General features: G+C 37.5%; 3 protein-coding genes across 6 annotated transcripts; 2 read left to right on the top strand and 1 right to left on the bottom strand.

Moving 5' to 3' along the window:
- The first annotated feature begins 3,766 nt into the window (after positions 1–3,766).
- On the top strand, positions 3,767–17,155 carry LOC753175 (proteasomal ubiquitin receptor ADRM1). The gene is made up of 10 exons (XM_030974270.1): positions 3,767–4,076; positions 5,753–5,869; positions 9,594–9,741; positions 10,251–10,337; positions 11,685–11,745; positions 12,614–12,867; positions 13,669–13,698; positions 14,996–15,156; positions 15,837–15,939; positions 16,971–17,155. The coding sequence occupies exons 1-10, from the start codon at positions 3,873–3,875 to the stop codon at positions 17,072–17,074; spliced, it is 1,269 nt and encodes a 422-aa protein (XP_030830130.1). The 5' UTR covers positions 3,767–3,872; the 3' UTR covers positions 17,075–17,155.
- Positions 17,156–48,122: 30,967 nt separating this feature from the next.
- LOC575720 (exocyst complex component 3) lies at positions 48,123–89,725 on the top strand. The gene is made up of 21 exons (XM_030974920.1): positions 48,123–49,350; positions 60,351–60,473; positions 70,298–70,382; positions 70,875–70,919; positions 71,727–71,836; positions 75,089–75,202; positions 75,815–75,920; positions 78,112–78,195; positions 78,932–79,005; positions 79,794–79,898; positions 82,014–82,080; positions 82,972–83,067; positions 83,496–83,589; positions 84,902–85,089; positions 85,618–85,775; positions 86,402–86,473; positions 86,878–87,027; positions 87,482–87,596; positions 88,096–88,182; positions 88,683–88,775; positions 89,408–89,725. The coding sequence occupies exons 1-21, from the start codon at positions 48,974–48,976 to the stop codon at positions 89,510–89,512; spliced, it is 2,448 nt and encodes an 815-aa protein (XP_030830780.1). The 5' UTR covers positions 48,123–48,973; the 3' UTR covers positions 89,513–89,725.
- Positions 89,726–94,134: 4,409 nt separating this feature from the next.
- On the bottom strand, positions 94,135–109,926 carry LOC582398 (F-box only protein 9). 4 transcript variants are annotated; one of them, XM_030974916.1, is made up of 14 exons: positions 109,697–109,926; positions 108,595–108,999; positions 107,933–107,990; positions 107,422–107,505; positions 106,479–106,506; positions 104,432–104,461; positions 103,564–103,593; positions 99,478–99,577; positions 98,870–99,033; positions 98,139–98,338; positions 97,194–97,309; positions 96,445–96,561; positions 95,908–95,987; positions 94,135–95,203 (listed from the first exon to the last, which is right to left on the bottom strand). In XM_030974916.1, exons 1-14 carry the CDS (start codon positions 109,697–109,699, stop codon positions 95,095–95,097), a joined length of 1,524 nt encoding a protein of 507 aa, XP_030830776.1. In that variant the 5' UTR covers positions 109,700–109,926; the 3' UTR covers positions 94,135–95,094. The 4 variants fall into 4 exon arrangements, with proteins under 4 accessions (XP_030830776.1, XP_030830777.1, XP_030830778.1 ...); XM_030974917.1 differs by lacking the exon at positions 103,564–103,593 and having other exon boundaries at positions 109,697–109,925; XM_030974918.1 differs by lacking the exon at positions 104,432–104,461 and having other exon boundaries at positions 109,697–109,925.
- Between the last annotated feature and the right edge of the window lie 10,456 nt (positions 109,927–120,382).

Raw genomic sequence — 120,382 nt, 5'->3', positions numbered from 1 at the left:
CACTGTTGCTAAGCAGAAACCATACACCGGTCTTGATCGGACGAATCCCGAACGCCATTCCTATCAAGGCATATACCTGAGCCCAAACGGAGAAGGAGATCAATGCCCTAATTCCTTCCAAACTCATTCCTACCAAGAGATCGTAACTCCTTGCTCCTCCTACCGAAATGACGCAGTGGGGCAAGTGCGCGGACGACAGGCGGCGCAGGAAGCAAGAAGAAGTGCCCCCGACGATCCTGGTGACATGCACTACGTCATACCTGAACTCTAAACAAGTTATTATTTTGTCATAGGTACAGGGTTTTGAATATGATCGCAGTTTGATTGCAGGGTAGGTGTAGGTTAATGATTTGATTACAGTTTGGTATAGTGTTTGATACAAGGTTAAAGTTATGAATAAAGCTAGTGTATAGGCACACGACTGTGGAGTAATCGTCGCCGGAGTATTTGTCGTAGCACCAGGGTTTTAACTGTGTTTCATATGTAAAATGATTACAAATTCGTTTATTCATCAAATTAATTTTTATTTTTAGCTTATCACTAATAGCATACCAATATAGTGTGTTTATGCCCTATATTTTATGTTTTTCTCCAAAATGATTCCACATTTTCCTGAATAATAACAAATGTGTACGAGAACAATATCGATTTTTGCTATAAAAGGAAGATCGTCACGCATTTACCCCCGTCTGTCTTTATTGAAACATACATTTTATTCACATGTTCGGCAGTAGCTTCAATAAAGTGTATAATTCGTCGCTGTTTTCACGAAGTGACGGTAGTGAAAAAAATTGCATTCACTTTGCGTTACGATTTTCCTCACTACCGTCACTTCGTGAAAACAAGGACGAATTGTCATTGTCATCACTGACAAGGAGATATTTTAGGAGAGAAGAATAGAAGAATGGATCATTATGTCAACATGCAGATTTCTCTTATTTCGTGCCATTATCGTAGTTGTATATTACCATATTTCATATTTTCGGAGATGCATAAGTTTCCCAGTTTTTCAGTTTTGACTTAACTAAATCATGATTTGATATGAGCTGACGAATGTTTACCCAATTTAATTGGAAAATGTAATCACTCTGTATTATGTCTTCGAGTTTTTGTCGAATTCGATTATGTACGTAACAAAGCCAAAGATTGACCGTGACTAGTTTCTATGCTGTACTAAATTATGCAATATTATTCAACCATATAGCTGCGAAAATTATGTTATTATTTAATGAATCATTGGTTGAATAATAACCAGTACCCGACTTCCAGTAATTTTGTCGGCACTCACCCGATTTATGATATGGAGCTGGGTTAGTATTTCGTAATGTGGATGGCCAAGATGAAGATGGCACTGGTCACATGTATACGCTGGGGATTATTGCTGTTTTGTTTATAAAATATTATGATCATAAACATTTATGAAATTGTCTTTCATGTTAGACTGAGATTCAGATGAATCTATTTACTTTATTATAATAGTGCATGATATAAATAACGTAACAACAATATGCCATTGAATTGATTTAAGTTACTATTTAACTTTTCTAAAATACATGTCGATATAATTTTTCCAAAGATTAAAAAAAAAATGTATTTCTGTCATTCCTTTTCCCAGTCCTACTGTCATGACGTCAGCTACTAAAGTAGACCTCATGCCATTTTAAAGCTCATTCAAACAAGTCAGAGGTCAAATTGAACACAAAAATAAATCCAGACTGACATCTAAACTATTTCTTTCTGTCGACCATAATTGAAGAAAATTTTTTTAAAAACCTTGAGTAAGCAAATCCGACAAATTCTATAGATTTTAATCTGGATCACGTGCCCCAAATTACAAACAATAAGACACATGCACACACAAAGGCGAGCCAAAAGGAAACCAATCAACCAGGGACGGCGATTTCTTTCCATGACCGGGGGAGGGGGGGGGGGGGCGAAATGCGAGGGGGAATCTGTTTTCCTGGAATACAGATTTTCTACAATATTTACTTCTACGTTTTAAAGGATATTATGCGAGGAAGCGTAGCGACCGAGCGAGAAGATTTTTGCATTTGTATTAGTCTAAACGCTGCACTCTTGGACCCTCCAGAGCCTAAAAGTGTGTTGAAGTCTTTAGTCAGAATGCTATCCATTTGTTTGTGTGCATTTTTTCAAATTTTACGGGGGGAGGGGAAGATCCCCCCTAAATAAATTGAGGGGGACGTACTGTCCCCTCCCCCCCCCCGGGATCGCCGCCCCTGCAACCAACTATCAGGCAGGCACAATTAGCGATTATGAAGATTTTCTCACAGTTCCTATAAACACGCGCAAACTGGCTCAACCAGATACGAAGAAACCGTCAATGCCAACGTACCCGTTAATTTTGTGCCTAGTAGGCTAGTGTCCTACTCGTCCCATTCTAGTTATACAAATACAAAAAAAAAAAAAACTAATTCTAGCTTCCCGCAAGTGTTTTGATACTAATCAGAATTAATTTTCTATATATTACTGAATATTTTAATTCATATGAATAATTTGTAAGTTAACGTACTACTTATGCAAACGTTATTGTTCACATGTGTATTTTTAATCATTACGAAAATGAATGCATGGGGTATAAAATAATCACGTACGCAATATTACAAGTGTCTCGAACTCTCAGATTCAGTGATTTATTTGCATGTAAATAAATATCGTAGTTACATTGGTAGTAGGAAAGGTGTAAACAGTTTGTGAAGAGTGAAATTGGGTCATCTGAAGCCAGATAAACGAGAAGGCGAGAAAATGATTAAAAATTAAGTGAGGTTGCACAAATTGCATTTCAAATTTGAGAAAAGGAAGAGGGAAGGAGGAGGAGGAAGAAGAAGAGAGAAAGAGAGAGAGAGAGAGAGAGAGAGAGAGAGAGAGAGAGAGAGAGAGAGAGGGGGGGGGGGAAGGGGGGGGGGGAGCGGGGACGGGCTTTGGGGCGGGGGCAATAAAGGGCAGGATGGTGTTTTGTAGTGTTCCGGGCGGATAATTACTAACGACTCGGGCTGAATCACTACAGGTTCTTGAATTGAGAAAAATAAAAAAAGAGCAGAAAACGGTTTAGGAAATATCCATACTTCTCATTTTGTGAGCACACTTTGTTTACTTTCCCGCCGGGGTGGAGAAAAAAGTGCTACTAAGAAGGGAAAAAAAATCGACCACTTTTCTCCCCAAGTTGTCATGAATAATCTATTCGTTCGGGCGTATAAAAAAGTCCCATTTGCCCTATATTGAAAGGAAAAAAGAGCAATGAAATTATAGTTTTATACCTGCAGGCCTGTAAAAGGGCATTTGCAAGGCCTCAGTTATGAAAGTAAACGAAACGTAAATTATATTTAGTGGGCATATTTTTCAATGAAGGGGAAACTATATGGGCACATCACAAGAACAACTGCACCTCAAAAGGGTATTAAATTCATCGACAAGGTACAGTTTTTTTTTTGCCGGAGGGCACTTGTCTTGAATTCTATGGGGTCGTGAGGATGAGCAGGGCCACATGGGAACTCTACTGCGGTTTCGCTGCCGCTGTCACTTGCAGTAAAGTCAGACTATTGTACGGAAGCCATCTATAAGTGCAACCATGTGAATTACAAATTAAGAGGAATCAATTGGCGGCCACCAGATATAATTCCTCTTAAATTTTAATTCACATACGGGCTTGCGTATTAGAGTCTATTATTTCACCGCTCCCCCACCCCCTTCATTTCATTACATTTCTTAAAATATATTTTCCTTTTTTGTTCGCGCATCAAAGCTACCTCACATATCAAATTTCAGCATTGTCACGTACGTTTACAAAGTCTGGCAAATTTCCCCGTTATTTTCTATAATTTTGCTTATCATAGACGTCTTATAATTAATTAATCATGTCGGGTGCATTATTTGGAAGTTCAGCTACCGGAGGTCGTCCATCCAGCAAAAATTTGGTGGAATTTCGAGCTGGAAAAATGGAACTGAAAGGAACGACTGTGACTTCCGACAAGAGAAAAGGCCTTGTCTACCTTCACCAGCCCGATGATACGCTCATGCATTTCTGCTGGAAAGACCGCACATCTGGCACAGTAGTTGATGTAAGTTTTCCAGCGCTAGTGTACTTTCGTATCCATTTTTTTACCAGTAACTTCGGTGTGGAAATACCCTACTAAAACACACCCAAAATCAAGTAAATCTTCATCAATTGATGGTCATGAATGATTTAAAAGTTGTTATGTTTCTTACCTGTTTCGTGTCAATTTTCTTATCTAGATTCTAGATCTAGACCTTTTCTAGGTCTAGACTAGAATATTTTGGGCGCTTGTTCAGAAGCCTATCCAAAATTTGACCCGCAACTCCGGCGTGGAGATACCCTACTAAAACATACCCCAAAATGAAGTAAATATTCATTAAATGTCCAAATAAAGATCATGAGTTAAAAGTCGTTATGTTTATTACCTGTTTCGTGTCAATTTTCTTGTTATTTTTGGAGTATTTTTCGGTAACATTGATATTAGTTATTACTGTATGAAGGGGTGACCAAAGTTCGCAGACATTTTAGAACACATTACAAAATGTGATATTCGATCTATGATTTCTCATATTCTACACAAATTTATTTATTTCAATTATTACCAAATGGACGGCAAAGTTTTTTTGCTACAGATTGGTTCAACTAAAAATAATTATCGTGGAAGGATTTCGGAGATATCGCGATCTAAAAATTTGATGTCCAATAGTGCGTTTGCGCTGAACCTAAAAAAGTCATAAAAACAACGAGACCTAACTTAATGCACGGGGGCGTACAGTTGATTTATCAAAAAATGTGATGCATCAAAAATAAGGTAATATCATAATTTGCAAGGCAAGACATCATACAATCAGTTAATTGGTACCACTTTTTACTTACAATTTTGAGGAAATCTGCTCTCAAATTGGAAGATTTTCAGACCCCTTATCAGTAAATTGATAATTTTTTGGGACGGACACAAAATGTTGCAAAATTTGCCAATCTTTTGTCAATATTTTCACAATTTCGTCGTACACAATTCCAAAGAGAATTTCAAATCTGGGTAATTTTATGTTCCTCTTTCCATTGGTGATATCAGATTTTCGAAATCTTACTGATTTTTTGAGATAGCGAACTTAGGTCATGCGCGAACTTTGGTCACACCACCATATCAGTTCGGGAAATGTATGATTTCTTCAACGTTGCAGAAATCGTACATTTCCCATACTGATATACACCCCTCTACACCTTTTCACAGGTTTCACGGCAAGCCACTGCACAATACAAGTGCATACCGATGGTGGGTTGTGGGCGGGCGCGCGCGCCTGTGTGCAATTATCTACAGTAATGAGGAACTGAGACATTACGGATTAGTGGAGTCAGTGGACTCTTCTTTCTTCTCGTACTATGTACAAAGCACTACATTTTACATGACAAAAACACTGGCTTCTGACAAGAGTTTGCATTATTGGTTTTGCTGGAAAGGCATACAATTTACATTAGATAGGTCTAACATGATTGTCAAAAAAAAAAAATTAAAAATCAGTATGATACATAGTACATGTATAGCTCACCCTTTAAAATCATGATTCGACAATAAAGTCTAGAATTTCTCTACACGTGGCATGTTTTGCGTGAATTGGGGGTTCTTTGTTGAAAAGGGGTTCATTTTAGTTCTTGAAGAGATGATTATTCCTGCAAGTGATAGAGCCATTCATTTATTCATTCAGAGTCTCACAGTGATTGCTATATTTATTTTTGCAGGATCTGATCATATTCCCAGATGACTGCGAATTCAAGCGTGTCCCACAATGCACGACAGGAAGGGTGTACATACTGAAGTTCAAGTCTTCTGCTCGCAAGTTCTTCTTTTGGATGCAGGTAAGCATACCAATAAACTAATACAGGACATAAGAGAGGTGTCGTGGTCGAGTGGATACGTCGCCGGACTGTCGATCGCAAGGTCCGCAGTTAGAGTCCCGCCGCGGCACTAATGTCCTTTGGCAAAACATTGATCTACATTTGCCACACTCAACCCAGGTGATGTAAATGGGTACCTGGCCGGAATTAATTCCTTGAAATGCTGGAGCGCTGTATAAACGGCTGCTAGGCTAAAGCCGGGGTAATAATAAATGTCCCTCGGAATCAAATTATCTAGATAGATGGCGCTATAGAAATGCCTATTATTGTTATTCACCTTGGCAATGTCATTGTAAACTAGCTAATTTGTCATGTAGACAAGGGCCATATTATATCCAAAGTTTTGTACTATGATAATATAAATTGTATATCTTGCACTGTTTTTTAGTTTACTTCTTTTTTAAATAATTTGTTGTACATGTACATGTTTTATTGAAACAGAATAAAATAAAATCCAATATATTTACAAGTAATTATATACCTGTAAGATTACAAGAAAGTATTACAACGTAGATCAAAACCTCACGAAAAGTAGATTACACTTTTAAAGATGCAGGCAATTACATGCACATGTACCTGTACAACATTATAAAACAAACTTCCAGTTTTTAAGTTTACTTCTTTACTCTATGACTCCATTCATAATTACTGGAGGGCAAAGTTGACTTTATTGAAATGAAACCAACATCTTCAATTGTGTTATATTTGATGACTGGGCATTATTACTTGTTTCCAAGTTATTATTATGAGAGAGAGAGAGTGAAGTTGGCATTCTAAGATAAATTTCAATTGTGTCAAGTTTGATGACTGTGGACTACATGTATTTTATAAAAAAGTTACAAGAATTCCTATGAAAGTTACTGTATTAAAGGTACTATGTCCCTTTTGCAGCCAACCTCAAATTCTGTAGAACTTTGCAGGAGTTATGAATATTATAGTTATGAAAAAAGCAATATCTCAGTTTGAACAGGTGTCTGAAAGTACTGTTCGAAAGGTAATACGGGAGAGTCCTTCAAAATCATGTCAACTAGACCCCGTGCCTACCTGGTTGATGAAAGAGTGTTTAGATGAGCTCCTGCCATTCATAACTGAACTTATCAATCTATCCTTGTCGTCCGGAATAGTACCCGCAGCATACAAGAAATCTCACGTGATTCCACTTCTGAAGAAGAAGCAATTGGATCCAGATGAATTCAGGCATTACAGGCCAATCTCCAACTTGATGTTCATTTCAAAGGTCCTTGAGAGGATTGTCACAGCTCAACTTTGTGCATACCTAGAGACGAACGACCTGTTCCCGTGTATGCAGTCTGCGTACAGACAGTTCCATTCAACAGAGACTGCCCTCATCAAAGTCTACAATGATCTGCTACTGGCTGTCGATAGAGGGCTAGAGGCTGTTCTGGTTTTGCTTGATTTCTCGGCTGCTTTTGAAACCATAGATCATGCCAAATTGATGTGTCGTCTGCGTCATGATTATGGATTTGATGGAAAGGTACTGCAGTGGCTTGCTTCTTACCTGGAGGACCGTCATCAAGTTATTGTTGTCAACAGAGTTCCTTCTAAAGCATTCCCACTCCCCTGGGGTGTCCCCCAAGGATCCGTTCTAGGACCTCTGCTCTTTTCACTGTACACGGGTCCGCTCAGTGAGGTCATCCATGCTCATGATGGCGTCATGCATATGATGTATGCCGACGATACGCAACTGTACATAGTGCTCAAGCAAAGTGATGCTTCCAGTTGCATTTCCAAGCTCAGCAGATGCGTCAGTGACGTGAAAAGCTGGTCCTGCGGCAATAATCTTGTGTTCAACGGCACAAAAACAGAAGTTATGCATATAACTTCCATGTTTCGCAATTCCAGTGTGCTACCTGATCTTGACATGGATGGCACAACAATCACTCTTTCCCAATCTGCCAAGGATCTGGGAGTCACGGTGGACAACGTGCTAAATGTGAACCAGCATATACGCAACGTGTGTCGTATCGCAGCTTTCGGGATCCACAAAGTTGGAAAACTGCGAAAATTTCTGGATCAAAGTTCTACTCATCGTCTTGTTAATGCCCTTGTAACTTCCCACCTTGATTACTGTAATGGACTATTAATCAATCTCCCTAGCTCTCATTTAGCCCCTCTTCAACATATTCAGAACACAGCAGCACGCCTCATCACACGTACAAGAAAACATGAACACATCACACCGATCATTCGTTCACTACACTGGCTCCCCCTCCAACAACGTATCAAATTCAAGATTCTCATGCTGACATACAAGGCCTTTCACAAACTTGCTCCCTCATATCTCTCGGCACTCATCACTCCTAAAACTCGTACTTCATCTATGCGTCTCAGATCGTCATCCACAGCACATCTTCATCTTGCCCCAGGCCCTCGCACCCACACCCGCTATGGAAATCGTGCCTTTTCTGTCTGTGCCCCCCAACTTTGGAACAATATTCCCCATGAAATACGCGAGTCCCCAACCTTAGAGACATTCAAAAGTAAACTTAAGACTTATCTGTTTAATATGTAATGTAATGTAATCATATTTTGTTTGTTTAACTATAAAGCTTTATGTAAATATTAACTATTATTATTGTATTATTGTTATTAAGAATTTGTTATTATAATTATGTATCATGTATTATATTCTTGTAATTTGTAAGTTAACATTACTTTAATTTTATTTTTTGTTAAGCGCTTAGAAACTTTGTATTAAGCGCTATATAAATGTAATTTATTATTATTATATGTCATGTTTGTCCTATCTGTGAAATTTAAACGTTAGCAGTGTCCTCATATTCAAATTATGCAAGGAAACCCGTTTACTTGCTAGACCCTACTGTCAGACACTATTGAGTGACTGACTGGCTTTTTTGTTCTTTGGTAATGACATACATGAAAAGAGTTGTAAAGGGTACATGAGCATTTGTCTACATCAATAACCCACTTCTTGTGATGGCCAAGATTAAACTGATTGAATCTTTGCGCAGCATAAAACGTATGACCATTCGGTACAATTGTCTGAAAATCAAGACTATTACTTTTGGGCTCTATAGCCCTAAAGTCGATTTGACAAATAATAGTTGTTATTTTCCCACTTGAAGACATTTTCAAGCCCCACCTTTTTTAGGGAAGTTCTAAATTAGTATTATCTTTCAAATGCAGTTGGAATTTAACTTTTTCATTTTTTGGGCCTGCAAATGGGACATACACTGTAGTACCTTTTAAACCATTTGTTCTAGACTTGTGGCAGATGTATATTGATAATCACATTTATGAAACAAGGCCCAGGGGGGGGGGGGTGTTTCACAAAGATCCTAAGTTGAACTTAACAATTATGGAAAGCTGTTAGTATCTATGAACAAGTTTTGTACAAGTTATTTTAAAAGGCATAAAATGTTGATTCAAATCATTCATATTTTCTATTATCAAGGAGAATCCATGTTCTTGATGTGGAATTAATAAAAAGTCTAAGTACTTGAATTTTCGCTTCTTAATATATTTTTTTTAAAGGCTTCAAATGGCCCCCATAATTTTTAAGTCCAACTTAGAGTTTAGTTTGACTTAGGGTATTTGTCAAACACCCCTGGTCATGCACATCTACACACTGTAATCAAGGATTTGTGTCACTTATTCTCACCTCTCATGTCTAACAAGCTGTTGCCAACTTTGATCTTTCTAGGAGCCAAAGACGGATAAGGATGACGAGCTGTGTAAGAAGGTGAATGATGTGCTCAACAACCCACCTGCCCCTGGCTCCAGTGGCCTTGGAGGAGGGCGGGGCACTGGCGGTCTGCCGGCAGACTTGGGTGGACTGGGGTCTGCTCTGGGTACGTAATTTACTCCCTCACTTAAGTTTGCCATTGAATTCATTTTAGCACTATTTAGGACAGCAAAATATTCTTTAAAAATCTGAATTGAAAGGAAAATTTTAATCTGTTTCTGTTTTAGAATTATGTTTTAAAAGAAAACCAAAGAAGTACAGTTTATTTGCTGATAGACTCAAAACAATAATTTCATTTGCCAATAATAATGTGTGTGAAATCATGCAGTGTAAAATTTAATCTGGGGGGGGGGGGATATTTCAAACCAAATTCAACAATTTAATAGAGCACCTTAAGGGCCCCCCCCCCCCCCCCCCCCCCCCCCCCCCCCCCCCCCCCCCCCAAAAAAAAAAAAAAAAAAAAAAAAAAAAAAAGTCTTTTAATTTTTTTTTTTTTTGTCAGTTGAAATAATTTATGGCACTGAAGAGGTTATGAAAGAATCATTCATATCCCTTAGTAGAAACTGTTCTCTTTTTAAGATTCCTAATAACCTGTATTTCTTTTTCTTCTTGAAGGTGAAGGAGGTTTGCAGTCTATGCTAGGTAACATGGATCAACAGCAGATGATGCAGCTCCTCAGTGGGGGAGGACTAGGGGGACTCAGTAAGTCTTTGGTTGGGCCATGGTTTCAGGTGTGGTGTTCATGTGGATTGTCACCAGTATTCATTAAAGGGATCGTTTAACAATATTAAATCTGAGATGCATGGCCCGTGTTACCAGTGTCTGTGATTTGGTGTAATATTGAAGCCCTAAAAAAGAATCACGCTTCAAAACGATCATTAAAGGTAAAGACCAGTATTGGAAACGCCCCAATTTCATAAAATGAAATGGAAGCTCTCAATCATGTGAAAGAATATGTTTTGACTAATACATGATGATAAAAAAATTGCCGGGAAACCGCCTACTGATTCATATATTTTGTAAATTTGTTTCTCTCATGGTGTGTGAGAGATATAGGGTAGTCCCATATACATCTTTCTGTGTATAGTGCTTGTAACTTTACGAAGAATGGGCCAAATTTTTTATCATTTTGATGATTCCAGAACCTTGCAGATGCTAGATGCTAGATGATCAACCTTTTCTGATCGATTCCACGTTTCTTTCACAATGCAATCGCATGACCATAACTGGTCTTTACCTTTAAGTGCCTCAAAAGAGTAAAAATCTTTGAGTGACCGGTTTCACCATACTCGTTTTCCCCAATACACTGTAATGTTATGAAAACTGTTTGTCAAACGCAAAATTCGGTTTCGATTTCCAATCATAAATATCTTGATAATCAGACAGGCGATCAGCTTGTAAAAGTCAGAGGGTTCCTGATTGGCCTAAAGGTTTATAATTATCATTGCAGCATGAGCTACATGTAAATCCAGGATTTTGTTTCAGAATCTGAGACAAAGATACCTAATCCCTTTAAAGGCTTGTTCAGATATGGCACGGTAAACTGCCGCAAAAAAAAAACTACCACAAACAACTTGCATGTATTTACTGAGCTCTGTCTATTAAAGAAGATACTGAAATGTGAAGCATACTACACTTTACGTCATGATTAAATAAATGCTGCGGTTTTGCCAGGTCATATCTGAACGGGCCTTAAGAAGACAGGATGGAATTTGTAAATCTAACACTTAGGGATCCTTGTGCAATAGTGGTGTTGATTTTAACCAATATCACCAGCAATTTGATATCAGAATTACTATGATTGTAAGGGGAATCCCTGTGTTTTATTACAAGCCACTGGCTTTTTAATGCTCTTTCCCCATGCACTATTTTATTATATCTTATATCCTTGTATTTTATTAAATTAATTAATAAATTGAAAGAATCATGAGAAATTTTAAGTAAAAAAAAATTAAATTTATAAAGTATGTATTTAAATGACAATTTTTTCTTCTCTTCTTCTTCTCCACCTCTTTCTTATTTTTTATTTTATTTGTTTTGTATTAATAGGCCCCCTTGGCTTGCAGAGTATGTTGGGAGGGGCTAGAACTGGAGGTGCGTCAGAGTCAACGTAAGCTTCCATTTCTTATATAAATCTTAATTATTAGTTGAACTCTAATTGAAAGTAGAACCTGATTAAAACTGAGTTATGTTTGTGTTTAAACTTTAGGGAAACCACTTGAGTCCAGCATATTTTAATGTCTTGAAAGTTAACAAGTATAAAGATGTTGTCTACTATCCCATCTACTGGAGGGGGGGGGGGGGGGGGGGGGGCGTTTCACAAAACTTGTCATCAGTGACAAATGACAGTTGTTGTTATAAGCTACTGAAATCCTTGCTTCTGATTGGTTATCAGCAGATTTGTTACTGATTTTTGTCATTTGTCATTGAAAAAAGGCTTTTTGAAACTGACCCCTAGACTTCAGGATTGTCCTAATGGAAATGGAATCAAGTAAATGCAACAAACTCCACAGTAATTCTTGACTTGAATTGTTCTTTTTACTTTCGTTCCGTTGATCACTTTTTTTATGTAAGCGTGATGGTAAACTTGCTGCCACAGCAACCATCACGTCTCACAATGGATAAAACCAAGTTATTGATGTCATCGGTATGTCATGTCACTAGGATAAAACCCCTTTGAGGTGCCATAGTGTAAACTTGATATTGAGGGGTCAGAAACGCAAAGACATAACTCCATTTTGGCCATTTTGAGAAAAAGTGGTTTATGTGTCACTGAGCACTTGAGTCTTAAGGAGTTAAGTCTGTTTTATAAGCTATTGACTTCAATCGGGTTTTGGATGGAGTTAGTCTTTGTGTTTCCTAGAAAGCCCATATGCTGAACATTTTAATATCAAAATATTAATTTTGGCAAAATATGGAGTTACGTCTTTGTGTCACTGAACCCCTCGATATTATCCTTTGATCCTTGTTCACTGCAGACCATCTAGAACCCAGTCCTCTGCTCGCCCTGCTACGTCTTCCAGCAGTAGTGTGACCCCTGCCACCACCCAAAGCTCTACTCCAGCAGCTAGGCCATCTACCACCCCTGCTGCTGTTACTCCTGCTGCTGCTGCTGCTACCCCCACATCTACTGCATCTTCGGCTGCCGCTGCTGCTCCAGGTGCATCTCCGGCCGCAGGGCAGCCGGCCATTCAGCTGAGGGACTTGCAGAGCATCCTCAGCTCCATGAATTGTAAGTGAGATGGTTATTTATCCTCATGTTATTATCATTATCATCATCATCATCATCATCATCGTCCTCCTCATCATCATTATCACAATGATCACTGTCACTTTTATTATCATCATCAGCATCGTCATCAATATCATCGTCATCACCATCACCATGATCACCACCGTCATCACTATCATCATCAGCAGCAGCAGCACCGCCATCACCACCACCATCATAATCATCATCACCATCATCATCTTCATTATCATCACCATAACCTTGACCATCATCATTATCATAATGATCATTGTCACCATCATCGCGTTGTCATTGTGATAATAATCATGATAATCATGATCACAATCATGATCATCATTACCTACCTGATCATCATCATCACCATCCTTATCACAATATCACAATGATCACTGTCACTATCATCATCATCATCATCATCATCATCATCGTCATCACCATCATCACGTTGTCATGATCATCATCATATTCATCATCATATTTATCATCATGTATTCAGCTAGAATGACATAACTTAACCTCCTCATCACCCTTTTGTCTTTTTTGAAGATTTTGTAGGATGTTGCTTTCCATATAACTGGACCATTATGTGATTGTCTACCCATTTACCTATGCAAAATAATACATGTAATGTTCATTTTGATCTCTAAAGGTGATTTTAAGGCTATTGTGAGGGGGTTTAGGGTGTAAATTATATGTAATTCAGTTAGATATCTGTGCAGTGTTAACTCTAACCCATATGAATTCAAATATACTCTTACCATTCTGTCATTTCATTTACAGTGCCAGGAGAAGCAGGAGCTGGACAACCAGGTAAACAAAATATCAATTTCTTTATATATATTTTCTGAATACACATTCATGTTGAGACTTTTGCCTACAAACAGCGGAAGGCTTCAGCAAGACTATACTGCATGAGATGAGCGAGCGGTCATTTGACATTCTCTGTTGCTGTATACATACAGACGGAATCAGAACAGTTGTGAATAGTAAAATAAGGAAATATTTTTTATTATTTTATCCTCCATGTACGTTCTCATTCCTTCAGACTTTTATTCCCCACTTGTAGGCATTTGCCATTGCTTCGCGTTTGACTGAACTTGCCGTAGTTTGTAGGTTAAAGTTTCATCAATCAAATTTAGTTGTTGATTCATAAAGTTAGTTCCAGTTACCTGTTCAAAGTCATATGAAGCTCTTCAAATGTCTCAAATATTTATACTTATAATTATACTTCTGCGATATGTTAGATATTTATTGAGGACCCTTTCTTAACTTGATACATTTTGATAATTTCATGTGTCATGCACAAAATAAATTTAGGATTAAAGTAGCACATGTGATGATAAAAATTCAGTTAGAACTTCATTGAATCTTTGTTTTGACAAGGAAAGACTTCTATGTCCAGTTAACAACTAAATTATGCATACTCTTACCTTTTAATGATTTTTAGTATGTGAACAATTAATTTATCCTGATTTATGTTTCTTGAAACTGTGACTTGTGGAAGCTTACATCTAAAAGCTTACATCTAAAAGCTTACATCTATTCAACAAAGACCCTGATTTAACCAGTCAACCCTTCATTCTTGAGTTTCAAAAAACACATATGACATCAAATTTACAAAGGGTATGAATAATTAGATGTAAACCTGTATATACTATACTAAATGGATTACAGCGTACTTTGTCCAATTCATTAATAATAATACATTACAGTAGAGGTGTCGTGGTCGAGTGGATATGTCAGCGGACTGTGGATCACAAGGTCCGCGGTTCAAGTCCCACCGCGGCACTAATGTCCTTTGGCAAGACATTGATCTACATTTGCCACTCTCCACCCAGGTGTTAAATGGGTACCCGGTAGGATGCGAAAGCTAATGTGGTTTGATTAGCAATGGCGCTTATAAAATGGCGACTGGCTGGAATGCTCCCCAGGGAGTGGAGAATGTGCATACCTTGTGTGTGGTTAAGCATGAATCCGATGACCGGGCTAATAATATATATCTGTAAAGCGCATTGAGAGGGCCTGCGGTCCTGAAATGCGCTATATAAGGACAAACTATTATTATTATTATTTATTAAGTTGCAATTATCATCTTGTTTTGTTGCAGCTGTTGACCTGAGCCAGCTGATGACCTCAGATGCCATGACCCCGATTCTAGCCAATCAGGAGATTCAAAAGAAGTTGATTCCATTCTTACCAGAGGGGGAGTCGCTACCCAAGGATCCTGAGCAGCTACGAGCAACTCTCCAGTCCCCTCAGTTCCAACAGGTTAGAAAATCGGTTCAACTCTTTCTTTTTTCCTTTTTAAAGAACTTTTTCAAACACTTTGTGTCATATCAAACATTGCTCAATGAAACAAGGGCAAATGCTAAAGTAAATACTGCTTGGAGCCAAGATGTACGAATTATCGCGTTGCTAAAAGAACAAAATGGGAGTAAGTACTGCTACAAAATCTACCAAACTCATATCTCTCCGTCTCCCCCTTAAATGTTATGTCTCTCCTTCCTCTCTCTCTCTCTCTCTTCCTCTCTCTGTTTCTCTTTTTTCTTCTCTCTCTTGTAGATGCATATATAAATAAATACAATTTTTTTCTTCCTAGCCCACATGCAGTACATTAGATGAATAGAAATAAGGAAATGATATTCATTTTATACTTGTTTATGATCTTATTAGCATAGTACATAGATAGAAAATATCACAATGAAGTTTAACAAATAGGGCAGTATTTCACAAAAACACCATAAATTCAAGTGCATCGACATCCCATTGAAACCTATTATTGTATCTACCACATATTTCAATGGGATGTTGATGAACGTGTTATAATGACTGTGTCGAGCTTGTCATGTATTAATCAAAGTGAAAAACAGATAACTGTCTTGTTCACACTTCTTAGTACATTGTCTGAACATTATGAAAAAACGTTTTCTCTGTTCTATTCCATGCAGGCGTTGGGTATGTTTACAGCAGCGTTCCAGTCTGGTCAGTTGGGTCCTCTCATGGCACAGTTTGGTCTCAGCTCAGAAGCAACAGATGCTGCTAACAGTGGAGGTAAACACTGACTTATTATTGTGAAATTCAGACAGTTGAAGAAAAAAAGTAAAGCAACGACAACTTTCAGATGCTTGTACATTAGCAACAATAGTAATTTTTTTAATTTTTTGTTGTTGATTTTTGTTGTTCTTTACTGTAGTGCTCTTCCAGTCAAAAGCAACTGATCAAAACATTTCCAATTAGTGTATAGGGTCATTAAGATTTCTGTGCCTGCAATGCACACCCTTACAGACACGCTGTCAATTTCTTTTAGGTCTGTAGATACAATGTAAGCATTCTGTCTGTGTATGCACATATAGAAGATAGGTCCCTGGTAGGGGAAAAGAGTTACGCTACAGCTAAAAATTGTGTGTTTGGAGCCAGAAGGGCGTTTCCTCATGTACTTTTATACAGAATCATCACACTTATGGCTCCAAACAGGCGATATGGTCTGATGTAACTGTAACATTTACTGTAACATTTAGGTTACGTTACCCTATAACATTTTCAAAATAATGACTTGATGATACAATTGATGGCGATTATGAGGCTACCATCTTGCAATGCACATTAAAGTTTATTGAACTGTATATTTCAAAATGACTTTTTCCTTCTAGTGGGTGATATGTATATCTGAATGGCTAAAATAAAACAGATGCTCACCATTAGGCCTTAAAAAAAAAAAGGATGTTGTATTGCCCTTTAGGTGCCAAAACATGGGTCGGTTGGTCACAAATCTTTTTTTTAAACTTTTTTTTCTTCTGTATTTTCTCCCTCTTTAGGCTTATATTTCTCAGTTTTGAATGCTTAAATATTTTTCTTCTTTAAAAAAAGGTTATTTTTTATATTTTTTATCAAAGCCGATCGTAGATTTCAAGATTTTGGGGTCGGTTGCAAAGGGCAATACAACATCTTTTTTTTTAGGCCTTATCATGCTAGCATTTTGCTTTTAATGATTTATTTCAAGAAATATCAATGACTTCACCACCCCTTACAATCACTTGTTAATCCAAATTTATTTCTATATCGTTCTGTTTGTTTCCTGGCAGACATTGAGTCTTTCAGCAGGGCCCTACAAGGTGGTTCAAGCTCCAAGGACGACAAGAAAGACGACAAGAAAGACGGAGACGATGAAGCCATGAATGTCGACTAGATTCCACGTCTCATTGTCTTATCAAATTAAGTCGTAGTGAATTGTACTGAAACAGTCAGTAGTAAGAGCTTATATAGAAAAGAACACCCATATAGCATTGCATACATTTTCCTTTGATGTGCATGATTGTACTTCTTCCTGGTTAGTGACCCCAATCTAACATCCAGAATATTTTCTATCACTTTGTAGGCATATTAACCTCGGACATAGAATTGATTTATTCCAACACAATTATGTTGTGGAAAAATAGAACAAAATACATGTAATGAATAGGTATGTCATGACTTCTCCTGTCTTATGTCCCTCCTATGAGTCTGTTTCACTTCTTGATGGGGCATGATTGCACCCTCTCGTTTGTAACTTTTGTCAAATGTGATCCAACAGATCCCGCGAGTTTTCAGGAATTTTCAGAACAATATCAAATGACTTCAAGGGGAAAATATATAAATTTGCTAAATACTTACTGTGAAAGAATGTTTTTCAAAGATACAGGAAGCTCATCTGGTTGAAAGTCTGTTTGAAGACAGAAGGATGTTCACTCCTATACTTACCATGGAGTTAATGCCCTTCTGGCTCCGAAAAGGCAATATAATATTGTCATTTTGGAATCAGAATGGTGTCAACTCCTATACTTAAAGATAAAGTTGAAATATGGTCATGCGATTGCATTGTGAAAGAAACGGTGTGGAATCGATCAGAAAATGTTGATCATCTAGCATAGAAGTATTGTGTGTACTGCAAGGTTCTGGAGTCATCAGAAGGATAAGAAATTTGGCCCAGTCTTGGTAAAATAACAAGCACTGTACACATAAAGATGTATATGGGACTACACAAACATGTGGCATAAAAAAAAAATCGGGCCTCATTTTTAAGCTGTTGTTATATTTAGAATACAAAGGCATTTGAAGGGCCATGCTTTTCAGGGAACCTTTTTTCTATGATGCTCTTCCACACTTGCATAATAACAACGTTAATGCTCACAAATTATTCCTTACCTCTCCCCAGAACTCAACCTTCTCTTTAAACACAGCATTAATGCTTTCTGGCTCCAAACAGACAATATATATTTCAAGCCTGCTCATGACCCATTGTTACACAAAAGGAATTAGAATATACCCTTTTAAAACCACCCGATATTGCAGGAATATGGGCCAGTTTCGATTTCAATTCTTTGTAAAATTCATTGTTCATTGTCCGCCGATTTAATGATGTGCATACAAGGTTTCATGTTTTGTTTAAATTAAACTTCCTTGATGCTGATACACGTATTTCTTTATGTTGCATGCAAAGCACCTATCCTGAAGGAAGCATCTTGAAGCTTATGGCATTTTCACAATAGAAAAACATCCACGGATTTGGTTAAAATTGAGTTTAATCGCTGATACTTCCAAGATATCAATCCTTGTTATTTTCTCTATCATGAGGGAATTAACGATTGTTTTACTACTATTGTCAAAAATCAATTGGTAAATCTCTCACTTACAAAATATTGATAAATATTGGTAGCATTCAATGTAAAATTAGAACGTTATGTTGTATGCGTCACATTAAATGTTGATTATTGTGTATAAGGCAGAATTCAACTAGAATGGTTGGGATTGTTTTGTTCGTTCTGTTGAAGAGAGAGAGAGAGAAAGAGAGAAAAGAAAGAGAGAATGAGAAGAAGAAGAAGTAAGAGAAAATTAGTAGTAGAAGAGAGAGAGAGAGAAAGAGAGAAGGAGAGGAAGAAATACAAATGGAGGTGTAAAAGAGAGAGAGAGAGAGAGAGAGAGAAAGAAAGAACGTGAATTTAATCTTATACAAATCCTATATCCAAAATCTTTTATACAAAAGCTCATGTCAATATTGTTTACAAATCGTGCTCGCACAAGGTACGTTTCTTGCTATAGGTACCATACTCTTATGGAATAGGAGCACATCCCGGATAGAGAATGGAATTGATATCTTCCCTCTGGGTATGTTGGAGAATAGTAGTGGAGTGATAAGGGGCCTAGGAGGAAACTATCTGGGTCTATTGGGGTGATGCAGGGGTATGGAAACCCCAAACGTCGGAGAATCGCGGAGTTCAAATATTTTAAATGATTTTACGTGGCTACCGTTGGTTCAGTAGTGACTGTGTGCTGGATGTAGTGGCTAAACTGATGATTATATTGAATCATGGTTTACATGTAGGCCTACTCATGGTCAATGCGGAATTCAACAATGAACTCATTGACAGAATACATAATATACATAATACATGTACCTATATTGTCACGTCTGTCGCTTTTTTCAGGTAGTTTTAATGGACGAACTTTGACAAACACAAACGATATTAGAAACTATATTAATTGAAATTTTTACGAGTGATCAAAATTCAGGTCTCCATACCTAGTATAAATTCCATTTTATCAATCAACATTCATCATAAGTCAATTTCGAAATTCATTTGATGTGGTATTATGAATGTCATTATTTTTGTTATCAATATTACTATCATTCTTGAATTGGTTTGATTTATTGTAAAAACATATCAAACAATTAAGCAGTCGCAGGCTGAAATTGTTTAATTTTCAAACAAATTTAGAATATAGAGAAATATACACATAAAAACTGAAATACAAATTGTGAGTAAACTTTTGCAGAAATTATATAACATTGGTATAAAGATGAAATCAAAGTTGCAAAACAAGGTTATTTGTTTAATGTAGTAATAGGGGAATACATTATCATCATCACCCTCCTGCTCCTCCTCCTCCTCCTCCTCATTATCATAATCATTGTTATTGTTTTGTTATTGGTGATATATCATCACCATCATACATAAACACTAGATAGTAAATCAAACGCAATATAAATATCAAAACAAAACCTTTGAGATGAAAAGAAGTTCATAAACTGCATTTGCACATGTAATCGTCGATGCGTGCTCTTAATCGGTTCTAGGACAATTACCCCCCGTAAAATTAACCCCCGGAGAATTACCCCCCGAGGACAATTACCCCCCCCCCCCCCAAGGACAATTACCCCCCGGAAAATTACCCCCCGAGGACAATTACCCCCCAAGGATAATTACCCCCCCCCCGGAAAACTACCCCCTGGAAAATTACCCCCCGAGGACAATTACCCCCCGAGGACAACTACCCCCGAGGACAATTACCCCCCGGAAAACTACCCCTTGAGGAATTACCCCACGAGGCCTACCCGCCCCCGAGGACAATTGCCCCCCTCCCCCGGGGACAATCAGGATTCAATAGCAAAAGACGATCTGACACGTTGAGAGATGCTGTGAAGGCTACGAGCCCATAAAATCCCGTGCATGAACCCACATTCGTCCAAATACTTGCGCGTGATCTTCCTCATTACTACACATTTTTCTTTAACTATAATCTATGCAACAACACTATGGTTGCTGTTTTCTACGAAGGATTTCTCTTGTGCAGCGTTATTTCAACTTTTTGTTCGACACGATGCCCTCTTAAGAAATGAAAAGTTTCGCCCAATCTTAAATTCTTCACAAACTATTTATTTTGCATCACTCTGGCACTCGTCAAGTGCTATGTACACACGTATGGGCACATTTGTTTCTTGATTTAGTGAACGAGCAAGAAAAACAAGGACAAGACATTTTCAAAATGGTAAAACATAATGTTGTAATCAACACACTAGCACAGATTTAAGGTTATGCGGGCGCCTCACCGCCGAATGTACACGAATATAAAGTGAAATATTCGGTCATGACCTTGATACACGAATATGAGGATATTCGGGCCTCTCGTTGCCTTGATTCATCATGTTTATAATTGTGATGAGTGTGGTAACAATGTAATGTCGAAATAAAAGATATATATTCGCAAAATATTGTCAGCGAGCGAGGAAGAAAGACATTTTATTATTTGTTTACATTTTATTTTCTCATGAAAATAAATACTCTACCCGTTTCTGATATTTGTTTTTCACAAAATCAACGTTTGCCAAAAAAAAATTGTCATGTAACTAACATTCTCTTGCGGCACCCCAGTTGAAAAAACGCTGCTCTGGAATTACAAAATCATTGAGATGAATGTACCCAAGTGCGGATACTTATTTTCTTTTAATATGGCACCGTACATACCATATAAAATTATTTAACTTGAAGGCAATTTTTATTTCAAAATAAATTACAGTACAAGAAAACATATTTTAGTTCACCATGACAACAGAAATATATATATATTATTTTACATTACATTTATAAACATGAAGAGAACCTTAATTTTGGAATAGATCATGGATGAGGGCCCATTATACATACAAAGACAAATATACGATCAGCTGATTAGAAAAGTTACAGAGGATGCATAAATAATGATATCTTACATCCTAATTTCTTTGTTGGGCCATTTTTGGGGAGACTAGCTGTATTAACGCGTACTCATCTGCGCGCAATGTATTGTTAAATTTCTAAGAAATGTATTATATTTAAACGTCTTTGGTAAATTCCGTACTTTGATTTGATACATGCGTCTTCTGGCAATTGAATTTGATTCAATACACGTGGCATATTAAGTCAAACTTCACAAAGGTGGAATACAGAGCGAGCGGGGTGGGTGAAATCTCTTCCTAGGAGGATACATGTACGTCAAGCAAAAAGATTTGGCAGATGGGTACGAGGGCTTTGAATGTGAGCTACGAATATAAATATAATTTATACACAACCCCTGTACGAAACAAATCTATTCCGTCATAAATAACTAAGAAAATGAAAGTTCATGACATTTTCTCTAAATAGCAATTTGAAGAGGAGCTCACATTATACGTCACAGTGTTACAAATTCCCTGGGTGTGATTGTCTTCGGGCCGCGGTAATGGTGTTTCGAGGGGGGGGGGGGGGGGGGGGGTAATTGTCCTCGGGGGTAGTTGTCCTCGGGGGTAATTGTCCTCGGGGGGTAATTGTCCTCGGGGGGTAATTGTCCTCGGGGGTAGTTGTCCTCGGGGGGTAATTCTCCGGGGGGTAATTTTCCGGGGGGTTATTGTCCTTGGGGGGTAATTGTCCTCGGGGGGTAATTCTCCGGGGGGGGGGGGGTAATTTTCCGGGGGGTAATTGTCCTTGGGGGGGGGGGTAATTGTCCTCGGGGGTAATTCTCCGGGGGGTAAATTTCCAGGGGGTAATTGTCCTTGGGGGGTAGTTTTCCGGGGGTAATTTTCCGGGGGGTGATTGCCCAGGGGGTAATTGTCCTGATACGCTCTTAATCATCGTGACTGATTTTTTCTCGATTTCTCGAACCGTTTTTGATATTCTAACCATTCACCATACGTGCCAGGTCAGTGTGTGGCCATACAGCTATCTTGTAACCACGCCATGACACACACAAATGAAAGAAAAGAATAGATTAGTGAGAAGGAAAAACGGTTTCTTCTTTCCTATCATTTTATTGCGCATTGTCAAGAGTAACATCAACAGCAGATTGGACACAGTTCAACCGGGACCGAAAGTAGACGATGACGTAAAGAACGGGAAAGTGAGGGGAATACAAAGTATATTCATAGTAAAGATTGGAGTTCTATCGCCATGCATGGGTGTCCATGATTACCAAGGCCCCGAAAACATAGAGTAGAGGTTTTAGAATAATGGACGACGACATCAACACGTACAGTCAAAAGGTCGAATATGTTTATAGTCATAAAGAAAATGGGGTAAATATTAAGTATGACTAGCCATTACTATTTTAACCTAGGAATGATGGATTCATTGCAGGGGGCACTGGGAGAGATCGAGGGAGCGTGAAAATAATGTTGTGTAGCCCCTCCCAAACCCCTCCCTGCATCAATGGCCGTGTTACTTGTCATCGTCTTAGTGATATATAGCTGTGTCCCCCCCCCCAACAATATACATATAGGATCCTGGTATGACATAGCAATATAAAAGAGGCCTCGACATGAAAGTTATGTACTAATATTTACATATGATGATGTCAATCTCTCTCTCCCTCTCTCTCTCTCTCTCTCTCTCTCTCTGTCTCTCTGTCTGTCTCTCTCTCTCTCTCTCTCTCTCTCTCCCTCTCTCTCTCTCTCGCTCTGTCTCTGTCTCTTTTTATCCCTCTGTCTCTCTCTCCCTGTCACACACTGTTTGTTTTCGCACACACTATAGCCCCCTCTCTCCCTCCCGACTCCAATCCATCACCATTCCCCCCCCCCCCTCCCCCTCCCCCTCTCTCTCTTTCTCTCTCTCTCTGTCACGTTCCTGTCTCCTGTTATCATATTGCCCTCTGTCGTTTCATCCTTCTCTCTTTCTCTATAATACTTGGAGCCAAAATTAAATTCATATAGCTTCGTCATGTCAAGGATCTTTTATCATAATGCTTATAAATACGCCTAGCATCCGTATTACACCCCCAAAAATAGAAATAAACTGCAATGTTTGTAACTTAATAACGGAATATCAACAACAACAAACGGCATACTCCTCGATTCCAAAGTTTTGCCTTTTATGTAGTCCGCGTACGTCCGAACAAGGAAACAATATAAATTTATAATGATATTCCTTTTCTCCTCAAAGAAATTTTATTTGCCCAAATTATTAACCGCACGCTGCACAATTTTTTTTCAATGCGATGTTTGTGTTATTTGCACGTTTTCCTGTCATAATCTATGTCAAAAATATATTGAGTACAGGGTTTCAACGAAAGCGATTAGAAATATTGATACAGAATCTTGATTTTGTTTTTTCTTCTTCTTCAATTCTATAACTTCACCTTTAACAGTGCGGGGGTGATGGCATTAACCCACATTGATATTTAGAATTTTCTGTAATGAAATATACACATTTTAAATATCTGGCGCTCTTTTTCCCCCATTTTAGGGCAGATACAACTGTTACAATAGATTCAAACACATACTTTACTAATTCTATAGCTTTATACAATATATTGAAGGTGCACGGTTCAAGAGACGCAAGATTGAGTGTGATTTTATTAATCATTTGACTGTTCAGATCCTCGATCTTAAGATTCTAACAATTTGAATGTTCATATTAAATACTATTGTAAATTTTTCCAAAATCGGATCGTAGTAAGATTGAATAGTGTGCGGTGGGCTTTAAACCAAAAATATATTAAAACAATTTCCGTCTCCCAGACTCCAAATAGAAACCAGATTTAACCATCCAGGAAGAAAAGAAGGAAAGTCTTCAAAATTCTTCATTTAGGAGCAATTTTCTTCCCGGATATTGTAATTGGATATCTATTTCTGGATACAAGGGTCAGGACCTCAGTTTTTTTGTTCGATTCCGGGAGGGTTTTTGTGTGTGAGCTCTCGTCCCTTTTCTCGGACGAAGGAGGGTATAGGATTACATAGTCTCTACGCGCAGACCATTTTAGGTTGCCCATCTCGGTGAATCAAAATTCAAAAAATATTTCCGATAGAGAAAATAACGATTGCAGGACCCCCGGTAGCGACGCCCCCTACTATTTCAGTGTGATTTTTTTTCTCGCTGATGAGAAGAGTCTCCAGGTGGGAGGGGGGGTGTCGGTGGTAGTTATCTTCGAGGGCGTATCAATTGTCATAGAATCGGAATAACATCTGCTTATAGACTGAGAATATAACTATTTTTTAAATGCTCTATCAAATATTTCATAGCAGTTTCAGAGCACCCGCCTAAAAGATACAAGACAGATATAAGCGGGGTATTTAACGATGCTTGGTTCTTCATTTTTTCTTCAAACAGTACATTCATTCGCAGCCACATGACTGAATTGCAATTTTTGTACAGCATATCAAAATATTATGATCAATCATTGCTACATAAATAAATTTGGCATTAAATCGAAGAGAATGGTGAGAATTACTTCGTTGTCTATTGAAAGGGTAAGCGCTTCCCTGACTTTTAAGTGGTTTGACAGCCTTCAAAATTAATGAAAGATGACCGGTGCATTTTTGGTTAAATACATGAAAATGAAATCAAACGAAATTGGTAGAAATTCATCTGCTGCTCTAAAAGTAGAAACGATATTTGTACATTTATGAAACAGATTAAGAGAGAGGGAGAGATTGTGCGAGAGAGAGAGAGAGAGAGAGAGTGTGTGTGTGTGATATTGAGAGAGAGAGAGAGAGAGAGAGAGAAAGTGAGAGAGAGAGAGAGAGAGAGAGAGAGTGAGTGTGTGTGTGATATTGAGAGAGAGAGAGTGTGAGAGAGAGAGAGAGAGAGAGACTGTGAATAAGTCCAACCGAAAATATTACTTAGAAATATACTCAGGGGAATACCCACCGGTTCATTAGCATTTGCGGTTTAAATCACGTGTGGTTCACCGTTGGAAAAAAGTTTGAACGTTGGCAGGGCAACAACTTCCTGTCAATGTGAAAGTGACAATTTATGTTGTTTCCCAGATCAACCACACTGTAACTTAAAATATAAATATTCCTCGTTATCACAGAGAAAGCGATAACACGTGTTTGCTGTTATAATGGTGTTTGCTTAACAATGGTTCTGTATAGTCTAAGGATATTTCATTATTGTTGGGTAATTAAATGATGAAAATCTACGAGGTTGCTTGGGCAAGCAAAATGTTTATAAGTTGGCTAAATTTTCTAAAATACACAAACATAACAAATACCAATCGCATGAATCGAAAGCGTCAGTCGCGCGTCAAGTCCAGCAACAAAACAGCGAAGCTAATTGAAGCAAACGGGAAAAATATATTAGATACTTGGCAATTCGTGTTCTACTAATTCAGTGAAACCAGGCCATGGGTGTAAAGGGACAAAAAATTAGACCTCAGACTAGTTTCCTTTGTTAAAACCTACTTTTGTTCCAAGGCTCGACCCATCGTCGAGTTTGAATTACAAAATATTTTACAATCTGATTGAAATTTGTAGAACGCACTTTTCCTTCGGGGTTACATGTTTGTATTTTGTTTTGGTTCCATCTTGAGATGGAAAAATATATTTTTGTTGACTTCGGTTTAAAGAAAAAAAAGAGCAGTTCATGCCATCACATATACATGATGGGATCGCTACTAGGAGTGGAAAGGGGGAGGGGGAATATATTTTTGTAAATATTTCTTGTAATTTCGCCTTTCAAATAGACAATCATTTTGAGGGGGAACAATATTTTGGTCAGACATTGTAAGACAATCTTAAAGAATTTATATATTATATAAATTTATTAAATCAATCCAAAGGCAAATTCAATACCATATTGTATGTCCGTCTCGTTCAGATTACGTAATTCGTCATTGCGATGTGCGAACATCTTCGATAGGTAATGGACAAGGCATGTGAACGAGTCTTTGTGAATGAAAGCACTTTCTCTCTTTCTGCGGAGGCAAACATTCTATGAAGGTCAATTTCCCTTCAATGACACCTTTTGCGTCACTTCGTTGATATTCTTGACATTATATCATGAACCTGTAAACAATTATTAGGTCCAGTATTACACAATTTGTAATAGCCTCAATTTTGGTCAATTTTAGTGGAAATATGCTTTTTATGGTTTCGGTTATAATATTATGTGGCAGGCCTATTTGGGCACATCATGGATTAAAAATAGGAAAGTTGCAGGGGGAAATATTCAAAGTTAGCGATGGAAGAAAAAGTTGTCAGAGCATACTTTTGTTTTCAAAATAGGTTATTCGGTAAAATCCTTTGAACAAGTAATCCAGGTTCACTTTGAAAATGAAAACAACGGATATAACAAATCTGAATCGGGTCTTCCCAACTAGACTAGCAAGTTCACCTGTTGTGGCGCATGCGCAGTACCGGAGAAAAACTTTCGCCTATTCCATATATAGAGTACACAGAACACGAATATAAATTTAATCAGAAACTGCTGAAACTTTCATTGGAAGAAGCTCAACGCGGGAAATTGATCTGGAAACGATTGTGTAGCCGGAATTTAGTGAAAGATAAAGAATCTTCATACATACACGGGGAGGACATAGACTGTAACAGATTTTATAACTTGTCGTGTCGTGGTGGAAGTCCAAGAACTGCTATTTACACTAAAGAGGTAAGCGATATATTTCATCATTTTTATTAACCAACGGATCGAAAATAGACTTGCGAGATGGCTTTGTTTTCCCAGATGCTGTATTTGATTTTGTGGTTCGTCATGTCTTTATTTTGTGTTGGGTGTATGCATAAGTTGTTTACGACTTACAAAACCAGTGTATAGTAATCTTCATATAGGCCTGCATGACATTGGAAATCCACTACTTGAAGTATAGTCATTTTTATAAGAGATCACTATATATGTTTTGAAGCTGAATCATCGCCAAGTTAAAGTGGAATCCGCTCCAAAGTGATGGTTTGAATTACTCTTTTGAGAGTGGATTTCACTACTTTAGTGCTTGAATTTCCACTTTAAAGGGAGTGATCCCAATATGACTCGTATAATTGTGGATACCGCTCTTTCTAATGGTATACAGTTCTGGAGACTCGAGAGCAAGTTATTTTTTCTTGCTTTTACCTTTTAAAGCAGATTGAATTAATCCATGAACCAATCAATCATTTCGTCTTTTAAAGAAAATGATATGTTCCAGGTATTCCACAAAGTAATATGTATATCGTTAGGAATGACTTTGGGCTGCAATTGGAAGTGATTTGATCATACCGTCTATAATTCAATCAGGTATTTAACTGAGAAACTCGTTACGTCTAAATAGCCTGGAAAGTATACTCCGAGGGTAAAGGAAAAAACATTAAGCACCCCCCCCCCCCCATAAGAAAGAACAGAAATTGATTTTTTTTTTAAATAGTCGATAAACCTTAATTAAGTATTTAAAAAAATAGGAGTAATAAACTGTTGTTACATAATCTTATAAATAAGGCTTTGAAAGGGAGCACATGATTTATTGGTATACACAGGTTGGATGTTACAAGAGTTCACAATTAAAAATATGATCGTGTTATGCAAAATCTTGGAATAATCCACCTAAATACACATATGAAGTGCTTTTAGAAAATAGATAGAGTAGTATGACTCCGTGATTATATTTTGCCTCGGAACTGTTCAGATCTCACAATGCCCTTGTATGACAGTGCGGTTGTTCTATAGATCTACATATGGCCTGGTTATTAAAATAGATATTTGTTGTTGTTGTTGTTGTTGTGGGGGAGGGGGGTTAAAGGATACCATAAAAGCCAACTGGCTATTTACAAGACAGGAATGTGAAATGACACAAATATAATGGTTTAATCGAGTTATTGATACGGTTTTTTTGCGTAGCCCAAATCTCAATGGCACATCACAACTCAAGGAATCTCTTTCATTTTTCTGTAAATGGAACAATTTCACCGATGATTCAGTGGGCAAATACTCAGACCTATAAAAGAAAGAGGAATACTGACGAGACTGAAAGGTTCTTATTTTTAGCAGGCCCCGATTTTATTTTGGTTCAGCGCTATATAGACCCGAACCGGACACCGTTTATAATGCCAAGCTCCACACTCCATAGGACGTCAATATTTACTACCAATTTCCCAGACTCATCATGTTATAAATATAGATTTGATCTGACGCAGGGATCTTTTCACCTCAGCTGACCACATTTACAGATCCCTGGCGGGTAAATAATTCGAGTTGCGAACCGTAACCGTTCTCTTCTTATTGTATTGTACACTGTAGGGATATTGTTTGTTTATTATTTTGTGTATATGTGTGTTTGAATGTGCGTGCAATATAGTTCAAAGGCACAAACCATTTCCAGTCGTTTTGTATAAAAAGTATCTGCCAAAATGACACTAGTAAAACAAACTCTAATCTTGAGCTCTGATGTACGTCTGCATCGTTCTATGTCGAGAGAACATGGCTATATTTCATTCTGGATTGTTCATCCTGTTGTAGATTGGTTGTTTGAACCAGTACAATTAAAACAACCTGATCCTGACTTGCTGGAAATCATCTTCAATAAAAACCACAACTTTCGTTTGAGACATTTGCCATGCATGGTGTACGTGCGCGTGCCGGGCATACATACCTGGCTTGATTTCCTTATATATATCTATGCTCATTACTCAGCTCCTATACATGTTTTACCAAAATCGTTCGGCACATATGTCATTCATTTGTTATCTTGAACATTCAATGTCAGTTTTGTTGGATCATGTGAGAATTTTTCTTCCATCATTACCAGAACGCAAGCTTTTATCTTTAAAACTGCTCTAAATGGCAGACCTAGGCTCTGCTCAAGGCTTAACTAGGAATTGTGGTAAAGTGTCAAATTCGAGTCTGTGCTTGCAGACTAGATGCCGTTGTCTAGGTTACCAGTGAGTGCAGGATCCATGCAGAGGCGGTGGCGCAGCTAAGGAGCATGAAGACAGGGGGCACATACCCTATAAGATGGCGGAAAGAGGGAAGAAAAGGTGTGATACATATAGAGAAAATGTAATAGTGGAAAGGGAACGTGAACAGAAAACCCTTCGACCACGCCCGGTGCCCTCTGCGTAATACATTACCTTGTTGTTAATTTGCATTTCGTCCATCTAAAGTAAGACAGGTGCCCCCTCCTCCCGCCCCGCCCCTTATCGAATATGGTGCCCTCTCATTTTTTTTCATTTTTTTTTTTACTGTACTAGCGCTACGCTGCTGTTCAGGGACGTCGGTAGCACACGTCTTAATGTTATTTTTTTTCTTTCGGTGGGTAGAGCGTAGAGGCAACTTTCATTCTCATCACACAATTATATTGAACATGCATTTATAATTGAAGAATGAAAATGCTGCAGAAGTTCCAGTGCCCCTTTACGCCCCTCCAATAAAAATGAACACATAGGCATGAATATGACCGAACTTGTGCGGAGTATTTGTGAGCTGTGTCAGCTTCCAGAACCGATGGATAACACTATCCCAACATTATCTACAAGGATAAATAATCATCTTTACTTCTTTTCTTTATGTAATGTAGAATAATAATTGACAAAAATACCCAATATGACTGTTCTATGAATAAACATTTCCTTCCTTTGTTTTTAAAACCTTGTCTTATATTAATACATTGGCTTTGAGTTGAATGATCGTTTGGAAGTGGCCTTTTTCCAAAAAGTGAACAGAGGAGCACTTTATTTCCTGCATTCTGTTTTCTTAACAGGATCCATGCAATAAAACATAGGCAACTATGACTTTTAATAGGGCCGAGGCATGATCGTGTCACAAAGTAATGTAAAGTTCATACTCCTTTTTCGGACAGTGATGATACCCATTATAATATATACACAGTTTACTTGTGAATACATGCAGAATGGTTTTCACGAAGTTGTCTTAGGGAGTTGGAATGAATCCATTCCCGAAAACTTCGCAAAGTTTATTTGTTAATCTGCTATTATTTTCGATGACATGTCAAAATGATGTTGGAAATTTATGTCGTTGAAAAAGGAGTGAGACAACAAAGCATCGGAGAAATAGCAAGGGTCACATTACTGGAGACTTTCCGGGTTCCTCCTTCATTGCTAAATCATCATAGTAGGCGAGCTAAGATAAACACTGCTTAAAGGTACTATGTCCCTTTTGCAGCCAACCTCAAATTCTGTAGAACTTTGCAGGAATTATGAATATGTCATGTATGTCCTATGATTCCTATCTGTGAAATTTAAACGTTAGCAGTGTCCTCATATTTAAATTATGCAAGGAAACCCGTTTACTTGCTAGACTTCACTGTCAGACACTATTGAGTGAATGACTGGCTTTTTTTTTCTTTGGTAATAACATACATGAAAAGAGTTGTAAAGGGTATCTGAGCGTTCGTCTACATCAATAACCCACCTCTTGTGATGGCCAAGATTAAACTGATTGAATCTTTGCGCAGCATAAAACGTATGACCATTCGGTACAATTGTCTGAAAAACAAGACTATTACTTTTGGGCTCTATAGCCCTTAAGTCGATTTGACAACTAATAGTCATTATTCTCCCACTTGAAGACATTTTCAAGCCCCACCTTTTTTAGGGAAGTTCTAAATACGTATTATCTTTCAAATGCAGTTGGAATTTAACTTTTTCATTTTTTTGGCCTGCAAATGGGACATTGTACCTTTAAAGGGATCGTTTAACAATGTTAAATATGAGATACACGGCCCTACGTGTTATCAGTGTCTGTGATATGGTGTAATATTGAAGCCCTTTACTCTTAATTTTCCAGGATGCAGACTGTGGGGGTGACATGCTTTCGAGTAATAGCAATTTAAATTGCTTTTGTCACCCCTGACCAGCAGATTGTATCCTTCTCTCTATCTCCTCTCCACTTTCCTAAAGCTGTTTGAATGTATTATGAAATGTCTATGTATTATCTGATTGTTATACTCATGTATGTTTTCCGATTGTTCAAATAAATAATAATAATAATAATCAGAAAAAGAAGTGCCTCAAAAAAGTAAAAATCATCGAGTGACCGGTTTTACCACACTCGTTTTCCCCAATAGACTGTAGTGTTATGAAAACCGTCAGGCGAACGGTTTTCAAAATTTGTAATTCCAATCATAAATATCTTGATAATCAGACAGGCGATCGGCTTGTAAAAGTCATGGGGTTCCTGACTGACCCAAAGGTTTATAATTATCATTGCATCATGAGCTAAATCCAGAATTTTGTTTCAGAATCTGAGATAAAGTTACCGGATCCCTTTAATACTTCGAGTCCCCTTTTTCACAGACATTTCTTCTTCTTTCTTCGAAATGACACAAAGCCGTTTTTTTTTTAATATGGTATGGGGTGCCTACAACAATACAAGGAAATGCAGATATAAACAAACATGGTTTTTAAATCCTTTTCATTATTGCTACCCATATCAATTGCTTCAATCAATAAATTAAGTGGAAATATATACATATAGCTGAAGATGAAATACACACGTCTACACTTTTGTTACTTTGGAGTCGAGAAAGTGCACCAGAAAACGGAAACAGTGACATTAGACACTTATTTTATATTAGCTCACTTTATAACAATTCTTTATAACAATAACTATAATTGCCTGTAATTGTGATAAATTAATTAATTCGTCTTTTCGATTTAAAGAAAGAAATAGGACGTGGTTCCGATTAAAGGTAATACAAAGTTTTGGTATGGGGTCATGAATTTGGTTCAAATGAATATATTGGAAGCATATACGATCCTTCTATATTCAGTGATCGTTGTCGCGGTCGAAATCGACTCTAAAGTTATGAAATTGTAAATAATAAACATTTTATGTTAAATAGCTCCCTCTCAAGGTCAATATATTAATTAAGCTATAAAACAATGGTTATTGACTAAAATCAACCGATTAGCTGTTGTCGTTCGAAAATTATATACCACAACTACATACTCTGAGATTTTCATGGTCTCAGCTACCATTGTACGGCCGTAGGAGCTATTTGAAATTTATCGAAATTTACCGGGAGCACCGGTAAATCTTTATAATTTTTTATTCAATTTTTCTCGAAAGCAGAAGTGTTTTAGGGGCTAACATTTCTGGTGTTTTTAATACAAAATGCACAGGGGCATCCAAATATATCAAAATTGTAAAGAATCACTATCCACCCATTTTTCAAAATTTTCCCCAAACTTTGTAATACCTACAGCAAGTAGATATATTAAAGATATAATTACAAAAGTGAGAGTATTCTTATTTTACGAATTCGAGATACTAATAGCAACGCTTTCAATTTCGGGTGGAGTCTGCTTTTGCATTAAATAATAGGAAAGCGCGTGTCACAATGACAAGGAAATACAGTGTACACGATAACCCTGTTCATTTGTTATTACACACAACCAGTGAGTTGGAATTGATCCATATGTACTTCATCTTAAGCCATATATATTTTTACTTAATGTATTGATTGAAGCAATTGATATGGGAAGCAACAATGAAAAGGATTTAGGAACCATGATTGTTTATTTTGCCGACCCACATCTGCATTTTTTTATATAGGCACCCCATGTACCATACTAAGAAAAAAAACTCCCAACGGCCTTGTGTGATTTCGAAGAAAGAAGAAGAAATGTTCAAAACTGTGAAAAAAGGTGACTCGAAGTAAATATTGTTTATCTTAGCTCGCCTACTATTATTATGATTTAGCAATGAAGGAGGAACCCGGAAAAGTTCCAATTAAGTAACCCTGGCTATTTCTTTGATGTTTTGTTGTCTCACCCTTATTCCTACAACATACATTTCCAAAATTTGTTGTCATTTCATCGAAAAAAAATGACGGTTTAACAAAGAAACTTTGCGAAGTTTTCCGCGAGAACCAGAATGTGTAGGTCTGGATATTGACCAGGGTCACATAATGCACTGTGTCATATTCACAGAAATTCATATCCGCTTACAACTTTAAAGAAATCAAAGTTCAGTTATTAATATCCATGAATCATTAGCGACCTTCGAACATAATAATAGCCTGACCTAGATACAATTCCGCTCTCTTGTTACTGGCATATTTCAAATATTTAATTTTCGAAAAGATCAACGAGAATAAAGTTACGTACGTACCGATATATTTGCTCCTCCTTTAGCAAACATCGAGATGACTTTTTTGCCATTCGTTTATTTTCCATAAATATTGTGCTTCGGTTACACGTATGAATATGGAAAAGAAATTGGTTCTTGTCAGTATATACTTGTACGCAGTAACCACCTTCCCCATAATGCTTTTATCCTAGATTATTTTCATAGTTTTCACCCTTAGATTCTGTCTTATAGACTTAAAATATAACGGGGAGCTCTTGAAGGGGCAATATATTTTTTAAGAAGCACCTATCATATTGTAATTTAAATGTATTCGTATATGGATAAAACTTTCTGCGTATTCATAACTCGTCTCCCCGACTTTCCCTTATCCTCACCACCCTTCTACCGATTTCTAAATTTACCCGTTCTAAATTCTCTATTCTCTGTCTCCCCTCTCATTCCTTCTCCGCTCTCACTCCATCTCTCTCTCTCTCCCTCTCTCTCTCTCTCTCTCTCTTGCTCTCTCTCTCTCTCTCTCTCTCTCTCTCTCTTCTCCCCCTCTCTCTTCCCCTTCTTCCCGTCTTTTGTCTATCTTCTCCAACTCTTCTTTGCCCCTTGTACCCCTATCTCTCCATCTCTCATACATCCCTCTCTCTCTCTCTCTCTCTCTCTCCCCCCCTTTCTCTCCTAGTTTCGTAAAATTATTGTTTATCCTGGTTATCTATCCTTCATGAACCTGAGAGGGGAGTGAATATTTCCGCCAAAGATTAATTTCCATCAAAAACGAATTGATCATCGAATAAGATCATTTCGGGCTTATATTGTCATATAAATCGTCACTTTTACACTGTATTGTATTATGTACACTTTTTGCAAATACATTTATTAGAGAGAGAGAGAGAGAGAGAGAGAGAGAGAGAGAGGATGAAAGGGGGTGGGCACTCAGCGAACTCATCCCACTCGCTTCTCAACTACAGAAAATACAGAACATATTTTTCAGCTTTAGTTCTGGCTGAATAATGTTTCCCATAAATATGTTTCCAAGACCAAGGTTCAGTAAATCAGCAAGGAGGATAATAGGACCAACGCAGCTCAACTAAGAATGCAATCATGAACCCAAAATGTTTTGAAATTATAAACTTTTTGTCGGATTCCTTGAAAATCCCCAAGGGTGAAGGAAGAAGAAGTTGACTGCTAGATAGTGAAAAGAGGAGATTGCAGGTACATGATTTATTTTTAAAAAACAGGAGAGAAGGAGGGGATTTGAACTGTAGATGACATGGGAAAACGGGGAAGTCATTCACGGGGCAACTTTCAAAATAAACATGGTTTTGTATTCTAAATCTATTCGGCGTATTATGACAGGTTTTGTCCTCCCCCTCCATGAAGAGAAATTGAAGCCCGCCGTGAATAAAGGCGGTAAGGGGGGTAAATTCCCGAGGAAGTTCGAAATACATACGACATTCATGACATTCATGACATTCAAGACTGTAATATGAATCTTGTAGGAGATGAATTCCATATAATTATGAAATGTGACAAGTATAAAGATTTACGAGTAGATTTTATAGAAACAATTAGTAATCTGGAAGAAAATGTTTGTAATTTGGATAGTCAAGAAAAATTCATATTTATAATGAGATTAGATAATGAAGTTGTAATAGATAGTTTTTCTTTGTTCACCAAAAACATAATTGCAATGAGGGGTAATTTTTAGATACTATATGTTATAACAAAGTAGTCGTGTACAATCTTATGCTTTTGTTTTAGTTCTCATTTACATATTTCGTATTGCATGACTTATTGTTTATTTAGAAAGGTGTTGTAAATGTTTTATATTATGTTTTATATATCGATTGTTGCATTACATTGTAAAGTGATTATAACTATGTCTATAAACAAAATATTGATGTACATCAATGATGTTTAATAAATACAATACAATACAATACATGAAATCCATGCCATATTAGGCATGGATTTAATATTTCTATAAAAAAAAAGGTCAAAACAGTTACAGAACGTGTTGGAATTCCAGCATGTTTTCGATTTTTAAAATAAATCCCTTGGTATAGCTTCAATTTCACCGGATCCTTGGAGAAGTACATTGAATAGCATGCAACATCAATCTTCTGGCGGGATAGGTAGAATATGTCGGATGTTGCTAATACTTGGAAGTGGTCAAATAACAAAATGGAGAGTAAAAGACAAGAACCGGATGTAAAAGAAGATTGGTTAGGATGAAGAGGGATCAGAACAATAACAAGAAGGAGGAGGAGGAGGGAGAAGAAGAAGAAGGAAAAAGAAGAAGAAGAAGAAGAAGAAGAAGAAGAAGATGATGATTATGATGATGATGATGATGATGACGATGATGATGATGATGATGATGATGATGATGATGATTATGATGATGATGACGATGATGATGATGATGATGATGATGATGATGGTGATGATGATGATGATGGTGATGATGATGATGATGGTGATGATGATGATGGTGATGATGATGATGATGGTGGTGATGATGATGATGATGATGAGATGATGAGGAAGATAAAAATGGAGAACAAGAAGTACAAGAAGAAGAAAAACTAAAACAACAAAAACACCAAAAAACAAGGACAAGAACAAATACAAATTCAAGAACAAAAAGATGAGAAGAAAAAAATGGAGGAAAAAATGGAGGGAAAAAAAATGAATGACTTTTAATGTTGAGATCTAAAAAAAGGAGATTAATTATTTTTTTTAAATGCAGAAGAAAGTAGTATATAGGCCTATATCGAATCTTTAATTTGTCATGGAAAAAGGCATGGGTAACATCAAGTTATTAAACAGCTAGTGGTTAAAATATCAAACGAAACATTTGGGGAAATGATGGAAAGAAGTAGGCTACTATTGGAAAGGAAGGTTAGGGTAGTTTGTGAAAATCTATGTCGTCAGACTTTAATGTCTAGTCAAACTCGTTAAATGTAGCCATTTAGTCATAAATATTGTGACTTCTAAATGCCAAGCGTTGTCTTGTCCGTCTCAATTCTTACTTGTTATCGTTTATCAACTTTTATTGAGTTGTACTCAACATCATGCACATGAACTTTGACACTTATTGATGGAATATGATTCACAATAAAGAAATCTTTATGCTATTATAATATTAAAGACGGCTTTGGTAATTTCTCCTTATATTACCCTGTCTAATTCAAGCTGATCATCCCGATGTTTTTTCTTCAATCCCCCTCCCTCCTCCTCCTCCTCCTCCTTCTCCTCCTCCCCCTCCACCTTCTTTCTTCTTTTTCTATTTCATTATTCTTTCTTTATCTTTACTTCTACTTCTTCTTCTTCTTCTTCCTCTTCCTCTCCTCCTTTTTCTCTTCATCTTCCTTCTTCCTTCTTCTTCTCCTCCTCCTTATTCTCCTTATTCTCCTCCTTCCTCACTTTTCTCCATCTTTTGGTGATTCATTACTTCAGTGCGATTACGTTCATTTCTTTGGATACATCAGTTTGTTGGTTAAAGCCATGTTTGTTCGTTTATTGCAAACCAAATGATTTGCATACTTCAACCTTCAGGAATACTTTCCCCTTGTTTGTGAGTTCAATGAAGAAATAAACAAACTTTTCGCATTCTCCGAAACCCACATTCGAGGAAAACCATTGTAATTTGTATTGCGTCATCGATTTTGACATTGTTGTTATTGTTTTAGGACGTTGCTTCACGTATACATCTGTTTTTAAAAAGTGAATATGATTTTTCCCCCTTACGTGGACGGTTGATTGTGGGTTTCCACCAATACATAAGATTAAAAGATATTAATCAAACCGCCAACCATCACCGCTAACAATCTCGAATTTGGTTGCTGTCCAAACCACAACAGGCCACGTATGAACAGCGCGTATTCTGATATAACTGCATCCGGCATAACAGTATAGGTGAAATAATGCTAATGGTATCAGTACTTTCATGTACAGTTTCTTGTGCATATTTGATTATCGAAATATAACTATTCCAAAGAGCATGTACAATATTTATATGCACATGTGTTTATATCATTAAGGAAAACTAAAATACAATATAACGAACATGTTCCCTACGCGTCTGTATATTTTTTTTAATTCTAAGGGAGGGGGTCACAACTCACAAGTACACGGTGTTTTGTTCCATACCTTTCCGTCCTTATCAAAGATTTTAGCAGATTTTGATGCATTTGATTAGACTTAATGATTGTAGAAAAGTAGAAAAGTAGATAACTTTACTATAGCTGAGATCAGACAAGAGAACAGGGAATATAACAGCTTCAATGTTCGTCGTCAAACTCCGTGATGTTTGGTTAGGTTTGAGTCAAACTATAACATATTTTGGACTTGCCCATTTATGTGACTTTTCCGGAGTGGTAAGAGATTATTTTACGACCCAGATGTTTATATTGTGTCAGAAAAACACGTGTATCTGTTTCACTTTTTAAGTTTGTGTATACCATCACATGCTAGTCATGGCGGGGGAACGTACGTGGGAAGATTTTCGAAGTGGGGTTGCTCAAACATGTCAAATAAGCCCACTAAGTGCCCAAATAAATGGGGGCCCAGGCAAGTTTTATATTGGCCCAATCCTTGTGACTTGACATAATTAGGGGTCACAATCACCCCGCGCCCCTTCGTCCACAAACCCTATGAATTTTCAACAGCAACAATTAACTTCACAAAAATAGATCGAAGTGTGTGATGTTACTGTAACTTCACCGGGAAGGGAAGTCTGTATACCCGATAAAGACCCGGTCTAGTTTCCGTCAACATGTTTCCTTATACCTCATTGCTGTAATTCATTAACGTTATCAGCACCTTGAGTGCAACGTAGGTATACCGTAAGGTGAAATGTTAGAGTCATGTTATCATAGGTGCGGGGTGTCATACATTTTAAATGACTCAAACCTCATCACGAAAAAAACACTGAAACACAAAAACAAACAACCCCAAACAGTAAAACATAATGTGGCATATCCGACGAGTTGTACCAAATTTGGTTTGTATTTAATATTATCAGCCTCACAACACTTAAAACAATGCCCGTATATCTATATTCAAAACGGTGCTCATTAGAATATTTATAACTTATCCCCCCATCCCCTCCTCATGAATGAAGACGTTAGCATGGTGAACCATGTCACAAAAACTTACAACAATGCCAATGTCTTAACGGAATACATTGTTATTCAAATCATGACATACAATGTAGGTATATTAGCATATTTATTCGTAGCAAGTATAGTACCTCTCTACTTTTAGCATGGTAGTATGATTGATGTTTTTCCTCATCATCCTCCCATACCCAAATCCTAACATTAACTATTTACAGTTGTATGGTCATGCTCTTGGAACAAAAGTACAGAAACGATTATTATTGTCATTATTATTATTGATTACCATAATTAACGTTGTATTAACCGCACTTTTTTGCCGCCGAAAAAATTCAAAGTCGGGGGTGCGTCTTGTACACGGTACACACACACACACACACAACAAAAAAATAAAATTTCGATTCATGCCCCTCCACCTGGCGCTATGCCTGGCAATGTCTCCTAGCTCAGTAATCGGCTTTACTACTTTCATCAGTCTCTCATGTGGTGAGCGACATAAGTTTTGTCGAACTTTTGATGCCATTCCATGCTTGATTCCAAAGCTTCAGAATAATCCGTGCTGTCATTTTATTTGTCGTTACTGATAACACCATATGACAGAGAGTTTGAATGGCCTTTGCTAGTGAGAACTACCTGATGATAATGGACCGTTTCCGCATCCATGTGTCATGACAAGGCTCTCGGCCATAAGGTTCTTGCAATGGGGTAGCTACCAGAGGGGCACGGGGGCCAAGTGCCCCACTAATCGAATGGCAAAAAGGAAGGTTACATAGATAAGGTAGAACATGTAAAGGGGACAGACGAGGAAAGAAGATTATATGACCCACTCCCAGACCCCCTCCCCCTGATCGGTGTGCCTTTAATTCATTTTTGACAACGAAGTAAGACCTGTCGGCCCCCATGATGTCAGGGGGCCAGGGGCTCAACCCCCAACAATAAATGTGTCATAATAAAGCTCTCGACATAAAGGGTTCATGGACCTGCTTGGCCTGCGATGAGGATCAGGGGCGTCTTTTTAATATTGCCATCTAGGGGCAAAATGGGGAGGATGGAGATTATGCAATTTTAAATAAGAAATACGATTTTCTAAAGAAAAAGACGAGTCATATTCAATACAAATCTTACACACTTTGTTGGTCCTTTTATAGAATTTTAGGAAGGGATAACACAATATCCAGATGAAATGAGTTTGGTTGGCAAAAGCTAGCAATTTTTTTCAATGCTCTCAGAGCGGAATATTTCTGTACATCTTTTACATGTTTTTCTCCAGCCTGTTCATATTTTGGGATCAAGGTATTACGGGTTCAGCAGGATTTGGCAGGTCTTCAGTTTTTGAGAAGGCAGTTTTATATGGACCATGCAGAAACATGGTTCTCTAAAACCAACATTTGTTCTTAATCTTAGAAACTAGACCGTCTACAATACGGCGATTTTGTATATGGGGGGGGGGGAGCGATTTTTCCATTGTTTTTCTCTCGAACGAACCATCTTATACGAAAACATTCGGAATAATGAACTTTCGGGAAAACAGCCATGACCGATTCCTTACATTATAATTTATCGTCACGCACCATATATTGTTTAAGCATTATCCTTATCATCCAGTCAGCGACCAATTTCACTATTGTGGCAATCCATGTCCGGTACGTCTATTTATCTTCTCTGAAGTTTTTTCTTTCTTTCTTACTTGATGAGGGGGCGGGTTTAAGGTGAGAAGCAAAATTGAGTGATCATCAGGAACTATACTTGTATGATGACAGGATGAGTTACATAGAAACCGTTAAATATAAACGATAAGTTTAGAAACAGTTCACAATAAAAGATAAGTTTAGTAACATTTTAACAATGGATTCGTTGAATCACTTCCACGTCTCAATAGAAACCAGACAGCCAGTCGAGAGATTAAGACGAAGATAATCAGACACCGTCTGATTTCGAAGAGAAAACAAAAACAAGCTCCTATAATAATTCTCCTTAAATGATGACAAGGGGGTATGTGATATCCTAGAGAAGGCGAATAAAGTCATGTCATTGCAAATGATTTCTTGGGGTTTATTATAAAGTGGCAACCTTGCTCGGTTCCGCCCAGTCCAGAACGAAATATAAGACTCGAAGCACGTTTTCTTAACCAGCATGGGAGAAGAAGGATGCTTTTTATTACAGATGTTTGCCATAACCCATGTTATTAGTTTCTGCTCATGTTGTTGTATGATGATGATCTGTTATGTCTGGTTCACGGGGTCGAGAAGAGAATCTTATTAGCTGAGGTACGCTTCCTTGTTCGTTACCAAGAAATTTTGAAGAAGCCTCCAGTTTTACAGAAGAGAATCATATTAGCTGAGGTACGCTTCCTTGTTCGTTACCAAGAAATTTTGAAGAAGCCTCCAGTTTTACAGGACGTAACAAAGCGTTATTATCACCTCCCTGGAGTAGTTGAAGGTAAGTGTACTACCTCGTGTTTACTATTTTGAATTTTGTGGTTCGTATATATTATAAACATTATCTTCTTTGTTGTGATTTTGCAAGGATGCAATTTTGTTGACTGAGTGCCAATGCGACACATGACTTGGACACTGATGTATAGATAACGTCAGAGATACACGTCAACAACCAATATAATGATAATGATAATTGAATATGACTTTGTTTTTAATATTCTCAATTTTCATATGAATTGAGGACTAGAAAGGAAGGAGATGGGGAAAGAGAAAGGGGAAAACCCATTTACACAGAGAGTCCAAAAGAAGAGAGAGAGAGAGAGATGGGGGTGTCTAGAAACAGACGGAGAGCACGTAGTAGATGTAGATGTAGATGTGCTAATAAATTATTAATGCCATTTCGTAAGGTATTAATTCTAATTACCATGTCCTTCGGAGAGGGCTTATTTTCAAGCAAGCACATGCTTTCTCAGCAGTCAGTTAAAACAAACCAATAAACCAAACAGTCTCATAAGCGCTTTACAAGTAACATTTTTAATATTAATATTATTATTATTATGATGAATACATCGTACCTGATATTAAGAAACAAGGTTCCAGTGCAACCCTTAACCCATGAACCCCGAACAGAATACTCCCTTGTTTGTTATACAACTAACATGACTGTATTCATTACCCCTGTGAGCAGGCGCGGATCCAGGATTTCTTAGGGGAGGGGGCCCAACTTTTTTTTTTTTTGCTCCCGAAAATTTGAAAATCGTGCCGGCCGAAAAGTCGCTCAGTGGGGGGGGGGGGGGGGGGGGGGGGGGAGGGGGGGGGGGAGGGGGGGGGGGTAGTGAGCACATTTTTTTTTTTTGATCCTCAAAAAAATTTCAATTTGCACCCCCCCCCCCCCTTGAGCGCCAGGGGGGGGGGGGGCCCAACCCCCAAAAATCGTAAAAATCACGTGATTTTACATGATTTTTTTCTCAAGGGGGGGGGGGGGGCCCGGGCCCCCCGGGCCCCCCCCCCTGGATCCGCCACTGCCTGTGAGACCCCAAACCTCGTAATCGTTCCATGAAAAATAGGTTATCATCCTCGTTACCGACCACGCTGAGTGACGAGCCTGTTTACGTCTGATCACGGCGCTGTTGTCGACATGGATTTACAGCGCGATGCGTGACCCTTGACACGGCGGGTCACAGCGGAGGTCTACAAATTCATCCTTAAGATCACGTACACGAGGCACAGGTGGCTAATACCAGGGAGACCAAGTTGTAGGGAGGTGGCTAGAGAGATAGGGATGCTGGAGGAAAATATTGGTATTCCGAGAAAGAAGGATGCCGACCGAAATCTTTTCCTTTCTCTTCCGAGAGTTGCATGACATTTTGATGACCCATGTTGTTAGATTCGAGGGTATAATAATGGATTAATAAAATAATTGGGAAATATTGTCAAGAAAATTGTCAAGACTATGAAAAATAATTTTATCGTAAAACAAGGTGTAGCACGCCCTTTATCGTTATGAGGTAAGATAAATGTTTTTAGTGAGACAAATGCGTTTATTCCCCAATGGACGAATCCTTTCGTGATGGGCAAACAGAATTGGTCGAATGAGGCTACTGTATATGATCTTAGCTAAGCTTAGTTTTCAGACTCAGATGTAGGACGGCTTTCCACGAAAGCCAGGCCTCTAGCCTCTAGGATGTTCATCTAGTGAACGAAGAGAGCCAGGAATTAATGGAGGAGAAACTCAATACGTTACGCATTAAAAATGCTCTTTTGTATTTTAGTGGTACTGGTTTATTACGTGTCCATTGTCAAATTATCTACACTTTCGATACACTTTTTTTGTACTTAATTGCATGTGCGTTGAATCTCGTATTGTCCACTGAAACCAAATCTATATAGTTTTCCCCCATTGATATTTGTCTTTACTCATGTGTAAAAGTTACTGAGTTGTTTATATCGATAAATTCTAAAAATGAAGCAAGATACATTCTCCTCATTTAATAAGAAAATAAACAATTTCAAAGGGTGCAAGCAAGGGACATGGCAGCATACATTAGTTTCTACTTTATATTATTTCTTGTTATCCAGCCTCTTGTTTCTTTGTTTTCATCTATTGCTTCAAAGGGGAAATTGAAGGAGAAAGTATTAAAAAAAAAACCTTCTTTGTTGGTTTGTCCGAGTTGTGATGAGTAACAATGGTGGTATTACCGAAACTGTCAATATCGACACATCCCACGACTTGGCCAATGTCTACATCGGCTGTTCCAAAGCACGATAACCCCAAAATGGGGCCAACTAATATTTAGTATTTAGTCCAGACCTCGAAAGGTCTTCTCAAATCAGAGATACATATTTTTTTAGCTGATTCTGCTCTGAAAACTAATTTTTGACCACCCTTTGTATGACACTATTGATAAAGTTAGATTCTTTTGTCTGATCCTATTGAGGAAATGGCTAAAGTTGCATGGTTAACAAATACTGACAATGACAATAAAAGATAAAATAAATCATGTGTATGAGGTATTCCAATCATAAAAGTTTAAATTGATGTCATTGCAAAATTTTGATCTAAGATTTAATCATCATTATGGGATTAGGATTGTGTTATGCAATCAGAAAGGGAAAAGCCAAGGCCATAGCGAAACAGGTTTCACTGGTGAACTTTCAAATTACAATAAGCTATTGTTGTCATAACGGTGACCTATCTTTTCAAAGGAAATGGTATAACTTTCACGTTTTTAAAGGTAAAGACCAGTATTGGAAACGCCCCAATTTCAAAAAATGAAATGGAAGCTCTCATTACCAATCATGTGAAATAATATGTTTTGACTAATACATGATGATACATAATTTGCCGGGAAACCGCCTACTAATTCATATATTTGGTAAATTTGTTTCTCTCATGGTCTGTGAGAGATATAGGGTAGTCCCATATACATCTTTCTGTGTATAGTGCTTGTAACTTTACGAAGAATGGGCCAAATTTCTTATCATTTTGATGATTCCAGAACCTTGCAGATGCTAGATGGTAGATGATCAACCTTTTCTGATTGATTCAACAACGTTTCTTTCACAATGCAATCGCATGACCATAACTGGTCTTTACCTTTAATATGTAGGTTTGAGCAGGATACTGTTGTTTTGTGTGTAAACATGATACTGAAATAGGGAAAATTCCAAGCGGGAGAAGATTGATGATCTTTGAATTGTAGCCTTCCTTATTGGACCTGCAAGCTCGAGCTGATGAAGACAGGCCTATATTGGACCCTCATTTTTCATTAGAATGATTCTTCAAGATTCTGTAGAAGTCGCCTACAAAAAATTATCCAGGTTTGCTTCTTTTAGTTTTAGGCTCAATATCTTGTAATATCGCTTCTGTAATTCTCTCTTGACGTGGAATGAGAAACAGAACCAAACTGTCCAAAAAAATTACAAGAATTTCCAACGGAAAGACATTAATGGAGGGTATATAATGATTGTCTTGTGTCGTTGTTTGGTTAAAAAATAGGATATAGGTCATATGACTTTTATTATATATACATAATTTTCTTCGTTATAGATCTGGCTGCATACCTCTCACGACCTGGCTCAGAGTCAAGGCGACCCTGGTTTAGTCGGTAAACATTTGAGATTCCAGCTCTAAAATGAACTTGTCATACGTATTTTCTACTTCCTTGTCTTGTCTACCCGGCCCTGTCTTGCCTGTTTTGTATATATGTGTCGTTTTGTCCTCCTCTACAGGTCTGTGTGTCTGTTTGTCTGTCTGCCTCAGTGTATATGCTCTGATTTGCGTACCTATCCTGTATGCCTTATGACTTTCCCTCCTACCCCCTCTCAGCGCCCCCAATATCTCTCTCTCTCTCTCTTCTCTCTCTCTCTCTCTCTCTCTCTCTCCCTATCTCTCTCCCTCTATATATATATCTCTCTCTCTCTCTCTCCTCCCCCTCTCTCTGTCTCTCTGTCTCTGTCTCTCTCTCTCTGTCTCTCTCTCTCTCTCTCTCTCTTCCCTTCCTTGCTCCATGTATCCCCCTGTGTTTTAGATTCTCTCTATAGCATGTCTAGACTGTTCCACTCTCTTACCATCTTTTCCAAGTGAGCTAGAGTGAAACAGTTAGATGAGACTAAGGAATGCAAGGAAACTGTTTTTTTTTTGTAAGTTGTTGTAAATAAGAAACTGAAACAAATTTATAATTCAAGTCATAAAACATAATGTACACAATGTAGTTCCCTTGAGATATGCCATCCTCTTCCAGTAACCAAGCCCTCAGGTAGATAAGGAATTCGAATTGGACAAATAGTAAATCTGAAGTCAGCAAAAGGTATAATTGATGTCGGGATGACGTTGAACTGACATCAACTGAAAGTGAATATCTACATATCTATTAGCTCAGGTCCGTGAGTCTACCTAGCATATAGATTTAACTTCATTTCAGTTTTGGGGCTGAAATAGAGCATGACTTTTAAAAACGATCGCAAAAACTTTCTTTGAAGAAAAAAAAATCAACGCAAGTCATTGAGGACAATGACATTAGCTTTTTTGGTCGCCTTTTGACAAACTTTGTATTCCGAAGATGATTTCTTCGGGCAATACAATAGTATATTGAAATGACCCTTTAAGCTTTATTTCTTTAAAGTCCTTTTCGATCAGATTTGTGATATATTATTATTATTGTGCATTTGAAAACGACTGGCAGTCAATACAGTAAAGTATCATCAAATTATATCAATACGATAAAAATAGAGTACCAAGAATGTTCAGTGTATAAACCAGTTTCATTATTACACTGTATAAAAGGGCGGGGGGGGGGGGGGTATTGATTTGAATTTGAGAATTCCCAAAATGATCCTTGTCGCAACCCAGGCAACAATGATCTGGGGCGTCATTGCCGCCCTGTAGTCGTTTCAAACACGTGAGGGCGTGCATACATCCAGAGGCTTGTACATGGTCAATTCAATTCAATATCTGAAGCTTTTATTAATCTTTTTTCGAATAGATTAAAGATCGATAAATGTAGGAAATCATTGGTGATATTCTCTTACATTCAGAGAGTGAGGCTATTAACTGAAGTCGAAAAGTTCAAATTCAATGTTATAGACCTGAAAGACCAGGGTTTTTCCCCAGCACCCCGGTCTACATGGGATTGAATCCTCACAACATTCGAATGACAGAGAGAGAGAGAGAGAGAGAGAGAGAGAGAGAGAGAAATATATATATATATACATTAACAAAAAGAATATATCATTTCGTTTTTGTTTGCGTTGACTTGTCGGCACCCTGCGGCGCTGAACCGTTACAACTTCCAGACATACATTTCGAAAACAATGTTGCACCGCATGATAACGGGGGAAAACCCCGAAAGACTAATCTGAAATATACACTATTTTTCACAAGGACGACGGGCAGTGTCTAAAAAGGGAAAGTTTTTCAAAAAGTTACTTTTAAAGACTGAAATACAATCATGGCCCAAGGCAGGATGTGTTCTTTTTTTGTTTATCTCGAAGGCTAGGGTATCATGCAGAGTTGCTTTCAGCAATATTTTCGTTTCTTAATATATCTGGTAGATAAAATTCCCTGAACGGACCCTACGTCGAGACGGCTTGGAAAGCTTCAAGTTATCTGGGACTCACAAACTGTCTAGGTGGCATTTGGGTTATCACTTCAAAGGCGGATTCAAGGGAGTTGTATTATGCCCCTTTATGTAACATTTCACAGATTTTCGGGCTAGTGCCACCCCCCCCCCCCAAGCAGAGGGCCTTGGATTATTTATCGTTACTTGAGTTATTTCAACATTTTGGTGGGGAAAACCCCTGATAGGAGCAAAAGCAGAGAGGATTTCACTTCAAGGACAGAGATTCAACACTATTTTTTTTTGGAAGAAAATTATATTTTCCCAGAAATTTGGGAGTATTAAAATAAGCTTGTTGCTGGGGATTTCACCAATGTCATTTCGAATCTTGTTAATTTATTGGAAGTTATTTAGATACACCCTAACCTCAAACTCATGAAACCAATAATTCTTTTTTTAAAAAGGGGTTTTTCCTTCTGGCTTAAGTTTTTATCTCGAATGTAAAGAAACATTTTAGGCGAAGGCTGTCTTGGCAAACATTTCGCATAGTTCATCGTTTAGAATGATTCGTGGTGTAAATACTTTGAATAAGATTCAGTCATACTCGAAATAATAATTCATAAGTCGAGGTCGGTGTATACGATTCTATGAATTGAACAGCGCCACCTCTGACTCAACGTTGACAGGCTCATTAGTTGTTGCTATAGGGACCACTCTTGGCCAATCAGCGGCCTCGTCAGCTTTACTTAGCGCGCAAATCCCCATGTAATCCTTCTCGCTTCCCCATGGGACTATAATCAAGGATATTATGTTAATACAAACCTACTACTACACGATCTGTAACGCTTGTATCTATGCAAACCCCTCATCACTACTGTTAGATCCAAGTAGCAAGAATCTGCCGAAAAAGGAATTACTTTGGGGGTTGTGATTTTCTTTTCCTATTTTTTTCCAGCGAAAGATAATGCTACGTGCTTGGCAAGCCTGAATACAACAATGTCAGTTCTTCATGCGGTTGAAGATATTAACATTTTATAGTTAGAGCAATAGGAATACATGGAATTTTCTTCACATCAAGGGATTTTAAAACTGTCTAAGATTTTTAGCACACTTGCTACATTTTTGAAATTCGACTTGGAAAGTTTGTTGCAAATAAATTTGTGGAAGTTCCCGGACCAGGGCGAGCCGTATTTGTGTCACGACTTTGTCTTCTAACCCGTCCTGCCCGATGAGTTTGTGGTTTGCTAATCGGCTATCAGCTGACTTCCCATCCGGGTATTGTGTACAGGATTAAATATCTTATTTTCATTTTCACAGCAGGACAACACTGTGAACTCGCAATGCCCTTGATAAAACTCAATATTAAATAACATTAAGAAATGGTAAAAGTAGTAATCGCAGCGAAATACGTAAAATAGGTGACATTATGTTATTGAAAGTGATCTCGTAAACTTGTAAGCGCAGCATTGTCTTGTTACACCAGTCGCTAGCAGTATAATAAAGTCAATTTGGATTCGCCCAATTTTTGGCTTCAATCTCTCTCTACTTTTCAGACACAATAGCCTTCAAAGCATCAAACTTTTCCCCGTATAAACCGCTGGCCTTGTCTATTATGTGTCATTCCATTGCCTCTTTTCCAAACTGAAGACAAATTGTTTTACTTGGGTGGCTCTAGTTTGTAATGGCGAAAATGGTAGGCCTACGTTTCGAACTGAATTGGTGAATTTTCACCGAGAAGTTGTGTGATTTAAAAGTTAATACTTTTGGCAAAGAGTTCAATTATTGGGTTCTAGTCTGCTACGTCATACATTGGCAGGAAACATTATCTAAACAGCCGGGCCTTCCGCTCCAAGTTGAATTCATTGGCACCCATTTTGTCCGTAAACTTTATCTTTCTACTTCTACAGAAACACAGGTGTTGCCAGCGCCCTTGCCCGAAAGTATTAAGATAATGTCTTGAGTAGAGTCAGAACACATACTTATGTACTTTCTTGGTGTTGTTTTGGATGACGTGGCTACATTAACCCCTGTTATCTGTGTTCGTTCATGCGCCGTATTAGTAAAAACAGAACCGTGTTACCTCTCTATTAGAAGCTGCGCAATTGTTGTCTGTCGCTCATTGCACACAAGTCACCAACAGTGCATAGAATCAGTACTAAATTTGCCAGTGGCACAAGCGGAATAATCACTCAAAAGCTGTAACTGTGAAAAACTTTCGACGAACCAGGAAGTCTACTCTTTGGATTAGCCTGCCCCATACGTCCGAATCAGCAATGCTTTTGCCAGAAGTTTTCAGAAGATTAAAGTGTTTGTGATCACGAATATTCCAACGACAAGTAAAACGGATTTGTTACAGGAGTTGTATATTTATCTTTTTGCCGTTGTTGAAGTCGTGATCGACCATGCCAAACTGGTGGTGTGGGCCAAAACTCCGCGTTCCAAAATGGATGGCCCCGACAATCGAAGGTGCGAGGACGTCGTTTCGTCGTCGTATGGGCACGGTAAACAGCCAGGACAGTTCGTTTCGTCGTCGGCTTCGTACACTGAGCGACAACGACTACGGGTCTCGATTTCGAGACTCGATTCGACGCGGTCGTCGAACGATGTCGCTCCGGAGTTTGAACAGGAGTAGGAGTGACTGGACGCTGAGACGGACGCAGTCGTTTAGAGATTCGATGCACTTCCGAAGACGGGATGGGAATTCAACCCGACGACGAGACACGACGCTGAGAAGAAAGCGAACCACGGCCGATATTAGGATTATTCGGCGATCATTCTGGTAGGTAACAAACCACACGGTCTGTAATATGGCTACCACAACATTATCATTAACCATCATATTGTTTACATGTCTCCAACCTAAGATTTGTTGGCTAATATGTTGTTATGTGTTCAACCTCTTTAACATGAAATATAATCTGCCACAGCGTTACTATTAATGATCATATTGCTGAAACATCTTCAACATAAAACATGTCCACAACAACGTTGCCAGTGATTTCAACGCGAGCATTATAAGATATGACTACGACAGTGTTATCATCAACATGGCCGCCACGAACATAAATACTAACATCATAAAAACACTGAGAACACACAACGGTAAAGTTATTATTAAACATTCATCTAATCTTATGATATAGGGACATCGAAATTGATATAAATATGTGTTCTCCTGTATTTGACATTTTAAATGTAAAAGTGAGTAAACAGAACGACAAGAAGAAAGACCATTTCTAGGAAGAAAAAATACCAAACAACCATTGTGATGTCAAGATTTAGTGACAAATTACGAAGAATAATGTACATCTGTATTGTCATTCAGCCCTGTAACTTCGACAGCTCATGAATATTCACAGCCCTTTAAAGGTTACCGATTGTGCGTTAGCGGCACGCGGTCACGCACGACCTCTTTTCAAATCCTTGTCATGTCTCCTCTTTTTAATATGTAGTCAACCAAAGCCCGCAGTATTGTACAAGGTTCCCTTGAAAAGACCTTTAATCTATTTTCTTTATTAGTTTTTGCTTTAATCTAATCCATATGAAATAGTACTCTATGCCCAGTGGTATAGAGCAGTAATCTCGCAACCGAGAGTTCACCGTTTCGAAATCAAGTCGATGTACTAGTGCCCATTGGTAAGGCATAATCTTCATTACCAAAATCCTTTGGGGAGGAATGAAAGCCGTCGGTCCCCTGGTTGCTTACTTACAAACAATAACATATAAATTACAATCATGATGATGATGGAATAATAACGTTGTTGTTGTTGTTTTAGTTTAAAGATAAACTCCAGTTCTGAAGAAAGAAAAAAAAAAAAATTCTCACAGAATCAAACGAAACTTACACTGAATGTTCAAGATTACAAATAAATGACATGTGCCAAACAATTTTGGAAGAAATATACTGGCTGAGTAATGAGCATAGAAAGACAAGGAAATCAAGGTAGTACTAGCCCCTACACCATGTGTGTTGTCCCATATATAGCATTTTGTGTACAGTGCTTGTTACGTTACCAAGACTCGGTCAAATTTATTCTGATTTTGATGACTCCAGAACCTTGCAGTGCACACCAATACTTACATGCTACATGATCAACTGTTTCTGATCCTTTCCACCCCTTTTCTTTCACAATGCAATCGCATTACCAGTACTAAAGTTTAGCTTTAAGTTTTATTGGCTTGTACCATTCAATCATGAATATTTACGCCTATTTGCCTTGTGTTAGTCTCTATACACTTTTGACAAATTCTAGACAATGATAACAATATCATGATTGTGGGAAAACATTAATTTTGCCTGGAGAACAGGATATCCATGAATTATCAATCATCGTAATGTAAACATGAAAATATCATGATAAAGATATTCCATCATTATCGGTGTATTATGTTCTATGTGGTTAGAGCACTCACATGACTTAGTTGTCACATACAGAGGCGAATTCAGGATTTTCCTCAAAAGAGGATATAATAATCCGAGAAAGAAAAGAAAATCAAGTAAAAGGGGCGAAGTTTTGCGTGAAGGAATTTGATTTTAAGGAAGCACGGGTACATTTTTATCCATTCCCAAATCGGCAATGATCACATAAAACTTGTCATGCTTTTTGTCATCACGTCAAATCGCATGGTAAACAACCGAGGACATTCTGTAACTCTGCCTCTAAAAAGAAGAAAGAAAAAAAAAACATTGTCGGTAAGACAAACATGTAAAGCATAAGAGACGTTTAAAAATATTGTATATCTTTGTATCTTCTGCAAGTCATGTTTGTTCTGTCTGAAGAGCCTTTTTTATTTATATGTTTATGTCTATATGAACAGCTATTTGCAGTTTGTCTGGAGATTTTTGCTTTCATTTTAAGAAAAATGAATGAATGAAGAAAATAAGTTTTTTAGTAGTTATATGACTTGAATTATGACAATGAGATTTGATGGACAGGGTTTATAAAAATCCAATAACGCTTAGAATAACCAGCGTTTGTTTTTTCTATTTTCAACGATTGTATTTACATGCATCCAGCAATACTCGCATCATTTCTAAACAATAAAGCTGAAAAACATAGAAACGCTTAGCCTATGATTAGGCTTGATATTATTCACTTTGATGTATGACGTGTAATCCCGAATTCGAACTGAAAACCTCTAAAAATATCACTAATCTATCTATCTTTGTACCCAGAAAGCCGTGTGAGAAACGAAAATAGCCGAGCCAACGTTTAACCGTAATAATCCGATACTTGATCTGAGTCTTCTATTTCCGGTTTAAATCCCCCATTGCAGCGCATTTGACTATGACTGTGTCATTGCGGTAGTCAATGTGAATGTGTTTGATTATGAGTTGCACATGAGTATATATATATATATGAAGGGAAAAGTGTATTGTATGCTGTGATGGAGTAAATATGCCCCCAAAACAGAGATATTCATGAAGTAACGTATTGATGAATCTTTTCGTGATACTTCTATATACTACTACTAATGCTACTACTACTACTACTACTACTACTACTACTACTACTACATCAACACTACTACTACTAATACTACTGCTGATGATGGTAATGATAAATTTAAAATAATGATACATGCAATAATAATATATTTTTTTAAATAAATAATAATAATAATATGAACATAATAATAATAATAACAACAATAATAATGATAATAATGATGATAACATTAAAAATGAATAATAAAAACGACATCGATACTAATATTACCTTCTAAATCAGATAACTGTTTTAAAACCAATAACCATAGGTATTATGATAAATCCTCAACCTATAACATACACTATTCAGTGAATATTGTCATTCAGTATTCTGTACTAGTAATATGCCTGGAGCACACATCAGTTGGTCACAAGCCGTCGAAAAGTTTACGAAAATCATGGACACATGGGCAATAGAGAGAAAATAAAAAATGACTCAGAGTGACAGTTGACTAAATGCGTGATCACAATTAGCCTTTATTCTGGGAAAAGTTGTTTTCTTCCCTCTACATGCATTATACTCTACTCCCCTTCTCCTCCTAATCTCTCTCTCCCCTCTCTGCATTGTGTATCTCTTGCTCGGTGTCTGTCTTTTTTTCTCTACCCCTCTTATCTACCTGACACCCCCCCCCCCTCCCCACCGAATCCATCAATCTCTTTGTACCGCTTTCCGTCACCCCGCCCCTCTATTACCCTCTATTAAATACAAAACAAATTTGTTATAAAGTATTTAACCTTAATGAACATAAACTGACTGACTTGCCTAAATTAAACAACAGCAACAACTCTCCCTCTCTCTCTCTTTCTCTCTCTCTCTCTCTCTTTCTTTCTTTCTCTCTCTCTCTCTCTCTCTCTCTACCTATATATCTTTCTTTCTCTCCTATTCCCTCAGTTGGGGTCCCGCACTTCCTTCCATTTGAGTCGGGACAAAAATACTATCGTAGCCTGGTAGCCAGACTAGACCAGAATACCAGACTAATTGAATCCTCGTAGTATCCCCTGTCTGTTTTCAATGGTCTAAATTTAGCGCATCCTTCCCCTCACACTGGCCAGCGATAGATTTGTGCTTTTAAGTTGTCAAATGTCCAAGCAAAATATCATACCCCGTGTCATTGAGGTATCATTCAATCTAAACTGTGTAAAACAATGCGATAACGATTTTAGAATATAATGGGTTCCCCATGTAGTCTATTCATGAACAATAATGCTTATGATTATATTAAACTGAATTCTAATTACCGAGCGAACACACTGTCGAAATCTAATTATATAATATTGAATTTCCACTTATCATGATAATGAATTAAATATAAGTATTAATAAATAATTTGTCTAGACTACCATAACTGATGGACATGGCTTTTCTCCATGACGTTCGTATGGTGGCCCTGAAGGGACATCGCGAATAGACTAAATCGTGAAAAATATGCGATAAAATTCACGATATCGTCAATTTTATCGCATATTTTTCACGAAGAAATTCACGAAATTGACGATATCGTGAACTTTATCGTGAACTTTTCACGATGAAATTGACGATATCGTGAATTTTATCGTGAAAAGTTCACGATATAAAGTTCACGATATCGTCAAATTTATCGTGTACTCTATCGTGTACTCTATCGTGTACTCTATCGTGTACTCTCCTGACGGGCGCTTCGTAAACAAAACCAGCCCTAGCTTGGGGAGACAGAGAGAAGGAAAAAAGGGAAAGGGAAAGAGAAGATAAAAGGAAAGAAAGAATAATAAGAAGAAAAGAGGGAAACGGGGGGGGGGCGAAGGGCTCTTGCCTCCTCCTCACTCCCCCCCCCCCCCCCTCCCCGCCAAAAAATAAATCGGAGAGAGAGAGAGAAGGGAAAGGGAAAGGGAAAGAGAAGATAAAAGGAAAGAAAGAAGAGGAAGAAGAAGAAAAGAGGAAAACGGGGGAAGGGCGAAGGACTCTTGCCCCCCCCCTCCCCCCCCCCGCCAAAAAATAAATCAGAGAGAGAGAGAGAAGGGAAAGGGAAAGGGAAAGAGAAGATAAAAGGAAAGAAAGAAGAGGAAGAAGAAGAAAAGAGGGAAACGGGGGCAAAGGGCTTTTGCCTCGTCCCCCCGCCCCCCGCCAAAAAATAAATAAGAGAGAGAGAGAGAAGGGAAAGGGAAAGGGAAAGAGAAGATAAAAGGAAAGAAAGAAGAGGAAGAAGAAGAAAAGAGGGAAACGGGGGCAAAGGGCTTTTGCCTCGTCCCCCCGCCCCCCGCCAAAAAATAAATAAGAGAGAGAGAGAAGGAAAGGGAAAGAGAAGAAAGAAAGAGAAAAACGAAAAAGAGGGAGAATAGGAAAGAAAGGAAAAGAAAGAAAAGAAAGGAGGCAAGAGCCCTTCGCCCCTATTTCCCTCTTTTCTTATTTTTTTCCTCTTCTTTCTTTCCTTTTATATTTTCTTTCCCTCTCCCTTCTCTTTCCCTTTATGGCGGGAGGGGGGAGGGGGAGGTAAGAGCCTTTCGCCCTTCCCCCGTTTCCCTCTTTCCGTCTTCTTCTTCTTTCTTTCCTTTTATATTTTCTTTCCCTTTCCCTTTCCCTTCTCTCTATCTCTCTCTCTCTCTCTCCTATTTATTTGTTGGCGCGGGAGGGGGGAGGAGGCAAGATCCCCTCTTTTCTTCTTATTCTTCTTCCTTTCCTTTTTTATTCTCTTTCCCTTTCCCTTCTCTCTCTCTCTCTCTTATTTATTTTTTGGGCGGGGGGATGCAAGAGCCCTTCGCCCCCGTTTCCCTCTTTCCTTCTTATTCCTCTTCTTTCTTTCCTTTTATATTTTCTTTCCCTTTCCCTTCTCTCTCTTATTTATTTTCGGCGGGGGGGGGGGGGAGGGAGGAGGCAAGAGCCCTTCGCCCTTCCCCTGTTTCCCTGTTATTCCTCTTCTTTCTTTCCCTTTCCCTCTCTCTCTCTCTCTCTCTCTCTTATTTATTTTTTTGGCGGGGGGGGGGGGGGGGAGGTAAGAGCCTTTCGCCCTTCCCCCGTTTCCCTCTTTCCTTCTTCCTCTTCTTTCTTTCCTTTTATATTTTCTTTCCCTTTCCCTTTCCCTTCTCTCTCTCCTTATTTATTTTTTGGCGGGGGGGGGGGAGTGAGGAGGAGGCAAGAGCCCTTCGCCCCTCCCCCCGTTTCCCTCTTTTCTTATTATTATTCTTTCTTTCCTTTTATCTTCTCTTTCCCTTTCCCTTTTTTCCTTCTCTCTGTCTCCCCCAGCTAGGGCTGGTTTTGTTTACGAAGCGCCCGTCAGGAGAGTACACGATAGAGTACACGATAGAGTACACGATAAAATTGACGATATCGTGAACTTTATATCGTGAACTTTTCACGATAAAATTCACGATATCGTCAATTTCATCGTGAAAAGTTCACGATAAAGTTCACGATATCGTCAATTTCGTGAATTTCTTCGTGAAAAATATGCGATAAAATTGACGATATCGTGAATTTTATCGCATATTTTTCACGATTTAGTCTATTCGCGATGTCCCTTCAGGGCCACCATACGTTCGTCATGATAACATAAACAATGGAATTGATAATTTCTGCTTTTTAGTATGTTTTATCCTGTCGTTTTGACTAGTTCGGCATGTTCAGTAGTCCCACTAATGGAATGTTTGACTCATAAAAACTGTATACCCAACGTATTGTTTTATGGCAAGGGGTACTGGGAATATCAGTCTCCCCCCCTCTCTCTCTCTCTCTCTCTCTCTGTATATATATGATATATATATATATCACTTTCCCATTATCTTTCTCGTACACGTTTATCTTATACTGGCAAATAATGGAAATGGCCTTTGCGTCAGATGTTGAGTGTTCGCGTGTTCAACGAAACACAGTAGGCCTAATCGGTAAATCGGATGTGCGCTTTGAATCATTGCCAGAAATACGAACTTGTGATAGTTGTTCATTAAAACATGATAATAGGGTTTATGAGTACTTTCGGAATATTTTGGATCAAGAAATTATAGGTTTGATTCCAGGAGTATGGTCTCTATGATAATTCTACATTATTGTTCAGTATATGAGTTGTATACAAAAGGTATATGCTCGATAGCTTTTCATATGTCTGTGTTCGCTCATTATCTCCTTCTTTATTTTCCTCAACCTTTTCAAACTTCATTTTTTTTTGGTACCCATCGGACTGAAACTTACATATTTAGGTCGATTGTTTTGCTTTTACTTTGGAGCAAACGAAACGAACTTTTTTTTCAAGATCTAGCGAATAGAAAGTAAAAATATAGGCATAAAATCACATGGAAATCGATGGTACCAAACGTACTTCATTATCATGAATGGAGACGAAAGAAGATGGTGTTTTAAAATAAATGAAGAAAAAGAGAGGGGAGAGAGAGAGAGAGAGAGAGAGAGGGGGGGGGGGAGATTATGAGCGCATGGGGTAATTTGTTAAAGGGGATTCAATTGAGAAAAGTGAGAAAGGTGAATGTTCGTCGATCACTGACGTCAGAGTTTTCCACAAATCACGGTTGTTTACACAATGAACATGGTCTTTCATGTTCAAATTCAACATACTACGTATATCGTTTTCTGGGTCGTGCGACGTAAATCAACGCGAGCCCAGATGATGGAATAACCATGATGACGTTTGCTCCGGTCAGACATGATACAACGTTGGGGTACCCTGGTTCGATAGGGAGAGGGGACGGGGGGGGGGGCAATCGTCATCAAAAGAAAAATGAGAGAATTGTATAAACAAATTAGATGAGCTGTCTTCTGTTAACGCATAGTTCCAAGATGTGTTTCTGTATAGTTTAGCAAACAGTAGTTTTGAAAGTGATTTTGGCGCTGACAAGAGGGGAACATCATATTCCCAGCTGAAGGGGGCGTGGCGCTTCTACCAGTGAAACTTATCACCCCATTGGCTGGGCCTTCGAGCAACACCCATTTTATTATCTATATAACAGACTGATGATGGGATCGCTTAAATTGTCAAGAAGTTGGTGGTTGGGTACACAATTCCTGATTATTTTTCTCAACATGTTTGCAACGCTCAAGCAATGCTTTCGAGGAATATCTGATACGAGTTTGAACAGGTTAGTTTTCTAGGTTTTAGGGCAATGTAGACTGTTGTGATACTCCTGATGTTTGGTGTCAAAGTATAAAATCATTCATTTTGGATATTGTCGCTTCGTGAAATGTTGGTAAATGTTTACGATTCGGATGAGACTATATAGTACAAGACGTAAACAAGTAGACCCATTCAGAAATACATTCAAATTTGTGGACGTTTCTTCTTCGAGAGCCGAGACACCATATGTTGCGGCCACTGGATTGATAGAAGGTATCGTATTTCAATATTCCGGAAGGCAATTGCATGGAAGTAGTGGTTGCTATGTCGGGCGACAAGCATCCGGCAAGCTATAGGGTCGTGTACTAGTAACCTTTCCTGGCTGCTTGGGTTTTATGGGGGTGCTTGAGATCTTTTGTTAAGGTAATGGGGTCAAAAGATGTGCAATGTGTAGAGATGTTGTTGCTAAGTCAGGGCAACATCCGGCAATGTTATTGATGATCACTACACGTCATTCTTTTTTTTATTTTCCTGCCATTACCTTCGCGATCTTTGGGGGTGTTTGTGGTCGTGTTTTAAGGTGTTTGGGGGCAGGTGTTGCGACATCTGTGGAGGTGTTGTTGCTATGTCGGGGTAATTATCCGGCAATATTTAGGATAATCAACATTACTAATTTCTTGACTCATCATGACTTAACTGTCGTGATCATTTGAGGGGGGGGGGTAGGGTCTTGGCTCGAGTTGTCATAGATGTTTATGTACGAATCTCAGCCTCTTATCCTTTCTTAAGAAATGTATAGTCTCCATGTGCGGCTGTTGAAGTATACGCTGTATTTTTGTGCGACTTATTAGGGTAAGGGTTAGGGTTATCTAACAATACATTTAATCTAGGCTCAATTCGATTTGCAACTTGCTGGAAAAGTTATACGACGCTTACTCCTGCAACAATATTATTGCTCCGCGCTTATTTCTTACACTAATCAGATTTATAAATTAAACCCTTGACCCAACTCTATACCTTACTCTAAATCTAACCCTAAACCTATGCGAAAACCCAACTGCAACTCTTTCCTAAAAGGGTTGTTCAGATACGAGCCACCGAAGAAAAAAATACCGCCGCGGTTGTTTTAGGTGTAAATGAATGCCACCTGCGCGCAACGTGTAATCGTACGTATTCACTTAGCTATGCGTTATAAGATTCAGAAATGTGAAATGTATTGCACTATCCGTCATCTTTTATAACAAAATGATGATTAAAAAAACAATTAAAACTTTTTTTTGCCGCGTCATATCTGAAGGAACCTTTACCCTTTATTTTTGACGAAATACAGCCTGGATCAATTGTCACGGCAGAAAAATCTTTGAGCATGTATAGAAAAGACCTCCTTAGCCGTGCATCACCTCAACGAAATCGAAAGAGGTCATCTTAAATTGAAAATCACTTTCATATCATCAGTTAGTACATCACTAATAATGAAAGAAGATCGTAAATAAAGATTTTGTTTAACTATATGATTTGTTTTAATTTGAATTTTTTGTTTCCGTTTCGAGATTTAACAGAATATTATGCGGTGGTATAGGCCAAACACCTGTTTAGCTGGACAGTCTTCATTGGAAGCGATACTCTGGCTAAATGGCTGTGAAGGGGGAAACCCTTTAAAATCCTCGGAGCAAATGGCTGCTTTTTGGATTATGAAATGTGTTCTTGTGTCTAGATGGTCTGCTAGACCGTGGTGACTGTCTTTCATCGTAATGATCGTCCCGCCAGATTCTTTAAAACTACTGAAATAATGTAACGTAGATTTTAAAATAATAGAAGACTAAAACGACTGTGTGTTTTGACGATTTATGACTTTTATCAGGAAAATGATTTAGTTTTGATTCATAATTCGATTCGAAAATGAGATCCTTCTGTAATTAGATATGTTCCGGTGACCAGGGGGTGTTTCACAAAGATCCTAAGTCGAACTTAACTCTAAGTTGAACTTAAATATAATATGGAAAGCCATTTGTAGCTTTAAAATAAAATATATTCAACTAAAATGTTCAAGTATTTTAGACTTTTCATAAATTACACATCAAGAACATAACATCTCCTTGATAATAGAAAATACGAATGATCATGTTCTGCCTTTTAAAATAACTTCTACAAAATATTTTCAAAGATGCTAACGGCTCTCCATAATTTTTAAGTCCAACTTAGAGATAAGTTCAACTTAGGATCTTTGTGAAACACCCCCAGAAGTGGTAGTTGTTCATTGCTTTTTAACCATCTGAGTTGTGGTTGGTCTTTTGAAACTAAATTACTGATATTCATCTGAGAATTCTTCATAAACCTCATTAACCAAAATTAAATGAATGACTTGTCGTGGCTAAAGCTGAGTTTGCAGTTGTACTTTTTCTGGATATGCGTGATTCGTAAACTCTCAATGAACTTTTGTTCTGAATTCACTAGATGTGATCTAAATATAGTATAATGATGTCATCGCACCAACGAAGAAATGTAAAAGAGATGTACAAAACAGAAGTCTCCGTAAAGTTACCGGCATCTGTTGTGAAGTTTCTTTCCTTTCTCTTCTTTTTCTTCTTCTTCTTCTTCTTGCTTCAGCTGGACAACCTAACCGAGTTTTTAAAAAAAAAGCTTTTCTTCTTTTCTGATTATTACCCCGTTATATTTTTGTGTTATTACACCAGTTTATCAGCTTTGCGGAAAATGACATTTAAAGCTTATCTGCCGTAGTTTACAGGAGGGATTAGACTGCCCTGCAAGGTCACTGGACAGGTGGTTATCTCATCAACTCAGCTCTCAGTTAACATAAGAAAAAGGGGATCATGGGGGACAAATGGTCACCGATTAGGCATTGTTTGTTACATAGAGGGCGCAAGTAGCTACAAGTAGTGCAGTGGGCCTTTAAAGGTTACTGAATTATGCGGCTTTGTGCCTCAACTTCTTCAAACCTGTCTATAGAGACCGCAATTTCGCTCCCTTGAACATTGAGTCTACTGTCTGGTATCATAAAGAGAACCTTACAGAAAGACCTTCTGCTTGTAAGGACCGTCTTTTAGCTCCACTGAGCAGTCCTTTTATATAGTTTTTACGATATTAGTTCATCAATAGTCAGCACAGAGGCATTGGGCACCAGTCACAATATCGCTGCACAAGCTTAGGTTATTTCAGGAACTACAATGAACCTATAATCGTTTTTATTCTTCGTTTTTACATTTGAGTAAATCCAATTTTTCTCTTCTTATACAGCCACACGTCAGCGTCTGAGCCTAATTTAAGCACGACTATTTCAGGCGAGGACGGCAACGCAGAGGAGACTGAACTCGACGAGATGACGAAACAAGCAGACAACCTCCGGAGGGAGTATGAACAGTAAGTAGAAGAGCACATATGAGGAATATGAGGAATATACTCCTTCGTATTATGAATAGCAGTCCTTAATGACCCTGAATTGTGAATAGCGACCCACATTTCACGTAAAGAATAGCGGTCCTTATGAATAATGGTCCTTAAGTCTTTATGAATAGTGTCCCCTTTCCGTTTTATGAATAGCGGTCCTTTAAGTATAAACGAAGTTCCACCTTATGAATAGCGGTCTTTACGTGTATACCCCCTTCCTATACCAGTTAGGTACGATAAACCATCAAACCATAAAGTTTGATCATACACCCTTGTCTACATAGCGTCTCATTTCGAATATGCTATACAGAGTGAGTCAAAAAAAAAGTTTACACCTAGAAAATTGCTAATTATTATATAAATCATCTATGAACAGTAAATTATTATACATCTTATGAAAGAGTGTTTTATCCCGAATCATTTGGTACCATTTTTTGTGTGGTATGTGTTCACGCTTGGGTGAACAGGAGGCATTGTTTGCGACAGTGCAAAAATCGACTTGCGCCAAAGTTGCCTATGTGATGTTTGAATAAAAAAATTTGGGTATTAATTCGGTCTTTGCAGATCCAAATAACACCCCTAACAAAATTAATCATGCCACACATATCAAATATCGAATATCAAATATCAAGGAACATTTGTGTGCGTATGCGTGGGTGTGTGTGACTTTGTCCTTTGCAAAAAACATATGCAATGCACTTCATTTGATACATTCAATCCATTCTCTCACTCCACTAATCCCAACATAATACATACTGAAGGCATCACTTTGACGCAAGTCGATTTTTGCACTCTCGCAAACAATGCTACCTGTTCATCCAAGCGTGAACACATACCACACAAAAATGGTACCAAATGATTTGGAATAAAACACTCTTTCATAAGATGTATAATAATTTAATGTTCATAGATTATTTTTAAAATAATTAGCAATTTTCTAGGTGTAAACTTTTTTTGACTCACACGGTATATTTGTCTTTCATGTTTAAAAATTCCTCCTAACTGCGTGTATTATGTCTTCATGTGTGAGCCTTCACACTTGAATCGACTTGTATGAAAATCTATGAAATCTATACAAGATATATGTGGGTCCTTTTGTTTTTAATTTATATTGTTTTCATACCTTTTTGACGTGAGCGAATCAAGGGAAACATATTGGATGTTATGTCAATTACTGCGATACCATGGTGGACTTTCTACCTAATGTGCTCTTATTCACGCGTTTGTTTCCCACGGTTATGCCAAAGTATCATGTGATGTATTTTGTTCATGTGATCATTATTATGATAGCGTCAATGCCATTGAATGTCACTACGTAATTGTTATATAGTTTTAATCAACAGCTATATCATGGCGTATATAACTTCACGTAAAATATTCCGGTCACACGGCTAAACCGACTTCTAGCTGACCGATAATTCCGGGTACTGTAATGTTGGATCGGTCTGTAGCTATTGGTCTGGTGTCGGTCTCATCGATGTGACAAGATTCTCAACAAATCTAATTCAAATTGACTCAGATAGATATTACAAAGCATTTAAAATTGCTTATCAGTATAGAGTGTGTATGTTTACTATAAGAAGAATTTCGGTTTGTGTTATACATGTAGATACAGATGGTTTGTGCGTATGTGTGTGTGAGGGGCTGGCCGCGGCGGTGGCGGGCTCTCTTGAATTAAAGAAGAGTGTAGCATAAACCTTCAGTAACTGATAATTGTATCCCAAAACTATATTCATGTTGCCGTGAGCTAACTTGCCAGATGTATAACGAAATGAATGAATTAAAAATGAAAAGAATGCCTCAAAAATTCAAATGTTTTCGGCCCTATCCTAAAGAAGACCCTCAATACTTAAAAATGATTGTATTTTTTAGAGAAAGGTGTTGCGTTGTGTTTAAAGAGAACCATACAACACATGGTCCAATGAACTTTTAGAAGAAAGAGTTGCACCGATTAGGATTCTTTAATTTGTAGCATCAAACGCACTTCTTTGAAACTGATAAAATAATTTCACTATCTCAACTAATACGCATGCACTTTTTGAGCGCAGACGGTCGGGGGCTTTGGAAAGAAAACGGAACATGGATTCTGTTAGGTCGGGATATAGTTGTGATCTTTACTGTGTTTTCTAACCAGAAAGTAAACAATAGCGCCATTTTTATTGCAATGTGGGAGGAAAAGGAAATTACGGTTGTTTTAATCCTAGTCAACAGATTGATGTCGATTTGGGTTATGTAAATCTCAACATTTTAACGGGATGTTTTGTTTTTATTCCGGTCGCTGAATTGCACTGCTAGTGTGGGTCAGTATGCGATTGGAGGAAAGCCATGTCTAGCCTGTATTATAGAGACCACATTGAGTTGGGTTTGAGTTTGAGTTTGAAGTTTATTATCCAAAAGGATAAATGGGACCAGAAAATAGCATTTAATGCTAATCGTGTCTAGTACCACTAACACACAAAAAGTATCACAGCAATAAATGAGAATGTAATGAATAAATATGAATAACTATTGAATACATACTTAAGCTACAAACTATTCTACATCTAGGGTAAATATGTTCTGTGCTTATATACAAAGCTTTGGTATTTTACACTAAATAAAAGATGAAGAATTATATAACATAATATTTACAAAAAGGCAAGAGCCTTGGTTCTAAGTTATAAACAACTATTCTATTAACATTTGTGATATAAGAGTTCTACGAAAGCAAGACACTGATGACATTAAGGACCTACTCTGCTTATTTCATGTATGTAAAATGTAAAACGACTATAAACGATGCAGTTCATAATGATATGCAAACAAGACGATTAAAAAATAAATGATATGCAAACAATACCATTCATGAAAAACAATATGTTGATATAGACAAAATTATTCATAAATCATAAAATGTAAGCAATAAAATTCACTATGTAAACTAGAAATAGAGCACAAAGCAATAAAATTCACTATGTAAACTAGAAATAGAGCACAAAGCAATAAAATTGTCGCCAGAGCGTATGTCCATGCATGGAGTAGCCTAGGTCCATTTGGTATGTCGAAGTTCATTGAACCCCTCACTTCAGCAAACATACAGTTCATCAAACCTTTTTTGCCGTCATGACATGATGATTAAGTTAAAGAAAGTTTAAATAAGAACATTTGTTTATCTATCGATCATCATATACCATCTATCCTGTATTCTATTGCGATTAAGTTTCATGTTAGGTTTAGGACTAGGGTTAGGTTTAGCGTTAGGTGAAGTATTGAAGTTAGGCATTTCGTTGGTGTTTGACCGCGGAGCAATTGCAACCCACTTACCCTATACAATCTTTGATGACACGCATGAACGCGCCCTACTCGATTTTCAACCAGGTCTATAGAAAGTGAAACGAGCAAAGTAACATAACTGATGATAAAACTTTTAAAAAGCACAAGGGGAGAGAAAGAAAATCAAATATAAATACAATAACGGTGTCTAGTCGTCAACTTCATGCCTTTCAAATAATGTGTTTTGTAATTGGTCTGTTCCTACACAATTCAAATGTGTGTAAAGCCTAAAATGATCACGAAATCATTTTAAAAAGAGGTTAGCTTATGGGAAGTTCCAAAGAGGAAGGAAATTTCATCTGTGGATCGAATAACCTTCAACATAACGGAGGGGGATGTGTTATTAGGATTCAGGAAGGAACCTTTGATAAATGGGGATATCATTCTTTTGTTGGCCAAAGACTTTATCACTCTTGTACTGCCGTGGTGTTGGGATCTTCTGGTGTATGTAATGAAGAAAGAAAATGAGAATAAAACCCCGATAATTTGAAGCAGAATCCGAAGGAAATGGTTAGTTCCGCAAAGTTGAAAAAAAGCACTCCGATAATTGCAAGTCAAGAAGTTTCACCAGTAATTTCTCTTTTCGATTGCGTAATGGTCATTTTGTTTTATAAAATATCTTAGTGTACTATACTTTTTGTAATAAATTAAAGAACAATATTTAGTATTATTCACTGTCTTTATCATGTGTATCAGTTCATATGCAAAGTATACGTGCATTGTCAATTGTGTTTCTCGTTGGAAAATGCAACATGCGTGTTCGTTTTCACATGTTTTGGATGACAGCAAAGAACCTCGGGTCATGATATTTAATCTCTACCCCCTTAGTCATAAATGTTAGTCATAACACACAATGTTAGAAGGCTGTTGACAGTGTTACATTGCCTTACGACTTTGCAACTGAGGACTACTTTGCAACAGTTACATGCCGAGTCCATGCAGGGCCTTGTCTATACACAAATAAAGTTTGCGATTGATCCAAAAATTGATCGCAATGCCACACAACTCAACAAGTCTGTATTGAGTACAACTACATTGATTCAGTAACATAACGAGTTGTTGATGGCATTTTCTTAGAAGGTGGCGCGATTGGTCCAGATTGATCACAAATCCTCCAATCAATCGCAAATTCTTTTTAATACTATACAGAGTTGTGGTTGATATCAAGATCTCCCAGATGTTTATCTTCTGAAGGGAGGGGGGGGGGGGGTTACGGGTCCCCCAAATCCACCGTTAAGATGGGTAATTTTATTGATGATTATGGATTGATTATTATTCATGTTCTGTCCCAAATATCATGCTTAATGATGTATTCCACGCTCAGAGAATAAAGTCGTACCCAGGTTCTATGTCTCTCGTGCTTCGTATATCATTATGTTAGTATTAAATACAATAGCAATATTTTTTGATCACGCACGGCAAAATGTGATGTCTTTGTTTCAGTAGGAAGTTGCCCTGAGCAACTTTTAAAAAGGAAGTTCCTTTGCCTTTCCTTTTATGCAGTTAATGTTCTCATGTTTCAAGCGTATAGGTATACGGTTTGACCAATGACAAGAAGAAAACATCGGGTAAAGTTCCGATATACTAACCTGATGACGGAAGTTCATCTGAAGGAGTTAGATTTCAAAAAATTCGGTTTCCTGTTGTTTCCATTCTAAATCTAGACCATCGGATTTTTACCAGTGGTAGCAGTACTTCTTGTAGGGGCTCCTAGGACTATCACCCCCGGGCAATCACCCCCCCCCCCCTCCCTGTCCCCTGGAAAATTACTTTTTGTAGGCTATCGGAAAAATGTCACACAACGACAAGTCTTCTATAAAAACATTATGGTGGTTTTGCTCTATAAACAATTGTTTATAGGCTCATGCTTCCTATACTAATGCAATTTTCTTTTTCTAAACGGGGAATATGCTAGGAGAGAGAGAGAGAGAGAGGGGGGGGGGGAGAGGGGGGAGGGAAGAAAGAAACAATGTGCACAATAATCACGATAATAGCGTGGAGACTACAGAATTCACAACTAACATGCACTTGGCACCTATGTGGGGAGGCAGACTGCAAGGTTATGCATTGTTACTTAGAAAATAAATGATCAAACGTGACGAAGGACATAAAAGATCATAGGCACTATACATCCATAATGAATTTGCAATAACTAAAACTTGGCACTCATAACAAGAGGAATATATAATTATGAATTCGTTTAGAGCTATATCAAAGAATATTCAGGGAGGATATGAAGCAATACAGTAGGGCAACGATGAAGTTAGTATTGAGGTGCTGTAATATAATTTATAAAAAAGAATTGTCACAGAACGCAACCGAATTTACACGGGATGTAAAAGGTGCATTTCTACCTTAATATTTCGATTTCAATTTATGGTATATGGTATACAGAGCATGTTTAAATCAAAGTCCCATGTTAAGTTCCTATATTTGTGTCACTTGGAGGTATTATCACATAATATGTAATATTTAGACAGTTTCCATAGGTTTGTTTACACCGTGGTCCAATTGCCCCATTTACTTTCACAAAAATGCAGCTTAATACTGGAGCCTAATTAATAACGTAATGCGTAGGCTGTGTATGAGCTTCCGGTATGGTGATAGCGACTATTGGGATAGGTAGGTAGCTAGGCACTGGCGTATCGTGGGCATCGAGGGGGGGGGGGGCACTGATTTCGCAAGGTGCATGAAATTCGAATTTACGTGGTCATCGAATAGGATGCGATGTGGGAGGCGTGTCTTATATTTTCTTCCTTGCCCTTCTCCCCTTACTCCCTGTTTCTTCGACATGCGATTGGGAAGGAGATGTGCCCCGTGGCCCATGCCAACCATAGCTACCCCGCTGTAGGTAAGCACCTAATCACGGCCAAACACGAGTTCATCACAAGGCTTGGCATTGCCAACCACATATTTCTTTTCAGATCACTCAGTTCGCATTTCCTGCCCCCGAGATCATATAGCGAGATCCTGTGATGTAATAGGATTCAACATGATAATATGGAACAGAATCATGAAAACGTGGCTCAGAAGAACGATGATGTCATCAAACCCCCTATCAATGACGTCACACTAGGGGATGACAGCGCTGCATTTTAAAGTTCAAGATTTTCTGTAGCATTTTTTTCTTCAAACATCCCAGGCCGTATGTGTTTGTAACTCAATGTTTTCGATATTTTTATTTCGCAATTTGCCAACTGATGTCTCATCTCTTGAATATCTAATTAGAGTTGGCATGTTTGGAATTATTCCTTTCCCCCTAAAGCAGATAATCACAAAGCAAGCTACGTTTAATTCATTCCATTCCAAGCATGTTGATTCGGTCCAATTCCACTTTTCAGGATGAAACTTGTGAATGTACATGCCTCCCGAGCGTTAAATCGGCCGTGTGTATAAAGTTCTAACTCGATCACGCGTCTGGCTAAAACTTTCAGAATTATAGAAGCATGTATATAAAGAGATTAAACCTTAACACATTTTAAACTTATCGAGTCATTAAGTGAAGACATAATTAGCATTCACACCTTGACATCCGGAAGCCAAATTTCACAATCTTCCCGAAGCCATGTCGGTATGAAAGGGTAACTCATCACCGGTAATTAAGGCTCTCCTCAAAAGGAAGGGGCTACCGTTAAATCTTGTCTACCTCCTTCCCTAAGCAGGCATTCCCCCAAACCAAATTCTTGCCGCATTGAAATGTGGTAGACTACTTCAACACGACGCTTATGACCAGGAACATCCAGACAAAAATGTTGAGCTCGTCCCTATATAGCCTGGAATTTTTTTTTTATTCAACTAAGAATTTTTACAAAGAACAATAGAAATGAGAGGAAAATGAAATAACTTGTGTAAAATGTAACTACTGATTGCTAAAACCATATTTTATGAATTATTATTCCAGAGTATACATGAAGACAAATTAACGAGCAGGGAGTGTAATTGCGTGAAGATTCTCAGACTTTTCAATTATTCTTTCTCTCTCTCTCTCTCTCTCTTCTCTCTCTATCTCTATCTTTCTGCTTTTAATGAGCACAACTTCCTTGCTGGAGCCACATTTAAGCAAACTAACCAAATATATGGCTTGCCCCCGATTATTATTTGTTGAAAATTAATACATTCCACCTTTATTTCGAAATGAAGATGGAATATGTCATCATATTGCTTCCTCATAGTGTATCAACATAATACTGCGTGATCAGCTGTTTACTGTTTATCAACAAACTTGGCCCGAGACAACCATTTACACCTGATATCCTTTTGAACAATCTAATTCGTTTTTGTCTGACGAACAGTGATATGAATGCAAGTTGAAAAGCCGACCTGCGAACGGCTTCTTTACTATCTTTGTCATCATTTTTATTACAATTTCATCATTGAAAATTTTGAGGTAAACATGTTGATAGGCATTGTTCTTGACTGTCGACGGTGAGTTCTTAAAAAGTTTAAAAGGTCATTTATATTCACGGAATTTATGCACGCTTTGTATTTCATTACTGGAGTATTGGAAGCCTTTAGGTATTGAAAGCGTGTAGGTATTTTGACAAGATTGTCACAATTGCCTTCTACTAGTTCGACTCTTATCAGTTACGCCCCCCTCTTTCTCGTTGCATTTATCATGCACACTCACTTCAACATACCACTAACTGAGATAATAATCTGTTTTTTTCTAATTTTATCCATATCTAATTACTAAAAATAAACTCATGAGAGTGTATTTGTTGTTCCCCTCTCTGCGATTGAACAGGAAAAAAAAACTATTTGTATACATTAATAACATGCAAAGCAACTCACTGCCATAAAGTGTTATACAGAACGAGGATTATTACTTTGACCTCAATTTCAAGATATTTCAAGATATCCTGACTGCAAGGTCAATTTTTAGGCTGATACAAATATAATTTTCTTGAGTTCCTATCCTTCATTTCTTGGCATCAAATCGTCTTATTAAGTGAAAACTTTGCTTTGGAGTTGATGTGCTTACGTTTAAAATACAGCTCTTTGGATCATTTATTTATACATGTATCTACACACGTTTTCATGACGAAGGTGCTTGATGTTGACATTAATTTAATCAATTTAGCTAAAGCGAATTATGAGCTTTAAATAAAATGAATTCATGGTCAACGCCGTCCTAACATATCTGAAGGCTGTAGGCCTAACTGCATGGTCATTTTCGTGAATATCGTCATCATTGATGATTGACAACGTTAAAAAAAAGCTTCAATTTTTTTAAAGGAATAGCGGACTGTATCTGATTGAAAAACAAATCAAAACAAAATAAAGCGAAGTCAACGTATTTATTCAATATTCATAAAGACCTATTCATTCGTTGTTATCGTCAAAAAAGTTGTGAGCTTTCGATTTTGGGGTAAATCGCGTAAAACTCAAATGGAAAAATTATACAGTCATAAATACTCCTATTGTGTCAAACTGTTCGTCAGTTGTTAATTTTGTTGATTCATGAGGTCACCTTGTAGCTTCATATAATATTTCTTAACCCCTTTGATACGTATTTATTATTGCCTCGTGTGCGTTATGGACCTATGGTAGTGGCAGGGTTAAATTTCATAAGAAGGTACAGTATCTTCTCCGATCTGTCAGCGGGACAGGGCGGGGTTGAGGGCATATCAAGTTACCGTTAAGTCCGTCGCCGGTTTCCCCGCTCCTAGTCCATTTTTAGATTTGGTTGACAACAAGAAGGACATCCGCTGCAAGGGACTTTTGTTGCATGATTTGATATAAACGTATCTATTTTTGAAATAAAAAATAATAAGAAATCTGGATATACATAATATCGTTTCAATACGAAATACCGTCTTTACAGATATTGTTATTAATATCATTATGTGCACCATCTCCATTTCCTGGGGAGTAGTCCAACATAATTATGGTCACCGTAAGGGCATATGGCCATTACTATCGCAATGGCTACCATTGTTCCAGGTTCCCATTTCTCTGCTGGGTATGGAGTGGCATATGCAGATTAATGCCTTGTCAAATGACATTAGTTCCGCGTAAAAGAAGAAATAAATATCAAAGATAAAGTTTTGATGACGTTTATAATTTTACTTCAGTAGCTTTTAGTAGTGAATATCCGTGAAACCATTTTCATTCTGTAACGAAAAATAATTGTTCCCTCTTTTTCTTTTTTCCTCTCTCTCTCTTTCCTTCCATCCGCCCTCCCCCTTTCTCTCCCTCCCTCCCTCCCCCTCTCTCTCTCTCTCCCTCCCTCCCCCTCTCTCTCTCTCTCTTTTACCCTCTCTCTCTCTGTCCCTCTCACCCTCTCTCTCTGTGTCTCTCTCTCATTTCCTCTGTCTTTCTCCCCTTTTCTCTGTCTTTCTCCACTCCCTCTCTATTTTTCCGTCTCCCCCCTCCAATCCTCATCTGATTTCTCTGTCTCTTCTCCACCCCTCTCTTTCTTTCTCTCTCTTTCTCTCTCTCTTTCTCTCTCTCTTTCTCTCTCTCCCTTTCTCCCTCATCTGTAGAATGCAATTTCAGGAGAAATGGCGGGATGACATGCTCCTCAAGCTTCATCAGCAGAACCTAACACTCAGCGCAGAGGAGATGCAAGTATGTTTATCTTCTTTAAATTCTATTTACTGACATAGGGGACACTACCCATCCTGTTCCCTTTTCAAACTCTAAGGAGGCCTGCGTTAAATTTGTAAATTTGTGCCATCTTAATTGTGTTCACGTTCCCACCGAAGGGTGACAAATGTGATATTTTTGTCTGTTTTGTTTTCTTCTTCTATTTGTTGGGGGGGGGGGTGGGTTCAGGATGTTACCCCTCCCCGCCCCTCCATTTAGAATTCTCGTCCTTTTTTGCATCACATCTTTATGAATACACTGACTAAACATGTAAAGATTTCCATTATCAAGAAATTATGTCCGATGGTCTTTAGTTCTTGAGTAATACAAATTGTGACATATGCTTTTCATTTGAATAGTTGTTATAGTTATAAACATATATTATAATTTAAGATTATCATTTCGATTACAGTATCAGAAAATAGGTCTGTTTGTAGGCTGATGCTAATTAATTATGCGTGTTTTTAATTTCAGCTTGCTTCCAATACCACATCATTCAATGGAGTGAAAAGAAGAGCTGTAAGTATCACTTTATTCTAATATTATTCAAAAAAAATACTCCGGAATTACCCGTTTAATAATCAATTTCAAACATTTTGATAACTTTGGGACTATCTATAGCTACCTATCCCAATATCAATATCATTTTGATTTGAGAAGTATTGTGTTCTCTGATCTATATTTAAAAATCCTATGTGCATGGTTGGGAATGTGATTTAAACCATCTAACCGAGGACATACAAATCATTTGGATGTGGAACCACATTATTGTATTGTGTTTTATTAGGATTAAATATGGTCATGACTGGTTCCAAAAGTATAGTAACTGATTGATATATTCAGGGTCATGTTTTCGTTCTGGCGGATATGATGGGACACAAGCGCCCTCTTTTAAACCCTAACTTAGCCTTTATAGTGACTACACATAATTATATATACTATTGATTTGCTTGTCGGGATATTTCGGCTTTGTCAACCCCCTCCATCTTACAACCAAAAAAACCCCTAGATCCGCCCCTGACTGTTACATTGACTGTATGTTGCTCTTTACATGAACCAAACGCCAGGCCCTCATGCTTTTGATATCCGAACGGACGTCCTGAATAAATATATGAATTCAGAGAGAGAGAGAGAGAGAGAAAGACAGAGACAGAGAGGGAGAGAGAGAAAGAGGGAGAGAGGGAGAGAGAGAAAGAGGTGATACTCCTTTGTCCTTGTTAAAAAACGGCGCACCCTTTTCAGCATAAGGATGCACTTTTTTCTCGGGGTCGCCTAAGTTTCGTCTCATGAACTTTTCTCCCATTCTATACATTTTGTCTATCACAGGACTCGCTGCTGGACCAGATCCGAGTCCTGATCAGGAAGTTCCTGGTCCTGGCCCAAGGTGATCCAGGTCTTGTGGAGGCTTGTTTTCTGATTGTTCAGGAAGAAGAAAGGTGAGATAAACGGATTATAATTTGGTGCAAGAAATTTTTCCAGGGTGTTTTTCCCCCCAAAACAACCTGGAAAAACAACCTGGAAAACTCTAATTTCTAAGAAATGTCAATCCACGTAAAAGTTACATGAAGAAATGATATTTCCATATGAATTTTATGCTGGAAATCATATGTGTTTTGGAGGGAGCAAAGAATTTTGGTTTAACAGTTCCATTGTTTAATCAGATACATAGACATGGTTTTACCATTTGGGAGGATTCAGGTTTTATTTTTTATTTTTTTAAGAAAAAGAAAGAAGAAACAAAATAAAGAAGAGTGGGGGGGGGCACAATACAAAAAAATGCGTAGAATTGCCAATTATGTCCAGTTTATGACAAAAATTGAAAAGAGCATCATTATTTGTTTTCGTAAAATATGCTACATTAATTTTGAAATCGGGCAAGACCTTTTGCTCACTCCCCCCCCCCCCCGAAAAAAACCCAACAACAAAGCAAGTACAGTGAGTAGTTCAAGGTTCGTACATTAAAGGTCATAATTAGTTCCGGTACGCCCAGTGGAGCTGCATCACAAGAATCTGTTCAAGATATTAGACCGTTACAACAATTTTAAAATAAAGGTTTCCATGTTAAACCATTTTTCAGCCATCGCACTCACCTGACTTAATATCATGTGTTTGGTAAAACGTTTGTAAAGTTTACACCTAATTTCTTAGAAAAGAATATTGGTTTCTACGTAAAGATTTATTTGATAATGTAACATAACAAAGCAGTTTAAAGCCACGTTTGAGCTTTGAAATTTTTAGAGATAATGAAGGGTGACATTGCAAACCGATATTATGTTGATAAATCGACCCCCCCAAAAAAAAATTGTGTTGATAAATCGACCCCCCCCCCCCCAATTGTGTTGAAAACCGCACAAGGGCGTATGTACCACCATCCGGACTTTGTATATTGTTAAGAACCACTAGTTCAGCATAATTACCGAGGATGACAGATGCGAGACAGAGATCAAGAGAAGGATAGCTCTCGCTAAATCTGCATTTTCAAACTTAGGCAAAATTCTGACAAATCGAACAATGTGTATGAGGACCAGAATAAGGGTATTGAATTGTTTACATCTACCCAGTACTTATGTATGGTAGTGAAACATGGACTTTAGCCTCTGATACTAAAAAGCGTTTGGAAAGTTGCGAAATGTGGTTTCAAAGTTAGTAATGAGGAAGTTCTTACACTAGCTGGAGTGCAAAGGAAAATGATACGTGAGATGTTGATTAGGCAGTTGAAGTTCATGGGTCACATTACACGTAAAGAAGGCCTAGAGAATCTTGCTTTGACAGGGAAAATTGTGGGAAGAAGGAGTAGGGGAAGAAGGAGGATACTTTGGATGGACAGTCTGCAGAAATTGTTGAAAGAGAGAGGAGTGAAAGAACTGGGAGTGGTACTAATACAGAAGGCTAGGAGCCGAGGGTTGTGGAACAGCATGATCGCCAAAGTCAAACGATATGGCACTTAGAGAGAGAGAGAGTGTGATTCTTAACAATCACTACATAGTACTCCATGTCTATATCTGAATCAAAACTGTAAAGTAAAAGCGGGATTAACAGTCAAGTGTGTTTTCAATAAGAGGGGTGATTATAATTGGGTAATTCAAAGACATACTAAAATGAAAGTGCCCTTCAGTAATAGTACTTGTAATACGTTCGGGTTTGATGTATTTTTATCCGAAATTGCAAAAGTGAGTCAGCCGGTCGGGTTCCCTTTTTGTCCTCAGTAGACAAAAAGAGTGTGCCTTCTCCTTCACCTCACTACTTCAACACATATCCAATATAACTGCATTTAATATCTTGAGGAAACTCTAATTTAAATCAATCATTGCATAGTTATGGCAAGCCATTGTCTCATTTTCAGCACCTGTTCGCTGATCCCACTCGGGATTTGGGGAGCAATTTTCGCTGCTACTTTCGAAAGATACTGCTAATCCACTGTAATCAAACACAAAGGGTTGATCATAATAATTGGAACTTAAAGGCATGTAGTAACCAAGTTCACCCATTTTCTTAAAATATTTGAACGTATCATTATTCTTTGTACGATCCTTTTTGGTGATTTAACAAAAAAGAAGATTCAGAACTGATCTTCATTTATTTCATAAATCATGAAAAATATGTACTAAATATGTACGTTTTTTCTTCATTATTGGGGCGATAATATTAATCAAAAGTTTCTTTTTTTTTTAGTGTATCATTTCGATTTATTATATTGAGTTAAGGAACCATGCAGAGACAAGAAAAGTTGGTAATATTTTGGACCCATTTTCTCTCATTTACGGTTCGCCTAATTTTGACCTAGTACCAAGTATTGGTTGTTGTTTTAGTAATGATTTAATTGATTATCTTCGTGAATGTTCATTGACACCAAGTCACTTGATACAGACAGGATGAAAAACATTTCCTGTTTGAACGCGATCAACAATGCCACAGATATTCTGTTTTTGTTCCTACCACATCTATAGCAATGTGACTGCTGTATTTTAAATTGAGAGAATGCTTCCCTATAGAGAATAACACGTATGAGGACAAGCTTTAACAGATTGCAAATGTTTTCAAATGACACACATAATTAGAATCGCGTATCAGTATTATTTCCGTTTAGTATGGTAACAGATATATAAGTGTAAAGTTAGCCCTATTCAAAATTTGCCAGATACTCCCGTGACCGTCAAAATCCATGTACATACATATATGACACCAATTATTTGACATGAATCATGGATAGATGAATGGTATTGGGATGAAAGAGGATCGCGATAAGAGAATGTTTGATCTATTTTACTGATGTTAACAAAGGTAGGGGCATGTGGGGCTCAAGCACCCCATGTCCACCTGTTTGACATTATAGATTGGCGCCCATCCATGAACCCCGCCCTATTGGGGATTTCTGCAATGACTATTACCCCCCCCCGAATGCAAATACAATGAAGTGTTTGGTTGAGGAGAGGAGCGGCTCTTTCCTGCTATACAAATTCAAGTGGCATAACACAAAAATGTTGCCCAATTATTTGAGTTTCGACCTCCAAACCACATGACAAATCTGATGATCGGTGTGTTTTTACTTTGCTTGTGAGAGACTTATACAAATTGGTACCCTGCCTACCCCCTCCCCCCGTAATAAAGAACTCAAATCAAACCTAGACTAAACAATTTTGGTTATCAAAATTGACATACTTCTTTGGTCTCTTCATTAACTTTATCAGGAGAGATGAAGATGCGGCCAAGTGTAAAGAAGAGAAGGGATTCATCACCCCAGACAGACCCAAGAAATGGAAAGACAAGATTCTGACCGAGCTCAGAAAAGTTCCACTTCTCAGGTGAGCCATTGGTTATCAGAGATATAGATGTTTATAAACGCAGAAATAGGGAACCCAATTTGGTCATGAAATAGACGAAAAAATAGAGTTATGGTTGGTGTTGAAAAAGATGATGATGGTGGTAGTGATGATTTTGATGACGAGGATGATGATGTTGGTGGTGATAATGATGATGGCGATGGTGGTGGTAGTGATGGTGGTGGTGGTGGTGTTAATGATAATAACGATGATGATGATGATGATTCAATTCAAAATAAGGTGATGATTCGCTGGATGTCTTCCAAAAATGTCTAAAAACTCTCCTCTTTGACCATAATCAACAACTTCTTCGATATTTTGTATGTAAAGCGCTGTGAAACAACAGTTAGTTTGTAAGAGCGCTATAGAAATGACTTTATTATATTGTATTGATTCATTTCAATTCAATTCAAAACAAATTAAATCCAAATTTAATTCAATGATGGTGGGGATGATTACGGGGAGAATGAGGATCAGAGAGTGACAGAGAGGGAGAAATAGAAGAAAAGGGAATAGAAAGATCAAGCAGAAGGGAAAAGAAGATGGTCTTGTCTTTCCTGATGTTAATACCATCATTTTTTTTATAATTTTCAGAGTGGAGAATACACCTCAGCAAGACAGAACAGATGATCGGAACTGGCTAGCACTACACATGGAGCTCATGAGTCAAAAACTGCGAGAGGATCTGAAAATTCTCAAGGTAAAATTAGTTAAACTTCTAACGTTTTGACTACGTTTGAGTAGAGGTTTTTTCTTCTTCCATTTCTTCTTTTTCATATACATTATATGGTGGCCCTAAAGGGACATCGCGAATAGACTAAATCGTGAAAAATATGCGATAAAATTCACGATATCGTCAATTTTATCGCATATTTTTCACGAAGAAATTCACGAAATTGACGATATCGTGAACTTTATCGTGAACTTTTCACGATGAAATTGACGATATCGTGAATTTTATCGTGAAAAGTTCACGATATAAAGTTCACGATATCGTCAATTTTATCGTGTACTCTATCGTGTACTCTGTCGTGTACTCTATCGTGTACTCTCCTGACGGGCGCTTCGTAAACAAAACCAGCCCTAGCTGGGGGAGACAGAGAGAAGGAAAAAAGGGAAAGGGAAAGAGAAGATAAAAGGAAAGAAAGAATAATAAGAAGAAAAGAGGGAAACGGGGGGGGCGAAGGGCTCTTGCCTCCTCCTCACTCCCCCCCCCCCCCGCCAAAAAATAAATAAGGAGAGAAAGAAGGGAAAGGGAAAGGGAAAGAAAATATAAAAGGAAAGAAAGAAGAGGAAGAAGGAAAGAGGGAAACGGGGGAAGAGCTAAAGGCTCTTACCTCCCCCCCCCCCGCCAAAAAAATAAATAAGAGAGAGAGAGAGAGAGAGAAGGGAAAGGGAAAGAAAGAAGAGGAATAAGAGGGAAACAGGGGAAGGGCGAAGGGCTCTTGCCTCCTCCCCCCCCCCCCGCCAAAAATAAATAAGAGAGAGAAGGGAAAGGGAAAGAAAATATAAAAGAAAAGAAAAAAGAGGTATAAGAAGGAAAGAGGGAAACGGGGGAAGGGCGAAGGGCTCTTGCCTCCTCCCTCCCCACCCCCCGCCAAAAAAATAAATAAGAGATAGAGAGAGAAGGGAAAGGGAAAGGGAAAGAGAAGATAAAAGGAAAGAAAGAAGAGGAAGAAGAAGAAGAAAAGAGGGAAACGGGGGCGAAGGGCTCTTGCATCCCCCCGCCCAAAAAATAAATAAGAGAGAGAGAGAGAGAGAGAGAAGGGAAAGGGAAAGAGAATAAAAAAGGAAAGGAAGAAGAATAAGAAGAAAAGAGGGGCTCTTGCCTCCTCCCCCCTCCCGCGCCAACAAATATTATTATTATTTATTTTTTGGCGGGGGGGGGGGGAGGTAAGAGCCTTTCGCCCTTCCCCCGTTTCCCTCTTTCCTTCTTCCTCTTCTTTCTTTCCTTTTATATTTTCTTTCCCTTTCCCTTTCCCTTCTCTCTCTCCTTATTCATTTTTTGGCGGGGGGGGGGGGGGGAGTGAGGAGGAGGCAAGAGCCCTTCGCCCCCCCCCCGTTTCCCTCTTTTCTTCTTATTATTCTTTCTTTCCTTTTATCTTCTCTTTCCCTTTCCCTTTTTTCCTTCTCTCTGTCTCCCCCAGCTAGGGCTGGTTTTGTTTACGAAGCGCCCGTCAGGAGAGTACACGATAGAGTACACGATAGAGTACACGATAAAATTGACGATATCGTGAACTTTATATCGTGAATTTTTCACGATAAAATTCACGATATCGTCAATTTCATCGTGAAAAGTTCACGATAAAGTTCACGATATCGTCAATTTCGTGAATTTCTTCGTGAAAAATATGCGATAAAATTGACGATATCGTGAATTTTATCGCATATTTTTCACGATTTAGTCTATTCGCGATGTCCCTTCAGGGCCACCATAACATTATGACTTCCCACACATAACACACCCTTGTATTCTTACCTACCCGAATGCATTAGACCCTGTAAAGACATAGTGGCATAGAATGTGGCGGTGTGTGTGTGTGTGGGGGGGGGGGGTGGGGGCAGAGGCACCTGCCCTACTCGGTGGATGACATAGCGAATTGTAAACAAGGCCGTCGATTTATTAGGAAATGTGGAAAGTGGTCGTATCATCTTCGTCTCTTGCCCCCTTTCCCTCCCCCCCCCCCCCCCCACACCCTTGGCCATCCGACGGAGAGGGATTTTATAATTTCCTCAAGGCCACCATTATTTTATTATCTCAAGTTCGATTTTCATTTGTAATACCAAGACATTGACTAACAAGTTAGAGTATATTCTTGAGTCGATTATATAATTATTCTAAATAATAATAATTTTAAACGTATTCTTTTCTTTTCCCCCTTTTTCCCCAGGGTCTCTTTTCGGCGTGCCATTCGCTGGACAGTGATATCGCACAGTTCTTCATAGATGCCTACTATGAGTACATGACACAACACGTGAGTTTCAAACACATTTCATGGGGGGGGGGGGGAGGGGTCGGGGGTCGGTTGCAGTCTTAACATTAAAGAAACTTGGGACTGTCTGATAAAGGGGATTTAGTTATCTGTGGTTCCGTGTTGCGATCTATCTTCAGGTTCTAAAAAAGATTGTGAGGCTTTTTTTCTTGGGGGGGGGGGGGGCTTTGAGGGGCCTGGGGGCTTGCGGTTCTTGCATGCATGTGCTTCGCTTCAATTCATGTATAATAAAGAAATGGGGAGGGATTTGGACCCCCAAGTCCCCCTCTAGAACCGCTTCTGTTGGTCTTTACTTATTTTAGTCACGTTTAGCCATAACAAGGAACAATTCTGTCTTCAAGTGCAACGATTGAAGCTTTTACGTCATTGTTTCATTGTGTCTTTCCCAATGATAACGATTCCATGGAAAGGGATTTCCACATAGATGATCCTAACAAAGGTTCTTGATTTGATTTCAATTCAGAGTGTCTTTTGTGGGAAACCCCGTACATTATTTTCCTTTGGAATCTTTATATTTGAGAAAGGAACAATGACGTAAAATCCTTGGTATATTTTAAGACATGATTCAGTATACAATGATATTTACAGAAGGCTTAAATCAGCCATGTATGATAATCTTAGAGTGAGAAGAAAAAAAAAGTGGTGAATAAAAGCTGTATGAACTGAAAGGAATTCTTACAAATACTTTTTGTTGTTTTGAAATCTTTATTTTGTATAGATTCAAGATATTGTGTCTACGGGGCTTCGACACAGTGAGATAATTCAACTATTGAGCTGGCTAACGGAACACAAGTAAGAATGAGTCATACATTAATTGATAGAGGTAGAAGATAGAGTGTGAAGATAGTATAGAATAAAATAATATGAATAAAGGGGGAGGGAAGAGGAGGAGGGAGTAGAAGTAGAAGTAGTAGAAGAGGAAGAAGAATGAGAAGAAGAAAAGGAGAAGAAGATCGAAGAATAAGAAGGAGAAGAAGAAGGATAAGGAGAAGAAGGGAAAGGAGAAGAAGAAGAAGAAGAAGAAGGAGAAGAAGAAGAAGAAGAAGAAGGAGAAGAAGAAGAAGAAGACACAGAAGACACAAAAGAAGAAGAGGGAGAAGAAGAAGGAGAAGAAGGAGAAGAAGATGAAGTAGAGGAGAAGGAGGGGAAGGGATTATGGAGAATATAAAGAGGAAACAAAAATATATACAAGTCACGTTGAGAAGTTACATTCCATGAGTAATGTAAAATTTTCTGCATGATCAGGTATGACACAAACATGTTCTGACATGTATGCTATGTTATGAATGTTCCTATTCTTTACCCTTCATCATTATGTTTTGGGGTGAAATTTGTCAACAAGAAGAGCAACGATTTTTTTAATGTCCAACATCAAAAAGAAACTAAATGAACGAAAAAAGAAATGTTGTGTTGTAGCTTAAATACTGTAATATATGATGTTGTATCAAGCTAACAGTTACCTTTATCCTTAAAACACACAATAAATCAACCACAAATATGAAGGAAACTATATATAAAAGTGTCTCTTTTACAAACCACCTCAAGTCAGCATTTTTTTCTTCTTGTTAAAACATTTTCAGGAACGAAATGAGAAGACTGAATGTATCGTTTATCGAAGGTGTAAGCTTGGATAAGGCTGCAGAGAGTATCCTTCCAGAACACTCGAGGAAAGAGCTGGAACAAAGGTAATGAGACATTTTATTTTGAGGTCCCGACAGTCATTTTGCTCATCCGGCGACATTTTTTTCTTCTCCAAGCGGGGTTTATTCGGTCAAAGATAAAGGGGTTATGGTTAGGGTTGCACCTTTGACGGCTATTTACAGGTTTGGGGGTTAGGGTGTTCGGTCACTTGTCAGATTGGGAGTGTGGTTAGTTTAGAAAATTGTCTGCAAGCAATAAAATATATGTTCCAAAGGTGAATTTGTAGACCATCGATTATTTTAGACATAATATTATTTGCCAATATGCGTTAGTAAGTATAATGCAAACAGAGGACTGTATGAAAGGGGTGCACCTCCCCCCTCTCTCTCTCTCTCTCTCTCTCCCTCTCTCTCTCTCTCTCTCTCTCTCTCACTCTAAAAGGAGGAGAGATATAAGAGACAGAGGGATCAGGGAGAGATAGAGGGAGGGAGAGCGAGCGTGGGCGGGCGGCGGAGGCGGGGGGGGGGAGAAAACAGAATGAAAGAAAGAATAATACATATGATTATATATATAGAGAGAGAGAGAGGGAGAGAGAGAGAGAGAGAGAGAGAGAGAGAGAGAGAGAGAGAGAGAGAGAATATCAGGGGTCAGGGGTGTGGGTTGCTGCTGGCCAGGTGTACAGGTGAACAGATAAACAGAGACTAGTGACAGAGTGTCCAATTATCAACATCGCTAAGCCTACTACTCAATGTGATACAGACCCGTAAATTAACCACAAACCTCAGATCAAATAAAACTCATCAAACTGTCTGACGAGCGACATTCATTACGATTTGGCAAATGATTCTCACTGGATATAAGCAAAAAGTTATACAATTTCTACAAGGAACAATCGTGCATTGAACCGGAACTAATTAAATAGCATTTCAGGTTGGTTTGTTGAAGTATACACCGTGACACAAAGTTTAGGTTTGTATGTAAATGAATATCCGTGTTGATGAGGATTACTTAACCTGAATGCAAAGAAAGCATGTAATATATGCTTGTAAGTAAGCAACAGGGAGACCGATGGTTTCGAGTCCTCTCCGAGGGATTTGGTAATGAGAATTAAAGCCTTACCAAAAGGCAAGAGCGCATTGACTTGGTTTCGAACCCAGGACCACCGGGTTACGAGATGCACTGCTCTGCCACTGAGCCATCGCGCCCCCACTAAACCAACTAAATCATCCAGCTGTTGCCTGCCTTTTATTTTGTATGGGTTTAATCTAAACATTGCGATTTTGTTAATGCAAGAGTATTTAAATAGATATAATAATCTAAAACGTTTGGTTATTTCATGGGCCTAATTCTTATTCTTGATTTTATTATTACTTACATATATTGCAGTAAATGCAACTACACTGTACTCTTCTGCAGAGCTACGTGTATAAGAGAAACAACAATGTCACCTTTTCCCCAAACGAATGCAATTTTAGACAAATTTTTACCCATTATCAAAAAAACACTAGACACCTCTTCATGAACTAGAGTATGCATATAGTATGCGGGTCATTTGTGAAGTAATAGACTCGAAACAATTACGACATTCCAGAAGTCCTTACATTATACATACTTCCCTCGGTATCGTCACGCATAGGTAGGAATAGATTACTGCTAAAAGAGAACTTAATTATGTTTTGATACAGTTTGTGGCATAAAGTATGAAGGCACTTGTATAAATAATTATGATTATACAATAGCTAGCATGCCGATAGTCAGCTTGTGTATGGCATAAGGCTGGCGGGTTCGGGCGGGGATTGGAGGGGGGGGGGAGGGGTGCTCTGATAATAAAAATTACAAAAAATTACAGATGTAATGTATGTATATCCATAGGTATGTGCTAGACTGTAACATTTTTTGTCAATTACGTTACCAACATCATCAACAATTTTAGTACATTCCCAATTAATTCATGAATTCAATTGGGCTAGCATCAGACCAAGTAACAAAACAAAAATTACACTTGTGGGTTTATATTCTTTATTGAACATTCTTATGATTGTTATTATGCATTATTCTTGATGAAGCATATGGAACAGTAAAGGAATAAATATCCCGGACTAGCCCACAATTTAACGAGAAATTAAGAGTCTTTAACGAATTACATGGTTGTTTTTCAGTTACTTGAAGACAGTACATAGCAATCTCAAGCAATGGGCCAAGGACGCTTTGCAGAAGGAGAGAGAGGTACGTGTTTTAAGCATTATCGTAAAGATAATAGTGACAGGGTAGCAGATAGTATTAATCTTCTATGCTCAAACGACTGTTAAAAAGCATGACTGAATATTCTTCTTCTCTTAGATAGGAAAACCCAGACGAAACATTACAGCCATCGTGAGACTATTGACACGAATGTATTATAATTATGTTATTTTTAGTCCACTTTCCATTCAGAGAGACCTTATAGAAAAGAAAAACGTTGTAAAGCAGAATCGAATTAGTTTATAGTTGATCTGGAAACAAATTATTTCTATGTGAAGCAAAGTGACATACGGTATTCCAATTCCATTGTTAACAGATTTTGACATAATTCTACCGTCAAAATTATGTTGTTTCTTTTTCATGGTGAATAGTTTCTTTTCAACCGACAGAACAGTCCTTTCTAGGGGAAATCCCTTTGACATTTAATATTCAATGATGATTTCTAACAATTCTGAGTTTTCTCTCACTCTCACGGATCAGTAAGTGATAATAATCACATCAATTTTGAAATACATTTGCGCAAATTTGAATGCAATTTATTTGTTGTTTATGATTGCCAATGCAATACATGAAGCAACCTTTAATTATTTTATTGATTTATGATTGACAAAACAACGAGTGAACGCAACTTTGAATGTACATGTATTGGATATGTTTAAATAGTAAGTGACAATGCAAGGAATGAATGAACGCAAGTTTGAATGTATTTGATTTGTTATGATTTACAAAACAACGAGTGAACGCAATTTTGAATGTATATTACTTGTTTGGGATTGACGAATCAACTTTTTGGAAACAACTCTGAATGTATTTATGTTTGATTTGATTATCAAAGAAATAAATGAATGCAAATGTAAATGTATTTACTGTATTTAGGATTGGCAGAGCGAAGACTATTCACCGAAGCAGGATAAAGATGGATACCTGTACACAGAATTCCCCGTCCATTTATTCGACTTACTCAGGCAAAACGTAAGTATATAAAGCCATTTAGCAATAAATCACAAATCAACAACCATTATATTTTAATTACCATGTTCAATATGAATCCTTGACCCCTAGCTACTGCATTCAGGAAGTCTTTTGAATGCTAAAGTCATAAAATCTCATGGAAATGACGAGTGACGTCACTGTTTGTATTTTTCCATAAAGTAGGTCAAAAGTTCTGTTTGGTCATGCAGTAGGTAAACGAAATGAAAATATGTTATAAGTACATACGTGTGTGAAATTATAAAAACAAAAGCGAAATGATAATTAATGATGAAACGAAAAGGTTCTAATTCATGGTGAAAATATAAGGTTGTAAACAGAAAGGTAATTGGACGTTTGTCGTGAAATTCATGTAAAGCCATTCGTCAAATAGTTCCCTTATTAATAGCTTGATATCTTTCTCACATCAGCTTGAGGTGGCCCGTGAGATCAGTCCAGGAACCTACAAAGCATTGCTAGGATACTGCCTAGATGAAGTCAGAGACATTGTACAGCACTATGCAGGTAAGGTACCCCTCATTACAATGTCCTATTTTATTCACATTTTCCTTCAGGCAAAATGTGCGTTTTCTTTGGAAAGAATATTTGTTGTACGATTCATATCGTTTTTCTTTGAAAGAAACTTATTCTCCCACTAGCCGCCGGAAATTAAACTTCCACAACAAGAAGAATTGTAGCTCGATTCCAATATCCTTACAAAGTAACTCTTTTGATTTTGATTATCGTCTGAGTCTTATTCTGAAAAAGATGTACTTTGCACATAACCCAATAATACAACAAAGGAATATGTTACCCGCCCTCCGGCTGGCCAAAAATTTGATTCGTTTCAACTATGGATGTTTTCAACACTCCGAATCTCTAAATTTTTGAGAGGTGCCATTTTTCATGGACATGTCAGTGCTTTCTGAAAACGTGTTGAAAGTTGTCGAAGTGGTCTTTTTCTGCTGTTACAGTGGACTTAAATATGTTGTGATCAGTTCTTTTAGAATTAACTGATTAGCGAGATTACAGCAAGCACCGTTACCTCTGTATTGTGACGAACTCTGTTTAAACCCCATGGCCGATTGTCTCGATGCTATATAAACAGTTGATTAGTCAGCTGAAACTCCTGTATACTAGCTGTAGCGTGGTGACGCTAAGATTTGACTGACTCAGACACGCCAAAGCCCTTTGTTTGAATGGCATTGAGCCGTGGATTTCTAAAGAAAATCTCACAAATATGCAAGGACCTTTTTTTCTATTGTTAAGGATTTGAAAGCTGGTGTTTTTTTCAAGAGTTATTGGTCTGCTACTACACCGCTCGCGGTATTGATGAAATGATAAACAACAATTTAGTAGACAGCTCTTCATGACACTGGAGGATTTAGGAGGGTTCAGGGAGTTATAGGGCATGTGCCCCCTCATGAGAAATTAAATGTACCTTTTAAAATTGTTTTTCAGTTGTTGTTTTTGTACCCACTAGTGGTGGAATTATGATAACTTTCTTTTGTTACGTCGGCCCTTTCGGGACATGACCACACCCCCCCCCACCCCTCCGCCAGAAAATCCTGGATTCGCCATTCTTTTGTTCACCTTGGGACTAAATTTAGGGACAACAGGTTGGCTTATCTTTTACTGAATTCGTAGAATAATGTAGATTTCATTGAATAAATCATTCATGATTGGTTTACCTGATCATGAATAATTTGAGCAGAGAAATGGAGGAAAGGTTTATCCATTTGAGATCATCTATTCATACAATCTTTTTTACGTATATGCTAACCCAAATCACTAGCTCTGGTTTAATCCGTTTTTCTTCCTTTCTTTTCCTTTTCAGCGGCCGTGAAGGTCTACATTCCCACGAGGTCGGTATCGACGACGCCTCCGTCGTCACCACAGCCATCGCCGAAGTCGGCCCAGCTGGTGAAGAAGATAAGGAAGACCGTGGAGCCGCACCTGTCGACCACGGCAGCGGAGGAGAAACGATGTCAGCTCAACAAACCAAAGTTCTACGTGCAATACTCGGTACGAAAAAGGCGTTGTTTTTTAACACAACATGTAAAACAACACGTAAAACATCCTTTTTTCCATGATATAGACTTTTTTTTGTAAAGTGAACCAAATAAATTTAATGTAATTAGATATAATCTCGTAACAACTTTGATCCTAATATGAATTAACAAAATTGCTTGATCACGAGCTATGGTAAACAAACTTCATTTATTGTCAAAACACAAATAATACCTTATCCACATGAATATGCGAATGACATTGATTTACAGAAACAAAATATCCTTTTGATGTTAATATCCTGGTAAATCAACAAAGATAAGACATCGCCCTTTTACAGGACACAAATCAATTTTATTTCTGAAACACGATGTTTGATCCTATTGGCAACACTTAAATGAACATCGAAAACTTATGTACTTTCCGCAAGTTTAGGTAAATCATCATAGAATTTTGTCACATCATCATTTCCATGTAAATCTGCTATTATATTTCACTCGTTTCATTTCCATTTACAATTCTTACTTCCTTTCATCCAATCAGGTGGCAGCCTTGAATAATTTCGGGACAATCATCGAGCACTCCCAACTCTTCAATCAACAGCGCCCTCAGAGTGAGAAGAAGAACCCCAAACAGACGGACGAAGATGAGGACGATTTCACATACATACTCAACATGATGAGAAGACTTGCTAAAGAATGGTAATAATAATATTATTTATGCCTTTCCTTCTCAATGAGATCGTTATTATTCATCCTATTTTCTCATTCTGTTCACTGTCCCCTTCATCCCCTCTGTATTTGAATGCATGATGAAATCTATCCTATATCTATCTGATATGTCTATTTATCTATCTATATTATCTATCTATCTATCTATCTATCTATCTATCTATCTATCTACCAATATTCATCTATTCCTGAACTTATATGAAGGGCTCTACATTCATAATAATATATGTGTCTTTGTTTGTTGTATCGTTCCACATTCCACATAACAAGATTGTCTCATACATGATATTTAACTAGAGAATGCATAATAAAAACAACGATGGACATGTATGGGGACCCTACAGTATTAGGAAGCAAAGCTTGTGGATCATAGGTTTCCCAAATGAAATACAAAATGTTGTAACTTTATTTGATACCAATAAATAAAGACGGAACAATTTTTTGAGTCACTGACACAGTAGCATAAACGTATAATACGTAAACAAAGAAGTGTTAAGTAAAGCAAATGTTGCTCTGTTTTTAGATCTATTTCTTCTCTACCTAAATCAGGTTTTATAAGTTATACATTTAACCTTGTTTCTTTAATATTTTTATAGCTTTGAGAAGTTCACGAATGACCTCTACGCTGAGATCAAGCCACTCCTACGATTAGTCGGCACCAAACAATGGCAAGTATTTAACAAAACAAAATATCTTTTGAAATTTTAGACCTTCTCCTTGCACAATAAATGTCGATATGTTTTAATCTTCTGACTCTCCATGATAAAACATATTAATTTAAAACTTCTTTTGCCCTCTAGATGATAAAAGTTTTGCTTAAAACTATTAAATATATTTCCCCATACTGTTTAGAATAAGATATGGGTTGTAAAAGTATGCATTATGGAAACCCATGATTAAGTGGCAAAAATACCTGACAGAACCCATGTCTGAAATTAATGGCAATATAATATGGCTCGATTAATTATTCCAAATAATCGAGAGTCTAATCATACATGATATTCATTAGTGACGACTATATTATTATAATCACAAACAATTCACTGTCCCTCCTCCCTCTCCTCATAAACAGGTTTGTTCAAAATGGCACGTCATGTATTGGCGAAGTGTGCGACATCATCACATCCTACACACTCCAGCTCAGAAAACAGTTCATGGGTGACTGGAGGGAGAAGTTAGAACAGTACATGCTCCAGGAATACACCAAGAGTTTCAGTCGAAGGTGAGTGATGTCTTCAAGAATATCCTCAAGAATGATGCCTTCAAGTATATAGATCCTCAACTCTCTCTCGATTAAAAGAATAGAAGGAATTACGAGAAAAGCTACAATTTGTGTGGGTTTCACAACTTTCTTAGATGACTGGGAGTGTTTCACACAGATCCTAAGTTGAAGTTGTCTCTAAGTTGGACTTAAACATTATCGAAAGCCGCCAGCAACTTTGAAAATATTTTGTAAAAGTTATTTTAAAAGGCATAGGATGTTGATTCAAATCATTCATATGTTGAAGGAGATTTCATATGGGTACCTATATACCATGGCAAAACTGGGTTATTGCAGGGCACTCTGAAAGAGCAGTATGCAATATAGATGATGTTTAATTCCTGGATAAACAAAACCACATTATTACTATGTTCATGTCATTTCATATGTTATACATGTATTACTCTTCTCTTAGGACTGCGTGTATCACGTGCAAGAATGCCAAGGAGAGACAGAGTGTTGCCGAGCAGATCTCGTGGGAGTGCGATCAGATCGAAAACACACTTCTTTCCCTCCAAAGAGAGGCAGAGGTGGGTAGAAATATGTTGCTATGTCAGGGTTAATAAATGTAAATTTTTTGAAGGAATATAATCCATATTCTTAATTCTTTGGTGAGTGTTTACCTTTCTATTGAAGCCGATGATACAATATTAGAAGCGCTAAATCAAACGTCGAGAATCAGAATATTTTTACAGAACTTTGATAGTGGCTCTTCTGGCGAGGTTTCTTAGTTTTAAAAGAATGGTTGCTTGACCGTGAAAATGGAATTTGCATGTAGTTATGTACTATAAACAGATAAGGAATTGTCATGGATGTATCCATAGTAGTCTTAGTAAATAATTTTTATGATAACTTTTTACAATTTTTCATTTCCAAGATAATTTAAAATAAAAGCAAAAATGTGTCATGTTTTAGAATTCAACTCTATTTTGGACTATCATATTGTTAGTATATTTCTTATGTTTCTCTGTATTATGTGGATAAGAGAATGTTCCATTATCGTGATCTTTCATGTTTTGTTTTGTACAGGTTCACATATCCGTCTTCAACATACTCAGACAGATGTCAGAGGTCATTCACCTGAGTGACAAATCAACTATTGTACTTGAAGTAACAGTAAGTGTTTCTTTCATCATTTATACAACTGTATATCACACCAGCCATCCTAAAAAATATGTCACCTTCATCCTTTACTTTTAAAAGTTTATCTCTAATTCTCTATGTCTCTCTGTCTCTCTCTATTTAGCTCTCTGTCTGTCTCTGTCTGTCTGTCTGTCTCTCTCTCTCTGTGGCTATCTATATATCTCTTTCTCTCTTTCTCTGGCTATCTCTATATCTGGTCTCCTTACATCCTCGGGTCTTAATAATATTTGTTTCCTCAACACCCCTTTTTTCCATGTGGTATGACAGAAAAACTAAAGGAATATATGAAAAATAACATAATTACAACCCATCAATATCTCCTCTTAGTCACAGTCACAATATAATGTTGTTGATTGCAATGATGGAGATATGCCATCAGTGAATATTAATATTTGTTAAATTTTTACATATTATTAGATGAATATGGCAACTCAAATAATGTCCTTGCTTTTATCATTTCTTTCTCTAAACAGAGCCTTGTCATGAAACACCCCGAAACGACAAGGAGGCAGCTGAAAGCCGTCCTAAGACTCAGAGGTGATCTCAAGAAAGCCAAGATAAAGAAGGTAAGATATCAGATAATACTAATAATAATAACGATAATAATATGTCTTGTTTACCCAGGGTAGCCTCATCAGTATTCATACTGTTCTCCCTGAGGGCCCTATAATCAGATATCGCTGCTCAGTGGTTCAATAGAATAGTCCTTAATAAGTTAAAATTAGCCATACATTTTTCAACATCTCCCAAAGCTATGGCACAATTAATGACGACCCAAAACTTTTATGGAAGCACTCATTAAAATTTTTTTTTAAAAGAAACTTGTTACAAATTTTGGTGTTGTACAACTGTTATAAAATATATGGGACCATGAAATGGTACAAGTGTTTTCGAATAAATGGGTCTATCAAATTTTAAAGTGAAATTAGTATGGCTTTAACAAAAGAAAGTCTTTAAAAAAAATGTTATTTGGAATTTATAGTTGACAATGATGTGAAAGGCTCTATAAACACCAGAGTATCATCTAAGATTCTAAGTTGTTTTTTATTTATGTGTAGATAGTTGTCCTTTGATTTTAACATCAGCAATAATCATCTATTCCAAATTTTCTATGTAAATCGTTTATCAATAAACTTATTTTACCTCACTACAATCATTATAAATAATGTATAGTTCCTCATTCTATCTACACACACAGATCATCACGAACACCATGGCGATTGATGATAACGATAGTATCGGTTACTGCTCCGGAGAGTCGGCTGTGTCGTGTGCTACCACAGTGGGCCTGGGGTCTCCATAAATTTGACTGCAATCGCGGCCGATGTGAATCCGACTATCATGAATCCGGCCTGAATTCTTGAAAGCCATCTAACTTTAGGGAAATTTGATATTAATCTTGCCTGAATGTGCAGACTTGGTACACCGAGAGATGGAGTTTCAAATGTCGGCCTTTACTACGTCCTGTACAAACCAGTGAGAGAGAGAGAGAGCGAGAGAGAGAGAGAGAGACAGAGAGAGACAGGAGTGAGAGAGAGGGGGAGAGAGAGAGAGGAGAGACAGAGAGAGATCACAGAGACATAAAGAGGGAGAGACAGAGAGAGAGAGAGACAGACAGACAGAGAGAGAGAGAGATCTAATCTCTGAATTACTTTATTTTAATTTCATGACCGAATTAACTTCCATTCTTTTATTTTGCTACATTATTATATGAAACTTGGGGGTTGAAATTTGGCCTTATTAATGAACTACATGTAAGCTATTAAAGCTTCTATCAATAATATGGCCTACAAAAAAAAAAGACAATAATGCTTGTGGGTTGCCTAATGTCTGTTGCTGTAAATTTTTCATTGGAGACTGGTGCTCTTATATAATGTGTATGTGCTATACAGGCCTAGAGAAGGCTTATGGTCTATTTAATATGAAATAATGTTTAATGTGCCTTTCTTTACATCCAGTTCTGATACTAATTGCCAACAAAAATTAATACCATGCATTTTCATGAATGGAGTATCTTATCTGCTTACGTGTCTAACTCGAGTTAAAGTTTGCAAGTATTGTACAATACACTACAATATTTCCCCCACCCTGCCAGAAGTATATATGAATTCATTCTAATCGCACACAATTCCATTACAAGTTTCAGGTTATTTGGGTGCATATTCATTCTTATCTGAATGTTTATGTCTTCTGTTGCAACTCTTTTAGTACTTTGCTTGAATAGAAATTTGATGTCCCATTAACTTTGTAAATAGAAAGAATTTTCAAGGGTCAATAAACCCAGACCGCTTTCGTCAGCAGATATTTGTACATTTTGTGGAATATCTATTGGAAAGTGGGCAGGGCGGAATGTGTTGGACATATTGTACATTTTTGCTTCTTTTAATGGACTACTAGTAGTATTTGGTTTGGCAAAATTCAATGGAAACATTCCAGTTTGTGTAAATCTTCTTTTGTTGCTTTGTTTCCAGAATTATGTCAATGAAACTTTGTATGAATAAGTGGAGACAACATCGTTTGTTGTGCTGTAAAGATGTTTTGGTTGTATATTTAGGCTACAGTTCTGTAAATCATTAATATTTTAAGAGTATCATCCACATATTTGGAGAGAATTTGACACATCTTTATTGCCACAAATCTTGCCTTCAAAATAGAAACAAACTTCCAATAAGCTTTTGTTAGTTAAGCATTGTAAAATACATAATAATATATAAATTTTGTGCATATTAATTTTATTATTAGATGTTGTGAATGTTCTAAACCAAAACATAACTACTTGATTTTACTGGTTGAAAATTTCCAAATACATATAGATATATAGATAAATATATATATATACACATATCTGTGCAGCAATTTGATGGTTTTTGGGGCGTCTGTATGAAAAATGGTGCTTAAAAAAGATTGCCTTTAACTAGATCTATGCAAAGAAGTTTATGCAAATATTTTTAAAGATTTTTATGCAAAGATGCTTACGCACAGAATTTAAAGTAAAAGTAGTATATATGCACATAGTGAAAGTGTTACACAAGTTGTATAAACATTAAGACGTGAAGAAGATATATGAAAACACACAAAAATATTGTTATCAATGTTGTTTATTTCACCATTTTTGTTGTTTACATCTATTTACAAATGAAGGTATCTTGTGTCGCCTAGAGAAAAGATACATGTGTACATTAATTACATGTAGCTGGTGTAAACAAAAATTACGAAGTATTGTGTGCTGTACACTAAATTCAATTAGAGATAAGAGGGCTTGTAAGCTTTTGCTTCAATATGTGTATAAACAATGCTAAGTGAAGACAATTTGCTTCGGAAAGCAAATTTCTGCAAAGAACATCACAAAAAATGTACATTGTAATTTACTGTTCGCTTCTTGTTTGTTTATATTAACGTAACACATCTGTACTTTCTGTTCTTTGCTCTTTATTAAATTAAAAATAATGTAAATCTATGTAAATGTAAATAAAAAGTGGTGTTTATATGTTTGATATTGAAATAAAATGAAATAAAATTGAATAAAATGAGATAGCAATTGAGAATGTGTTTGCTGTTTTGTAATAACTATGTAAGAAAATAATGAACACAAAAAGCATAAAGCAAAATCCACTTCAACACCATGCAACCCATCTTTCCAAAGTAATAATGAATAAAAAATGAAACTCATCATGATATATTAGACTAACCAGCATTATAATAATTTTCCTTTCCAGTCCCCAACATAGTTAAAATTCAATCTTGTTTTATAATGTCATATTTACACATATAATTTTCAAAATATTTAGATGGATCAACCATCAACTCTATAATTAATCTTCTCTGAAGCAGCACCTGCTATAAAATGATTCAGTAACATGAATATGAAAGAAGGTACATATGAAAAGACGTGTATGTCGGTCAGGGGAGAATGGAGAAAGAAAGAACGAGTAAGGGGGACGTGATGGGGGGAGAGAGAAGATGAAAAAGAAAAGAGTGTGGAACGGAAAGGGGTAGAATGGGTATGAAACAGTGCTAGAATGGAAGAGAGAGTGGATGAAAGAGAAGCACAGAGAGAGAAAGAGAGAGAGAGAGAGATATGGACAGACAAGACAGACAGACATACAAACAGAGAAAAGACACATAGAAGAGAAAGCGGGAGAAAGAAAACAAATTATTAACCTGAGAGTAATGAGAATGGTTTATGCAAACACACTCCAGTATCGGCAGAAAAGAGGTTGGGTAGTAGATAAAGAGAGATGAAGTATTGGAGAGATAGAACTATAACTATTACAGACAGTAGGAATTTAGTTTTACCTCCTCAGACTTTACAAAGAAAACAAAAATATATTTTATAACTTAATATCAAGGGACCTGATGTTGATGCACTGACAAGGTCTCGAAGACCCATGATCTCTCGTACAAAGACCACTTATCTCAACGCTAAAATACTATTCAAAAATGAAAAAGAGGAGGAATTCCAAATAGAAAGATAGAGGAAGAATGAAGGAGAGAGAACTGATGAGGAAAGAGGAAGGATGAAAAAGATATTGGTGAAGGGAAACGGTGATACGAGTAGGACAGAGAGAGAGAGTCAGACTCTATTTACAGATGCCATTTTCAAATTAAGCATACTTTGCCAACAAAAATAGCATTTTCATCCCACATTGTACTCATTCATACACCTGGGCTTATTTATTAAAAAAACACCTTACTAAGCTTAGCAGTAAATTTTCTCTCAGCCAATCAAATGCCACAATTTCAGTAGCTTATAACAGTTATTGTAACTTGTCATAGATAACAAGTTTAATGAAACGGGGCCCTGGGCAGCTTTCACAAAACCAAATTTCGTACTTCATCAACATTCCATTGAAATGTGTGTATTGTAATTATTCATGCGTTTCAATGGGATGTCGGTGAACTTGTACTTTGTGAAACGATACCCTGCTGAATTCTAACAGACATATATTAAAAATCATACACAGAAGACTATGGAGTGGTTACATGCATTGTAAAAATACTATTCTTTGGCAGCAGCATGTCTTAGTACCACACAAAGGACTACATATAAGTTTCCTTCTCCTGACAATATTACAACGTAGGTCTGTCTGTAGATCTATACAAAAAACACATAATAATGATCTGAATCTACAAGTACTGAAATTAATCAATATTGAATTGTCTTTGATAACAATGATTGAGTCACTATTTGCCAGTTTCACATCACATGTTTTCTAAGAAAAGGCAACATAATAAATCTAATGTTGAAATACAGGTCTTCAATTGGTATCACAAGTAAAAGCATTGATCAAATCATGGTTAGAGAATGATAAGATACTCAAGTGGAATTTGTTTAACATGCCATCGAATGTAAACTGCAACCAAGGTAACAGTGATTCTATATATCAAAACATGAACAATTAAATGAAGAATGTCTGAGGACCTTTGACATTACAGGCATTCCTCTACAAGGATCTACAGGAATACTGAAAATGAACCATTAATATCTTCAATGTAAAACATAATGCTGCTATGACTTGAATATTGCAAGTGAACTTTTTTCTTCAACACCGATCTAAAATTATGACATTAAAGAGAGTGTAGCCTGACAAGACTAAGTGTCTTTCCCGTGGCTTGACTCAGGGCCAATCGGCAATTATACGACTACGGACAACGTGACCACAATCATGTGCGTGCTACATAGGCGAAACCGAAGCGCGAGGAGAACTTCGGTCTGTTTTGCGAATGCTGACCAATCAAGTCCAATCGTTAACATGCAGTTGTCCAAAAGAAGACGTAGATGGCTTTAACTAGTATTTGCCAAGCTACACTCCCTTTAACAAACTGAGATTAGACCCTCCCTTCTAAAATGTTTCATATTTTTAGAAAGACCCAGTAGAGATCTCAGTCAAAGGTCATTATAAAACTGATTTAATATTCTTCTCATTTTTTATTGTTGAAGAGTATTTAAAATAATAAAAAACTTACATAAAGTGTTGAAAATGCATTGTATTCCGTTTTTGCTTGATACTATTTTGTTGGTAAATCTCCTGTACTGCAAGCAGTATGTAACATGATCAATTACTCAGAAGGGCTTATTTTGCCTAAAAAATTCTGAAACAAGCCAACTGAGCTTTCTACATCTATGTACAAATATCAATCAACTTTTAAAAAAGAAAAAAAGAAGAGGAAATATTCAGGCAACTATCTTGAAACACATTCCAAGATTATAAGGTTGTAGTAAAATTAATAGTTACTTGCCATTTTCTGTACGACCTTCTTGTCTTGAAAAAATAGATGTAATACTCTATTTAATCCTTCTCCAAATAAGTAAGTAAACCCTAAAACCCATGACGTGAACGATATAACCCATGCCCCTGTATGTATAACACATGTGTATTAGTAATAAATTTCAACAAACAACATTCTTTAGCCAACATTATCAAGTTTGAACAAGTTCTTGGTGATCGAGTCACTGCCAATACAATACTTATCTACACAGCAATGAAGACCAATGCCGGAGAAATGAAAACGCTACTTCCGCATCAGCTGTAACTTTCAATTAATTTTGATAACAGGGCATCCATATTAAGATAAAAACAAACATACAAATAGAGGTAAAAGTTTCTGCATCTCAAAGAAAAAAAATGTCCAATAAAATCAGGTCTCCACTCCATTTTTAAAAGACAAGGCATGATGTGGACTTTTTTTTCATAGCCACTTCAAAGTACAAAAATGACAAAGTCGACTGTTTGAAGAAACACTAGTACATAAAAAGGCCTACAGTATACTAGGTACAAGGACCTATGAACTATGCAACCATGTGAGGTGGCTGCAACATGTGACTGACCACCTGACACTTACTGGTCACCTGATACAGTAGCAGGTCATGTGATGGCAGCTAGCCTAGAGAGGGGTTTCAGCTGTAGTTGTATAGCTCTTGACACGGGAGAAGTAGTAGGGACAGAACTGACGGCTCATGTCAAACTCGGTGGTGTTCTCATTCCCAGTGGACCTAAAAGGAAAATAAATAAATGAATATATATATAAAGCACAAGATAAGAAAATTAATACAATTCAACACAAAGAACAAACTATATAAAACTTCATGATGATGGTTTCTTTTCTATAAAAATGTGCAGGTTTCAATTTTTCCAAAATACAACTGTCTAATTGTTATTAAGTACTTAATACAAGTCTATTGAATATCGTTTTAACTTCATAATAATGTGATTTGTTTTACAGATGCATTTTTAAAGAAATGATTGGTACTGCAAAGTAAAACAAAGAGCAATGAAAACAGACATACTAATTAATTCTTCTTGCCCTCATCAGAGTATCTTGCAAGAAAGAACAGCAAGCCAAAATCACACATTATAAGAGGAAGGTAAACGAACAAGTGCGCAAAAGATTAGCAGGCTCTGATTGGTTGCTGAAAAGTAGATATAAAGCCAACTGTTTAATTACATAGAGCTGTAGCAATGCTAGCTAGAATAACAGATGGACTCTTACTGTTAGCACAGAATAGGGTCAGGCTAGCTTTAAGTCTATTTTCCCGCAACCAATCACGGCCAATACAAATTTTGCAGGCTTGTTCCTTTTGCTTCAGCATACATTGTCTGCTTGCAGCTTCCTGTTCATTCTTGCGATTTACTCCGAAGATGGCAAGCTCATACGAGTTTAAGAAATTGTTATCATAACAAAATCAAACTGTCTTACCTGTATCGAGTGTGACAAGCATAGCGTTTCCATTCTAACTTCATGTTCGGCTTGCGACCGAAGCTAGTAACAGCCACCTCCTGAAAGACAGATTAGGAACGGAGGAAACTTCTTAGAAGAAAGTATAACCTACATGTACAATATTGCCACCAACGGTAAGAAATACTTAATCAGAGGCGAATTAATGATTGCCTGAAGAGCGCACTAAACAAAATTCTCAAGAAAATAATAATAATAACCTTCTCTCTCCCGACTCTATGTCTGGCAGGGAGGGGGGCAACAACAAAAAAAAACCCAATCTTTCCTTGGTAATTATTTTCTTACAGACATCCTGAATGCTCTTCTGCCAGACTGCCTTAGGCAGTCCCAAAGAACCAGCTGCAAGTGTTTTTTCGTTTTTAATAACTATAATGAGCCCTTTGTTCATGTTCTTCTTTTGAATAGCCCCTCCCCCCCCCCCTCCTTCCCCCCACCTCCTCTTGCTCATTATTATGTGTCATAATGTATAGTAACAGCCCAAGCTAACTTAATTCTCACCAATTCAAAGGTCTGTTCAGAGTCGGGCAGGTTCTCCTTAGCATTGCGGTGTCTCATGTAACGTCGGCCTGTGTCCAGCTCCTTTTGTACCTTATCCTTTTTAAGGACAGCAGTCAACTAGTAAAGGCGACAATGAAAGAGAGAGAGAGAGAGAGAGAAAGAGAGGGGGGGGGGGTGGGGGAGAAATTTGATTACCATTCTTTGAATTTCATTCTAATCTAAAATACCAATATGGTATGATCAAGTAATATTTAAGCTGTAATATTGTTGGGGTTTGGGATTTGAATAATTCATGAACTCGCTCATTTCTTACTATTGCATAGAGAAAATTGACAGACGGTAAAATGACCAAAGTGTTTGAAATGGGTACCTTCTTGACCAAAGTGTTTGAAATGGGTATCTTCTTGACCAAAGTGTTTTAAATGGGTACCTTCTTAACCAAAGTGTTTCTAAATGGGTACCTTCTTGACCAAAATGTTTCTAAATGGGTACCTTCTTGCCCCAAGTGATTTTAAAAAGGTACCTCCTCGACCCAAGTGTTTTCTAATTGGGTACCTCATTGATCAAAGTGTTTAATATGGGTACCTTCTTGACCAATGTGTTTTAAATCGGTACCTTCTTGATCAAAGTGTTTCAAACGGGTACCTTCTTGACTAGTGTTTTTCTGAATGGGTACCTTCTTGACCAAAGTGTTTTAACACCCTAGCCCCTGGGTATATAAGACCATATCACATCATATTATTACTTACTATGTCTCCATCGATACAGAATTGTCCGATCATCCTGCCGGGAAGATTGTAGTTCTTATGCATCTTACTCACAATACTCTGTGGATCCTCGGATGAGCTAGCCATCATGATAGTACCTGCAACAACCAAAACAAAATTCCCAGGAGATGATCGTTTAGAATATAATATCTCAAAATTTAAATAATTCACACAGAAAACAAACAATTTTTATCAACATAATTACTCAGCATCAGCAAATAAACAGAAGAAAAATTACTCCTGTCGTTTTTCCTCTCACTTCTTCATTTGTTTATTTTCTTGGATTATTCTTTGAAAAAAAGAAAAAAGGACATCCGAGGGCACAAGGCTTAATGCCATCATTATCGAGCTATCCGTTGTTCTGTCCTTGGCGTTTACACATTTATTAGGAGAGGAGGTCAATAATTTTTCATCCCATTGGTCCAACACTTTTGAGCCTTCATGTACAGTTGGGCCGTAGAGTTCACATACACCTGGGAATTTTTTTTTTCTCACAACTGCACTCCTTGCTATCAGAAGTCACATATATAAGTGTCTCAGAGGGATTATACATTAAACAAATACCAGGCTTGTCTGTCTTCCTAAGGTGAAAAATTGGGCTGAAGTTGTGATAATGTATAATGCTTTTCTACCAAGTTTATGTAAACTTTGGGGCCAAACTGTACATGCTTACAGGCACCTTGTTACTTCCTCATTATTTATTTTCAGGGGTTAAGCAGAAAGGACTAGGAAGTCATTCCTATCCCTAATCCTAACCCTAAATCTAACACTATACCTAACTCTGGACCTAATCCTTACCCTACATTGACTCTAACCCTATCCTCTGTTTGGAGCCAGAACAGTGCTAACCTATTTGACTTCGAACAGATGATATATAAACAGGGACGATTGGCGTAGGACCAATTGGACTTCACGGAAGCAACTTACCATCTTGAAAGAACCTGAGAAAGCGATGGTATTCTACAACATGCCAAGGTTTATAGAATGGGTCCATACTGGGTTCCCCTTGCCTGATGTACGTCACCCGGCTGATGTAGATACCGTTGAAGTGAGGATGAGCGCGATGGATGTACATGTCGCGCCATGAGACGTACTCCTTCATCAGATAGGACATCTTGCCCCACATTCTTTAAGAAAGATATATGAAACAAATCTTAAGAAATGATGAAATTTGAGGTCCAAGATGCATGGAGTCCAGTGATCGATGGAGTCAATGATCAGAATTATAGCTGATTTAATTATTTTTTTCTGCTTTAATTCAGAGTAATCTGCCAATAAGTTAAAGATATAAATTGAAGTATATAGCAGTAGAATAAGCGAGTTCCTAATTAGGATTTGCGCATGTGCAGATAAAGGTCATTCGTTCCCAAATTGCAAAACCATTGAGACGAATACTCATATCGTGCTCATGAAAGTTATGTAATTAGTATTCCTTTATGTACCGACAGTACATTTATCGATTCACAGGTGAAAGTATTCTTCTCAAGAGGGCAAACAAAAGGTATTCATGAAGCACCTCCATCACTTCGACAGTGATTATTCTAAAATGCACAAGTGGGACGTATCCATAGTGTAAAAGATCTATGGATATGTGGGGGTCATGTGTTCCGAAGCTATTTACGAACTGGCTTATTAGTAGCAGCTCAATAACGACTCACCTCACACATGCCTTCCTCCATATCTCACTATCCCTGCAGCAGACATAGAACCCTCGAGACACCTTCGACAGCTGCTCCAAAGATCGCAGGTCAAGGTTAGAGGTCACGACCCATCGGAAGATGCAGAGGAGGATCTCTACTGGCAGGGCAGAGACATGGGTCGCCTATGGACAAAGAGGACAGGATTGGTCGACTCAAAAGTAATCTTTAAAGTCAACTCGTTTGCTTCTTACTTTTCTTGTAAATCTGATCCAATCAAACTATTTTGTCAGGTCAAACTGCTTTCCAGTATGTGAAGATTTCAAAGGGGATCTTGGTGTAATCAAGCAAAACAAACAAAGAATGATCAAATTGATATTGCATTTACAGGGAGTCAATATCAATCAACTACAACCAAATGTAGACTACTGTGCAAACTTTGTAAAAAATGTTACAAATACACAAACATTGATGGAGAAATATATTCATGTTGCTTTCACAAGCAATACAATCAACAAAAGAAAGAGACAAACAAGAATATTAAGAATGATGTTTAAAATATGTATGTTTAAAATATGACATAGAAATCAAAAAATCAAATCAAATTAAATCAATATGGTTTTACTCACAGTCTGAGGAGTCTTTGTTGAACAGGAGGTTCTGAGATCATTCGTTGTCATCAGTTGAAGCTTGATGGCTAAGGCTTCGATATCATCACCACCGTCATCACTAAAAGAAAAAAACAAAAACATGATGGTCAGTTCTTCCTTTTAAGTTTCGAGAAATTATGAATATAAAACCAGAACACCCTGTTATGGTGAAACCGTGGAATAATTATGAGTGCTGAAAGCACTATATTCTTGTTTTTTCTATTTATGCATGTAAACTCGTCTACATGTATTCAGAAGGATCAATTCAATATAAAGGAATTTCTTGCTTTGCCTTTTTACTTGGTTTTGTTCTACGGAAAAAGTGTGTGAAGGCAATAATTAGAAGAAATTATCGCATATCCAACTATTACACATGAGGGAATGAATGAACTTCTCCCTATATGGATGGCTATAGTCTACAAGACTCATGATGAATCACAAGACTGACAGCCCATGGAGAAGAAAAAAACCCAGAGATACCAACAATGTCCAGCTATCCCTATGTAATTCTCTGTTGTTGTTTTTTTCTCTCTCTCTCTCTTTGTATATTTTATTATTTTTTTTGACTTGATTTCTCTGTTTCATCTCTTTTATCTATTCTTAAGTCTTTCTCTATTTTGTCAGTCTCATACTGACTCTCGTGGGCTATCAGTCTTGTGGGCCATCAGTCAACTGGAACATCCCCTAACTTATTGCTTAATGCACCGTTACAATGGCCCTTGCATACATCTCAAGTATCAATAAAACAAACTGTAAATTGCATACAGTAATTTCATGAATTCGGCTACAACGAAAGCAAGCAATGGTGAAGGTTTATTTAATTTCTGAATTGATGTTATTTCAATTCACAAAGGATAACTCTTCCAGGTTAAAACAAAGACATAATAAATTGAACAAAATAACAAAATGCTGAAATATTTAGAAATTCAAATCATAATCATCATTTCATAAAATTATGACATTAAAACATCTTTTCAAAACCAAGGTCTCCATTTTAATAACACACAAATCCCATTAAACTTTGGGGCGAGGAGAAATCTAATATTTTGCTAGACCAGATGCTTGTATATATTGATAATAAACCTACACGACTAAGCTATAAAATGGCTCCACATCAGATTTTGTTTTGTCCTAGTGATTTGCATGCATTTATTCAATTGCATTCCGTACACTAAACATCTGCTAGTGGTTCAGACTGCAAAACATACATATGTGCAAGGCTTAGCTGTGTATTTTTCATGATGATACAACAACACTACATACAATACATTTTTTAAGGATTGATATGTGCTGGCAAAGTGTACAAACAATGTAGCTTGAACATTTTTACCCGACTCTCACACCGTTTTGCAATGAATGCAGAATTCAATAGGAACTTAAAGTAGATATTCATTGATTTTAAAAACTAACTTTATGTTCATTATTGCAAAGTTTAAACTTTGATTCGACAAGATTATCAAAATTTAATGCTTGGAAACATTCGAAGTAATGATTAATATAAATTACAAAACGCTTAAATACAGCCCGGGCATATAGCACCTGAAGAGCTCTCCGAACGCTGCTGAGATGTGTGAGATCACAGTATGGACATGACTTGCACAAGCAGACGATGCCCCATGACATCTCACACATTTTCAGTGCCTGTGTTTTCATCTTTTCTTGAGTTCTTTCTCTTACTTCACTACCGTCAGGCTAAATGTAGAATCTATTGCCTCACTCTAAACCCCGCGCATGGTTTTATTTTGATGACAAATGCAGCGATACAAAAATAAAGGAATTTGTCGCTTGTAAACAAAATAAGACGCCATTGTATATTCAGCTGCACACACCGGGGTATGTTCGGCGTTTCAAGAGGGAACAAATGCCGTCCTTGATATGATTCAGGGGTTTTTCAATTTGAAAGTCTGGTTTCTTTGATTGTTAATTAACCCCTATCCTGTGTATTTACAAGCAAAAGATGTTAGTTATCAGAATCGGGTCATATCCCGTTTTAAATGGTTTGACATGCCATTACATTTATATAAACTAAACTCATTATAATTTGACAAATAATAGCTTTGCAATTACGTTCATTCTCTATGAGATGTCGTCTGCTTGGGCAGTGTTGGTCCATATAGTGACGTCATTAAAACATCGTTATTTTCCCAGCGAATCTCTCGTATATCCCAGCTGCTATGGAGGTGGTTGTATTTTTATTTTTTATTAATCACCCGATATGTAGTTGACCTATAACTTGTACGATGGCCATCTGTTAGCTTACCAGTTTCTAGTGATACATTAGTTGACAAATTTGTGATTTTCTTTGAATTTCACCTTTAACCTTCAGAGAACATTGACCTTTAAGGCCCGGTCACACAGAGTGGAAGCACACCAACAAAACTAAGAAACCATTTGGTATAATGTACAAAAGTGAGCAAAATCAACCCCCCCCCCCCCAATAAAAAAAGTTATAAAAAAAAAAGAATAAAAAACATCAAATTTTGTAGAAAGTAAACAAAATTGATATGCAAATTCTTATATTGATACAATTTCTTGTCATATTGGAACAATTTCTGGACATAATCCATGAAACGTCCATGAAACTACTTATTTTGGAAAACACAAGAATAGTACAGATTGAATTGGCATTATAACTCCAAAGAGGTTTTTTTAAGGTGATTTTGCAATATTTCAATACTTCAAGCCTCGGTCACAAATGCCATTACGAACTGCTACGAATGCTGTACAAACGATTTTCAGACAATGAAAATTTGGGAAGACAATGGAAACACAGGGAGATTTGTACGAAGTTATCGTTCGTACGAACCGACCGTAGAATAACTTGTAAAATCATACCAATTTTGAACTCTAGAGGCCAACAAGTCAAACAATTTTGATGTGTTTCTAAAATTAGCTCAATTCAGTTTGTACATGAACTTTTGAACTTGAGCATCTCCTTACATAAAACCTTGTTTAACTGTCAGTCATAGATATGATTTATGATTCATGTAAATTACATTCCTCCTTGTTTACAAATTTTGTTCCAGAAATTACTCCTTGTTGATTTCATGTAGATGTTTTCATTCCATGAATGTACATATCCCAAGCTTGCTTTTGTTACACACCTGCCTGTGTAAATTTCAATAAAGCATTTCCTGCGGTAATAAACAACCTGTCAATCAAAGAAAACTCTGTCTACAAGTTTAATTTTATGACCTACTTCAAAGTATTCAAAGTTCAATGTTAATATGTTCACAATAGTATTTGTGTATTGATATGATTAAGAAAAAGCACACCTGTAAGTGAGGGCCAATGGTCTACCCAAACCTGTTTAATCCAGGTGAATACAAAACATATATTTGGAAAGTGTTTGATTTGATTTGATTTTATTCATTCTGAATCAATAAATGAATATATGTAGGGTCATTGTATCATACTTACAAAAAAAATTATTAGTACTTTTAATGTGTTTTCCTAAATAAAAAAAATGTATTCAAATTTTGGTGACCTGTGATTCTTTTTTTACGCAAATGTTAATTTTAATATACATGTAATACAATAGGCGTGAGAGAAACAATGTTTGTAATTATTTTAACTGTATGTTGATAGTTTATATGTATTCTTATGAATACTACATGTATATTCACACAAAAGTATGTATCAATTTATTCATCAATTAATTTATCTCCCAAATATGTTAATAAAAAAGGTTTTAAAAAGTTTGTTAAAAAAAGTTAAGTTATAACAAAAAAAAGAACTCTGGGTTCACTCTGATCTGCCAGCCCAGTTCTACGCACAAATTTTCTTTTCTTTTAATTTTTTTTATAATGATCTTAAAACGATAAAACTGATATGAACATTCAAGAAAAGGGTCCCAAAGTTCGTTTTTCACACACCATGCACGTAACGAATTTCAAAAAGTTGTCAAAAATAACTGATATTTTTTTTATATAAAAAAAAAAAAAAATCACCAATGAACTTGTAAGAGTGCAGAAACTGTTTTGAAGAACAGACTGCTCTGATAAAATGTAACATTTAGAACACCATTTTATACAAAAATGCACTGTACGGAAGAAATGAACTTACGTCATGTCTTCCGCCACATCGTTGTTATTGCTGGGGATTCAAACATTCAGAAATGCGAGGTGACAATGGGACGAATCTCATTTTGTGAATGACCATTGAGGCAAAATTGCTATTTTCTTCAGATAATAGCATAATACAGCTCAAACCATAAACAATCTACATGTACCTCGCTATTCATAAGGACCCCTATCCATAAGGACCCCTATTCATAACCTGCGACAAAATGAATAGCGATCTTTCATGAATAGCGGCCCTTATAAATAGCGTGCAAACCATAGACAATTTACCTCGTTATTCATAAGGACCGCCATTCATAAGGACCGCTATTAATAATGCGTGACTAAGTGAAAAACTGTCTTTTATAGATAAAATAGCGGTCCTTATAAATATTGAGCAGACCCCCAGTAGGGCTATCTGATCAAATGAGAGAGATACATACCGGGTACTAAAAACTCAGATATGATTGGTATTTTACAGGAGCTTGGTCTTGCCCCAATAAACTTCACTTATAAAACCACACCATGTTCACATGTAATTTTCTTCCATTAATAAAAGAATTTCTATATACCGTAGCTACATGTAGAAAGGAAATAATAAACAAGTTATAGCACAATCACTATGAACATCACGGACAAAGAAAGCGGACAAAATACGGTATACAGTTCCTCAGGTAGACAAAGGAACATCCCTTCAGTGCTATTATGTAAAAAGGTGAATATGCATGTGACACCTGTTCTACACATTTTTACATAATAGCAGTGAAGGGATGTTCCTTTGTCTACCTGAGGAACTGTATATTTTGTCCGCTTTCTTTGTCAGTCATGTTCATAGTGAGTGTTGTACAGGTATGGGTTGGGAATGAACTTACGTCATGTCCTTCACCTCATTGTTGTTATTTCTGAGGATTCAAAACATTCAGAAATGCAAAGTGACAGTGGAATAAGTCTCAGTTTGTAAGTCAACAAGAAGAGACCACTTAAACTAAATGATAACAAGTAAAAACTGCCAATTTCTTGTTCCCATTTGATCATTCCTATCTAAGAAATGATAGGATGAATGACATAGTTACAATTGTTGGACTAACTGAGTATTATACATAGAGCAATTCCCTACAAGATGTCATGCATGACACATATCTTTTTATTCTTTAATCCATTTATTTTATCAAACAATAAGAAAATCTCTTAATTTGATCATTGAATAACAAACTGTGGTAATACCAGAAAGAACCATTACGGTAGTCAATTTCATATAAAGATAGTGTAAAGTTTTTAATAAAATAAATGGATAAATGTCTAATACCGGACACATCACAGAATTGCCCTTATATTTTAGCAAAGTGAAAGTAACACACAAATTTAAATTAAAAACTTAATTTAATGAGCCAGTTCATAGTTGCAGTCTGAGCATGAGCAGAAAGAAGTCATTGTAGATCAAATTGTGAAATTCACGGAGACAAAATAATGGACACATTCTCATGAAAGTTATGTAATCATTATTCCTTTATGCACAAGCAGTGCACTCCATGATACACAGGTGGATGTTTTCTTTGAAAAGGGGAAATGAAGGCTATTTATGTAGCAACTCCATTGCTGTAGGAGTGTTTATTCTAAAATGTACAAAGTCGGACCTCTTCATGTTTTGAAGATCTGTGGATATTCAGAGTCATTTAGGACATGTGCTATTTAAACCGTGAACTGGTCTATTCACTTAAAGCTAAAAACCAGTTATGGTCATGCAATTGCATAGTGAAAGAAACATTGTGAAATCGATCAGAAAAGGTTTATTTAGCATAGATGTACTGCAAGGTTCTGGAATCATCAAAATTATAAGAAATTTGGCCAAGTCTTTATAAAGTTAGAAACACTGTACACAGAAAGATGTATATGGGACTACACACACGTGGGCGACACGTGCATTTGTATCTCTCAACAGTATATAGATATACTAATTTACCAAATATATCAATTAGTAGGCGGTTTCGTCATGTAATATTCAAACCATATTCTTTCACATGATTGGTAATAAGAGCTTCCATTTCATTTTTTGAAATTGAGGCGCTTCCAATACTGGTCTTTACCTTTAAGTATATTTTGTATCTTATTTATTTGTATGTTCACTTCACCCAAATAGTCAAACTGCAAATTTAATGAGTTCCATTTGTATTCTGTATCATATTTTTGTAAAGTACTTTCATTTTTCTTTCCCTTTCTTTTTGCCAGGCATTTAAGGGATAGTTGAGTTCTTTTTTAACACCACGAATGCCTTCAAAGTGCATTGTTATTGCTCTTATTCTAATTTATGGCATTTCTAGTGCCCTTTTAGGACCTAAAATAGCTGAAACCAAAATGTGTCAAATTTACATTAAATACGATCATACCAATTCAGCTCCACTTTAAAAAAAATACGGTGACTGTAATTGATAATGGTTATGCGTATTATAACCAACACGAAAAAGCCAACAAAAAGCCTACCAAAAGCCTACATTGGCATTGGCTTGAAAATACAAAGACAAATTTTCATGCAAAAGTTGCCAATTTGATGAGGAAAAGCTCATTCATTTAGATCGTTAGAAAACTCTGAAGTGCTACAAGTATGACTTCCTGTACATACTGGAAGACCCATTGACATGAGCTGTGTCCAGCAATTCCCGGGGCACTGAAGCATGTAAAGGATACAATTGGTCACGTTTCATGCAACCTTCCTTTGTATTCTTCAGGCACAAAGTACATTAATCAGCATTCCAAAATCTCTGTTTTTGAGGTCAGACCCATTTTGGATCAAAACATCCTGCTTAGATTGTAATGAATTCCACAAACACAAATTTACACATTGGTCATGATAGTATTCATATGAAGAAACTTTTGTTTTGTGTTATTTGATTAAAAACATTAAATATTGCAAGAAATTCTTACTCTTCATCATCAGAGGCTTGGTTGCTACCTGTAAATGACAAAAAAAAAATCAAAAATCAAAAATCAAAAATGAGTTAACAATTTCAATGAGAGAAAAACAAAATCATGATAGTTTCTTTTCTTAAGTAAGCAAGTAATTCAGATGAGTATTAAGCTTACAATTACATAACATGTCAGTGTTATATATTATTTATTGTTTCTATAAAGTTTGATCGATTTTGATTAATTCTATCAACTTCCAAAAAATGAATCTCCCTCCCCCTTCATCTCATTTAATCACAGCTACATTTAACAGCAACAAAGACAAATGGAAAATTGGAAATTCATCATGTAATAGTCTGACGCACAAGTGGAGACTAAGTTTAGATACATATGTTTGTGAACACTTTGAAATTATGGCAGTTCAATATACAGAAATCAAATACAAAGTATCTATGGAGTATGATGACAATATCCTTACAACACGATCAGTATACTGTAAAAACAGCCAGTCCTCGAATATTAAAGCAGTCGATATCTCTTTTTTATATACCGAATTGACACAAAAATCTACCAAGAATTCTGACCTTATCCTTTTATTGAGTAAACATTGGTAAATATTGGTTAATACATCACAGAAAACCTAAGAAACTGTCTGTTTATCTTTGCTCAAAAAATTACTGAAATTTTCGATCAGTTGGGAATCGCAGACAAAAAAACACTTTATGATGTCCACGCTCATTCAAAAAACATTTTAACACCTAAACCGATGGGTATCGCAGCAAAATTGTATTATTTTCCCGGTAACCAGAATTTTGAGGGATTCTACTCTTGGGACTATTAAACGGTTTTCGCACTTTTCGTTTCTTTACGGGAATGGCTAAAATCACGGCTCCAATTTCGACCAATCAGATGGCTGGATTTCTTAAGTGAGGTATATAATCAAACAATGAAAGTTTCTTACCACTGCGGCTGTTTCCCTCACTCTCTTGTACACGACTCTCCACATCTGGCACAAGCTGCATGGATTGCTTGTAAAACATGACAGCTGCAAGAAAAGACATACAACAATCTTAATAAAATACATAAAGATTTTAACAAATTATACATGATAAGGTTTTCTTGGCTTGCTTGAAGAAGAGTGCAGATTGGATTGGAATATAATACTGTCAAGTTATGATGAATCTAAGGTAAAATATGAGGTATTATATCCTGCATCAAAAATGTATTGGTTTTTGATCGGTTGAGAGCTCGTCACATTTTTCTTCAAATCTTAATTTAATAATTTTGTTTCTATTTTTAATTCTTTTTTAATAAAAACTGTAATTTTCTAAATTTTAAATTTTCTAAATTCCAATAATAAAAAAATTGTTTTAAATTGTATTTTCTTCTTTTTTTAAAATAATTTTTTGAATGGCATTACAATAAGTATTACAATAATCATGGACACACACAAAACAAAATATATTTCTTACCTTCATACATTCTGCCATTCCTCTCATGCTTCACACCTTGCATGAACAAATATTTGGCCTGTAATAAAACATGACAGAAATAATACACAAGTTACAACATTTCTGAAAAAATAAGCATTTAATTATGGTAAAGATACATGAGGACTAAACTAAAATTCTCCCATCTACACTGTACTTGTAATTTAATGCATTGCTACAATGTAAATGTATGTGAATGTACAGTACCCATGTAATCTATTCAAACATATTTGGGGCATATCGGGTATTGGGTAGCGGGACCACCGATTACATCGCTAAAATGTGATATTTTAGGATATATTTTCCATTGCAAATGTGGTTCTTCAGTGACTCTGGCATGGTATGGTATGTGTGGGATATGTGATATGCTATTATGCGATGTATTTTAAAGGGATTTTACCATGCGTCCAATGGATCGGCCGAAAACTGGAGCTGTCCGATTACCGGCTCCTTTACTCTAATTATACTCTGCCTTTTGAAAATTTGTGATCTGCCTTCTCCAAATAGTATTCTTTTTTGCAAAATAAGCATAATAAACAACTTTCGAAAATGAATCATACTGACATTTTTGCAATGCAACCATCCAATAACAGCAACGATATGTCTGAGAAATTTCAAGCAGTTTTCATTGATTAAGGGTATACCTTTTCTTCTATCGATTCTGTCAAGAGAGAAGAAATCTCCACATCCGTCTCATCCTCCAACTCTGGTGATGGACTCGCGCTGTTACTCCTGGCATCCCCACTGCTCTTCACCGGAGCAGTACCTGCATCATTTCTCTGCTCCTGTCCTTTAGCTGCATTTACATTCTTCTCAGACCCTGGGGCTGGACTACCTCGGAGGGCTGGACTGCCACGGCTATCCCCTGGCCCTATGGGCGCTTTACCCAGCTCTTGGTGCCATTCTTGTCTGAAGTTGGTGAGCTGTTGTGCTAAGTTTGGCTCCTCTGGATTTCCTTTGTCTTCATCTGCGAGTAACTCAAACATCTCCTCCATATCGGAGTCATCTCTGTCGTCATTCAGAACGGGAATGATTTCATTTTCATTCGCCTGTGGGATTCATAACAACAGAATAACATATTTTTACATCCCTACGTAAAATTCAGAATAGATTTACTACCGACTTGATAACAAATAGGCAAGATAAAGAATAGGAATTCACCAATCAATTTGAAACAATCTTCAACTTTATATTATTGTAAAACTTAATCAGTATTCAGCAGATGTGCACTTGAAAGGGATACATGTATACTATTTAATAAGTGCTAGCAATCTGGACATGAGACTATTATGTCACACACATGTACATGTAGAATAGAAATACATTGCGCAGTCATCCGATCTTTGACTTTTAGTTTTAGTCATAAGAATTTCAAATTTTCAATTAGCAAGCTAGCAGCCTAGCTAGCTATAGATTCTAGATCGAGTCTTCTGATTGGCGCCTCAAATGTCGTGGGTATTCTGCAGTTAAGCCGAAATCTGTAATTAAAATTAAGTTTCACCTCCATGTGAAATCTGCAACGTATCTGCAGATTTTAGTCGCCCTCAATCATTCGGACATTCCTCCAGCTCCCACCGCTGCGCCACCCCCGCAAGCCGCAGCCGCCGCCCACTCAACAATCACAATTTGCAATATGTGGGACTAAACCTCTGACATTTTAATAAAGCAGATATTTCTGTACTTGATTTACTTGCTAAAACATCTTTATCACGACCCCTATTTTACCAGAAAACATAATTTAATTACCATCGTGTCACGGTAGGCCTTGCTCGCCTTTCAGGCCTCTAGTTCACGGTCTGTATAGCGAATTACGGTTCCAAAAACAAGTGCTTTCTTAACAGCGGCCATCTTTGTTGTCGTGTGACGCAATCGCTTGCAATTTAGTTGACGTTGGATATATACTGACCTCGGAAATATTATGCCCGTTATACCCCCTTTATATACCGTGTTCTCAATTTGTTTGCTTTTTGTTTGTTTGTTATTGCTGATTTGGATTTTGTTGAATATCTCTTGTTTTGTAAATTATTGTGTTTGTTTTCCTTTTTTTCTTCTGTATAAAGCCTATACCAATCATTAATATTGTTTGTTTGTTCATCTCTTTTCTCTTTTGGGTAATTTTTTTTTGTTAAGTTGACGGAGGAGGCATAGGCTATATGCGAATCATTAAAAAAAAAAAAAAAAAATCTGTCCATTTCATTTGTTCCCATCATTTCTTTGGTGGATCCAATGGGAGCTGGGACAAAGAGACACTTCTCTGACCCCACGGCAAAATCCAATCTGGCATAGCTCATAGGTCGATCGACCACGGTGATATTATATTGAACAAATAAAGAGTGTCCCCATCCCATGTAGCCTTATATAATCTAGCTTTCTGTAGACAACTTGTTATGACAGCTCATGAGACCTGGCAGACATTGCTGCATGTTTTTATATATCATATCTCTGTATGTGAATATATTTAGCTATTTTGTTTCTCTGTAGACTACATGCCAGCTCATTGACACTTGCCAGAAGAATTACCGTTTGTTGCCATTAAAAAAAAAAAAAAAATCCAATTTATATGTGGATATTTTTTAAACTTTGTTTCTCTACACTTTTTGTCATGCCAGCTGGTATATAGTTGCAATGATGCCAGTATTGTGTAACACTTTAAAGATATGTATTCATAATTATCTATAGATTTGTCTTAGTATCTATTTGAACACATCTGAGACTATTCATGTTTGACATAATGACAATAAGTCCGATATAGCTGCCAGTAATATTAACACTTTTCTACATTGTTATGGATCTGGACTTATTTATGTATACCTTTGCCTTGAACTTAAACTTGATATGTATTCACAGTATATGCACATTTTTAAAGAATGTTGTATAGATGCACATGTTTGTCATGACATCTCATTGAAACTGTCAATATAGCCTTGCTACCGGTATTATGTAACACTTAATAGTACTTATACAAGTATTCATTTCACACCCCTTTTCTGTTTGTTATGACAACCACACTTGCCATATAACTAGATCTCGCTGCCAGTGTATTGCAAATATCTAATATCTGTGTGTGTCTTTTTTAGACCGCATTTTATATTTTGTAAAACCAGTAACATTCCATTCAAAAGATTGTTGACTCAAAACCTAAAGAATGTAGTGTAAAGTATAGCCTAAGTCAAACATACAAGACCTCCTAAATGTTGAACTCTCTCTCTCTCTCTCTCTCTCTCTCTCTCTCTCTCTCTCTCTCTCTCTCTCTCTCTTGATACTTGATGTGGTAATCCCTGAAGCAGCTTTTCCAAGCTATACTGGGATGGGATGTGTTGTGACAGCAGGTGAAGGTGCAGACAACAAAAGGGTGTACAATTGCTTTATACAGTAAAATAGTGACGTGCAAGTAAAAATAATCATGCTGCTATATGGTTTACAGCATTCTGGAACCTACAGGAGGTTCCAACCCTCTGATGACAGGGAGGGCGGTCATCTGGAAAGCAGCAACTGATGGGGCAGTAACTGCAGTGAATGGTAGTTGATTCCAGATGCGAATGGTGCGGGGGTAAAATGAGTACTTGTAGGAGTCGATTGTTGCCTCAGGAACAGAGAGCTTGAGTGTGTGGTCTCTTCTGCTGATGTATGTAGCTTTGGTTATGAGGTGAGGAAGACAAATGTTGACTAGCTGGTGGTGTATTTTAAAGAGCATGGTGCTTTGTGCTAGAAGACGACGTGTGTGCAGTTTATCCCATCCCAGCTGGGAAACAAGCCCTGTAGCTGACGTGGATCTTCGGTAGTCGCGGAAGACAAAACGAGCAGCTGTTTTCTGTACCCTTTCCAGACCTTCGGCAGCACCAGAAGTGTGAGGGTTCCAGGCTTCAGCGCCATACTCTAGCTGCGGTCGAACCAGGGCTGTGTATGCTCTTGACTTCACATCCTTGGTGCATGGTGACAGGGTTCTCCGCAGCAACCCAAGGGTTTTGTTGGCCTTGTTCAGTAGGAGTTGGCAGTGTGTATTCCATCGAAGGTCCAATTGGTTACAGTTACCCCGAGATACTTGTACTTGTCTATCCTGGGTATTATCTCGTTGGAAATCTGGTAGTCATGCTGTATTGGTGTTCTTTTCCTCGTGATGGTAAGGGAGGCGCACTTCTTGACATTGAAAGCCATGAACCATTTCGCTGACCAGTCAGACAAGGTTTGAAGGTCTTGCTGAAGGATGGAGGTGTCATTCTTAGTGTGAATTTCTCTGTAGATCACACTATCGTCAGCAAAAAGGCGCATCTTGGACTGGATATTTGCAGTGATGTCGTTGATGTACAGCAAAAAGAGGGCTGGTCCGATCACTGAACCTTGAGGTACCCCAGAGGTAACAGGCATCCAAGATGACCGGGAGCCCTTGACAACAACTGCTTGCTGCCTGTTGGAAAGTAGCGACATAGTCCAATGTAATGTGTCTCCTCTTATGCCATAATGCTCGAGCTTGGTCTGCAAGTGGCGATGAGGTACTCGGTCGAAAGCTTTCTGGAAGTCAAGGAAGATGACATCTGTTTGGCCTCTGCATTGTAAGGTGTGTGCCCAATCCTGGGTAGCAGAGATGAGTTGTGTGGTGGTGGAAAGTTTCTGCCGAAATCCATGTTGGTCATCTACCAGGATGTTGTTGGCAGCTACATGTTTCGAGATATGGCTGAGCACTATGTGTTCCATTAGCTTGCTGCAGATGCAGGTCAAGGAAATAGGTCTGTAATTTCCTGGATCACACTTATCACCGGACTTGTGGATGGGTGTTACCAATGCATGCTGCCATTCAGCTGGAACAGTGCCAGAGTTGTAGCTCTGCTGAAAAAGGAATCCTAAGGCAGGAGCAATCTCGTCAGCTACAAGCTTGAGGAGTTTAGGTGGAAGTTCGTCTGGCCCACAAGCTTTGGATGGGTTGAGATTTGACAGCTGCTTTGCCACACCAGGACGATGAATGTGTAGATGGCCGATGTCAGGAAAGTGTGAGGAACCTTCCATACGAGCATGACAAACCTGTTGGTTGGTGAATACCGAGTGGAAGAAGGAGTTGAGACACTCTGCTTTGTCTTTGTTGGTCGTGTGGATGCCTTTGTCAGATCTAAGCGATGGGATTTCCATATTCTCAGTCCGACACTGCTTGACATAGGACCAGAAGGTCTCTCTCTCTCTCTCTCTCTCTCTCTCTATATATATATATATATATATATTATATAACAAATCTATCCTTTTGTGTATTCTGGTCTTCCTGTAAAGATTTAGGATTTAGTATGAGAAATAAAACAATACATCAAAATCGTGGAATCTACTGTCTGTCTGTGTGTGTGTGGGGGGGGGGGGAGGGGGCGTCGACGGTGCGTCGGTGTTTATTAGGAGGCCATCATAATGTTCGACGCCCTTTGATGAAATCAATATATATATATATATATATATATATATATATATATATATATACATAATAGCTCTATACAGAGCGAATTTATTTTCCATTTCTTTTTCACATAATATAAACAATAACAAAACAATAATAAACGTAGTGGTATAACAGAAATAAGCATTGAAATATCTTTGACATTGTTTTTTAGTCATTGTAATGCAAAATGATTTAATAACAAGAAATGAAAAAAACGAACCTACTTGAAAGCAAAGCTTGTTAGATGTAGGTTCGCACAATAATAATAATTATACTTTATACATTTATAACTTAATTTTGAACGAGACAGTAAAATAATTTGTTTCAAAATTCATTGCCATCACTCGAACTTTATTATTCAAAGCTGTTGCCATACAGAAGCGCCCTCTAAGATCAATGGAGAAAATAAAATAATATGACAACGCTCATCTCATTCCAAGCACGTGAGTTGAGATTATCACAAGTCAGGCATATTTCTGAAATAGTAATTGGATTTGTAATGTATAGATCTGCATAACTTAGTGTATAATACTACTTTTCAACCAATGTGTTTTGGAATATATTTGTTTGAGCAACTAACCGGCCCTTGTAAACTCACTCATGGATTGACACCCAGGCAACCATCATTATTTTTAGTGTTTGTATAAGAGCTTAATAATCAGAGCATGGTGCTTATAAACTCTCATATTTGAACTAAGATATTATTTTTTCTATTTTTCTGTTTTATAAGATAATATCTTAAGTCTCTAATATCTCTGCCTTTCTCTAATCAGCATTATCAGCATGCTAGGCCTTTATAATGAAGATACCTTGATTTTAAAAGCATTAATTTATCTTCTTTTATTAAAGCCCCTCTATTGTGATCTCCGTTTTTCATCAGGGGATGTTGCTTTTTGACATCGAATCTATAGTTTGGGCTCTGCCTCCTGTGCTATATAACTATCATTGTTTTCGTTGTTATCATAAGTTGAGGCCTGAAAATTAACTGTAGAGCATGATCTTTTAAAAAGGACCTATGCGGAAACTATAAACTGGAGCGTCTCTATTTTTTGTGCTTCGCAGGTCAAATACAACAAAACAAAAAGGAGGCTCCGTGCTTACAGTCTTGTTCTCGAACTTTGCTGTATTGAAGAAAAAGATGTTGCTCTTAATTATCATAATTATAATGATAATAATAGGCATTTCTATAGCGCCGTCTATCTAGAAATTCTATTCGGTGGTGCATTTATTATTAACCCGGCTTTAGCCTATTGGCTAGCTGCGATTATACAGCGCTCCAGCATTTCAAGGAATTAATTCCCGCCAGGTATACCCATTTACCTCACCTGGGTCGAGTGAACTGATAGAGCTGTTCTTTTAACACACCATTCTGCGGCTCAATAGTCATGTTACTTCTCCATATAGTAATATTTTTATTTAATACTACAGCCCAGGCAAAAATAGTCCGACCAAAACCAGATCAGATCAAACTATATTGTCGAATTCTTTAATTGTAAAACCGTCTGTATCTCATTTTATTAGACAGCTTCTTAATGGGTCAAATTGCATGCAGCTTTAAGTATCACTGGTGCTTATATCGAATGCAATTATCACACAATCACCGGCGTAATATCATAAAACTATTATATTCAGATAGATAATATTAATTTCGAAGTGAGGCAAGGTCATTGGTCAACGATAATCCCTGCAGATACAATACTGATCAAAGACTATTGACCAGGCGGAAAAGAGATCATTCGCATATTAGGTCCTTACAATAATTAAGTGTCACTCAATTTCGGCCATTTTGAATAGTTGATTGAATACCTTTCAAAGTGGACAATAAATAATTTTCATTTAATGCGCGATGCAAAAAGTATACAGCTGCACTGGTGACTCAAAATCGATGAACACACTCCCCCTACTTCTTAAGCTCCCTTTCAAAGACTGACCGGTCTGGCGTTTTGCGTGATTATCTACGTGATTAAGCATTGACATTGTCAGTGATTGGACTTGATATTGGTAGCTAGGCTTGGGGCATCCCAGTAGACTGACAACCCTTGCGGCAGACAGCCCATAAGACCGCAAGGTTGGGTGCAAATGCAAATTCACAAGGCCATCACGGGACTGGGAGGGGGGGGGGGGAATCTTAGCATATTCTTTTCATGTATTCGCTCCTCGTCTCCATTTCATATCTTTCATTTTTCTAAAATGTTTTTTTTTTGTCTCTCCTTCTTTGACATTAGATTGGACACGGGGCACGTTTCCATGTGCCCCCATATAGCTACAACCAGGCGAGTACGCACACGGCTTTTTTTTTTAGTTAACCCTCCCCCCTCAATTTTTTTAATTTTTATGTGTGGGTATAGGAGGATAACGAGTGACAAAAACAGACCTCCAATTTTCAGGACAATTTTTGTTTATAAATGTGCTCATATCCCCCCCCCCCCCCAGAGGGGAGGGGGGATGGGCTTATTCAGCGACCGGCTGAGTCGTTGCGAAATTTTCGGCGCGATTTTCAAATTTTCACCCCACCCCCCTTGAAAAAATCCTGCGTACGCTACTGACTACAACACTGGGTAAACCTGTATAGTGCCATAGTTTTTGTTAATAGAAAAAAATGTTGAGTATAGTTAGATCCAGCCTTTTTCTACATATACAATTTCATTTCAGTCATCGGCCAACGTAAAAAGTCGTTTCACAAATACAATTTTAAGACACACTGTACTAGATTATACTAATACTGCACTAAGCAATACAGACAAAATGCACAAATGATATTCTTTACAGTATTATCTACCGAAGGGGTATCCCGCCTGTGGTTGTGATTGATCATTGCCAACGAAAAGGATATATAAAGGTCAAAATTCTGTTTGAGTACTCTTGACGATGAATAGAAACTTGTCCTGGTATTGTCCATTTACGACGCAATAATCTCGACGATTTTCACTTAAAACTGAGGTGAATTTAAAACGTATCAAGCACCTGTCACGTTCTTTGTGTATCATTTCTAAAGTCATGTGCATTGAATAATGGATAAAGATAATGCCGCTACTTTTTTAATCAGCATGGGGCTTACTTCGAACCATTGGGTCATGGCGTCCGGTCGGGTGGTCTCGTTACCCTTCATTTTGCGAAAACATACCCCTTTATTCACGAAATGTCTTGGGTAATGTTTGTAAAATGAAACCCCTCTAATCTACAAATAGTCTGGTCCAATATATCCAACACTTTATGAAAACCCTACGTCAACGTGGAGTATAATGGTAAATGTATATGAAATAAAAGTACTTGTGGGCTTCCTCATCTATTTTCACATACCTACGATCAGTGGCGTAATGAGCAAAAACGTTTAGGGGGGGGGGGCTGACACAAAAAATCCGCAGCACCCCACTCTAACATGCAGGCCCCTCTGAACGTTTCGCAAAGTGAGGTCTAGGGGCGGAGCCCCCGAAGCTCAAGGGGTATTGGCATCAGTGGCGGATCCAGGAATTTCTTACCGGTGGGGGGGGGGGGCACAAACTGGCATGGGGTTCAATATACGTAAAACGATGAAGCGACAGAACGAGGCTTTAGCGGCGAGGGAGCGGAGCGACCAAGCGGGGGTGGGTCTGGGAGGGGGTTCTTGCAATTTGCAATTTTAGAACCAAATTAGACGCATTTTCAGGCACTTCCTGGAGTAATATGACGTAAAACTGCTTTCTCCTACCCCTTCCAAGAGTAGGGATCTTTTGCAATTTGAGAACCACATTTGGCGCATTAATGTCCACCGGCACTTCCTGAAAAAAACGAGGCCTTCTGATTGGTTAGAAGTTAGAGAAAAATGATCTGTCACGTCTTGAGACGATGTGCTTTGATGCCGCACAATGCACAAAGACGGTGGTCCGGTACTTCATCAGTAGTACTTGCCAAAATTTTCTCGAGTGTATAAACATTTTACTGTGTCGTTATCAGGGGCGTCGCTAGATCTTTGTCAGTGGGGGAGTGAGGTGGGTGTAGATTACCGATTACCGACAAAACGAGCAACCAATTACCGACAAATATATTAATGCCAATGTCCAAATGTCTACCAATAATCCTATAAGCCCGGGGCCAGGAACTTAGTTATTTTTCAGTCTCCCCCTCCCGCGAAGCGCGGGAACTTTGACACTTCATTAAATTATTATAGAAAGAAGACGATCCGTTGTACCGTTCTCGACTCTTAATTATTTTTTCGATCCAGTCCCCCCCCACCTCCCGCACAAAGCGCGGCAGTTTTGACGTTTCAATAAATTATTACTCTTAATCCTTGTCTGAATTTCATTTTCGCCCATCCCGTGCGAAGCGCGGAAGCTTTGACGATTCATTAAATTATTAGAGAAAGAAGACGATTCATTGTATCGTGTTCTTGTCTGAATTCAGTTCCCCCCCCCCCCCCACTCCCGCGCGAAGCGCGGAAGCTTTGACACTTCATAAAATTATTAGAGAAAGAAGACGATTCATTGAACCGGTTCCGACTCTTAATCCTTGTCTGAATTCATTTTCGCCCATCCCGCGCAAAGCGTGGAAGCTTTCACGTTTCATTAAATTATTAGAGCAAGAATACGATTCGTTGTACCGTTCACTACTCTTAATCTTCTGAATAGTCTGAATTCAATTTCCCCATCGGGCCCCTTAACGGTACATGTGCAGTGTTACATGATGTAAGTATGGAACGCCCGGCAGTGCTTGTCACAGTTGCCTCTTGAAGGGATTTATTTTTTTTACTTGTGTTACTGTTAGTGGCCATGGCCCCTTAGTGACTATAACAGACACTCTTCCTGGCCATTTGGGAACGTGTCAGTTTGCAACAGGAATGGAGAAACGCGCATTTTGTTGAAAATCATGTGATATCACGAATATTATACATCACTTGTATATGGAATTTTTATTTGGGGGGGGGGGCTGGCGCACCCCAAGCCCCCCCCCCCCCCCCACCATTACGCCTGTGCCTACGATAGAAACTAATTTACCGTTACTGCAATGAGAAGGATTGCTATGTAAGATATGACAAAGAACGGTAGCGACACTGAATTCTATAACTCTAGAATACTAGGTACTTCAATAGCAGATGATCTACATGTACATTGAGCATCTAATACGTGTCAAAGAGAATTCCATGATATTCTAAGTTACTTATATCATTATTGACATTAACAAAAACCCTTTTAACAGATTGTAAAAGTTCCGCAAAGGGAAGGTCTATTTATTATGAGGTATTTACATGCAGCGAGGATTAGTCGTGTTTGTAAAGAGCAAACGGTCATTTCTAAAAGTATTTGACATGTTTGACTTAGACAATTCGTATCACACATACGTACCTGAAGGTAATATAATAGAAATATTTGATTTTGCATAAAATATTTTGCTATCACACATAGGCTAGAAGGATAAAGCTACGACACAAACGTGTATTGTATTGTATTACATTTTTTATTAATGGAGCGGTCACAAAGGTTCACGAACGATAATTTCGTACGAATCTCCCTGTTTTTCCATTGTCATCCCGAATTTCCATTGTCTGACAATCGTTCGTACGGCGTTCGTAGCAGTTAGTAATAGCATTTGTGACCGAGGCTTATACTTCATTGATGTACATCAATATTCTGTTTATAAACATAATTATACATCAATTTAGCACGAAAACAATATCATAACCTCTGATTTTAACCATACATTATTTTATGCATACGCCTAAAATAGGGAAATAACGATATGTATAATGTGTAATAATAACAGAAACGTTAAACACTGAAGGCTTGCGGAGGAAAAGTGGCGTCAAACTTTGTGCTGGAAATATCATCCGAGTCTCAAGAGGGTTTGTGTAACCTTTCCTGTATCTATTCTTGCTATGCCGGATCAAGCTTCAGGCAAGTTGCTGGTAACACGTGACATTATTTCATATGTCAGGTAAGATTACATATCTAATGATCAATCATTTTGATACACATACATGTATTTTGCCTTCCGTAAGATATCCAGCCGTTACTTCTTGATTCCATTTTTGTATGTGCTTTTTAGATCGGAAATAAAAACGAAAACAAGAACAAACAAACTCCATAGAGGCTATTTTCCTCTGTCTCGCTCTGTTTCCCGTCCCCTTTTCTCTCTTTCTCTCTCTATCACGCACCAATACCCACACTCTACTCTTTCTCTCTCTCTCTCTCTCTCTCTTTCTCTCTCTCTCTCTCTCCCATATCCCTACACTACCCCACTCTCATTTCCTATTTTCTCTCTGTATATCCCCCCTCTTGTTATCTTTCTTATTTCTTTTGTTTATATCTTTTCCCCTTTTCAGCCTTTTTATCCCACTTTATCCAGGATTTGCAAGCAAGTATTAAACTATAGAACGTCAGGGCAATGCCCTTTTAAAGGCGACGCTTTGCAAGCAAAAAAAAAAAACGCTCTTCAAAACAAGGGGAGTGAATCTTGAAAAATGCATTATGGTCAACACCACACAGTATCAATAATTTATGAGCATCGAGCAACAATACAATAGCGATTTTATAGGTTAAATATTGAATAAGGGGTAGTCGTTGTTCCGGAACACATCGTAACGGAACATTTTAACGCCAGTTAAATTTGTAGAATTAAATGATTTAATTCAGTCTCGTTGTTAATATCATTCTCTTAATGGATATCGAAGAATATTAGCCAGTTGTAAACCATTTTTAGAGGAGCATCATAATACACACCTTATACACAATCGCAAGAAGATCATTAGAAGTCTCTGCGCTCTAAAATAGATAGATTGGCACACTTTTCCTTCGCCTTAAAAATGTTACCATACAAATTGGGGGGAAAATTGATTTAATAATAACCAAATACTTTCATTATTATTATTGTTGTGTTCGTCCAAGCAGAGTTGCACACGATATTTTATACCACTACTACTCCGGTCCGATGGCCAAACAGACTCCATATCGACCGATATTAAACCGACAAAATCTTAGCCATTCGGGGCAATTTAATAGCCAAAGGGCCTAGTCACACTGACAACAGATCGAAGGGGCCAAAGGAAT

The sequence above is a fragment of the Strongylocentrotus purpuratus genome, unplaced genomic scaffold (assembly GCF_000002235.5).
Source record: "Strongylocentrotus purpuratus isolate Spur 01 unplaced genomic scaffold, Spur_5.0 spur5_scaffold_7, whole genome shotgun sequence".
Classification (NCBI taxonomy): domain Eukaryota; kingdom Metazoa; phylum Echinodermata; class Echinoidea; order Camarodonta; family Strongylocentrotidae; genus Strongylocentrotus; species Strongylocentrotus purpuratus.
Note: the sequence above shows the minus strand (reverse complement) of the source record. Positions and strands in the feature narration are given on the sequence as shown.

What these genes read in the sequence shown, in the direction of transcription:
- LOC582398 (XM_030974916.1), bottom strand. An exon ending in GAATGGCAGAATGTATGAAG is followed by an intron (nt 107,506 to 107,932) that starts GTAAGAAATATA and finishes CTTTTCTTGCAG; the next exon opens with CTGTCATGTTTTACAAGCAA. An exon ending in CAAGCCTCTGATGATGAAGA is followed by an intron (nt 104,462 to 106,478) that starts GTAAGAATTTCT and finishes TTGAATCCTCAG; the next exon opens with AAATAACAACAATGAGGTGA.
- LOC575720 (XM_030974920.1), top strand. Translation starts at nt 48,974, where the DNA reads ATGCCAAACTGGTGGTGTGGGCCAAAACTCCGCGTTCCAAAATGGATG. An exon ending in ATTATTCGGCGATCATTCTG is followed by an intron (nt 49,351 to 60,350) that starts GTAGGTAACAAA and finishes CTTCTTATACAG; the next exon opens with CCACACGTCAGCGTCTGAGC. An exon ending in CCCTCCAAAGAGAGGCAGAG is followed by an intron (nt 87,597 to 88,095) that starts GTGGGTAGAAAT and finishes TGTTTTGTACAG; the next exon opens with GTTCACATATCCGTCTTCAA.
- LOC753175 (XM_030974270.1), top strand. Translation starts at nt 3,873, where the DNA reads ATGTCGGGTGCATTATTTGGAAGTTCAGCTACCGGAGGTCGTCCATCC. An exon ending in GGGAGGACTAGGGGGACTCA is followed by an intron (nt 10,338 to 11,684) that starts GTAAGTCTTTGG and finishes TTGTATTAATAG; the next exon opens with GCCCCCTTGGCTTGCAGAGT. An exon ending in CATCCTCAGCTCCATGAATT is followed by an intron (nt 12,868 to 13,668) that starts GTAAGTGAGATG and finishes TTTCATTTACAG; the next exon opens with TGCCAGGAGAAGCAGGAGCT.